We start from the raw sequence: 144,179 nt of genomic DNA, 5'->3' as shown, positions 1-144,179 counted from the left end.
ATCATACCAGTAGCATAAAGTGATCGTTTGTCACTAATCATCTTACATTTACTCTTTTATGTTATTTCCATGCAAAGAGGTTTCCATGAGGTGAAGCTTGTATCCGAAATCCTTGTTGGAATAGAAATCCTTCTTGCCATTTAATTTACAAACTAAGATTTCTTTTTTTAATCCACATCCATCTTCCTCATTTTATGTTGCCATTACCCCAGAGAATTTATGTTTCTTTACCCTCTTTGTAGTCTCTCATTCCTAATTTTTCTAGAAAAAACAAATATATGAGCGCTGTTTTTTATTGGCTAACCAAACTGAGATCTTCCAATATATATTAACATAAGCTTTCTGTACCTCTTGAAATGGAGTGATCATATAGATGGTATTTGAAGTGCTATTTTGTCAATGCCAAGTAGAGTGGCACTAATGTTTCACTCTGTCTCCTAGAAAGACTTCATACATAATTGTATATGGCTAAAATGAAATTTATAGACCTGTTGTGTAGAGTCATCACTTTGTTGCTTATATTGTAGCTCTAGACAATAATGACTATTCCAACTACCAAAAAGAAATCAATCTGAAAGTAACAAGTCATTTGCTTGGACTTGTCAGGAAGCTATATCAGATGTAAGAATATAAAGGAAACTTATACATAATTATTTATCTTTAACATAAGAGGGCATACGATTAACATTCCAGTGGTTTTGGTATGCACTTAAATGAGTTCATAAGTATTTTTAATAATGCTTTCGTAAAAAGTGAAGGAAGTTAAGCAGTATTGATGCCAACATTAACATATCAGTAACGTCAGACTGTGATAATGCATAAAGTGACCCTAACACTGCTGATGGTGCTGAAGTGAAGTACATGTGTTCCTTAACCAAATGCATACAGTCCTCTAATTACATTATGAGCTACACAATCTTATTCAGGTTTAGATATAGCAGAATACACTTAACAAACATGTAAGTGTTTAGCTGTCCTATATTTACATCACATTCAGCAAAATAAACAAGGAGGCCGGAAAGTGAAGGCAGCGGGTGACAACAGACAAACCCATTTGTATAAGATTAGCTATACTGTCTTGGCAAGCAAGAGGATTCGACTTCCATCAGTTCTTGGTATCTGTTCTTCACCTCTAATACTGCTTGGCTTGTATTTGTGTGTCTTTTGTGGATTCAAACCCAGTTTTATAGCTGGTAGTTTCTGGTTATGTCTTCTGCAGCCTCACCTGTTTTCATTGCATCTGTTGCTTTTCCTTGCAACTTGCTTACATTTTCTTTCTCCTACTTTCCTTTTTCCTCACTTCACCATTCCCTGAAAATACTTTTAAACTTTGTTGCTTCCCCCTTATGGTGAATCCAGCTGTTTCCATTGGGAGCAATGTAGTCAAGCAGAAAGATTCTGGTGCTTTCTGAGACGTCACTATGATACTAATTTTTCAAATACTTTCCTTAATTTCTACAGTCCACATTTCCAATGACAAAATGCTACCTTGACATATGTATATTGATACCCCCTTCTAGCTACTGTAGACAGAGAGTTATTTTTAGAAGCATAAAACAGCTAGCTGTCTTAGTCTTAGGATTTTATTATTATTGTATTCAATTCCAGTAGAAAAATTGAGCAGAAATTGACCTTCCATATTTACAGAAACATGACTTTATATTTAAAATGAGATTTCTTTTCTTTTTCCCTGTAAACCTTTTTTACTATATTTGTGATTTAGTCAATCATTTTTTTCCCCTAATATCCTGACTTCAGCTGAAAGATGTAATTGTCTTTCTAGTAGCTGGTATTATACTGCACTGTGTTTTGGATATAATATGGGAATAATGTTGATAACACACTGGTGTTTTAGTTGTTGCTAAGCACCAAGCAAAGGATGCTTCAACTTTGCATGCCTTTCCAGCAAGAGGGCTGAGGATGCACAAGAAGTAGGGAGGAGTCACAACCAGAACAGCTGAAGCAAACTGGCCAAAGTTTTATCCCATACCACATGATGTCATGGTTGGGCATATAAGTTGTGGAGGGAAGTTGGCTGGGGGGTAGCAATCACTGCACAGGGCTGAGCATCAGTCAATGGGCGGTACATAATTGCATTGTGCATCGCTTGTTTTGTATAATATTTTATTCATTTTTTTTTGTCTCTTCCTTTTCTGTCCTATTAAGTTGTCTTTATCGCAACCCATGAATTTTCTCCATTTTGCTCTTCTGATTCTCTTCCCCATCCCACAGGGCAGGGAGGGGTGAGTGAGTGAACAACTTTGGTCTGCTTAGTTGCTGGGTGGGGTCAAACCACAACACTTAAGCACAAATGCTTGTGAAGCTGTTTCATACAAAGAGACTTAGCTTGCTCTCCAGATTCAGAGTAGTCCTGAACAGCAGCAGTTATTGGTGGGTTTTTCTTCCACCTTTGTGTTACAGCCATTTTATTCTCAGTGAGTTTCAAAAATAAACATATTTTATCCCCTCGAGCAATTCACAATATGCAGCTGAACTGCGTAATATACTGTTTTTAATTTGCTATACATGTGCCATTTAAAATTTTTAGGAACAAAAAAGCTTAGGTGTATGTAGAGTTAGTTATCCATGTATCTTTCAATAAAATTAGTCACATTTCATTTTGGCCCTGAATTGTTGTGAGAAAAAGATGTGCAGTTACTAGTGGGCATGCTTTGCTCAAGAATACTGCATTTCTACATGCTCAGAATAATTTTATCTTCATTTTGATTAGAGCAAGCCGCTTACTCTCAAGAGGTTGACAAACGTTAAAGATTTCCACTTTAGTGGTTTACAATTACATCAAAGTGGCCTTACATCTTTGCAAAGATCCGTTTCCTTGGTAACATGGAGGAAAGTCTTCATATCAGTGGTGCCTATAGAGAACAACTGAGATTTTATTTTCATGTTAAATATCAGAACTTAATGTGGATACTGACGTTGTATAAAATGTACTACTGAATTTAAATTGTTCAGTCTTCAAGTAAATAATACAAATAATCACTTTGGAATATTAGTAATTTCTAATTAGATAATATGTTCGAAGCCAAAGTCTGAGGTGCTTTCTGCTTATGAAATTAAATATAATTTTATGTAATTAAATAAATATGAGATTAAACTCAACAAAACAAAAACTGAAAACAAACAAACCACAAAACCAAACAACAAAGCCCAGAATAATGACTTGAAAAAGCACCTATATTAAGAAATATTTAATGGAAAATAATTCCCCAAGCAGTAAATTTTAAAGACTTTTCAAATACTGCTTCACTAACAATGAATGATTTCTCTGTCAGGAGTATCTTTCTCTGCTAAACACAAGCTTTATGCATACAGAATTACAATGAAAAATAGCTCATGTTTCATACAATCAATAAATGATTAAAAGTCCTCATCCTTGCTCTATTTATTTATTACACTCTCTTTCTGTATCTCAACTAAGGCCTTGAACTGGAAATATGTCTAAGCATGAGCTTACCTTTGAAGTTGCAAACATACTTAAGTCCTCTGAGTTTAGGGAAGATTTGAGGAGCACAAGCAAAAGTTATGAATTCTCATGAGCAGGATGAATTTGTTACAGCTGAACTTTTCACACATGTCTACATATAATTAAATACAGTTTTTCTGACAAAGCATCTAAAAATCTATCAGAGCTCCTCAAAGGAGACAGGTTAAATTTAACACTCCAGTTGTGATCAACAACCCCTATACTAAGGGGTTCATTCGAGATGCAAAAATAATTATCCCCTTTTCTTCTTGGTGGATGGTGAAGAAAAGTGAGGTGCGAGACAAGCTTCGGACAGGGCAAAGAGAGAGAGAGGTGTCAAAGAAATTCAACAGAACCTAGGCAGAGAAACTTTATGGAGAGACACAGGGACCTTTCATGGAAGAAGGTAGGGCTTGACTTTTGTAATCAAGGAGGTAGAATGATATGGAGGCAAGGAATAAAAATACTGGAAAGGATTCAGCTCCTGCCATCTTCCTATACACTTGTCCCCTAAATTATTGTAACTAATGGAGATGGAAATCTTTCATGTTAGCTGTGATGATCTAAATAAGCCCTTTATGTAATGGCCACATAATGTCAGCTTTTGTTAATCATTCCAGTGCAAGTCAAGCTCTAAGTACACATGCTTCAAATTTTGTAAGGTGCCTTTAGTTTACAGAAAATATCTAGTGCACTTCCCATGAAGACTGGAGTAGAGGATGTAGCCCAACAATCTGCCTCATAGCCAGAGGAATATAATTAGATCTCTTCCAGGACATCATGCTCAACACTGAAATGTGCAGTAAGGTTACTCATGTTCTAAATATTTTCTTAAACTTAAAAAAGGGACTATGTGTTACTATAGGGCCTGGCACCATGCTATTCTGTAATAGCCGGAATGGTGATTTAAAATCTTATTTCCAGAGAGACGTTAAAGAACAATAACTTTATTTTCTTCCACTGGTTTCTATGCCAACATTTTAGATAAGTTTAAGGAATTCTATGAAAACTAAGACTCTTTCTTTGGAGTATTGTGGTGAAAATAGATGTTTGAAGATTCAAAGAAAACTGGCTTTTCTGAATTTCCCATAGAACAGGAATTCCCGTGTTATTTACTGAAAGACAATGACTCATCTTTTGATCTTCATGAAATATTTTCAGAGATCTCTGACACAATCACGTATGCTTCAGAACACAGCCATCTAAGTTTATCCCTTATGTTTTAAATGAAGATTTGCATTATCTTTGAGTCTTCGGAGGACAATGTTTGCTTGGATTAAAGCTGTACAAACGGATTTCTTTTCCTTCATTATTCATGCTAATGCAGTATGTGCAACTATTAGCACAATTACAGGCTCAACCTGGTTGTCTAGTGTTTTCATTCATGGTTTTGGGTGCTTCTGGTCTGGATCCTTTGTCTAAGTCAGAGTAACTCAGAGTGGTAGCATTTGCCTTTCTATACCTCAATTGAGAAATTTATGAATTAACATGGTCCAGTCTGGCTATGTGGTTATAATACAGAAGTTAATTAAGCTGCCTACAGTTCCCGTGTTAAGATCATATTTACAGTTGATGAGTTTTGTTAGACTATTTACTTATTTGGTGTATTTGGAGTAAGTTAATATAGCTACACATTTGTCACTGGACAAAATAACTATTTGATCTAGTTTCTGCTGTTCTCAACTTTTAACTTATACCAGCACAGACTGTAGTTAAGCACCACAGCCATGAACAACAATCAGCACTAAAAGGTGACAAGTTAACACCCTCATAAGAGAGCACGAGCAGCGTAGTGCACCTGTAAGAGTCATCCAGCAGGAAAAACCTAACACTTTCAGAAAAGACTTGTATCACAGAAGAGAGGATGCATGTTCTCAAAAGGAATCATCAAGACGTAACTTGATGTGCTATGAATAACAAGGATGTGAGGAGGAGCTACCTAATCTCGCAGTTCTGAAATGCATTAAAAGTAACATAACCCTAGTCTTAAGCCTAAAGGAACAGCGGAAAAACTGCAATAATCCGTCCTCATGTTTCATCTCTGTTCTTCTCCTGGCAGATGGCCCTTGAGGGATTGAATTAAAGTAGGACTGCTTTTAACAAGTTTTTTGTATTTTTATCATCTTCTGTTTCTTGCATTCAGAAGAAAACAAAACATCACAACTTACAAATTACAAAACCAACACTCTTGGAAACGTTGTCTATTCCAGAAACTTCAGCAAGGGACAATAAAAGTTATTTACATGTGGTATTAATGTTATCAAATTGTTTAAACTCTTCTAAAGGAACAGAGATACCAGAAGCCTCTGTTATATGAGACTGGGTGCTCAGCACATGGACTTCGTACCGTTCCCCTTGCTTTACAGTTCAAACAATTCCCTCTACAAGTTTTTTTTTCAAGCAATTGACATATGAATATTATTTTCTAGTAGTTTCATATGTAAGTCAAGAACCAGAACTGTAATGTTTGCATAATGCTTCAAACTTCACATGGAGTGAAAGGAGAGACTTCCCCCCTAAGGGAATAGGGTGAGGAAAGGGACTTTCCAGATGAGCTGAACAAAGATAGTGTGAGTTGCCTCCAGCAAAGACCTTGGTAACCAGTCACATTTATAAAAATGAACTTGCCATGTTCTGAACTTAAAATTTTATGTATCAAGCAAAAAAAGAGTATTTTCTATGGCATGACTCTAGCAATGGTGATGGCAGGGAAAACAACAGCCATAATAAGTTGGAAGTTACATTTCCAGAACAGTCTTTCAAAGATATTTTCATTCCAAGCTAACCGTGTATCAGCAGAAAGCTGCAATACTTTTTCGTCTTCATAAGTAAACACAGCTTTTGGTGAATGGAGCATTTTCTGATGTGACAATAACATGAAAATGCAAGGTAAAGAAATCTTAAATTACTTTGAAGGAGGACACATTTTGCAAGTATGAAACAAATGTGATGAGAGTTGGTAGGGCTATAACAAAACTGGGATTTAGAGCTCATTGCTGTAGCCCAGAAAAAAAGTTTTAGGAATTTGCCTCAAATAAGAGTTAAATACAGAAAAGGGGTTTTTTAAAAAAAAAATAAAATCCATTACTAATGCAGATATATTTTTAATGATCACTGGAGGAAAAATAATTTAGTCCAAAAGAGGTAACAATATTAAATAATAATGAAATGTAATAGAGCATTAAAAAGAAAGAACTACTCAATTATGGAATAGCAGATTGATATTCACAAACACTTCATAAACAGAATAATGTGTGTAAGAACCTTGACTCGTTAATACTTTCATTGGGTTTTTAGTTTCTTTTTTTAAAACTGACAATCATAGCAGAACAGAATTCAAGGCAAAGGCTTAATTGTATCCTTTTTGAAAATGCTTTTATTTTATTAATCTAACAAATTCAATATTCACTGATAGTATTTTATTAGTTAATGAATAAATTTTGTTTAGTTTTAATGTTTCATTTTTCTTCCCTTTGCTCCTATATTATCTGTACCTATACATATGCAACAGGGATTTTTTTTCTGATTTGTTTTTCTTTAATAAAACTGTCTTAAATATCTTGACTAGTTATTTTCACTCTTCAGATACCACTAAGAAACCTACCACAGAAAAAGCCACAACACTAGGCAGAATAGTTTGAGCCTAAATCTGTAGTGTCATATAAATTATTTGCATTTTGCTACCTACCTTTACATGCAAATTTATTTTATTGTACTTTTGCTGTTACTCTATTATTTATATGTTTCCTTTTTTTATTGAGAAATGTTATAGTACAACTCCACATTCATCTTGAGACATATATGTTATTATCTTAGTAGTTTACAACACTCACATCTTTGGTCAACACTGTCAACAGAAATTGTTAGTGCTTTCATTGCAAGTCCAGGCAGCTCCCTGTCATATGACTGTCTGCCAACAAGGCTATTGTCCAGCTTAACTATCCTCTGGAAATATTAGCTCCCTTGTAGGGATTCCATGAAAATAAAATGCTTTGATAACCTTATGAGCGCTGCATAAATGTGTCATTGCTACTGGCCATTTTGTCATTTTCTTCTACTTTATCAGACAATTAGTCATTTGACCTGGTGCAGCATTTTTGAAGACATAAACATAAGGAATACAGTAAATCTTTACAAGCATACTGTTCAGCAGAAGAAAACAAGTCCCACCACCAATCAAAATATTTTCTTTTTTTCCTAGATATTGCCCTGAAGTTTATCATTGCTGTAGTACCCTTAGAATACTTTTTGACATCAGCAGGATGGTTTCTCATTTTGGTAGAGGTGCCTGCTTGTACTACTTGATGCTATCTCTGCTGAAGTCTAATAATCTAAATAATCTAAAATGATGTTCTCTTTCACCTGAAACTACCTGCATTTTCAATACTACCTTTCCTGCCAAATCCAAAAACACTTGAGGAAGTTTACCATGTCACTGCCTCTCAAACAGTAATTTCCTGCCTCTACTCCTGAGAGAATTTGAATTCTGCCAGAAAACTCAGAATCCAGAATCCTCCTTTTATTATCCTTCTTGCTTCTTCTGTTCCAACTCTGTATCTCCTTGCCACAATGTAATAACCATCTCTCTTGTAAATTCTTGTCATCTTTTGCAAGTTTATGTAACTCCAAGTCACAGTTTCACTGTTCTCCATGTCACATCTACAAATTCAGGAAAATCTTTTATCCTAATATTTGGGATTCTGGTGCTTTAGGACTTTAAGTTAATAATTATAAATTTGTGATCTTCATTTGTAGCTTTTTCTCTGTGTGTGCGCGTTTATAGGTTCACTGTTCCTATATACACAGAGAGATACAAAACAAAACCTATCAGAGTTCCCAATTTCAGTTTTCCAAGTATAACAAAAGTTGAATAAAGGCATCTAGACAAATAACATCTTTGTATTCCTCAGAATTTCAGTTTATCTATACACGTAATGCTTCACATTATAATAGCATAACTCAGCAATATGCAATATTGCTAAAGCAATTTATATAGATGTTCTACATGTTGAATGCTTACATTGCTGCTAATAAAGAGATACACAGGAGCTGCTAATGAAAACCTAATTAGCCCGTAGATAAACAGATTATGGTTATGATGTGTGACATAAAGAGCAGTGATGAAGAAAATTAAACAGTCTCCTAGCTCCAGAAACTGTATCAAAACTTCTGATTTTGAAATGTAAAGAATAACCGTGGCTCCATGCATTTCTTGGCTGCATACTGAATTATCCTACCAACACATCAAGACAGGAAAGAGCTTCAAAATGAAAAGTGTATGTATTTATCAACTAAATGATGATATTCTGCTAGTTTGTTTTCTAAATTATTTGTAACAGAGTATTACTAATTATTAATTATGTGAATTTAGAAATAGGTCTGTATGATAAAAAATAATCAAAATACTTCAACAAATATGGATATTTTTAAAGAAAAAAAAAATTTATGCCAGCAAGTAAATAAGACACAGCATAATAATGTAAAGTTGCATAATCAGAGCAAGAAAAATCCCTTCCCTCCAAGACTGAAAGTTTAAAAGTTTCAGGAGTCAGGAACACTGCTTTCAGCCACAGGTGATTCAGGTCCTGCATCACTGAAAGCAACACAGCTGTGCTGGAGCTGTAAAGACTGACAATGACAGCAAGAAGCTGGTCAGCCTTGCCCATGAGTGGGACAGAGCTTCTCTACCCTGGGAAGAGAACAAATGCTAAAGCCTTGTCCATCAGTTTTTTCAGGAGGCTACCATGTAATTCATAGCTGGGTAACCCCAATAGGAAGAGCCTCCATCTATAAGATAAAGAGCATCTTTCATTGAAAGCAGTTTCCCCTTTCTTAGGCCACTGTACCTGCACAATTCATAGTCAACATTAAATTTTTCCAAATGGCTATCTTCTCACAGATTAAATTGGAAAATAAATGGTAGAATGGAAATCTGCAGTATTTAATACCAAGTAAGTGAATATTAGACAGAAAAATAATTCAGACATGCACACCAAGGTAGGCTATGGAAAGGGACATCTAAACTGATTAAAGAAATCTAATATTTTTTTTCTGTAGAAAAATTATTCACTAAACAAACAAAAGCAGATGGCCTGATTGTACAGAAAGGTAGAAAATCTCAAGCTGTTTCCCCCTGCCCAAGCAAATAAAACCACTAAAATATGAAATAATTATTGAAATACTCTTCTAGAAATATCAAACATAGAGATATATACAAGTACTGACCTTAAAATTTATTTCAGTTGCACCATTTCCTATTAATTGTTAAACCATTTTAAAGTCTATCCCCTCCAAGTGTGAAGAACAGTCAAACTGATTTGTGACCCATTATATGGGTTAATTGTTTTCAATACATTTGAAATCAGGATAGATTTTTTTTTTTACCATATAAAACTGAAAACTGGACTCTGAGCAAGCTTTTTCAGTCATTTGTGATTAGGACACAGACTTCTTCAAAACAGAGATGACTTCTGAACACCAGAAGGCTGATGTCTGCACCATTCTGACCAGTGGACCACTTCTCAACAGAGTTCTCATCTCTTGACTCCGGTGATTTAAACTAAATCCTCTGCAGAAGGCTTATTTTTCAAACACCTGCCATAATTTCAGAATTCTGAACCAAAAGCTATAACTACAAAAATATTTTATGTCAGTGGGAAAAGAATCACCACTAAAAAAAAAAAACACAACCAACCCAACAAACAACATAGAGAATCTGGGTGTACAGCTAGTCCTGCATAAGAAATGAAGGACGGATGAAATACCAACCAAGACATTGAACAGTGCATCAAGTAAATGCCCACCCTTGAATTTTAAGTATCCAGGTTACAGACTATGAGCTTTTCTAGTAAATAATACACCTACCCATAAATTCTCTCAGATATGAACAAAAGGAGAATCAGAGTGGGTTTTTTTGACTGGTCAACTCCAAACCAGAGGGGTAGCTGGCTTCTCCATGCTTGATCAAAAATTATGTGTAAATTCCCAGGTAACAAATACAGGGCAGGATGTCATGATTTGGGATCTGTTTCCACAGCTGTAGGATAGGACAGTGAAAAATAATCTCCAGTCTGAAATCATGACTGTAGTGATTGAACTAATCCTCAACATAATTTCAGTGCTCCTTCCATTATGATTTGGATTGTCAAACTCTTACAACTCAGAATTCCCACATAGAGAAGTACTAAGCAATACATAATCCTTGGAAAAATCCTTGCTCATAGGCAGAGACATTTTCTACCTGAGGTTCCTTACCGAAAGAAAACCCCTTCCTCCCAAACTCCAGGTATCCCTTATTTATGACTGCTTCTTTAGAATTCCTGATGTTCTTTTCAGAAGCACAGTACTAGTAAGTGTAAGTGGAAAGAGAGAATGGCACAAAGAAGTAAAGACCTTTTATAATAGCCTTAAAAGAAAATTCTCCAGAATAATCACCTCAATCCTGTTGTCATTCTGAAGAGGTTAGCTGCCATGAAGCCTGTTTTTAATTAAAATCCATTAATGAGCTACATCCATTCACCCACTTAGACTTCTGTGTCAAGTATTTTCATTAAAGTACAGGATCCTATAAAAGAGAAGATTCAGCAGAAAAGACACGTTACATTAAAGGTGTATCTTGAGTTATCAAAGAAAGGGACTGATCCCTCCTGAGACAAAAGACTGTTAATTGACTAGTCACGCACAGGAAATGAGACAGATGTATAAAATAAAATTCAAGTATTTTTGTGTTTAATTGAAGAACTGATCCAACAGTAGAGCAGCCAGACTGTTAATGCACTATTCCTGACTAAAAAAAATTCTACATCATGTTACTGCTGAAAAATTCCAAGCATTTTTTTAAGACATTTTTAGATAATCTCATTTTCACCACAGACTCAGAAAATTTTTCAAATGTGAAGCATTTTCTGAAGTTTGGAAAAATATTTCCCTACCTAGAATTTAAAGTGCAAAGCAAAAGTAAATGGTATACTTGTGTTTGATGGACAAAAGTCGGAGCAGTGTCTAATTAACTAGTGCTATATTAAAAAAACCAAATAAATAAAAATATAAAAATATAAAATAGCTGAAATATGAACAACATTAATCTTTTTCATATAAATACTGATGAAAAAGTAACAAGAGAGAGTTCTGTTTTCCCAGTTAATTATATATACTGGTGGTCTTAAGAGTATATTTTAAGAAGGAGGGGAATATAACAGACTATTTCACATCACACATCAGATAAATATATTTGCAAAATATAAAGTATTTCAGTCAAGGGGAAAGGTGTTGCCTCTAATTCCACCCACTTCCAGTAGTGTCTGTACTGGTTGCAGCACACTTTTTTTCAGACCTTTGTCAGCAGTGAAAAGGATAGTTTACTGCTGTACTCATCAAATTAAATAACTTAATGTGAAAGCAAACAAATCTTGTAATATGTTCCAGTAACATCAAAGAGAGAGTGAAAAAGACATAGCTGCAGCACCCTTACAAGCAGATTAACTTATTAATTACCATTCAGACAACTTTTCCCTTTCCTCTGCATTGTTTGGAGGCGGAAACTGTAAGGGTTATAAAGAAAACAAACAAATAAACAAATGGAAAGCAAAACCAAATAGAAATACAGAGAAGAAGAAAAAGGCTAAAAGGTACCTAAGTTCTAAACCATTCATCACCTATTAAACTGCTGCTTAATCCTGGAAGTATCTACACACATCAGGTACATCCCAAGTCAAACTTGAAAGCTCCCAGAATACCTGGATTTGCGCACTTCCAACTTCTGCAATCAGCAGGAAGAAGCACTGGGCTTTCAAACAATGAGGCAGAGACACACCAGCACCCCTGCCTTGGACCTCTCTGTGCTCTGTCCAGTTTGGAAATAATGAGATCAGCCCTGTAAGGAATGCAGGTCTATAAACTGCCTTTAAAACAGCCCAAATGTCAGGCTGGCACAAGGAGCTTACTGGTGGCCAGGAGCTGCAGCAGTGGCAGGGCCTCATAGCCTGGACCCATCCCACCCAAATTGCATCTGGGGTCACTGGGGCAGCTTAGTGATGAGAGTATACACTTAGACAGGACATCTTGGTTCAGCACCCTCCTAGTCCAAGAGAGTTCAAATCCATAAATCTTGTCGTTGGACTAGATGATTGTTGCAGTCCCCTTCCAGCTGAACTGTTCTGTTCTGTTCTATTGTATTCTATTCCATCCAAACTGTAATGCTAAGATATTGCTAAACCAGAGCAGTAGAGATCTCCCATATCTCTGTGGAAATCATAGCACTATATAACAAAGGGAATACAACTGCCAGGGACAGTACCCTTTCTCCACCATGAACCGGGTGTTCACCCTCCAGATGCCATGGCCTGGGACACCATTTTCTTTCTTCACTCCCTCCTCAGCCACTGACTCAACACACAAAGCATCATGCAATTATAATTTTCTGTGCTCAGCACAGCTGTTATCACAATCAAGGGTTTGTCTGCACAGTGGGCTGTGCCTTGTGCCATGATATAAAGTTGCTATCTGTTCATTGCTCTAAACTGAGAGAACAAATGTAAGGATAAAATTGAACATTTTCACTTTCTGCAATAAAGATACAACGTTACTATATTATAGCTTCACATTCTTCTGTTCCAGTTTTTTCCAATTTTTATTATATTCCATCCTCTCTCTATTCATAGAAACATAGAATCATGGATTGGTTTGGGTTGGAAGGGACCTTAAAGTTAATCTAGTTCCAACCCTCCCTGCATGGGCAGGAACATCTCCCACTCGACCAAGTTGCTCAAAGCCACATCCAAGCTGGCCTTGAACACTTCCAGGGATGGGACATCCACAGCCTTCCTGGGCAACCTGTACCAGTGTCTCAGCACCCTCACAGAAAAGAATTTCTTTGCTGCCTTCCCAGGTTTCCTGTAGGCCCCCTACAGGTACTGGAAGGCCACTGTGAGGTCTCCCTGGACTCTTCTCCAAGCTAGACAACTGCAACACACTCAGCCTGTGTTCATAGGAGAGGTGCTCCAGCCATCTGATAATGTTCAACTCCGTATCCTCTACTGAAAGCTCTACCTCTTTCAGTATTAGTCAAAATACTCTAATATGGACATACACTTTAACATTTTCTTCCCTTGTACCCAAAGCAAAATTCCTGTGGGTATAGGACAACCGATGTGTTGACTACACTGTCCAGTTTCATACTCTAAAATGTTTCTTTTTAACATTACCACATTTATCCCATTTCTTTCCCTGTGCTTCTGCATGAAGTGTGGAGGTGTATCATGTCTGTTCCCTAACCCAATGTTTCTGATACATTCAGTGTGTGTGTTTGCATGGTCCTAGCCAACACCACACAGCTTCTTGAGCAGAAGAAATCACTGTGCAAGAGAAGAAGATGGCAGCTCTACTGTTTGCTACATCTGACAACTCTCATTGAAATTTAGCTAGGATACTACCACAAACACCATAGTGTATGCATGGTCTCAGTGTGCATCAAAGGCACCCATGGAGATCATCAAGCTGAGATTAATTCTCTCTGCTGTGAGGTGCCAGTGTAGCAAGGCAAGCTGCCAACAGAAACTCAGTTCTGTGGAGAATAATTTCTGGCATGCCAGATCTTAAGGATTGTAAAATACAGAGCATTCAAACACTGAACTAATTCCAACTGGCTAACTGCGCTAGATGCATAGTCATTAATGGGGTTTAACCTGATTTTGGCTCTGCAAAACTGCTTTGTAGAAAACAAAGATAAAAGCTAACCAAGAAAAAGGCAGAAATCACTGTAAACAATAACTGAAGCAAAGATTTTAAACAGTTATTATTTTAATCTGAAAGACTCCTCCTGAGTTCCTGATAGTGTTCCATTAGGTAGAGGACTTCAGTTTTGAAGTTGTACTATATTTTAATCAGTGGAGTGGTTCCAAATAGATTTTGAACTCAATTTCATCAGATTTCATAAGAGATTCAATAAGAAATGGTAGTCTCACAAATACGTGCTAGAATCCCCCGTGCTTAAGCTCTGCTTAGGCTTGATTATTTCTTTTTGACTACTGTGAACAGTATCCTGGACATGAATCATTTAGAAAATTATTTAACACAGCAACATATTTCCTGAGCAATTTAAATCCCCAGAGGGACTGAGTCCCTCCTGATTATCCTGGACTTGCAGAGAGATATTAACACGTATGTTATTTTGAAGGACTGATTCTAACGAAAATGCAAGGTCATAGAGTGCTTGGACTTCAATTCTAAGAAAGGTTTGGATAATTGAGCTATCTGAAATGTTATATCATAAATCAGATGAGAACACAGTTCATTCTGATGTTTCCAGTCAAGTAGTGTTAAAATACTTTCCTAAAATTTGCACATATGATCTCAATGAAATCAAGAGTAGAAACTCATGAAGATCAATACTTCAGAAGTTAAATTTTGCCCATAAGTTTACATTTTTTAGGGAAAATTAAAGCAATAACCAATAGACAGGAAATGCATGAACAGTGATTTTTTTTCCTTTTATTGTAATCCTTACTTGAACTTAGATTCGCCGTCAACCTCTGCCTGGTTTGCTTCTCTCAAGAAATTGTAATGATTGAATGTCACCTAAGGCAAGTGTAATTTGGTGGTAGCAGGAATTGAAAGATAAGAAGTATCAGCAAAGCTGACTTCCATTTGTAAATTTTTCGTTTTCCAGAAAGTTACCAACACTGTAGTGATTCTACTTCCACTGAGGTCAGTAGTACTTTTAAACTGACTACAGCACTAGCACAATTAGGGAAACTGCTGCATGTGCCTTAGGAGCCTACACTGTCATTTAAATTAGAGTATAAACATTGAGTGAATTCTTTGCCCTTTTCCCCCTTAAAATTTCAGAGTCACCATCCAGCTCACATAATTAACATGAAAACAATCAATTAGCCAACAAAAAATATTTTCAGGTTATATAATGATCTGAGCCCATGATATTAAAAGGATGACTTACAACTCTAGGTGTGCTAAAGTTCTAATATAACTAAGGTCATCAAAGATAATGCATCTATAACTACAGATGCTCCTTCCTTGGGAGGCTTTCCAAGATTGTAGAACATCTTCCATGTGAAATTAAAATGTATCACACATTTTTCATTTTACATTCAAAGATAATTTTGACCTTGCTTCCAATAATGTAGACACAAAAATATCCAAACCCCAGATATTTTAGGCTAACAGTGAAAATCAGTCAGAAAAAAAAACCCAAAATAAAACAGTCCACTGACTACACTGTTACTTTTCTTCTAGAGAAGGTGCAGGAGATAAGGAAGAAATGCTATGAGACAGATAATAGTCATGGGGATAAACATAATGCTGGAAAATTTTCAAATTCTTGACATGATGTAAAGAACATGTATAGAATAGAATAGTGTTCTTGGAAAAGCAAATGAGCTTCAGAAATGGTTTTGAATTTTTTTTTGCTTTGCAGTGAAGCATAGTCTAGCTTCCATACAATGTACAGCAACATGTGTCCATGAATCTCCTTAAAATGTTATTGCCATATAACTTCATGGGCTGTTGCAAAGCCAAAGCTTGTGCGTTGATGGTAACTCAGTTCCTCTTTGGTTTAGGACAGATGATTAGGTGTTTTTTTTTTTCCCTTTACTTTTGAAAATACCTATTTTAAGCTGTGCATTTTGAAACTGCAATTTTCCTCTCAGTGGAGAAAGCAAAAGTTTATTAAGAAATTAATTTCCTATTATTTCTATTGTTTTAAGACAGAATTTTTTTTTTTAATCCAGCATATTTTATTTAATATATGGCTGAAAGAATAATAATACTCTGTCTGTGATTATTTTAAAAACAGCATCATAGTAATCTCATTAAGAAAAGGTGTGCTAAAATAGATGGCATGAAATCTGGCTAAAAAGGCATTGGCTGTAAATGAAGTGTACAGGCTATGCTGTCTACAAATCAATGTAGAAGGAGGAAGACTTTGCTTCTAATTGTCCAACTAATTATCTGCTTATGATAGCGAAGGAAATTGTAAATTAGTGTTAATTTACTCTTGAAAACTGAATCTTTTGTCACACAATCATTTTTCCTCAGTCATCAGATGACTTTCAAAATTCCAGAAAACACTTCATTTCTGCTAGCACAGAAGAGACGATCTGTCTGGTTAGCACTTTGTAACTAAAGAACACCTGTCCATGCATGGGGATTGGAACTAGATGATCTCTATGTTCCTTTCCCACCCAAACTATTAATTGATTGTGTGATTGTGTGAACACTAAAATGTTTTCCAGGTATTAGAAATCACTTTGAATGTGAAATGAGTCTATGCAGAATTGTGTGATTTTTTTTAAAGGAAGAATGAGTACGAAGGGTGGAGACTTTCAGTTTTTGAAAACAAGTATTTTTTAATGTAATAATCTTACAAATATGACAATCTGATCTTGTTCAGTATGAAATTTAAGACAACAATGCATTCATAAAAAGACAAGATACAGCTCAGCAATGAAGAGACATTTTCTGGTCATAAATATATTGCTTGTGACAAACTGGAAAAAAATAAAAATGTATTTACTTCCTTGGTATATAATAACTCTTAGATACCTGACTTGCCATCTTGATCTAAGGAAATAAATTACTATCATGAAGTTCAGCCACAATCTTTGACAAAATTCTACTTTTCAAGATATATTCAATCTTGCATCTAGAGGCTGAATATGAATTGGGTTTAAGTATTATAAACTGAAAAGTTTCTTAAAATCTTGTTGCATACGTGAAAAATTTCATATTAGTGATCTAATGCTGACTTCAAAGATATGTTAGTTTTAATATCTTAAAATGTCTGGAAGTTATTATGTCCAATATTGCCTCAAATGCAGCATCAGAATATTTTCTTTGTTTAAACAGTAGTAGACAGTTTTCTAAATATTGATTCTGCTAAAGCAAAGCTTTATATGAGGATTACTTTCTTTTATATTGTACACGTGTGTTTACTTTTTATGAACTAGAGATATTAAAGCTAATAATAAATACTGCAGTTCATGATAATCGAGTTCAGCATTTGAAGGCAAATCTATACTTCATAGAAAACTAAATTATATGCTAAGCACTTATTTAAACTGTGATTCAGAAAGAACACATTGCAAATTCTCTTCTTGCTATTTTCCCTTTTTCTAGCAGGAAAAAAAAAAAAAAAAAAAGGTCACTTGCTTTTTACAGAAATATACTGGCCTTAGGATTGAGAGAGATGAAAAAGGTATTGCTGTCAAAATGAAACACTTTTGGGAATGCACAGGAAAATTCTGATATATCTAAGTAAAACCTGTGGAGGTAAAAGGTATGGAAAAGAATATCTAGAGTTCGGTGGCTGGTGTCTGAGGTTTCAGACCTGTAAATTTGGGTAAAACAAAATTAAATCTAGAGTTCCAAATGAAGCACTTACTATTTTTTGATATAACTACTATTTTTAATGAAGCTACACTGTACATTACAACATTGGCTTTCATTTCATTTTTGCAAGTGACTGAAATACAGGCAATTGGAGATCAGCTCAAATGCATTATACATCCAAATAAGCAAAACTAATCTTATTGCCTGGCAATAATAATCCTTATTTGCCACACCAGAGAGAGCAGAAAAAGACTCTCTAATCTTACAGATTAAAAAAGAATGGGTGGGGCGGGGTGGGGGGGCCAGGAGTGAAGCAGCCCTTGATTTCCACAACAGTACTTTGAATGGTATGTTCGTTAATTAAATTAAAGTTAACCAGGTTCATGGCATTGTGGGGTAAGTTCACAAAAAACTCACAGGAAATCAATTGTGTCACAACAAACACACTAAGGAAAATCATCCAAATAATATGATTCTGAAGCAACTGAAAATTCTCCTGGGATTAATGAAATTCAGAGGAAGACTCTCAAGCAGGTTTTACAGAAATTCAGAGGAAGATGCTCCAACCAATTTAACAGAAAATCAGAAGTTTGAATATACAGTATAAGTCCGATTCGATTGTCAGTTGCCCAAATTTTCCTCTAATTTAATACCATGAAGAGCAATTCTTGTTTACCTCAGCCTGAGCAAGATCAGAATCAAATTCTGTACTGAATCAGGAAGTCCCTGACTGCGTCAAGTAAAGGAAAGTTCAGAGAGAAATGAGGAGAAAAATGTGCAGATGAAGAAAACACTTTGATGTGTTCTTGCATTTGCAGATCCAGAGCTTACCAAAGCTGAAAAAAAGAAAAGAATTAGCTGAATGAAAGGAGAGAAAAGGAAGAAGACATGTTAGAAACCAGCACTTTGTGCAGCCTGTGGGCATCAAGAACTGTCCTTCCTCTGCTGGAACTACAATAAACTAATTAATCTCACATCAGTAAGAAAGAGCATTAAAAAAGTTAATGGATCTTGGTAATAATAGTTTAGTCATTGACTGCACTGATCACAGATATCTCCCACCTGAAGGACTTTCTCCCATCTCCTCAATCTCACCAAAAAGAAATTCTGATTTATTTGTAGAGATTGATGGGACTAGGGCATTACTCATTGCAGGGTTTTTATTTTCCTAGGTGAGAAACCAAAGAGGGAGTCCTTGTGAGGAATAGTAAATGTATGGAGAGAGGGAGTAAAACCTACTGCAGATCCTGGTGAAGGAAACATTTCTGTCTAGACTGGGAAATCAGAGGAAACAAAGAAGGGATAATAGAAGACGCTGGAAGAAGGAAGATCATGAGAGAGCCATGGAAAAAGAAAATTAAGAATTTAGGAGAAAGTAGTTCAATGAGAAAGAGAAGCAGCCTTTGATGCTCATGAAAAAGGACAGAAGGCTGTTGGGGACAGCCTCAGAACAGAGAGGGAGAAAAGCACAGAGCCCACCTCCTTTAATCTGGTTTTACAAAAACACGAGCATGATTAGTACATACTTCCTCTTGGATGCAGGGAGTGTTTTCCTTAGATCTCCAGGCACAAAATAAATAAGACTGGCAGGGTGAAAGAGCACTTTGACATTTGACAGGGGTGGGGTGGCTCTTACCAACCTGGCAGTATCATTAACCTAGAACCCATGGGAGTTTTTGCTGCCAGGATCAGCCGAAAGGTAAATGAGAGAGAGGAAGAGATGACTCAGAGAGTTCTTGGGAAGAGGAAAGCCTGAAAAAAACTGAAACCACAAAATCTTCAAAAGAAATTATTTACCTGCTGTGAACGCTTCATGTTCTTTAAAAATGAAACATATTGTTCAGTGAACCAGCACTGTGAGAGGACATCAGACGATTAGGAAAGGTGTACTTGGCAGCTGTTGAGAATTGTTCATTAAAAGTGAGGCAGAAGAGAACAGCCCAAAGATATTCTACAGAGATCAATAGTGCTTTTGACAGACCGTCAGCACTTCACTGAATTAGCTGAACAATTATTACATACCAGCTGTCCAGGTAAGACAAAGGCTGGCACAACTGTAGTTAGTAGTGGGGACAGTGCAAAAGATAGAATATACTTATCATAATAAACAGAAGTGAGTCACACTGAATGCACTGTGTTAAGCCACAGACAAAATTACACATACATAATATGAGATGCTGAACATGTATCGAAAAAAAAAAACCACATCAAAGGCATATGCTTCTAAAACATTTCAAATGGTTTTGAAAGAAGAAATATAACTGGGATTAGTAACAACAGGGAAGATATTTTCATTTCTCCTTATGGCATGATAAGACCAATACAAGCATAATGAGTAGCAATGGGGGTTCATGCTCCACAAAGACACTGCTGACAAATCACAAAGGTTGAAGAAAAATATTCAAAGGCTGAAGAAAATTCCTTCCTGTGGGATACACAAAGAACTCAAACACTACATTTGATGCAAAAGGAAGTTAATGACAGTGGCTCCACACTGTTCTGGAGAGAAAATTTCTCTTATTGAGACTTTTGGTAAGCCATAAGATGAAAGAAAGGCAAATACAACAGTCTAGAAGCTAAAACCAGATAAAAACACACAGAGTTTTAATATTGATTAATGAGTGTAAAAATTACTGTCAGAGGAAGTGAAATATTCTCTTTCTCTCTTGATTTCTTCCCATTAAGACTGACTTTCTAGAAGTTAAACTGTAGCTAAATCAGTCAAGGAGCACAGGAAAGGGATAGCTAGAGATCAGCTGCATAGGCATTTACAAATCTTTCTAGACTTAGACATTCTAAGGCTCGGAATGCAGCTCAAATGTGAGACATTACCAGAGCACTCTTAGAAGACATTCCATAGTCTTCGTCTCCTTGTTTCACTGTTCTTTGCAGCTGGGTGATGGGGGGTGTGTGGGGGGGCAACTAAGCAGGAAGAGAGAGGCAGTAATTTGTCCCAACAATGGACAAGGAACTTTTCTTGGTGAACTTCTGCTGCCCATTAGTATTTAAAATGGCAACAAGTTGTTGTGCTTTTGTGCTTGACAAAGAGAAAGGTAAGTTCCACTTTGAAAATGACGACAGGTGAAGGAAGGTTGTTCTACTTAAGCAGGTGTCCGCTGGTTTAGATGCAGACATCACCACATGACTTGACAGTGGAGGGAGAAGCCCATTTCTTACTGACCTATACTTTGCAGCATTGCAACAGAAGGAAAAGTTGTCCTTATATGTCTTTCCTCTGGAGCTAGCCCAGACTGGAATGTCCTTTAGTTTGTACAAAAATATGGAATGCATGACTTACATAAAGTATGTATTCTTTTGAGTAATTTGCCTATCAGACATGACCCATCTCCAGGTTCTTGTCCCTCAGGAAATGTAGGCAGGCAGCTAGAGTATAATTAAGGTAAACAATTGTTTTAATTACGAATGCCTTGGCTTTAATCCAGTTTAGAAAAGCAGCTCTAATATGCTGTCAATTGTTTGTTGAGAAGTGTCTCTTAATGTTAGTTGGATAGAGATGTATTTTTGTTACATCTTCTATGTAACAAAAGTCTAAATTCAGCTGATGGCATTGTAATTATCCCTAGCTATTTATTCATCTGTGTTTCCAAGCAGCAAGATTTCTATGTTTTTGCATATGTGATTGTTAAATGAATCTCTTACTTACAGGGTGATACCTATGTTTCTTTTTATCCGCTTATTTGTTTTATTTCAGACAAAATACTGATTGAACTTGGTGTAGTAGGAAGAATATATTCTTTCTAGAATAAGAAACACAGTACTGAACAGTGGAAACTGAAGCAACTATCTTTTACAAAAAATTCAGTGGTAACCAAAGAGTAAAGGAGAAAGGAGAATCTGTCAGTTTCTCAACAAAACAACATATGCAATCTCTGGCATAATCAGTGAAAACTAGGTCGATTTGAATTTCAACAGATATTTTTAAATATGAGTTTGCATTTTGTGATGAAAATAAAGCATAGGCTTGTAAATTCTTGTCTGCATAGAATAGTTAGTGCAGCGTAATTACACTGTGGTGACTTCTTCACACTAACTCCACTCCTGGAAAACCTCACTCTGTTCTGAGGAATCCTATGCTGACTCCCACTCTAGATAAATTTACCTATTTTTTCTAAGTGTAGAAGAGCCTCAGGAGATAAACTTTACCTTCATGAATTTAATCTACAAGTGCTTGTGTGTTTTAATTTAGTAGCTGCCCAGGAAGAATGTGGTGCTATAAATTATTTTCCTCATTTTCTGTGGATCAACTGGTCAGTGAAGACAACCCATAAGCCACCTGGGTACCTTTGAAATGGATACTCACATTTTTAGCATCTCAGAGCAACCACTTTTTTTTCTAGTCAGACATAACAATCAAAGTCTTGACCTTGACCAGAATCTAGGAAGCAGCAGTTACTCAAAATCAATCTTTAGAAATACTCAAGTGCAGAAAATCAGATTTTGTAGCAGTTAACTTTCTAAGAATCCCCCATAGGTTCCTGGTTGATTTCTAGCGCTAGCCGTAGAGGCAGTAATCACAAAGAGATACCTAATAGCTCACAACATGTATTTGTAACACTAGACAATACTGCATTTTGTGGAGATTTTTACTGGTCAATTAGATTTAATGTGATTTAAGACAGAAGGAATCCTAGGTTTAAATACATGTTGTTTCTGTTCTGATGCATATGATCAAAGAGGGTTTCCTGGGAACAGGGAAGGAGGTATCTAATAGAAAACTGAAGTAGATGATGTTGATTTCTAGAACATCCTTCAACTAGAAAAAATAAAGTAACAATATTTTTTTCTATTTTTGGTTTGTGTCTTTCCCTGGAATAGGTAAATAGCAGTACTGTCAGCTGCTGATACAATCTGGAATTTTTTTCTCCAAAAGTGTACACAATGTTTGGCAAATTCTATCAGAACTTCTCAAACATTTTGTGCGATGAGTTTTGCATCTTAGCAGAGAGATCTATAGATAAACAATATTTTATTTACTACTTATTTTTAGCAATTTTTATTAGCAAGAAATTATTTGTACAGCCAGGTGGGTTAGCAAAATAAATTCCAGCATTTAATTTCAAGCACAGTTTTAACATTGCTTTCTAGATTACGAAAACAGTGAATGTAATTCTTATTTATTATATATAAGGCCTTTGGTCTAAATACAGAATTTTATTTGAGAAGAATAGGTATGCTTTGTTTGAATTACAATAACTGTTATTCAGGCTAATATATACATCACAGATTTGTTATGTGATAAGTCTAAGTGCACCAGCCTTATGAAAACGTTACATTAAATCTGATCATTTGTAAAAGGATGGAGGAAAGAGAAGGCAGAAGAAAATAAGAAGACCCATCAATCATGTTTATTATGTGGCAGGGGGGTTAATTCTGTCAAATTTATAGCTCCAGGTTTGATGTTTAGAAAACATCATAATGCCAGAGATATCCCTACAGACTTCTGAATTAACATGTGTAAGATAAAAGCAAATGCAATTCTAAAATCATTACCATGGCAACATTATCAATGTTAGTTACAACTGCAGCAATGTTTATACTTTAAAAAAGAAACAAATAACAAACAACAAAAGTGCTTCCCCCTCTTTAGTAGTTCATATAAAATGGAAAGCATGCAGAAATATTTACTTCATGTCCACCTCACAATGAGAGGCTACCGTCTCAAGTAATGTTCCATCATCACTGAAATGGTGGAAAATCTTTGGTGACTGATGCATTGTACTAAATATCTAACATTCTAAATTAACAAATCTAAATATTTTAACTACAACAGATGCACAAACAATACTGAGAATTCCAATATGTTTTCTCATTTGGAGTGTAAATCCAATATACTTTTCAGCCATTCCAACAGCTGCTAAACAGGATCACTTTTATGTACACATGCACAATTAATTGGCTACACAAAATTTTCAATATTATGTGCCACAAATTACCTCAGCTCATAACTTATATACCTCAATATTTGCTGCCATCACAGAAATAGGACTCACAGGGCATCATTTCTAATTACAATTCACAGTTGCTCAAAGGTAGCCAATGTATTCCTATTTCTGTATATGCTATACGTAGCTATAAATGAGAGTTATATTTTACTCTAGACTATCAGAAGTTTTTTGCAATTTGCCTGCTATTGCTGTCTCTTTCTTTTCCTGTGAGAATAAACCCTAAAATATAGATGTGTATTTTTAAATAATGAAAAGTGCAAGTGATGCAAGGTGTTACTCTGAAGACGGTTGAGTGAAAGCAAGACTGTCAACATTTTCATGGGTGAAAAATTAATTGACATTGGAATAATAAGCTGATTCATAGTTAGAAACGTGCATAAAACTCACAGTGAATGAGAGTCACAGTTGTTCCCAATTCCCTCATTTACACAGCACTTGGATAACTTTCCTTTGCTTTTCCAGATACCTGCAACGGAAACTGCAGTGGGAGAAATCAGTTCCCACAAAGCTGCTGTGTCAGCCAGAATGCCTGGCACATTACGTGCTCTCTCTTTTTTCTTGCATGTACCTGCTTCATCCTGGAAGGCATTCTGGGCTGCAAGAGAATGGGAAACAAGGTGTTACCAAGAATCCTTAGCAAAAAAAATGAGAAGTGAGTTTTTTGCCTTCAGCCAGCTTCAAACTTCTTTCTTCTTTTACTGCTATGTATCTTTAGGAAGTGACAAGTATTTGTGCAGGCCTTACATAAAACAAATCTAAAGTGCTTTCTACTCCCAACAGTAATAAATGTCTATTCTGAAGTAATTTATTGTAGACAGCCTGAAATGAATAGCTTTCTCTTGCTGCCAAAATCTTCATTTCTGAAATCAACTCCACATGCTCAATAAGAGATCTTTTTGCTGTTGTGAGGTGAGATCTGCATGCTCTCATTTGAAATTACATTACTTCTACAAGTGTCCAAACATTCAGAATTTGGAAAAGTATCCAAAAGTGATTTTTTCACTTGTTGCTTTGAGATAACCAGATATCATACTGATAGAAGGAAGCTAATCCAGAATAATTGGGTTTCTGTGAATGCAAGGCACCAGCAAGGATGAACTGCAGCAGGAAGGATAGAACTCTTCATTAGATGGCAGGGGACTGAAATTTGAAATGTGAAGAATGAATCATGCTCTGTGTCCTGAAGTGCTGTGAAGCTTTCAAAGGAAAAAAACCTTTACTTCTTTCAGAATATTATCCAGGCTGCTTATGTGATCTAGCAGGCCATCTCTGAATCTGAGAGCATTCAGCATGCACTGACCTTCTAAAAATGAAATATGTCTTTTAAATTCTCAAAGCCTGCATATGGAAGAGGTGGAAGAAAGGTATCTGGTTGTTACATTAAGTGGAGGTTCTTCTTCTTTAATAAAAAAGAAAAAACAACATCCCTCACCAGTTATGTTCCTAAGCTGAAATACCACAGAAAGCAATCCTGTAGCTTTAGCCTTACGCGTTTGATTCAGACGTGCTCCTCATTACCAATAAGCCATAAAATCATGTGGCACTTACTGAGTTTGTAGTCCTATAATTTACCTGAAGTACCAAATTATTAATAATTGCTCCTCAGTTGTAATTAGGAACTTGAGAGAGCTGTTGGATTCATATTTCAAGTTTGGTGGCCTATTTTCTCCTTCCTTTCAGAAGTGCAAGTTTCTCTGTAGGTAATGAAGCATACAGTAACTTGGCATCCTGATTGGGATACTGAGGCAATGTTCCCACAACTTTTGTTATCCTAGTATTTTTTAGAGTTTCTTATCCCAGAAGGGTTTCTTGCAAAAGGATTAACCTCTTTAGAATGACTGTCCTGGATCTGAGCAAATGTCCCTCTGCTGAACATGTCTCCTCCCAGTGGTGGTCAAGAACAGATGCTGAGGGAAGAATACTAGAACAGGGCAATCAGGTTGCAATGCTTTCTCAGAACACACTCCCAGCCTCTAAACTTTACAGCTCAAGGACTTAATTTGCCAAAAGTTATATGCTTGTATTTAATAGTCCTTGGAGATTCCACTGATTGTCTAATGGCTTTTTGTAAGCTTTTAACTAACAATCACAGCATGTCACGTCATGGAGCTCCATAGCTCAACTATCTATCCTGAACAAATGTGCATCCTTTGGTTTCTTTTTGCCCAGGTGTTTCAACAGTTTCATCTGGTCCCTTGCTCTTGCACTGTAAGGTATAATGAACTGCATCTTTTCCAGGATGTTTTTATTTCCACAGGTTGTTACGAAGTTTGCTCCACTGTTTCTTCCCTAGGCAAGGAGTCCCAGTTTTCCCACCTGTGCCTTGTAGAAAGTGATTCCATACCTTTGATCATCATCTTTACCTCTCAGAAGTTTTTCTAGCTTTACCACAGGCATTTTAAGAAGGAAACGGTATGGGAGAGGCATATGTTCAGAACTATGCATATCTTCCAAGGTAAACAAGTACCTCAGATTTACAATGTAGGATAAATTTTTGTCATTAAAAGATCCCATGATTTCATTTTGGATTACTAGCACCAGCTTACAGCCCAGTAGGTTTTATATTTCCAGTTCATTCCCTTGCCAGCAATGAAATCTACATTCTGTTTACTTACTCCAGTAGAGCAGTATGGCAATCAGGTTTTCCCACATGCTTCTGGAGTCATGTATGGAGACTATACAATCAATCAATATTGCTTAGTGTCTTTAGCAAAACCTCCCTAAGATTTGTGTCTTCCACTGCTCAGTCAAGGAGAAGGAATAATTGTTCCAGATGTTCACAAGTCAATGTCATCTGTGGTGTAACTGCACTGAAACCATCAGTGACCTGATAAGAAAAGCTGCATTTATAGGAAACACTGACTTATCATGGGGAAAATAAAGCTTCTGCTGAGATTCTAAGGGCTTTCAGATTATTTCTGCTTTATTTCAGCTTCCAAAGTGTACATGACCCCTGATTATCAGCTGCATTTTCCACTTAATTTAACTTATTTTTATCACACAGTCCTATTCAAGTTCCTGTCCAAGTTCTGAACTGGGGTGCCCCTAACAATGAATTATTTTCTTATATTTTTTTTATGCAAAAAAAATATTAATGAAGATAAATTATGTTTTTGGGGAGGTGTTACATTCCTGCCGCAAATCTTAAGTGGCCAAAAGCCAGAGCTTACACATTGACTCACTGTCATTTCTAATGATATTCCATGTCTACAAATTATTATCTTCCTCACACCAGCCAGCAGTCACATATGAGGTCAATGACAACTGCCAAGCTTAACAGAATAACTTTTCCTTTCTCTCCAAAATATGTTCAAAATCAAGCTGGATGAAACTGTAGCCCAAAACTACATTTGATTTTAAGCACAGAAATGGGGCACAGTTCTTCTGGTTTCCTATTGAACGAGCTGTTTTCAATTGTTTCCTGTGGTGGCTGGTAATGTCCACAGTCTGTCCTATTTTTATGAGGGCAACTCCTGGGAGTTTTTGGGGGGTTTTGTTTGCTTGTTGGTTGGTTTGCATTTTAATCTGAATACAACAAATTCAGAATGGTTTTCAAAATTAAATTCTGCTGTTCCACATTAATTATATCACTGTGTTTTCCAGATCAATTTTCCTGGTTGCAATATAAAGATAATTTTCCCTGACTGGAAGCCCTGTAAACAGATGCAAAGATATATGCATCATTGCATAGCCAAATACTTGGAAACACACTCATGGTAGCATGCACAGAGCAGTACAATTGGCAACTCTTAACTGCCTTCATACCCTTAAGGAACTTGGTCTTTAGGACCAACTCTTTATCCCCGTATTAAAATTAAATATAATTCATTACTTTTAACGATGTCATTTATAATAGTTTGACATACCAAAGGAAGACATTTGAGTAAAAAAAACTCTTACCTTAAATTATCATTTTAAAATACCATTATAAAGAACCATGAAGCTAAACAGTGATACCTTACTGCATAATTTATGTCTTTCAGCCAAGGATTTCGGTTGTGGACAGAAACAATTAAAATTCTACCAAATAAAAGATGTTTTAAGAAGAAATATTGTAACTGTTTCCATTAGGCTCAGTAAGTGAAGGAATCTTCTTTTCACCTTGCAGACTGTTATAAGTCATTGTTACTCAAACCCCGAGGCAGACTTCTCTGTATAATTGAAAAAGAGAAGGCACTAGCTAAAAGCATTTCCATGGGGAAAGCTGTTGTACATTTTTTTAAAATATATTTTTTAAACATAAATTTTAGTAGCAGTAGGAAAATTCTATTTTACTTGACTTTTAATACAACCTAGATATTTTTATTTTGTTTTTTTAATTTAAAACTAAAAAGTGGTGTTATTACAGTTTTTTGTCTAAAAATAATTGGATCAACATTATCCAATATATAACTAACAGCAAGAGTTCAGCTAAATTACTATGCAATTTACCAACTTTAGTTAGCACAAATAAAAAATTCAGACCTCAGACTTTGTTACTCCAATTTCGAAGTAAAATTGTAGTTTATATTTTTAAATACTTCTCACCAGAATGCACAAAATCATTGAAATAATTATCTTATTTAAACCCTATGACCAGTGCACTCAGCACATAAGCAACTCTGACACTACCACCTGGGAACAAAATTTTGTTCAAAATGCCGTTCTTCTTACACCCCAAAGTTTTGCTTCAGGCAATTATTGACACCAACATTTTAGGTTACAGTCTCTATTAAGAGCATCATAACAGCAAATATTTATATGTTTTAACACTATCCTGTATGTTAGTCTTCAATCATGCCTGGTGGTTTTGGGTAGCAAATCTCAAAATCTTGAATCAACATCCTTCTTGACCCAGGAAGCATTGCCCAGTTTTGATAGGAGTCCCAACATTTAATCCAGTAATAATTTCTGTGACAGGTTTCTTCTATAGCTTTACCTCAGCAATTGTAAAACCACATTTGAGTTCTGTTTCTCACCTAATATTCACAAAAGCAATAGATTCTTGGGGCTAGATAATCAGTACCGTTTTATTAGTTTTGGATGGGAGAGAGTTTATTTTCATCATAGTAGTTTGTATGGTGTTATGCTTTGGTTTTGTGACCAAATGAGTGTTGATAAGACACTGATGTTTTACCCGCTGGTGAGCAGTTCAGCATCAAGGCTTTTCTGTTTCTCATACTGCTCCACCCCACAAGTAGTCTGGAGTGTGCAGGCTGGGAGGGGACACAGCTAGGACAGCTGACCCCAACTGAGCAAAATGATGATGTTGTGCTCAGTAATAACATCTGGGGGAAAGAGGGAGGAAAGGGAGAAATTCAGAGTTATAACTACATGTACAGCTTTTGCTTTACATATTCAATTGTGTTTATCTTAATACGCAGGTCTTTTTGCTTTTACCCTTCTCATTCTCACCCCCATTGCACTGGAGGCAGAGTGAGCAAGAGGTTGTATAGGGCTGGGCTGCCCACTGGGGCTAACTTACAACACCTATTATGGAAAATTATCATCTCTTTCCCTCAAGAATAAAAGACTTCTTTTAACAGCCAGTTTTTCTACCTAACTCTGACTTTACTTGGAGTTGCAAGGACTTTCAAAGTCACCTGTGAAGTCCTACATAGTCTGCCCAGATGAAGCACCTTTCTGGTAATCTCCCTACTCAGAAATGGATGAAAGAAGACTGATGTAGTATTCTTCCTCTGTGTCCCTGTGACTCTTTTTGGAGCATATAACTCAAAGACTGTCATTAATGTAAACTTTTGGAATTGTAGACAGGTAGTTAAATGTGATCTGCCTGGAAAGTCATTGTTAGAGAAAAGAGATTGTTGAAGACAAAACTGCTCAAGTGTTTTATCTTTAAATGACAGCAGAATACAGCATCTGCTTTTTCCTAAACGTGAACTTAAAACTTAAGAATTATTTCTGTTCTTTATGATAATTTCTATGCAGTTATCTAAGATGCACCAGGAAAAGAAAGACAGAAAGGTGCCTGGGGTAGAAGTGTGTAAATCTACCAAATAACACTTAAATAAAGTAAACTAATAGACATAAACTAATCTCATTTATTCAAGAAGAGCCATGTCAGGAGAGAAATCTGTCTGGCTGAATGTTTCAGAGATGGACTGAGCAATTTCACCTCCTACCATCATGCCCTTTGAGCTTCAGAGAAAAATGTAGAGAAATTATAGAATGGTTTCAGTTGGAAGGGACCTTAAAGATGATCTAGTTCCAGTCCCCCTGCATGAGCAGGGACCCCTCCCACTAGATCATGTTGCTCAGGGCGCCATCCAACCTGGTCTTGAATGCTTCCAGGGATGAGGCTTCCACAACTTCCCTGGGCAACCTGTTCCAGTGTCTCACCACTCTCACAGTGAAGAATTTCTTCCTAATGTCTAACCTAAATCTCCCCTCTTCCAGTTTTGATCCATTACCTCTTGTCCTCTCACTACAAGCTCTTGTAAAAAGTCCCTCCCCAGCTTTCCTGTAGGCCCCTCCAGGTGCTGGAAGGCAGCTGTAAGGTCCCCCGGAGCCTTCTCTTCTCCAGTCTGAGAAGCCAGCCCTTCTCCAGGGCTGAACAGTCCCAGTTCCCTCTGCCTGTCATCTTAGGAGAGGTGCTCTAGCCCTCAGATCATCTCTGTGGCCCTTCTCTTGACTTCCTCCATGAGCTCCATGTCCTTCTTTTGTTGCGAGCTCCAAAACTGTACACAGTATTCCAGATGGGGTCTCATGAGAGCCCAGTAAAGTGATGGAATAATGATCATGAATAGGACAAAAGAAAGGTGATAACAATTAAATCAGTAGTGTTACTGTGTTATAAAAGAGTTCATTATCACCTCTAATATCCATTAGAGATTTACTAATGCCGGAGATTGCAGAGTAAGATTATACATATTTTTCAACTCATTTGACAGGCAACACATGAATAGATGAACATTCATGTCTAACAATCAAAGAGTAAAATTACATGATATTTCACAAATTGTACAAAATTTTAGATGCATTATGAGAAATAGTCTGTGAAGTGACCCTCCTAAAATGTTTCAACTGCCCAAGCAGTTACTGTGTAATTTGCTGCAGGCTAAATTCACCAAGTCATCCTTCAGCTGTCTAATAGAAGAGATAATGCACTGTACCAGTGTTTAATCTGGCTAACAGGCATCTTTCTGTGATATCTTTAAGCCTTAAGAAGTAAGGAGAAAGTTCAAAGTTTAAGAAGTAATCTGTTATAAGTTGTTTTTTTCCCCTAAGAAAGCAAACTAAAAAGAAATCACCTCACAGGCAAACCAAAGCTGACAAGTTGTAACAGCTCTAAGAGTGGTTTTGTCCTGCTGAACCTTGCCATTTAGGCTAGAAATAATCTTACTTTTCCTTTTAGAGCTGCACTGGTTGTCAGTATCCTGGCAAAGTATCAACTGTTGAGCCTGAAGGCAGTGAGAAAGGGATTGTGGGGAAAGAGGGTAGTTTTTGCATTGTATGGGGCTGAGCCAAGTTAGAGCTAAGGCTTCCTGTTCCATGATATTTGCAAAAGTCTAAATGCTCTATTCTGCAAACTGATAAAGCATAAAACCTGTCTGAAAACTATTGATTCTAATTAAATACTAGATAGGATCAGGAATCTCTTTCTGTCAATCAGATATAGCAACTGGGATTAAATTTGGATGTGCCAGTTTTGAGAAGATGGTAAAGCCTTAGCCTCTTTTTTCTTCCTTACCATAGGCTAGTTATTATTCAGTGCTTGCTCTTTCTTTTACAAGAGTGTTGGTCTGAGACATTATAAATTAGTCTTCTGCTGTTTAAAGCATCAGATCCCATCTGGATTCCAATTATTCTTTCAGTAAACAACCTTTTTTTTTCCTCTAAATTAACCTCCTCAAACTTTTAATCTACCGTAAAACACAAATGATCCCTGAGGTAGTCAGGAAGGAGGTATAACTTCCATAAAAGTATCAAAAGTACTTACATCAGGTTCTTTTCAGTTTTTTATGAAAGGTCTTTTATGAGATAATGTTATAGGTTCATCTCTACATGTGTTGAATGAATGAGAAGGAAAGTGAAATTGAGCCTGAAGTCACTGAGGGAAACATTGACAGTCATCCTACAAGGGCAAAGTAGGCTGCCCTAGGAAGGGAGTAATCTTTGTTCTTGAAAGAAGAAAAGTCATTAACAGCAAGCCTAATTTTTCCTTGGGGCCATTTCCAAAGGTTGCCAATCACCAAATGCTAGTATTTTTAAATACTGGGTAACTATACTATTATTGGAGTAAGTTACAAATTTTTTATAAATTCTTACAATTCTAGCTATTTTTCATAGGCAGTCCAGAGTGGCTATCCCTGCAAACCACATCCTGATTAACGAGCAAGATATTTAGCTGCTAGTGATTAATTTTCTGCTGCTACTGTAAGTATCAGTCAGGAGCAAACCAGGTTAGTATGTCAGACAGAACACTGGCGGAGACTACATCATCTCTTCCCTACATTTCAGTGGAACAGAAGTTTTGATCATTCATTGCCAGCAATAACAACCACCCCTCAGCTCTTCACATTTCCACCTGTCTTCCGCAAAAAATACTTTTAAGTTTACAAAGCAGTTATGGAGTCAGCATGGGATTCATTTCTTCACCTAAAAATTTTTATGCTTACTATGTTTTGTGCTTCTGAGAGACTTAAGTTGTACCGAAGTTTATCTACGGCTTAGGAAGTTTCAAAACAGACACTTCTGAACACCTACGTAAAGGTATTTTGTGCAGCAAGAGGAAAAACCAAACAAACCAAACCAAACTGAAACAAAAAACAACCCACAAAAAAAGCTTGAACAAAACATATTATAAGCTTTTGCAGCACACTGAGTGCATAACTGCCATGACGCTAATAACGGGATTGCCATAAACTGGAAAGATGGATTGTAACAAGGCTGTGTGTGAGTGCAGAGATTGCTTCTCTTTGGTGAAATTAAGTGGAAAATTTGAAAGCAAAGAAATCCAAATTTGTCACAAATCTTTTAAGTTCTTTATCACTGGCAGCAAGGGAACATCTAGGACAGTAAAGTCATGGAGAGGGACTAGGGCAGGAAGAACATTCTCCAGATGTTCAGCAACACCTTTTTATTATTTATTTATGCCTTCTGTGCCTTTTCAAATATAAAAATCAAGTTTCATGTGTGAAGAAATCACAGGACACACCAAGCCTGTTAGAGAAACCCAGAACAGAAGTACAAATAGAAGGAAAAGAATGCAGAAACTCCCCTAGTTTAGTTGATGCATGAAGCAGTACTGTGTACCCTCTAATAGGAGGGTAGATCAAGGACATCAGTAGAGCTGTCTGCACAGCTAACAGACAGGTCTTCCTTCTTCCCATCATAACAGCTGAGGTCACAGATTGAGAGATTTCTGCTGTTGAAATATGCTAGAAACATTTCAGTTCAATACTGTTTTAAAACAATTCAACATATAACAGTTTGGATGTTCTAAGAACAAACTTTGCTTATATACTTGCAAAACAACGATGCTTTGGAGAGAACAGCTAGCTATGTACCAGACATTTCAATATCAGGAGGACATTTTGGACATACCTCTGTATTATCAGCTGTGGCTACCACAGAACAATGGGACTAACAATTTCCTGCTGCTGGAAAGAGCAGAACCATTAGACACTCTATCTTCCCTGACAGTTTACAGCAAAGAGGAAGAAAAGTAGAAGGAGGAATCCAAAGATAATTAAATACCAAGGTTGCCTGCACATATGTGAGTGACTGTGAGCAGGTCAATACAGAGGCAGGCAAAGCAGCCTTACTCCAGTGAGGTGTTGAAGTGCTGATAAGGTAGTTACCATCGGTCTAAGAAGGCTTCATCAGTTAGATGGACCATAAATATGAGAGACTTCAACATGAGACTCCTCATCAAATTTCTTCGTGACATTGAACCAAATAACTAAAAAAATTGGCCTGATCTTCAACAGTTTTAACTACTTGTTTAAAGTTTTGTATACATGGTCTTCATTGAGTTGCACAATGTTTATAGAGGAACTAATTCATCTTAATTTTAGAAAATATTTTAGAAATAAAAGGAAGAAAATGTGAATACAATTGCAGAGTAACATTTATTCTACACCAACTTATTTGTTTGGGAACTTAAAGAACCTAACAATCAATCTGAACTACCATTTTCCCAAGCATTATAAAAACAAACAAACGAAAAAAACTAATCAACTTGGAATAGCATCTTTCTTAGAAATCTGAGAAGACTTCTGGTGTTAAAATGAGATTTTGAATCAAGAATCCTTTTGGTTTTCTGGCACACATTTTTCTTTTCACAAGAGCCTTTTCAATGATGAAAAAAGCCTTCAATGACAATAAAATAAATAAAATAAAATAAAATAAAATAAAATAAAATAAAATAAAATAAAATAAAATAAAATAAAATAAAATAAAATAAAATAAAATAGCAAGGACCGATTTTAAACAAACAAGCAAACCATAATTTTTTTTAGATACATTGAAAGATAGTTTTATAACATTTTGAAAAGTCCTGTTAATAGAATGGAAGCAAGATCAAATATCACACAACTCCAGAGCAAACAAAATTCATATCACCCTTCAACTTCTATCTGTCACCAAAAAAATATTCTCTAGTGGGAAAAACCCTGAGGTGACACAACTCTCTTACAGGAGATCTTCATTAATTTTTAAGGGCAAAAGACATTTTCAAGACAAGGTATTTAGGGTAAAAAAGCTGATGAAGTCTCCAAACAGGAAAGTTGTATTCTTTAAAAAAAATATGTCCAATTTTATCAGCAAGCCATAACATGTCATGTAAGAAATGGGAACTGCCCAAGCACTCATTAAATATGCAGGAATTCCAAGATCTTGGGCAGCAGTGAAGTTCCCAACTGATACTTCTGAATTTGCACATACTATGTTGTTTAGCTAGTGCAAAGTCTACAGCATTGAATATATACACCAGACTGTGGCAGTCCTTGGCTGTATTTCTGTGCAATAGGGACATTTCCTTTGCTGTCTGGAACTGATTTCATTCTCAACTCCAGACTGTGCACGTATAGCCCTGGATTTTGAAGATGCAATTACTCAAATGATAATTAGCAACTTAAATCCTAGACAGGAAGAAGATAAACATTGATGAAGTCTTACCTAACACCAGGCTCCATGCACTGAAAGGCTTCCTCCTTCCTCATAATGAATGTTTGAGTTAATGGGAGGCACTCTGTGTATTCTGATAGTCTTAAAGTTACACAAATAGCAATGTGCTATTTCACAGACTATAGACTACTCCTGAAATTCCCAAGGTACTATCATAGTATTTCTAAATTGGACTGTGTTTGATCGTAAAACCTGCACATTGAAAGCATACTGCTCTGTGCCTCACTGTGGAACCTTTATTTTTTCATAGGATTCAAAGAGGGAAAATCGATTTTTTACAGGAAAAGTCTTACTTTAAATGAGGCAATGAAGTGTGAAGCATTCAGGCTTAGCTGGAACAATTTCAACTGCACAAATCTGAGGGAATTCCTGACTCCTCTACACAAGTCTAGATGAAAGTAAAGCCTCTACTATAGACAAATTTGCAGCTATCTTCCTCTAGTTCACCATAATACTAAGTTTATTAGGCTTCTCAATTCCAATTTCATTCTGCACACAGCTAGAACAAAAAATGTAACAGAATTCCTAATTTATGTAAAGGATAAAATCTATATTTACTTCTTTCTTCAGACATTCAGAATTTCAAATTAGCAGTCTGTCACTTAACAAGGGATTTGAATGGCAACCTCGTATATGTAAGCTGAAAAGTAAGACCATAAGAATTTATATATTTCTTCTTTGACTTAATTTACTCAGCACTGGTGAGGCCCCATCTTGAGTACTGTGTGCAGTTTGGGGTGCCACAGTACAAAAAAGGATATAAAGCTACTGAAGAATGTCCAGAGGAGGGCCACAAGATTGGTGAAGGGTTTAGAGTGGATGCTGTATGAGGAGCAGCTGAAGGCACTTGGTCTGTTCAGCCTGGAGAAGAGGAGACTGAGGGGATACCTCATCGCAGCTACTTCTTCCTCATTAGGAATGGAGGAGGAGTAGGCACTGACCTCTTCTCTCTGGTAACCAATGATAGGACCTGAGGGAATGGTAGGAAGATGTGCAGAGGGAGGTTTAGGTTGGACATTAGGAAGACATTCTTCACCCAGCGGGTGGTGGAGCAGTGGAAGAGACTCCCCAGAGAAACCGTAATGGCACCAAGCCTGACAATATTCAAGAAGCATTTGGCCAACGCCCTCAGGGACATGGTGTGAACTTTGGGGTTGTCCTGTTCTGGGGCAGGAGTTGGACTGGCTGATCCAGGCAGTCCAAGGACATGGTTGAGCCACTATCCCTGGACACATCTAAAAAGACAGATGTGGTGCCAGGGGACAGGGTTTAGTGGTGGATGCTGCAGAGTTAGGGTAGTGGTTGGACTTGATGATCTTGAAGGTCTTTTCCAAGCAGAGTGATACTGTGATACTGTAATTTCAAGCCTTTGTGTATTTCTGCTTATAAATGCATTGTGATGCAGCTTCAGACAATATGAACAAATGCATCTTCACTGAAGTTAATGGACTGTGTCTATTTACCACCAGCTGCAGACCTGACCCATAATTCAGTGCTTTGTTGAAATGTTCGATACAATGAGTAAACAAAATATATATCCTTGTGCTTAAAACGGAGCTTTGGACAAACAGAAAGAAAAGAACTCATATCAAACCACCTGCAAACCACAGGAATGCCGTTCAGCCCCTGTACATCTGTCTTCTGGAGTATAAACTGGAATCTTTCACAGAATCACAGAATCATCAAGGTTGGAAAAGACCTTCAAGATCACCAAGTCCAATTGTCTGCCCTACAACCCCTGATCGCTAAACTGTCTTCTGAAGCACTATGTCTACCCATTTTTAGAACACCTCCATGGACTGTGCCTATATCACCTCCCTGAACAGCCTGTTTCAATGCCTCATTACACTTTCTGTGAATACATTTTTCCTTTTTGAAACTTTGTCTCTTAAGGTTCTCTATAGCTAACATAGGACAAAGAAAAATTAATACTGGTCTCAGACACAGAAGTGATGTACACAATAGATACTAAAACAAGTCCATGCTATCTTAATGTTAGAACAATAAATACTGGCTTCAAAATAATTGTCAGGTTATTTCCCTAAGACACATATTACTTGCTTTTCTCCATTTAACAGATGACAGTGGAAAAATTTGTCCAGACATAATTTAGCAGGAGGACATATACATTTTTTACATTCAGTTGGTTTTTTTCATTGGTATTACTAGTTGTCAAAAGGAAAGGAAAAATAAAAGGATTTATTTTCCCATAGCCACTTCTGCACTTCAGTTAAAACACCAAATTTAGATGTCATTTCTACCAACGTGAGTATATTACTTTTAAACATAAAGACCTGTAAAAAAAAAAAGCCCAAACACCATACATGTATGTTGAACACAGTGAATTTTTAACCAAGAAGTGAGAAGCACACCAGCAAGATTAAGTCTTGATTCCTGCTTAGGTGACAATGAAGAGAAGGTTCTTTGCTCTGAGTGTTGTAGAAGGGCAAGTTTCTAAGATGGGAGTGGAGCAGGTTCACTCTTCTTGGCTTTTTTCTTCTTTGGGCAGGCCTTTGCTTTCTTCCTGGTCTTTCTTTTTGCATTGGTATCGGTGGATCCTGAATCATCTGCCTCCTGGGAAGTGTCAGAAAATGTCTGTAGGATGATCCATGCATCGGTCAGCTGCAAATTCTGGACAGTCTGTTCATTTTGGTTACTGTGTGTCATTAGCATGCAGCTGTCATTCAGCTGTTCACGAGTCAAAATACAACTTTGCTCATTTAAACTGATGTTCTCCAGGGCATCATCACAGATTGTAACTTTAGCATTGATGTGCCGTGCATTGATGCTAGGACACACTTTCAGTGCGATGCCAGTCAAACTCTGATCTTTCTGAGAGATCTTCAGCAGCTTTATAAGAAAAAAACAAATTAACTTGGGTTAATAAGGTCTCAGGTCTTTAAAAAGAACAGGTTGGTCTCAGTATTCTGATGGTAATGACCCAGAAGAAGAGTATTTATCTGTACTAGTGAAATTCTATTTTCATTCTCACAACGTAGTCATGTTTCCTTTTCTAATCAAAAGGAAATACTAGCATTCATTATTATGACGGTGGGCAACTGCCTTATAAGTACTGATAAAAGTAGTGACATTCCCCACCTCAGTTATTTGTACCAAAAAGCTAGCTTGTGGTTCTCCAACTTAGTGTAATTAATACTGTGCTAGCACCTCAACATCTCATCCTCAGCTGGATTTCTGTCATATCTGGTTTTGCACGTACAAAAAGCATAAAGAGCAGAAAGAGCTCATACAGGCTCTGCAGTTCCCAGCTTAAGGTTTAGACAGGATGTACTGCAGAAACAGACAAAACAACTACATGACCTATCCCACTTCTATTATGTCAAGTAATTTCCCCCTTCTTCCTTCCTATCTAACAGAAGCAACATAGAAAATTCACCTACTGACCACATACTTTTGCAGATTTATTTTCATCTACTCATCTTCATAATAAAGTCAGCAATTTTAAATGGACGAGAAACAGTATTTCTAGTATTTGTCTAATGGACATATTACAAATAATGTCTCTAAAAGTGAAAATATTTAACTTCAACATTATCTTTTACAATACAATACAATATAAAACATTAGTACCTACAAATGGTAGCTATTCAAACTTTACATACTGCAAGATGCAAGGCCTTTGAGATAGGACAGCTTTGTTACATGTATGGAGTGCAACTATCATCTCTGGAACCCAGTATGAAACTGTGGCTTCTGTGCGATAAGGAAAGTTCTGTGTAAGGATCTCCTGAATCAGTAGACAGATGCTATAGAGAAAATTAAATACAAATGGAAATATACAACTAGATTAATAGACAGAGCTGCTTTTACGGGTTTCCCAATGGGATAGCCTATTTATTTCTCCTTCTGGTAAGCGAGAGTTGAGTTTATTGACTGTAATATTAGCTATAATACTAGCTAGCTTGGTGATGAACATTTTGTACTTGGATTTCCTCATTGTGTTTGTTTTGAGTTAAGTGCTTTGGCACCATTTAATTAAAAACACTATCTGTTATCTTCTTCTCCAGCACTCAACCTTACTAAGGTTTCAAATAACTATTAGATCCCATTGGACAGAATAATTTGTTTCATATTATGAACACTAATGAAGAAACAGTACAAACTTGTTTGAAATTTTCTGGAACTCTCCCAAGGTGTATATTTCCCCTGCTATTGAGTTCTAACAGCCAAAGCACACTGCTGAGGGAGATTAAACCTAGAACCAATAGCTGTTCTTCATATAAATATATATATGTATGTGCATATATGTATATGTACCTGTGTAATAATATATTTACAGATTTGCGTTCTTTGCCAGATCTGGGATTCTGAGTGAGGAGGAACCATATTGACAGATTATATAAAATTACCCATGAAGCCAGATGGATGAAGTACAATTAAGTTTATACTATAAAAAGCTGTAGACTTCATTTTAACTTTTCAAACAACATAAACAATCCAATTGTAACAGCTGTACTGCTGACAATATAAATTTGGACAAAAAATGTTGACAATACAAATATCACCATACATTTTCTTCCCCCAGAAACTAGTCATATAGTGCAAACAACTAAAATAAAAGGAAGAAAAATACAGAATCACAGAATTGTTCTGGTTGGAAAAGACCTTTAGGATCTTCAAGTCCAACCTTAACCTTATTCTACCAACCATTAACCTAATGTTACCAGGTCCAATGCTTAAGCCATGTTCCTAAACACCACATCTGTGTGTCTCTTAAACTCCTCCAAGGATGGAGATTCAAGCACCTCCCTGGGCAGCCTGTTACAGTGTCTAATTACTGTTTCAATGAAGAAATCTTTTCTAATATCAAATTTTAACCTCCCCTGGTGCAACTTGAGCCCATTTCCTCTTCTTCTGTCACTTGTTACTTGGGAAAAAGACTGACTCCCATCTCACCACAAACTCCTTTCAAGTAGTTATAGAGAATGATAAAGTCTCCTCTTAGCCTCTTTTTCTACAGACTAAACAACCCCAGTTCCTTCAGATGCTCCTCATGGAGCTTGCTCTCTAGACCCTTCCACCAGCTTTGTTGTCCTTCTTTGGACACCCTCCAGCACCTAATGTTTTTCTCATAGTAAGGTGCCCAGAACTGAACACAGGACTCAAGGTGTGGCCTCATCAGTGCTGAGCACAGAGGGGCAGTCACCTCCCTGGTTCTGCTGGCCACACTAATTCTGAGACAAGCGAGAATGCTTTTGGCCTTCTTGGCCACCTGGGCATGCTGCTGGCTGTTGACCAACACCCTCAAGTCCTTTTCTACCAGGACAGCTTTCCAGCCACTCTTCCCTAAGCCTGTAGCATCGCATGGGGTTGTTGTGACCCAAGTGGAGAACCCAAGTGGAGGACCCAGCACTTGGACTTATTGAACCTCATACTATTGGCCTTGGCCCAGCCTTTCCAACCTTTCAGGCAGATCAACGCTCCCTCCCAACTTAGCATCATGTGCAAATTTGCTGAGGGTGCAGCAGACTTATGGAAGGATGATTAGAAGGAACACCTGTTTTGTAAAAACTAAACTAAAATAATAAATTCTAGAGCTGAATTGAACAGGATAGATTAGCCTGCAATCTAAAAAAGCCCTGTTCCAAGATACATACGCACATATGTGATATATATACACATTATGATACATAACATGAGATTAGCACAGAGTATTTTCATCTATTATAAATGTTTTACCTTTAAATACACAAACTGACTCTACCTTGTCAAGCCTACCTCCATGTTCAGAGAAGCAGAACTACCATCCTTAGTATATATTTCACCTTTCTAATTATCTTCTGTAATGCATAGGTTAGCCCCAAATTTTTCCTGACTGCTACAGGGCTAAGTCACAGAAAAAAAACCCAATATTTATTGTCTTGTTTTCAAAATTATTTCCTCTCTGAATGTCATCAAAGGCAGAAATACTGATAGGGAAACAAGCCTTTTCTACAAAGGTATAAAGAGTTTTAAAGTCAACACAATATTAAAGACCTGTAGAATACCTGAGACCTCTGGTCTTGTTTATAGAGTCATAACATTAAAAAAAATATTTTATACCACTAACATAGAAAAGAACAAAAACAACAAAGCAACAAAAAGAACAAAAAAGGACTTGTAAGTAGAAGCAATTCATGTTGCCCTAATATTTATTCTTGTTTTACCATCTTTTAAAACTCCCAAGTTCAAAAAATACATGAAACATCTTTTACATAACTTAGAACTGACTAATTTCCTTTCTGATATATATGAAATCTTCTGATTCCCTTTCTTGTCAAAGCTGATGAACTATTTGCAAAGGCTTGATCTAGAGTCATCAATATGGTATTTTTAAGTACTTTAGAATTGGGTTCATAATTGGTACAAATAACTTACATTAAGCAATATGCTTAATTTCCACTACTTTCAGTAGAGCTACCCTCTGCCCCTAGTAAGATGAATGAAAAAGCTACATTCCACTTTAAATTGATCATGGACCAAAAAGAGCACAAAAAAATAATTAAAAAAAAAAAAATGGTGATTGTGATGGTTAAAAAAAAAATAAACCAGTACTCACCACATTGTAATCAGGAACAATCTCCATGGTGACTGCCTTGGTTTCAACAAGAGTAAGGCTGGAGCTGAAAAGCAGGATGGAAAATACAACAATTAAGCAAAAAATGAGGATCATTGCAGGCATCAGAGACAACAGAAAAGATAGGAGAATATCTAGGGTGCTCATGATTTTAAGTGCCCTGATGTAGTGAAAGCAGAGCTAGGCCCTTCAGAGAGCTCTGCATGTTACTGCTGGCATCATGGTGACCTGTCCTTAAGCCACAGGCAGAAGCAGATTCTGCCTGTGTTCTACCACGTCATAATTGGTGACATAGGCACAGCATAGAAAACTCATGTCTGACACATCCTTGAGCATGTTTCCAGCTCTTACATGCCATGACTTTGCAGTCTTCATATAGCAATATTACTATCATACTAACCAATTTCTTCAGAATATTTGAGTGCCATCCAGCAATAACCAGGGGAGATATTATACATATCTATTAATATGTAATTGTTGGTCCCTAACCATCAGATACCTAATAATGGATCAGAGTTCAAAGGTCACAGAATCACAGGATTGCTGAGGTGGCCAGGGATCTCTCATGATCTAGTCCAACATTCTGTGCAAGCAAGGTTACCTACAGCAGGTTGCTCAGGGCCATGTCTAGTCATGTTTTGGTAGATTGAGGCTTCGTAGCCTTTCCGGGCAACCCGTTCCAGTATTCAACCACCTCCACAGGAAAAACATGGTTTCTTCTCTTTCTTCTCTTTCAGTTTGTGCTAATAGCTTCCTGTCCTTTCACTGGATAGCACCGAGAAGAGCCTGAGTCCCTCCACTTTACATCCTCCCACGAGGTATTTATGTAGATAACACACCCTGATCCTTCTCCAAGCTAAATAGTTCCTCAGCTCTTCTCTTCTCACAGCAGAGATACTCTGCTCTCTAATGATATCAGCCACACCCCAAAGATATCATAAACCTTACCATTCCCACTTCACACAAAGCAAGTGAGCCAGACTGGCTACTTTGCTGGAATTTAGTGTGAACTGGAAAATCACCAAATTTAGCTTTCTTTTGAAGAAATGCCTAGTCCATCAAAACAACATTAAGTCTTACTTTTAGTATATTTGGTAGTCTTGTTTTTAATATATTAAAGGAAAAGCAATAGGAAAAGTGTATACAAATATTGCTATTTATATAGCAATACTGCACTAAGATTCCACATAAATATTTATGAAGCTCTTATTTGTTGTATCTTGAGAATAATTTACTAACTTACAAGATAATAACAAGAAAAACATATCAGTTTTGTAGATACAGCACTATGTAACTGTGGACTTGTGCTTGAAAACAGGGAGTATAGCTTATTAACATACTGTTCCCTAAACCTACTTGCCAACACAACATATGTGAAAAAAAAAAAAAAGTTTAAAACAGCTTTCAAGCAAAATTTTGAGTTTACATATAACCATTTTCATACTCTGAGTATGAAACGCAAATTGCTGATTTAGGCTGTTATGTTTGCTTTATTTAACTGCCAGCTGATCCTTCTGGATATAGATGCAGCCTCTGGAGGCACCACAGTAAATGGGACTGGCACTGACTCAAGCATGCTGAGCCTAAGGTTTGTATTTAGCTTGGAAAGACCTAGCTCTTTCAAAAAAACAGTAAGATTTTAATTTTGAGAATTTCTTTTTCCATAATGCTACATCTAAAACGTAACTTCTGGCATTTGCCTGAAGCTTTAAGAAGACATTCCACTTTGCCTAGAGCAAAGCAGAAAATTCAAGATGGAAGGGTTTTTTGTGTTTTCTAGTAGTAGGAGGAAAGAGCCAAAAAAATAGATTTAGGAATGTTTGTGTCTTGTCTGTAGAATACCTTTAACAGTTTTATAATATTCTGTGAATCCAGAGGCCCAAGTGTACCTATGATTACATTTTTCTAAATTCAAAATGGATGAAACCTGTGAGTCTGCTGTAGATTTTAAATTAATTTAAATAACCACCTTCAGCATGAAGTATCTTTTCACTCACAAAAATGAAATAGAAATCTCAAAGGGAAAAATACAAATGCATTTTCTTTGAACTCATGACAGAAAACAATTTTGTCATTACCTTAGAGAATCACAGAATCACAGAATCTTAGGGGTTGGAAGGGACCTCGAAAGATCATCCAGTCCAACCCCCCTGCCAGAGCAGGGTCACCTAGAGTGCATCACACAGGAATGCGTCCAGGTGGGTTTTGAATGTCTCCAGCAAAAGAGACTCCACAACCTCTCTGGGCAGCCTGTTCCAGTGTTCTGTCACTCTCACAGTAAAGTTTTTTCTGATGTTTACATGGAACCTCCTATGTTCCAGTTTGCACCCATTGTCCCTTGTCCTATCACTGGTCATCACTGAAAAATGCCTGGCTCCGTCCTCCAGACACCGGCCCTTAGTATATTTGTGAACACCTTACCTGTATAACTTCTCGACATAAATAGGTAGATAGACACACTTCTTTCAAAAAATCATATTCACTGCCCATTTAATTTTTACAGTATTCTGGACCATACATAATGCAAATCTAATACAAATCTAATTAAATTCAAATACTGGAACTATCATGATTAAATCAATGAAAGCAATCAACTTGGGTGTTTTGCCTTTCTAGGGACAGCTGCTTTCTGGCAAAGCAGGTAAGTAACATTATCATGTCTTGTTTTTCCCCTTCATAACGAATAGAACAAGGTAGTATGGTTTTTACCTAGAGTAACTCCTATTGTGGTTGCTTATGGGAAAAAATTTTGATTGTTTGAGAAAGAGCCACATCTTTAGACTAGAGTAGATTAAAACTATTAAGTGGCTGCCAGCATATTTTTTTCAAGGAAAAGTGGACAGCTTCTACCTCAGAAGTGAAAAGCAACTCTAGTTCTGTGAAGATTAACATGAAGAATTTGAATGAACCACTTTTTTTTAGGTTTGAAAACCCTATTTTAAAAGTTCATAAAGAAAAGGTCATTTTGTATTCACAGGCCTCATACATGAGAAAAACTTTCTCAAGTATTATGAAGAAAAATTCGCATTTGCTTGTATAAAGAGGTTTTACTTTATCTGTGATTTCCATTTTTTTCAAGACAACATCTCCTAAAGATATCTTTTGAATGCATAATGTTTAAATACATATGTATTTGTGAAGGGAGAGGTTAAGGATGAAAAAATGCTTCGTATTTTGTTCATAATGACAATCCATGTTCTCGCTGTAATATCCTGCACAATACAGTTCAGTTTCTCTGCAGGTAAAAACAGCAAGGATTTAGAAGGTCTTGGTTTTTCCCTGCAGAAGGATAAAAGGAGGACCAATTTATTATTTGCTAGTCTCTCTTCTTTTATAAACCTTAAAAAGAGGAAAGCAGGAAACTATTCCTCTATTCGCTGTTTTTGTTCTGCATAAAAATGAATCCTGGCACTCCGTCCCTTTTAAAATTACCGTTCTGTAAACGATTAGCACACTGCTCACAAGTTAACTAGGTCTAAAAGCAACTGGAGCTGTACTTTAATACTATATAAGATTTCATGTCTGTTCCTAAGAAGTTCTGCTTTCTTTACCCCCAACTTCAGCTTTCAATTGATTTTCAATGCAGGACATCAGTTCTTTTCCTTAATTTGTTACCTAAACCATGTCATGTAAATAACCTGGGAGAACTGCTATTCCAGACCTCGCAGTAGAAAGACAATGAATGTCTGGCTGCATATATTGTTTTCACATACCTAATTCCTTCAGGTGTCTTCATGTTTAATCTTTGCTTTTCCTGTTATTGTAAAGTATTATTCAAAACGTTACACAACTTGCCAGTCATGTTTGCACATAAAGAAGACAGGTGTGCTTCTTTGTCAGGGTGGAGGTGTGCTTCTTTGTCAGGGTGGAGGTGAAGGGTAAAAAAAGCAAAGATCCATTCTTTTCAGCTTCTAAACAGAAAGAAGCACAGAAAAGCTTAGAACATCTTTCTCCTACATGCAGCTTCCCAAAAATGACCATAATCTGCTCACTGCCACATATTCTATTTATCTTAATGAGATGCCACCTTATTCTTGCCAAAGACCATGAAAAAGGATGTTGAAATGTCATCCCTCATAAGCTCCAGGCAGTGAAACTGAAATTAAGTACTTGTTTTAGGAAAGCCACTTTTGCTGACTATTATTAGATCTATCTCCATTTAAATGACTTGTGTGTTGGAAAACCATTATTACTACACTAAATGTGTCATGTTCTTGCCACAAACCACATAATATAGTTCAATATTATGAAATAGTTTAAATCTACCTAGTTTAATTGTCCCAGCTTGTATTATATAATTGTTGGTGTGTAATCAATGGGATATGCTCACTTAACAGGCAAATTACCTCACTTGAAGTTCTGGCCTTATCAGGCTGAACTGCACCTCTAGACAGCACTGTGAGCTACATTTATAAGCATAAGATTGAAGTCTAAACCAGTAAGTCCTTTTAAAAAATGGCTCTTTTTCTTTAATAAAATAGAAAAATAAAAATTTCTCTCCATCTATTACTTACAGTAACATTTATCAAATGTTTAAACTCAAGAGAAATGCCTATTTGCTTTAGTGTGATGTGCACTGATGATGGTTTCTCATGCATATATGCTAAAATCAACATTGCCTCATGGGCACTTAAAGGATCATAGACTGGACTGATAAAATCCACAACCTTACATGCTCAGATGACTTCCATTATTAGAAGCAGCCAAGAACCCAAAAAGCACCTGAATTAGCATCAGTCCTCTCAAGAGCTCTAATTACATACCAATATGATTGGAATGGGGAAAAAGATAGGAAAAGGTAAAGAAAAGGACTTATCTGAAAATCTGCATAAGAAAACAATAGCAGAGCAGAGAATTTGAAAGGGAGCATCACATTTTCAGGCTTTGTCCTGTCTACTGAACTATTCTTATCTTATATGATCAGAACGACAAAGTTTAAAAGGTGCACATTCGCATTTAATTTAAGATTGTGGTGAATAAGACAGGATGTAATTTACAATGTTGTCCTTTCACTTGAAAGGACTTGTTTCCTAGAGAATTGCAGAAGAGATGATCTTCACTGGACAATCTGAATTAGCCCACCTTCACAAATGCTGCCCACTTCTAGAGAGCATTTAATCAGGGATTCAGTTTCACTCGCGAATGGTCGCTCCTAACCTCTTCATAGGTAGGTGACCAACTTTATATATACTTATGTTGATCATAATTGTTACTGTAATTGAATGCAAATTTCCAATGGCTTTTCTATCAGCCGAATCATAATATTCATAAAAATAAAACATGGAATTCCTAAATTATAGGGAAATGCAGAAAAACTGGCAACGAACTCCAAGAAAGACAGAGATTATGCTGCACTACCTAAAAGTACTTAAAACTTATACTTACTATGTATGAGGGATTTTAGACCTACCTTTTATCTTTGAATTCATGGCATACAGAATGGCTTCATGCAAACCAAGTCATAGACAGATATATTTCAGTAACCTGCTGGGACTAACACAGGTATTGGCATGTCTCTGACTATGTGGCTTCTAGGAAGCTGACATCAAGTCAGGCTAATATTTATAGAGAAAACTTCAATTAGACAGTTCATGCAATGGGCAATATGTAATTGGCATGAATACACCTTCTGCTGAGAAGCTTAATTAGTAATAAGTAAGTATTGCAGTACTGCTGAGGGTAGTAGATGAATCCTGACTTTTACAGGCACCAAGGTGTCATGATTTGACTCAGGACTGACAATTAAATCAGTGACAACAATGCTCTCAATCTCCTCCCTCTCCCACCCAGGTAGGGAAAGGAAAGAGACAAAAAGAAGAAAGACTTTTTGGATTGAAAAATAAACTAGACAGGGTTAAATACTAATGATAAATTAAATATGTACAATCACATAAAAATGTATTCAGAAAACTGCAAAACCCCTATTGCCTCCCCCCACCCCCAGCAACTCCCACGGTATCTCCTGAGCTGTGAGCAGTTCTGAAATGTCCTGGAGCTGCCGGAGAGAGCAGCAGAGCAGACAGGAGCTGAGGGGAGAGTGATGAGGGTCAGGAATGCACAGGCCTAGGAATCAGTGATGATGGATAGATGAACTCCCTGGCCAGCAATGTGCCCTTGTGGCTAAGAAGGCCAATGGCATCCTGGGGTGCATTAGAAAGGGTGTGGTTAGTCGGTCAAGAGAGGTTCTCCTCCCCCTCTATTCTGCATTGGTGAGGCCGCATCTGGAGTGTTGTGTCCAGTTCTGGGCCCCTCAGTTCAGGAAGGACAGGGAACTGCTGGAAAGAGTCCAGCGCAGAGCTACAAAGATGATTAAGGGAGTGGATCATCTCCCTTATGAGGAAAGGCTGAGGGAGCTGGGTCTCTTTAGCTTGGAGAAAAGGAGACTGAGGGGTGACCTCATCAATGTTTACAAATATGTAAGGGGTGAGTGTCAGGGAGATGGAGTTAGGCTTTTCTCAGTGATGACCAGTGATAGGACAAGGGGTAATGGGATCAAATTGGAGCATAGGAGGTTCAAGGTGAATATTTGGAAAATTTTTTTTACTGTGAGAGTGACAGAGCACTGGAACAGGCTGCCCAGAGAGGTTGTGGAGTCTCCTTCGCTGGAGACATTCAAAACCCACCTGGATGCCTTCCTGTGTGATGTGCTCTAGATGACCCTGCTCTGGCAGGGGGGTTGGACTAGCTGATCTTTTGAGGTCCCTTCCAACCCCTAGGATTCTATGATTCTATGATTCTATGACACCAGCCATGAATGGAAGATAACGGAAGAAGAAGCAGGAAGGGGATTTACTTCCATAATCCCTGAATTATATATGGTGTGGAATACTCTCTGGCCAACTTTGCTGTCTGTCTAGTTCACTCTTCCCTGCAGAAGGGTTGCAGATATGACCCTTCTGCTCCTTTAGCATCCAAAGCAAAGCAAAGCAAAGCAAAAAGTATCCTTGCTGTCTTGGCAGTAACATAAACATTCCAATGTTATCAGTCCACTACCTGGAAAACATACACTTAGAAAAGTTCACTGAAGAAAAAAAAAATTGTCAAAAAGAACGTTGTCTTCATCCTGCCTCAAACCAGGACAGAAGACTTATTGACATGAATAGATCACAAGGATAAAACATTGTTTTAATGAACTGGAGCTGCCAAGGCAAAATAGGGAATAGTTTGTGTCATAAAGCTCTAGCCTCAGCTATTAAGAGCCCAGACTAATTTAAGATGGTACCAAATACCCTGTTTGTAACAATTAGCTTGCAATTGCCAAACAGAAATACAGTTGTGTAGGTGTCATTGAAGTTTGACAGTTAACCTTTTTGCAGCTTAATCATAATTATATAGGCAGATCTGATTTGCCACAGTGTCCCAAGGGAAGACTCGTTCAGTTACTGCCAGACTGGCTATATGTTTATAATGCCATTTGAAAGACAGAAACTGGAAATCAAATGTTGTTTCTAACTCCATATGAATACATTTGTTCCATATGAAGAATTACATGAAACAGAATTTGGGTTTAATAAGCAATTTTGTTGCAAGGGGTTATAGGCATAGATTTCTCTTTGTTTCATCAATATATATACACACAGGTACACATAGATGTTTACGAAGCCATCTACATATAATTATTTATACATATAATGATTTATAATTATGTAATTACAGATGTGTATGTGTGTACCGTACATCCATAAACTTGCCATACTCTTAAAAACAGGTGTTTTTCATTCTGGAGGGCTTGTGAACATTGAGAACATTTACATAATAGAGGCGACAGTTACAATCTTCACAATTCAATGGAATTACAGATGAAATCCCCACACTACGACACAATGTTTTCATTTTAAAAAGGCTATAGGGGAACTAGAGTGGAAAACGATGAATTCTAGATACAAAAAATTACAGAAGTAACAGATACTATAAATATGTCAGTGAAAATGGCAACCAAATAATCAACAAGTGCTTACGGGATCCAATAGTAAGCAAGTTTCGGCATATCTATCAACTACAGTAATTTCATTGTGTTTGGCTGCTAGTAAACTAGCATTACCAATAATAAATTAATTTAAAGGCTTTATTTCAGATACAACAGAAAGAAATAAAAGAAAACAAAATTTAAAAAAAAAGTCTTGTAAAACTTTTCCTTTTATCTGTATCTTTTTCCTTCAGAATTCTTTTCTTTTGGTTTTTGGGATGTACTTTGTAGACAGCACTACACAAAGTAATGATCAGCCTTGTTCAAGGAAAGGGGAGTTGTTCAAGGAATGATGAGAGCACATTTTGAGCTTTTGTTAGCAGAGTTTAATCCTCTTTTTCTGAAGATGAACCAGGACAAAAATACCCAAGAAGTGAGAAAAAGCACAGGAGAGGTAAAAAACACAGTGTCTCTTTCTGGTGTAAAGCCTCATTAATAATATCTCTGCTGGATAATGAGATATCAGATATTTTAGATGTTCTTGTGCTTTTCAGAGGAACGAGTGAAAAGCATTATTTATGTTAATCTTCAACTGTGGACAAGATTTTCAAACTGTTTTTCTTTGTGTCTTCTGACAAAGTAATTTCTATCATTTTCTTTTTGTGGCTTGTTCATTTTTATAACTGTTTCTTCTGGCTTTACAAAGTTCCAAGTTCCTTTGAGTGACTTTTCAAATAATAATGTAGTTGTAAAGATTATTCACAGCAAAATGGTGGGGTTTACTTAATCTTAACAACCCCACAAATCAAATGAGATCTGCCTATTTCCAGCTCTGTTTTGATCACAAATCTCAGCATGGATTCAAAATTACATATGGCCTCTGCAGTTGTCTTTTTCCCTCTCCAGGAAGCCTAGCTTTACTATCGGCTTGCTGTTCCACCACTATGTGAGAAGAGTCCTTCTTGCAGATAGACTAGATTTTTCATTGACCTTTGTGCCTGAGAAAATACTTTGTCAATAGATGAGAAACACAGGAAGTAGTGTGCAAAGATAGTCAAGGTCTTTTGTTTCCAAGAAGACTCTTTTCAGTGCTCTGCACTAAAATTTTGTAAGAACACAGGGCTTCAGACACAGCTCACTCATACAGTGCAACCAGTAGCAGTCAAAAGTATCAACAGCTGAGGATGGCTTTCCTACTAAGTAAAAAGAGAACTAAGCATTACTCTAGCATTTGCTGTGGGAAAGATTAGTAGTGATGAAGGATCCAACCAGAAAACAAAACTAGGGCATAAATTCACAACAGATCCAAGTTCAGCTTTAGCCAGCTGTCCATCCGTGAGCTGAGCTTTTATGTTGCAAGCTAAGAATGACCGTATGTCACCCAGCCTATGCAATGTGCCCATCTCAGCTAGTGGCTGTGTATTAATTTTGAAGGGGATGGAGAGAACTGTTGCTGATTCCACAAATGGGAGGCCACACACTGGAAGTACAGTTCCTGGTCACTGTTCTTCATATGCAGAACCTAATATATCTTTTTTTTCTCCCATTGCCCCAGTCTACAGAACTTTCTCCAAGCAATACATCAGTACTTTCATGGGCAACGGTACTGAAGACTAAAATTTAGTTGATATAAGCCATTGATGCAAAAGTAAGCAACCAAAAGGAAAATACTTAATTGTGTAGGAAGCAAGTTAAACAGTGTGAACTGAATTTTAAAAACCTTTCCTTTTAATATCCATTTGGCTTTTCCTGCTACTGTCATGAACCATGAATATGTGCTCTGAAAAACAGCATCATGCAGTGGTCATAATTATTTGGAAAAAACACGTTTTCTTCTTGAACCTCCCTGTTGTATTCCAGCTGATTCCTGTTGATCCAGATTAGCTCTGTCAGGCTGATAAGCCTGTCCTGAAGCTTCATCAGGGCAAACTCTCTCTATTCCAAACATTTCCTTATTTACACCCACCACAATGGGTTGACAGTGCAGCTGAGGAGTTTCTTCCAACACAAAAGTCTACTTTATAAAATTATAAAATGCTGTAGTAGTATCTAAGGACAGCTTTCAGTTTCACTGATCTTGCAGTAATATGGACAGAGCTTCAAAGGCAACCTACCTAGTGGCATTTCTGAAGAAAATAGGTTTACTCTGCTGCTTACTCAGCTGCCCAGTCACTGCTGTTAACTCCCATAGACAGGTATTAATCTGTGCTACTCTGTTTCTCCTGATCATCTTCATAAGCATCTGAATTTCAACCAAGATTAAGTAGGAGAATAAGAGCTGATTTAATAGAATCATAGAATCACAGAACTATTCCGGTTGGAAAAGACCCTTGGGATCACCGAGTCCAACCATCATCCCTACCCTACAAAGTTCTCCCCTAAACCATATCCACCAACACCACATTCAAATGACCCTTAAACACATCCAGGGATGGTGACTCAACCACCTCCCTGGGCAGCCTATTCCAGTGTCTAACCACTCTTTCGGTGAAAAAAAAAATTCCAAATGTCCAGTCTAAACCTACCCTGTTGCAGCTTGAAGCCATTCCCTCTTGTTCTGTTTCATTTCAATGGGAAGTACTATAGCATAACGCTTCCCACATATCAACCTCATTTTGCTCATTCTGTTTTATTTTTTTTAAGGTGAATTTTATAAAAATACTAAGAAGCTTTTTCTTTTTTTTTTCTAACTAGATTTCCTAGTGTCAAGGTGTTAAATTGTACTTAGAGCTCATTACTAAGTCTACCACCTGCTCTTTGCAAATGCCATAGGGAAAAAAATTAAAGTCTTGAACTTAGAAACAGTTGCAGACAAAGCATTTGGCCTACTAAAAAAACAAATGCTCCATTAGAGTTGTAAAGTAAATTTAGAAGAGACATTTGTATAACAATTGGTAGATGGTAAAAATAGCAAAATCATCTTCTTACAGTTTCATTTCTTTATTCTATAGCTACCAATGAAGCATATATAATTTTCCAGGACTTTTTTTTTCTTACATTACCACTTTGTTACTCAGGTTACACATATACAGAGCACAGAGGAGAATTTCTAAATAGGTAGTGATATAAAAGCACTTATTAGAAGAAAAAAAACAACCCTATAGATTAGAAAGTCCCATACCTCTCTGATGCAGGCATTCCAAGTAGAAATGCTGACAGTCACACAAAGGAATAACAAACCCCATTATTCACTACAGGACAGAGTCAACTGGCCCAATCCCTGACCAGCTTTGAACACAGTCTTGTCCTATATCATCAGCTTCAATGAAGTGTTGATTTTTACTGGCCAGTTACTGATTTTAACCCAAGGAAGAGGCAATGTCAAAAAGTCTGAAATGTTGCATCTATTGGTAAAAATATGCTTTCACTGATGACACAATTTGCACAAAAAATTATTTTATTTGCAAGGAAAAAAACACAAAACAAAACAAAATAAAAAGAAACACAAAACCAAAACAAACCCCAAGCATCCAAATAAGAAACAAACTAACAAAAATCAAACCCCCAAACCAATACATTAATCTATTTCGTGTAAAGTGAACCTTAATATAGGATTTACATCTTTACTGCTTTTCCAAATATTTTACCTAATAGGATGTTTTACAGGTTTTCATAAGCATTTTACCATTGTCTATTCCTACAATGAACAGCTGCAAATAATTTGCCAGATAATTTGAAATCAAGGTCAATGTTTTGACCATGGTCTCTTCTTTAATAACAAATAGCTATTTTCTACAGTCATTTACCAAACAAACATCCTTTTTCCTCTTTCAGTCAGGTTTTAGGTTGAGCTAACAACGTCTAAGAAGGCTTTATTTTACTTGTACCATGCTGTTAAACATTATTTTTTCCATGTTTTTCATGGTACCTAATTGACACCAGAGGAATTTTACTGCCATAAAATCACTGAGGGTGTTATTTACCAATACCATTGTCATTCAAGAAGTTATCTTCTAATCATTATTTTTAGTCACTGAAAACAAGCAGGCACACAGAAATATGCATTTAAATGGCATTTGTTCTCTATTCCATCAGTTGTCTTAATCTGTATCCTGGCACACAGACACTTACAAATGAATCTGTGTGAAAGCAATTGGTCTTTGTCTGATGTTCAGATGCAGCAAAGATGCTTCTGCATAATCAGAAAGACAGACAATAGTTTAGCCCTCCTAAACCTGCAACAGGCAAGGCAAAATCACAGCTGAGGGGATCTAAATACAGCTTTTCTTATCTCAGTCATAAACTCTCTCTTCTAAACTGCTTGACTGAGCTTCACCATATCAGTACATTTCAGGTAACTATATACCAAAATAAAAGCTCAGTTATTGCAGGTGCAGTTTGAACACATATTTTGCAGTCCCAAGTCAGCAACAGAGGGGGCACTATGTGGAGTGGCAGAGATAACTGAAAAGCAAAAAAAAACCATCAAGAGCTAATACACTGGGTTTCAAGCCCAGTATGCTAACCTGGATCAATGCATTTGAAACGGGCTGAAGAGAGAACACTTTCATCACTGTTTTTCAGAGTGCTTCTTCTATTCTTGCTCTCTTTAATCCCTAGGACACTCAAATCAGCATAAATTAAACCTCCTGAAAAAGAAATGTAGTTTTAGAAATCTGCAGTATCATCAAGACCCCCCGGCACTCCTTTCTTAAATAGGAGTGGCCAGTATTATCTGAGGGCATTTAATAAGCAGGTCAGAGCAGCCGAACCAGAGGTGAAAAACAAAAGGCACACTTATGCTGTGCTGAAATACTGTGGTCCTCTGACATTCTGTTTTTTAAAAATATATCTGGGAACAAAATTTGTGGAGCTACACACATAGATCATCAGTCTAAGAATTGATTTTGTAGTGACAGAAATTAAGTCTTGGTGATTTCAGACAGCTTCAAGATTAAGGAGATACAATTTGAGATCACAATTTTGGATTTCAGCACTAAATGTCTGCATGAATTCTGCTTCAGGAATCTTAATCTTTTACAGTGTCTGGTCCCTGATCTTATTGGCCTTGCTGAGACCTGGTAAACTTGCACCAGCATAAGAGTTTTTGAGACAGTTATTTTTGCCATCTTTCTAATCAGGAAAATAAAGCATTTTTGTTAAAGAAAGTCTGTCTTAGTCTGCCAGCCAAATAGCCAGCCAGAATGCAAATGGAGAGACAGAAAATAAATGTGGTTGGGGAAGGAAAAAGAGACATAAGAGAGAAAAAGAACAGAAGGAATCCATAATACACATTCAGATCTAGCATTGTTAAGTTCAGCTGTAGAAATACCTCTCTGACTTATTTTGGTCAGGACATCTTTCAGGATGAGGTTGATGAAGGTCTACTGGTTTGGAGATGACCAAAGTGGTGAGAGTAGAAGCTAGAAAGGAAAAACTCACTGTTTTCAGTTCATCCATCCAGGTAGCACCATCATCAGGTGAAGTTGTACAAGAGGTAGAAAGTCTATTATTTTGTTCTTCAGTTTCTCACAAGACTTTTGATACATGTATGTGTAGTTGTTCTTCTTGCTCATCTGACATAATCCTAAATACAGACCTCTGCACGGGCAAATTTAGTCCACCTTTAAACTGTTGCTGAATATTAACATTTGTGTATTGAGCTAAGCTGGATCTTTATTTTCTAGCCCAACTCACCAAACTTCCACATATTTCTGAGTATCCAAGTGTATTTCTACCATTAAGTAACACAAACTGCTACACAGCATTACATTGGAGTCCTCATAGCTCATGCCACAGCCTCTTATATATCTTTCCAACCGTAAACACAGGGGCAAATAAAAAAAAGGAGACCTGCCTGCTATAAAGCTAGCTGGAAGATGGTAAGCTTCCTTAGAAATAAAAAAAACAAGACATTTGAGGGGAAAAAAAAGATTTTCACCTTCCTAATAAATTGTTGAGACTAACGGAAATCTGAATGTGGAAGTCTGGATAGAGGTCAGCTGGGAGCTCAGTGGGTAGTATGTTTTGTTTAGATCAGTTTTATGGCTGAGAAAAGGCATACTGAACCACAAAAAGAAGGGTGCTGGTTCATTTAAGACATTTTTTGGAACTGCAGTTACAGGGGGATTTAGGAAATAACCATTTTACATACCTGCAAAAAGCTCTCATATAGATTTAATCAACAAGCACCTCACGAAGTAGGTCTGGACCCTGGTTAAGTTGATGAGACCACTAATCTTTCTGAAAGAGTGTGTTTCAGTCTTTATAGACTAAATTCCATTCAAACTTCCTGCAGCAGCTCTGCTAAACCTGAAAGGCCTTTTCTTAGCCATGTTTTTCATTTGGAGCTTCTGCTTTAAATTGTCTAGTCTACCTACATAACTTAGTCTTCCTCCAGATCATAACACTGCTTAATGTATATGTGATGGGATGAAAATGTCAGCTTGAATCACTGCTAAAAACAAATAACATTTTTAGGGACAGCCTAGGAATTAGAAATGGTAAATAAATATACTGCTGTCAGCATATCTCTGCATCTGGCTGATCAACAGTCTGGCCTTTCCCTGCAGGTGTACTTGGAGCAGCAGGAATTTGCTTTTGTGTTTTAATAATACTAGCAAATATTATTGAGGGGGCTAGGACTTTGAAATGACAAATATTCAATCTAACGAAAAGTGTTATCCTTGGATCAAACAGGATGAGTACCATCTACCTACAGGGACAAATCAAAGCAATGTGGTCTGAAAAACTATTTAGGTGATATAAATAATATTCTTGCCAAAGGAAAATTTAGTTAGTTACTGAACTCACTGATTTAAATCAATGGTAATAGATTGAGATTTAGTGAAGATGAGCTATGAGCATTTTTGCAGACTGCAACTCTTATTCATGAAGATGAATGACTGAATTTTAACCTCTGTAGTAAGAAATGTATGGTTCCTACAACCAGCACTGGGTCCTGGAGGACTTCAAGATGGAGAGTGGTCTTCTCAGTACAGTCATCCATATTATATTTCTCCAATTGCTGTTTTGTAGTAAAAAAAATAATTATTCACATTTCAAACACTTTCACAAAGTTTACTCCTCAAAGTAAATTTCAGGCATAGCTAGGAATTTGTACAGGGTTGCCCACTGGGAAGAGACCAGGGTCCAACAGACACTGCAGGACACAACTAAGCCAATCAGACAAGCTGGTGACATCTCTCTGAAAATGTCTGGGAGGAAACCCCACACAGGTGGTAAAGGAGGGAAAAAAAGAGTGAGAAACAGTACTGAGAACACCAAGGCCAGAAGAGAACGAGGAGGTGCTCCATGCCAGAGCACATAATCCTAAAGAACTGCACCCCTTGGAGAGCTCAAGTCAGAGCAGAGGAAAAGTGTGAGGAGGAGGGAGCACCAGAGAGGAACCACTGTTTCCTGATGGTAACCACCCACTGCCACCCTGCTGCACCACTTGGTGGAGGAGTAGAAGAGTCTGGAGTGAAGGAGTGAGGTTGAGCCTAGGAAAGGGAAGGAGGTTGTTCTAATGTTTGCCTCTGTTTTCTCTCACTCAAAACAGTAATTAAATATTTATTTGAATATTCAATACATTCATTTTCCCCAGGTCTAGTCCGTTCTGCCTGTGTTAGTAACTGGTAAAGGGTCTTGTCTTTGTCTTGGCCCAGGAGTTTTCTCACCTCTTTGCTTCCTATTTTCTGTCTCCTTAGCTGGCTGGGGAGAAGAGAGTGAAGAAGCAACTTGTTGAGAATTTAGCTGCTGGCCAAGGTAAACCCACCATAGACACAGTAATTTTTTCTCAGTGGCACTAGAAACAGATGGTAGCATTTCGCCTGCCATCCAAATATAACCTCACCACAGCAACAGAAAAACATTTTAAAGGCGTTTACTACCACTTCTACAATACAGGTACAAGCGATATCATGTCAGGAAGGCTGTTTTGCAGATCAATAACAAAGTCTGGCCATGCTGCAATGACAAGAGCCAGTGCTTTCCAAAGCAATATCCTCACAGCTGGATTCAGCTGGTGTAAATGTCACCAGGCCTAAATTTCTGTATTTTGTTTTGCTTCCTTGCTTCAGTCTTTTAAAACTCCTGACAGAGATGTGGAAACAATTTGCTAAAGTCAGATGTCTCCATAATAGGATTGCAGTAATTCTCTAAAGTTCCAGTTTCCGGATGTACATAATCTTCTTTTTTCTACCTCAGAAAGAGCAAGATTGTTGTTCCAGCACAGCCCAAGGAACAGGATAGTACACATACCTAAATCTCCTCTGGATGGCACTCTGGCTTAGAAACATCTTTTGCTGACCAGAAGGTAAGTATGACTCAGCCATCCTGGCTACTAAGTAGAATCAGTCTCAAGCAGCTGTCATCTTCTTTGTCTTTGACAAATAGATCTACTATTGGAATTAAAAATGTATTTGTTAAGACAGTGTTTCAGTAGAATCTCTTAAACTATCTTGCCAAAGACAAGCCTCAACAGCAGCTGAGATTGTTTCTCTTCAGGTGTTTTTAATGAACTTCTTTACTTTCCCAAAGCTTTAAACAATCAAATCAGAAAAAAAAAAAAAAATCTATAATGTTACCAAAGCTCATCTTAAACTACTTGGTAATATCCAGCCGAAATCTACACAGGATGATCCAAACCCCACAGTTTCAATTGCAAAGGAAGACTTGCTTAAGTATTTCCATTATATTTCCATATTTTCATTTGTCTGTTTACACCATGAACTGCAGAATAAATATACATGTATATAATCTAGAATCTACAGAGAGACTGCAATTCAATTTAAATTCTAAGTAAACTCTACGAGTTCAAAAGCAACTCTGACTCCGTTATTTATCGCCTTCTGTTCAAGCCAAAGGCGCAACCCATTGATGCTTTCATTCAGGTTCTACACAATGGATTGTGGCTTTCTAATCAGTTCAACCGGTATTCCTGCACCAGGCTAAGGCTAAATTAATGCCTAGAAGTACAGCTCCAAACAAGAGCTTAGCTTAGCTGTCCATGGAGGCACAAGGCATTTCTGAACAGCCAACAGTACACATCCTCTAAGGCTCTGGTTTTTGGAGAAGCGATCTGGGGGGAGAATATGTTGTCTTTTTAAAGCTGATTCAACTAAGTCACTTCCAGCTTATCCCTTTTCAAAATTCTACAACATGATCCATGAAGACAGATCCCTGGGCTCCCAGGTTTCAAAAACATTTGTGAAAATATCTGCAAGAAGCCTACACTTCATGTAGAAATGTCACTAGAAGATTATAACAAACGGTCATCAGCTATCTAGACAGCAGGGGTTGTCAGGCTTCAATAACTTCCCACTAAGGAGAAATCTCTGATAAGTTTGTGATTTGTCTATTTCACATTTACCTCAGCCCTTGATAAGAAGATCTCCACACAGCAATGCAGGAAGAGTAATCTTTCAGGGCCAAACATCATCACTTCCCTTCAGTCAGCAGTCTTGAGCCAATAACAGATTATTATAAAAAACAAATCACTGAGAATCTTGTACAGCTACTCATGGCAGAAGCTCCTAAAAATTGAAACAAGTAATGTGAAATTTGATGTCAAAGATACATTGAGAAGAGCTTTTTGGACTACAGGCAGAATGATCTGACAACCTCTTCCATAGAATAATGTTTATAGCTTACTGCAAGTCATCAAAAATTTAATCGTATTCCCATTCATAGCAAGGTGGTATTGACCACTCGAGGCAAAGTTAAAAATAAGATATTGAAATTATGGCTCAGAGCAAGAAAATTGTTCCTACAGAACACCATGGAAAATGGTTCAAAGAAAGACAGCTGTAAGAGGTACACAATGGTAAGCGGAAACTTTAGGTAGCCTCCTGCCTTTTTTTTTTAAGTTTAATCATTGATGAGTTACTAATGAACTTTGGAAATTCTGCAAGGAAATCTACTAGAGTCAAAGTACTGTCTTTCTTTCTCGAGGTCAACCACAGATATGGATATAGCATTCCATTCACAGTAAAATGTATGCCAGAGTACTTACACTAGATTTTAAAAAGAGGAAATAATAATAATAATAAATTGAAAACAACAATGGAAATAGCAATGAAAACATAGTCAGACTCTGCTTTGAATGTGTATGTTAGCAGCTTTCACATATTTGTCATTTGTGGTTTAGCTTACTTCAGTGTATTTAAGTCGTTTTCAGATTGATGGATCTGATTTTTTTCCATTGATCATTAATCATTCCTTTTTTTCCCATGGTGCTAAGCAATTACTTGATTAGGTTCATAAGCTTATATTAGTGAGTGATGAACTGGTGAAAAAAATGTATAGAGACAATCTTTGCATAGTGTTTTGAAAATTATCTGCTCCATTTTCTTCCTGCTTTGTATATGAATCTGCTTCCTATGCCCAGTGTCTGAGCACTGTCTCCTTGTATACATGTACAAATCCTCTTTTTCGATGACAATTTTAGTGTCAATGAAATACAGATGCTCTGGAAGGCAACACCTTTAGGAGGAAGCACACATAGGTCTTAAGTTCTGAGAACAGCATCCAGTAATAGAATACCAGGAAATTAGCACTGGCATCCAGAGTATATACCTTGCTTACAGTATTTGCCATGCAACAATAATTGAACCTTCAAATTCTATAACTCTGTTGCATTTCTGTTGCTGTAGTTGTTAATAAAACAAAAAAACATAGTTGATGCATCAAGTCAATTCTGTGATATTCTTCTCAGCCCATAATTCAAATGGTCAATACTGCATATGAGGCAGGAGAAACACAGAATGTAAAGTAATATGTGTATACAGAAAACTATACCCTGCTGCTGGACTTACAAGAATACCAAAGGGAGCCCAATGCCCACTGCTGTTTTGAGAAAGTGCTTTTCCATGGTAGGCATGTTGTAGCATGAGCTGAATTTTGGTACCATAGACTGTCATGGACAATGTCTCCAGATGAGCGGCTTTTTCTTTACCCACCTCTAAGTTCTGGTATAAGTGCCACCCAAATTTAAGTCTGAACATGAAAGTACAATGTGAAGAGGAGTGTTAAAAGTATTGGGAGGCAACTCAGAAGGAAAGAATTAGTCCCATGTATAAGGTTAATTAAAATACTGAATCTACAGGTTTTCTCACAAATAGACCACTGATTGAGCTGATAAGATAATATTGTTCTCATCCAACATGTTGATGAGCTCTCAGGGAACATGAATTTTACCAAGTACACTTTAAAAAGCCCAAAGAAAAATGCATCTGAAAAAGAGCTTTTTTAGCTCATCATAAAATGTCAAGTTACCTTCCAGGTATCAGCTACTCACAGGTTCATTAGTTCTTTAGACACAAACATTACAAACACAGACTAGTACTTTAAACCACAGCATTAACAGAGAAAAGAAGCAGCAATGAAAATATAGTGAGAAAAACTGACATTTCTTTCTACATTACCCAGTTAAATGGTAGCATCTCCTGAGTTTAAACTCATGAACAGACACTATTTTAAAGCCTTACACAGCCAGACTCATGTTTTTTTGTATTCTATATTCCTATATCAACTATATGAAATGTACCACTTTATGATATGCAGCAGGTCATACCAGATAATCTCATGGAATTTCCTCAATATCCCCAGACAGCAGTAAGAGCAACATCTATATGTTTTCGACAGCAATACCTAAAAGAGCATAAACCTTTCAGCAATAGCTGTTATTTCAGTCTCAGATGAAAGACAGTCCTCACCAGCTGTTTACTCATGTTATTCGCTGACTATGGGTTTTATCTCCTTAAAGCATCCTTCTTAAGCAACTTCTTTTTTCATTAAACTAAAAGTGATTTTTCCAGCTGTCCTAGACACAGTGAGAATACCTTTAAAGCAGTGCCACCAGGAAAAGAAAACAATGCTCTTTTTAAGAAAAAATAAATAGAAGATACAGGCTTTCTAGAAAAAAAAAAGTATATACATATAATGGTCTTTCTACAAAGTTTAGAAATCCATCTTACAAACAAGTCATATAATTAATCTTTACTTTTGAACTGAATAAGAAAGAAAAAATGTACAACTTTCTTTCCTGTACCTCAAATATCTCTCTACTTCAAGTCAGGACAGAATCTCATTTCCTCAAGATTCTTGACAGCTTTGAAGGAGAAAATATTGGATATAGCTTCCATTTTCTGAGTCCTGAGTTAATGGTTAGGCAGTCATTTATCTCACTTGCAGAAGGAGCCTACTCAGAACCTTGTTAATAAATTTGACTTCCCATGCACTTTAAATAAAGGAAAACGTTTAAACAGTGAGACTTAGTAATTTTTTAAACATAAGTTTTTACACAATTGATCTCCTGTGTATTACCTGTTTGTTAAGAAAACCAGTATAAATAATAGGCTCTGAACATTTCCTTCCCCTCTTTAATGAAGGGTTGATTCCTCACTTGTGTCATTGACAGAAAAACTTTCTTAGTACTGAAAATTATTGCTACTGTTGTTTTCCAGTAAGTCCAACTCTTGGCCTGGCGTTGCTTTCTTCAGATGACCCTTTCCATGGGCCTCTGTGCACCTTCACATGGTGCAAAGGACTGTGGGAGTAGAGTTCCCTTGGGTGACTGCATCAGTGGGTACCACTTCTATGAGCAAAGCGAACAGTTGCTGTCCCAGGAACATCACAGTCACATAGCCACAGTGCTACAGTCTAACTAGCTTTAATGTAGAGCACCCACCCTACTTCCAATTATGGAGTTTGCTGTGTCAGCAGTAATTTGAGGGCCATGTAGACCTACTACCACCATCTATAACTGAAGTGAGAGAAAATCTTAGAAAACACTGAGATAAAAATTGAAAAATAATAAGTCATATTTGACTGTTTTTTTACTTCATATGACACTTCGAAACAGGACAGAAAGACAGACCTATACTAAAAATAATAAAAATTCAAAAATAATTACATTTTTGAGACAGTTTAATTTTTAATGAGGTAGTTCTGAAGATATTTTTTACTTAGTTCCTTCCATCCTTCCTTCTCTTCCTTCCTTTCCTCCCTTTCCTTCTTTTCCTTCCCCAGCAGTTGAAAGCAAACAATTGAAACATTTCCCATGAAATTTCTCTGCAAAATCCTTCACTTCTCCCCAGAGAATGTCTGAGTAGTTCAGCTGTCAGGTTCAGTTTATACTCTTTACCCAATGATTTAAAGCAACTATTCACAGTCCCTTAAGGTATATGGAACATCTTCCATATGTTCCAACCTATGGATGCTGAAATACTTTTTTCTCCTTCTACAACCAATTATTACTTCATATTTATCTTGGCATAGCTTTCTGTGTTCCTCACTGGCATAATCTCAGAAAACTTTCCTACACTATTTGTAAACTTTAACAGGCTTCTTCATATAATCCTCCTGGTTATACTGCTTTAGCTTTTTTTAGAGAGACACAAGACTTATTTCTACTTCTACTCTTCCTGTTGACGAATTTGTATCTGGGAAGGAGAAGTCATTGATACCCATCTCTACCTGTTTCAGTCATGCTTCAGGCACTTGAAACAGAAGGAGTAGCAAACTGTCTCTTTAATTCACATTCTGTAATAAAACTGTTCGCACCTCATACAGGTCATATGCTTCCCCAGCTTTCATGGTGAAAACAACTACACCAAATCTACTTCTGTGAGTAGTCTCTTGCACTGAGACTGTGCTGGCTATACAGATCACAAAGAGATCAACAAAAAATATATCTGAGTAAAATGTTCCGTTAACAAAGGTTCAGCATTAGAGATACTGCAGTATTTCAGATTATTTCGGTTTCATGCTAAATCAGGACAAGAAAAAAGATTGTAAACTGCATTTTTCCCATAACATCTAAGACTGTCAAGATGCAGTTTACCTTAGACAATCTGAATTGGCTACAATCAGTATTTCCCTGGTCCTAACCCTCTTTGACACTAGTCCCTGTAGATAGATTTGCCAGCAGCTAATCATATTGTTCTCAAACTTTTATTCCTTGAAGACTAAAACATCGGTGATGCATTGAAAGGTATACTGTCTTTCATGGACATGTAAAATTTGTTTACCTCCTTCACTGATTGAATCTTTCTGTTTTCTATTTCTTCCCCTTTCTAGGGAAATGCTCCTGTTGCAGGAAACTGTGAAGAGACTAGTCTTGGAATGCTTTATCTCAGTAGCAAAAGGGAGCCAGGAAGCATGCCCAGTTTCCATCTACCCATGAGGGTGTCTCCACTTTCATATGACCTTTCCCAAGGGAATAATGACTATTAGAACACAGCTTTGGTTTACTGCACAGAATAATATAATTTCTCTGCTGAACTATGAATCATGATCTAGTGGTTTATTTCCGGTCTAAATAATCAGCTAGTTATTATTTCTCAGGCAACCAATAATCCCTTTTATGAGACAAAACCTTGAAAGAGAATATTCTCAATCAGGAATACAAAGAACTTAGAAATACAAAGCAAAGAAAGGTTAATCTTAGCTTGGTGCAAGCTTTCTCCTTTCTCTAAGCAGTCCAGAGCCTCAACTGGTCAGAAAGGCCTTGAATACAGAGATTTTCTTTTACCCCTCTGCTAATCCATTTAAAATGTACAGTTGTGAGCCCAACTGATTGATATTTTAAGGGCAGAGATCTGAAAGTGAAATGGTGACAGGCAAGATAAAACAGAAAGACAGAGAAACAGCACTGCTGTTAAAACTGAGGCAAGCTCATGAGGAAAAAACATAACAAATTCTACAAATTAAGTTAGTCCGGTTCTTTTCATCAAGGAGGAATAATATAGATGTTCTGTCAGATACTAATCTCTGGTTTCATCTGAAGTACAGCACCAACCACCCCTGAAAAAAATGCCAATATGGACTGTGGGGTTGGTGTGGAAGGAAGAGGGGTAGTAGTCTCCTTCCTCCCTGAGAGCCATCAGTGTCTAAGCAGAAGGCACTGCTGCCTTTCTCCAAGAAGGCAAGAGCACGGAGCAATGCCAGGAAGTCTGCCTGTTAAGTTTTAAAGCTGTTTCCCCACTGCATTAAGAAGAGATGCTGTAAAGTGGATTGACTGATCACTCTGTGTGCAAGGCAGGGCAGATGTGCCTGCCGCCCACCACCAACCTTGGACTAGACACCTGGGGAACTGCTCAGAGCATGCTGATGACCCAGCTGGGCCTTCTGCCCACAGAAATAACCGGACAAGCAGCAGGATTTATTTGGGTCCTGTCACAGTCTCCTTTGCCTGTCTGGTCCTCAGGAACTCACATCAGTTCCTCTCAACCCTCCAAAAATTTCTTTTAAACTCAACCTTTTTTGTCCTTCATTATCATACTTTGCCAAGCAAGAATCAAAGGAAATGACGCAGCTGCCTTTCTAGCCCATTACAAACCAAGAATTTCACAATCATAATCTGATTTTAGTGGCAGTTCATAACTTCTTGATTCACTTTTCCCTGTTTATCTTTAAACTTTATTTGGGTGCCTGAAATCTTGACTGTTCATTTTCCTGGCTGATAGCACAAACGGTCGTGCAAGCATCCCTTTATAGTTTGATGGTTTTTTCGAGTATTAGTGCAGCTGATGCAGCTGAGTTTCCCAAAGGGGGAGTGGTGGTGGGGAGGTGCAGAAGAGACAAGGAATAATAAAATAATTAAAATCTCTAATGCAAATGAGTGATAGGAAGCAATGGTATCACCAAATGCTAGACCTTGCTGGGATACGGAACTGAAGGGATTGCTGAGAGGTAAGAAAAAAATATACAAAGTTAAAATACAAACTATTGGGGGGAAAAAAGCCCACTAAAAAGAATGTGAAAACATTCCAAGATTGTATTAATTTTTAACTGAGGATTAGAAACCAAATTCTAGCAGATGCCCCTAATCTCTCAGGTGTTGTGTTTTAGCCATATAGGCTATTCTACCACAGTGGAGATTTTCATCCACATGCAACTGTTTTAAATGCACTCATTATGGTATAGCTTCTAGTTGTTTATCTCCCTACCTGGCACTGAAACTTGTTTAGGAGAAGGAAGCTGTTTCAGTAAACAAAGACAATCCATGCTAGTTCTAGACAGTGATACAAAATATCATTCTCTAAGCCAGGTTTCTAACAGAATAAACGTGTCCAGTGCAGAAGTTTGTGGGATAATATACATTCAGCATTAGCACACCTGTCTTAAAATATAAAGGAGGTAGCTATGAATATTTCTGTTGCGCGTTCCCTCCACTGCAGTTAAATCAAAAATTCCAGTCTCTCAGTGGAAATTACAATGATGCTCTTGATCAAGTTCTGAGAATAATGTCTGGCAAAGTGGCTCTGTCCTCTTTCCTAAGGCAGCAATAGGAATGTACTGGCTCCATGCTAACAGAGACATTAAAAGGTTTGCTCTTGTAAAGAAGCAAACTGAAATGCTTCAGTGCTCAAAGGCTGCAGAGTGTAAAGCAAGCTGACAGATCTTAAAGGCAACCGTACACTGAGGAATTAATAATTCCCACTCATTGAGTCATATACTAAGTGGTTCATATAGTCAAATATCATTAATTTCTACCTATCTTCACAACATCCAAGTTTTTGCAAGTTCATGTCTGCTGCCTGTATCATGGCACACTCTGGCTGACAGCAAACGCACCATTAATGGTTGTCTGCACACTTCTGACTCTGCTGCCAAGTTACTAACCACTGGAGAACAAGTCAGTTTTGATGTAGAACTTCCCTTAACGTGATTTTTTGAATACTGTGACAATAACACATGCACATTAATCTTCATTGTTGCTGCTGGGAAATGTGAAGGTTTTCTGTAACGAGATTTTCCCATTTAGTTAAATAATCATATTAGGATTTTAAAGCACTCTGTGTTACCAGAAGGCAGCAACAAACCTCTAACCTAACAAAATTTACCAATATTACATGGAAGAGGCTGTTTTAGCAAATAATGTCTTAAAGTCCTTCTGAACATTGGTGTGGAATTTCAAATACATGGAATCAAACCCAGTTCTCAGTAGAAATTACTGTACTGTTAAGTCACGAACATACGTACTCAGTGCACTGGACTGCATGGATTAAGCAGCAGCTACCGGTGAGAACAGTCCTAAATGTTCAACAGTCTGAACAATGAAGCTGTGGTCTCATATGAGTTTGCTATGTGCTCAGAAGCCTGTAATTCCAAATCAAATACCTCTTCAATGCAAAATACCAATGATATTTCTCACACAGGTCAGAATATACAGCTCTTAGGTATAAAATAATGTTGATCGTGCAGTTGCAGCTGTAAATCATTGCAATTCTATTGATTTCAGAGAAGTAATCCTGCTTTGCACTGAGACTCTGGTCCTGTCAACTTTCAAATAAAATTAGATCAGCAGTCTCACTACACAGACTAAAATTTGCTGTTAACTTTATTTATTCTCTGACAGATTTATTTTTTTTCCCACTTGTTCTGACCTTAGGCAGTACTGAGCTTGTCCTGTGACTAGAGCTTAGGTTACAGCAACTATGAAGGTCTTCGAATTTCCACTAATACCTGTAGGATAAACTACAGATAAAACCAGTATTAAGATAGTGTGTCATGCTATCAACAACAGACACAAAACCAGCAAAAGATGAGCAAGATAAAATGGCTTATGTGTATTAACATTAATAGCAACAGAAAGACATCACTGAACTTTGTTTCATACCTCTTTCCAGAGAGTTTTCATGTTCAGAGGATATTGGCAAGGCAGCTCTGCTCCTGGTTACTTCTTGAGGTGAACCCTGATCACTAACTTCCTCTGAGGATCTATCTTCATTGATGACTGTTTTATTTACCTTTTAATACTTCCATCAAAAATATTTTTTATTATTAAGGAATTTCTTGGCACACAACTATCACCTGTCTCCTTAACCAGTATTTTCCCCACTAAAGAAATGCATACATTTTCATTCTCAGAACTGAAAGTTAAGAATGGCATTTGTTCTAGTCTTCTGAAAAGTCTTTCTTTACAAGAAGAGCAGACTACTTTGCATTCATTAATTCAGTGTTAATTTTAACAGCTCCATGAGCAACAGTATTGACACCTGATGGATAGAAACTGAGGCACAGAGAAACTACTTACCTCAAATAAAACAGAAAATATTATAGTCACGTAGATTCAGTAGTAGCATAGGAAAAGGAGAACCTTAAAAGTCTAAGTCTTAAGGCTCATATCTAACATTTGAGTAATGCTCTGATCATAGTCCCCAGCATCAATCTTAAGCTAGGGCTTCTTGTAGTGTTCTCTGTGGTAAACAAGAGTGAGAAGCAGGGAAGTAAGCTCAGTATTGAGGTGCCAATGTCCCTATTTGATTATTGATTGCTGGTAGAAAGCTTAGTAAAGTAGCTAAACTGTTGCCAAGTTATCCATCTTACCATGCCATAGGGAAAATGCATTCAAGAACACAAACAGCTTGGATGACGACCCCGCTGCTGAGAGATCACAGACCTCAACAGCAGGGCTATGTAAGAACATGCCAAGCAAAAATAATTCACAAGGGCATTTTGTCCTTTTTATCTTTTGACATTCTGAAGAGAGTGCCAAGAAAGATCTGCTGCCTATTTACCATTTCTTGTAAGTTTACTTACACCAGACAGAAGTCTTGGAGGGGTTCTTCAGGCAGCAAGAGGCTGACACACTGTATTGTTCGACTGATGGTGGTGTGCAGGGAGTAAAGGTCTAATTTCTTATGTCACCATAACTTTCACAGTGTTCACCTCTTATCTTCTACAATTCTCACCTGTCAATATTTGAATTAACCCAGGACTAAACACAAATGAAGGTGCAGGGAAAAGGATGGACAGAACAGTGAAAGCTCAGAAGACATCGTGATTTCTAATGCAAGGGAAAGAACCAGGTATGAGATTTGCAGAGGAAAGTTTTGAGAAGATGGTACCTGGTAGGTCTAAATGAGGAGCAGTGGGAAACCTCAGGTGGTGTTTCTCACAGGAGGGAACATATGAAAAAAACAGAAGAGCAGCAGCTAACCTGATATATTCTGCCAGGGTCTGGTAACAGATTATGAAAATACTCAGTTATTGATATGTACCCACCATTAGCTGGTTGGGTCTGAAAGCTGTTACCCTGTGCTCACTGGCCTGCATGGAATGCCTCCAGTGGTCACCAACCTCATCCGAAAAGAGGGACAAGAGCCTCACAGAAGTCACCCTTTCCAAGGGAAGTTCTGTTGGCAGTCTCAGGGCAGGTGGACTGGGCTACTCCCACACAACAAGCAACAGTGCAGGACCTTAGGGCATGAGAGGGAGTGCAGAGACAGCTTTACCTAGTACTTTGGGAAGTGGCAGTAGCCTCTTTCTGACTAGAACTCTGTTAAATACCCACAGGTTTCTTTTGGACACTTCAACCTCCTAATCCACATTTTAAAAGAGTTCTTGAATTTCTACAGCAGATATTATTAGCAAATAACAGTATTGGATATCAATACTAAAGCTTTATTTATAATGAATGTTGTTTACTAATTATTACAAAGTAAAATCTAATATTATATATTACTAAGATAAAGTTGTGGGGAACTCTTTAAAATTTTACTGCCTTATTCTGATTCTGCACTGACACTTAGTAACTTCAGCCAGCAAGCCTTGTGCCCACACCAAGTTTTAGCAGCCTTTTTTGTAGAAACTAATATACTTTGGCCTGCCACTGAGAAATTAATTCATTTTAGCTCTTTGCAGGCATTTATTGCTGCAATTCACAGCCTTGACAGTGATAATGAAAAATATTTACCTTAAAAATATACATGACAGATTTTACTTTGAAGGCCGTACAGAAATGCTTTGCCTAATTCCCTCATTCATCAGCTACTTCAATACTGTGGAAGGCAGAGGTTTGATTCTTTTGAGCTAAAAAAGCCATTCAAAAATTACGCCCTCAGAGGTTTCATATTACGAAATACCACAGTGCATTGTGCTGTTCATACAATGGAGAGGACATCAACAATCTAAAAGAAAAAGATACATTGAATCTATTATACCTTAAGTAACCTCAATATTTTAAGTAACAGCTAGCAAGACTTAACGCCAGAGGTAGTTACTAGGGAAAAAAAGAACATACAATGCTAAAGGGAATGTAGATATTGCTGGGATCCCCAACTTCAATCTGAAAAGGAGGTATAAAAGGCTGCAGAAATTTGTCGCATTTTCCAGAACTCCAAGATGTTTAAAGTATCATTAAGTCCTTTCAAGAGCTTTCAGGTGAGCTTCTTTCATCACCTTTCCACACTCTGTTTAGAATTAATTAAAAACATTTCCTGGGACTGACCATACAAGGAAGCTGATGTCTGTAGGCAGATTCTCCAGTGAGCCAGCAAGGCAGGGAACAAAACTTATTTGAGGGAAATTATGAGGAATTGCTTTCAGCGTGAGCCCTGCTCTTTGCCCCTGGCATGTCTAATAGATAGATACAACCTCTTCTAAATGACAAGACAAAGAGGAGGGAGCCACACACCATGGCTGTGAGGGATCCTTGAAGGGGAAGGCAAGTGAGATCAGCCAAGCACCAGAGCTGGCAGAAATAAGGGCATTGTAGGGGAGAGCAGGGCCACTCCTCTTGGCACTAACAAGCAAGAGTTCTTCCATTAGCTCAGTGCTATAAAAATTATCCCAATCGAAATAGCTGATAAAGTGGAATTTTAGCTGCAGAACTTAACTTTTGTGAGATGACTGATGTTCTGTTTAAAATTATTATTTCAGGAAGGAAAGAGAGGGAAAGAGGTGAGGAAAGGAGGGGGGAAGAAAAAATTTTAAAGCAAGTAAAGGCATCGCTGTTGGTCAGAGCAGTGCACAAGACTGTTTCCACCAGAATTACTATTATCATCACAGTCTTAAAGAAAAAAACATATAGCACGTAGAAAATAAATGACATCAGAAAGTAAGTAGCCAGGCACTATTTATTTTTTCACAGTGTAACAAATCAACTTCACAGCAGATACAGTAAAAACAATACATTACAACTGCTTTACAAAGTTCAGTGTTGAAATTATCTTGATTCTTATCAGTTTAAGAGACATCAGAGCACAAACATCTAATTTGTTAATTTTGTGCAGAACATGTGGTATTCAATGGCATGGGGTTCCTTTATTTCTAATTTTTAAGAGTATGGCTTTCAGAGTTTTACATTTTGAAGATAACAGACTACATCTCAGAAATATCTGTATGAACCATGCACCAGGGTGCAAGCACATTTCCATTCAATGCACATGGACTAGTGCAACATTTATATGAAAATTCAATAGACATTAACATTCACAGTACAGTCATGAGCTATAAAACCTATCCTTCAAACTACTGTCAGTCATCTCCTGGCAAGAAGTCTCTGAAATTTTGTTTTTTTCTAGAAGTCCTTATAACTCAGCTTTCTCCTATAATCTTATTTCAGAAATTATGTTTTCAAAGACTTGAGCAGCCAAGTCCCTGCTGGTAATGAGGGCCACAAGCACCTCCTTTCTGAGATTGTCAGTATTACTCCTGTCATCAGTCCAAAAGTCTCATCAGTCTTCAGATAAAATCAACTTTTAGCAGCTGATTTTAGCAGCATTCTGCATGAGGTATACTGTTGTAAAAAAACCAACAAACAACAAACTAAACCAAACCAAAACAAAAAACAACTCTAAGGGGGAAAAACAAACAAACAACCCCCCCAACAAAACAACAAAAACAACAAAAACAAACAAACAAAAACCCCAAACCAACCCATAAAGTAAAAACCTTCCATTAGTTTCATCTCTCCCCAGATCTCAAGAAAATAAATAAATAAATAAGTAGATGAACAAATACATCAAATAAAAAGACTCAAAAAAATCCCACAGGCAGGAGAACAAAAGGCTAGAAAATTCTAGCCTTGAACCACATTTAAACTTTCTGTAATACTCTTTAGCACTCTAAATTTTACATTTATTTAAAGCACTATCAGTGATTACTAGCTGTTACTTGCTTTAGGAGTGCTTTTACCTGAAAGCTTAAGTGATCATTTTTAGAAAGTGCTAAATGTTGACAATCTGAAAACCAGGTCTTTTTCATATTTTTTAAACTGCATATCAGAAAATTAGGCATCCCAAAACTAAGGTAATACTAAAAGGTGGAAAATCTGAGTCCATCTTCATCAATACAGATCTCAAAATAAAAAGCAGAATCCATCTACTCTGCAAGTGCAATCACAGCAATTTCCTCAACACTGAAGTAATCTGCTCCTACCTGCATCTCCAAATGCTCACAAAACAGGGGATTTTCCTGTTTACATTCAGTAATATCAATGCCTGTCTTTAACCAGAACATGTGTTCTCCCTTCCTTCTTTAGTAAAGAGGAGCTAAATTAAAAATTAACCCACCGAATTCAGCAAATGGAGCCAGAATTCTTTTAATTTTTGAACCACTTCTACATTCTAACTGTGCAAATATAAATGTGTGTTTTTTTTTTTTATGACCTTTTTGGTCACATTTACAATTTAAATTTTTTTTGGGGGGGAGAAGCTTGTCAAAATGACAATCAGAATTTGATATATATGTAAAAATTTTCATGTCTTGCTTTCCAGACTACATATAGATATAAATACACACGTCTTTGCCATTACCAATATAATTTCTACCATACTCCCAAAGTCTCAGCCATATGAGATTTAGCCAAGACCATAAGCAGTTTATCATCTCTGAAGTCGTTTATTTCAGTCATGTTCATTAATAATGTTGTCAAATATTTAAATTATTTTATCAATGCTTCATTCTAGCCTGGCAGACAGACTTTAGCAAAGTGGAGAAGCAAATAATATTCAATTTAATACCTGTAAATGCTTTAGTTTTGGCATTTCACACAAAAGATTGAAGTATTATAAGAGAGATTAAAGAAGTCATGGCTTAATCACATTAAAAGCCTATGAGGATACCTTGATGTTTCTAGGTAATTGAATATAATAATGGATGATTGCATAACAAGGCTATTGGAAAACACCAAATAACTGTGTAGAACTGTAAATATCAGTACACATAATAACAACAGTAGCCCAACTGAGGAGGCTTCTGGAAGGAAAACTGAAATGGAATAATAAATTTGCACCAATATTTTGTATTTTATACATCATCTTTAGAAGCAGCACTGAAAGTTACAGAATTTATCATAATGTCCCATATTTTTTTCAGTAAGATATACACAAGGGATTTGATCAATAGTTTTAAAAGGAACATCGCTGCACAATATTGCAACATTGTCCACTGGTGCCAAAACAATATCAAATTAAATGCACAGAATGAATCTCCACTTAGGTAGTAAAAATATTAGCACTTCTTAAAAACAGAATGAAAAAAAGAAAAAAAAAAAAAAGCAAGCATGTACTAGTAAAGGGCAAACTGTGAATCACTGAAACACTCTATAAACTATAAATGCTGAGACTGAGACTTTCATTAAGAGTGTAATTGAATAATGGAATACTGAGACACCTAATATATAAAAAAGAGTTAAATTTTAAAGAGATTTCTATAAATTTAGGTTTTAGACCATACACTGTAGCTGTTCATTAAACTCCAATGAAGGGGAACAAAAATTATAGCAGTATTATTTATTTAATTTGAAAGAGTAATTTAGAACAGAGGATAGATTTTTCAAAGAGGAATCACCATGAGATTGCCAGATTCTGATCTCTCAGTTTCATTTAAGGAAGTACTTATATTCTACAGCAATTTAAACTGTAAGTAAAGGTATCATAATGCAGCCCTTCACATTCACATGAAAAGTCTAGGCATTCACAATGGACAACAGTGGGAAACACAAAAAAACCTGTGAAAAAGCACAACCCATTAAGATTTTTCTCAGTAACTAAAACATGAACACAAATTGTATATTTAGATTTGGACTATGAATATGCAAATGTCTTCATTTATCTATCTTGGAAAATCTGAGCCACAGTGCAAGGTCCTTCATTGTTCCTTCTTGGTGGCAGAGGGACAAAGATGACTTTACCTGTTTAAAATGGCCATAATCTGTTTTCTGCAATTTTCACCAGCCAAAAGATGCCTGTTTATCATCTTCCAAAGGAGAAAAAATAATTCAAGGAGAAATAGAACTCTCCAGTAAAACTATGACTTACCCCCACTTCCCCCTCACAGTAGCTGGTTTTGATTTTTGTTTTAAAATGTTGAATTGACAAAAGTAATGTATCCTTTCCAGGAGGCAGTGCTAGTCATTGCTGTTAACAGTCTTCAACTTTTTCAAGTCTGAATGACAAAACAATCTTAATGCCTTCCTACAGAGCTAGTCTGGATCCTCAGGTGGATCAACTGAAAATCAGAATCACAGAATGACTAGAGTTGGAAGGGACCTTAAAGATCATCTAATTCCAGCCCCCTGCATGGTCAGGGACATGTCCCACTAGATCGTGTTGCTCAGGGCCCCATCTATCCTGGCCTTGAGCTCTTCCAGGAATGGGGCTTCCACAACCTCCCTTGGCAACCTGTTCCAGTATCTCACCACCCTCACACTAAAGAATTTCTTCCTAACATCTACCTAAATCTACCCTCTTCCACTTTAAAGCATTATCCCTTGTCAAAGGGAAACCTTTCCTTTTGAATTCAGCAAGGCTGAAACCATTATGATAAAGATCATTCTGTGAAGCTAGAAACACACAAAGGAATTGCTTCCAACCTGAAAAACATTTAAGTCCTAGAGAGGCATGCAGTGATATATAGAAAAGCAGCTACTATAAAGAATTAAAAAAGAGAAGCCTTATTACTAGAAACAGACTCCTCTGTCTCCTGATCCTGTCAGCTACTGGGACTCAGGTCCTGTTTTCAATGGCAAAATTGTCCTAATCTACACACACCATAGGCCTACTCTTCTGAAACTCCCTTCCTGACTAGGAAAAGGACCTGAGAGGACACAGAAGGAAGAACAGTTTACAGGTCTTCTGTCTTACATCTCCTCTGGCTCTCCTCACTCAAGTAATGTTCATCTGCAATAAGCAAAATTTGCAGGCAAAGCAAGATTTGTCACCGCGAAGGGGAATGAGATTGCCCAGGAATTTTACAGATTTATTTTTTTTCCTTGAAGTGCTATGAGGCTTTTAAGATTTTTTTTTAGAAACAACATATTGCTTGTAGGCAACGAGACCCACCTATGGAAAAAGGGGCTAGATCTATTACAGCTTTAGTTCATCTAGCTCCATTGGCTATCTGAGATTTCCTCTAAAATATCTGCAATTCTCTGCTTTTCTCAGTGAGAATTACTAGCATTTAAAATGAAAAGTTTAGTATTCACTGCCTTTTCACTAGCATCATAACAGAAGACAACTCAGAACCCACAATGCTGAGCCCTGTGACAAGATTTAGACACCTCGCCAGGGCTGCAATCAAAAGTCTTCCCCTTTACCACACGGGCAATACCTCAGTGCCTCATAACAGGCCAGGCAACTCAATGAAACTGCTCCTGTTCAAAGATAAACATCAAGTGCAGGGATCCTCTTCCATCATTCTGCAAGTCACAGCACACATACATCTTCTGAGGTAAAACATGTCCCCTGTCTCATAGTTTAGCAGGCAGAAACCCCTCTTCATTTTAACCAGAAGCTGCTACCAGCCTCCCTGGAGCACAGACACTATGCTAGTTCATGCCTGACATGACCATAATCCACCTTTCACACTCCCTGAAGGACATAGGAACTCAATGATTGAATGCAGTCTGGGTCAGGTTTCCATTCCAAAATGTTTTAGCCCTCAAGGAGACTAAGAGTGGTGTAGGCATCTGGGTACTAGCTCTTTCCTGGTGTCTACCAATTAATAGCCAACATTTTAAAAATAGATTTGTACTTCTAATAACAGGAGAAAAAAAGATAACCTTTTTCTGATTTAACCTGCGTTCCAATTTTCTGTCTGACATTTCATCAGAATGATCATTCAAGATAACTGTCTACTGCTCATTCAGTCTGTAACTGATGTATAGGAAATGCAGTTGGTTGTCTCTTTTAATAAAAAAAAAATAATCTATTTTTTGTAAATGTTGCTGGAAAATTAAGAACATTATCACTGATAACAGTGAGAAACCTACTAACCAAATGTAAGTCATTAAGATCCATTACACTGGATTCTGGAATCACCTTCCCCTGTTATCTTTTCTTCCCCACCTCTCCCCTTTCTCCACACCAGCTTTCAGTGCAGATTCTCAAGATAATTAAATATGACCATCATAAGAAGTCATCCCTCTACCTCCAGCAGCAAGATCCCATCACCTGTATTGGATCAGAACCAGTGGTCATAGTATTACATGTTCAGTCAGATGATCAAACCTATCTGGTTGAGGCACTAACTTACAAAATAGCAAAATTAAAATAATTTTTCCCATTTTGATTCATCAGACAACATGGCTTTACAAGTGCTATTGCTGACACAAGTGAAGCAGAAGGAAGAGATGACTGAAAAAGGAAGGACAGATCCATTCCTTTCATTGACTTAAGCCACTTGAGTATAAAGCTGGAGGCATGAACCAAAGCAGAGACCTTTTCTAAAGCTCAAAAATATTCTACCTCTCCCCATGAGTCAGTCTCCCCTAAAGTAAATGCAACAGAGCATGTGGATATTCACTGAACTTTTTCAGAAATGAAAGCACAGCAATTCTTTCTAATTCCTGGCCTTGTATTATCTAGCTGAAGAACTCTACATTCGGTTCTACTTTCTTTATTGTAATGATGACAAAATACGGTGTTATTTCACAAACATAGAAGACCACATTTAATATATAACTGAGAGAAACTACAATGAATTAAAAATTATTATATTAATTAAAAAAAATAAATTACATATTGGATTTGCACTAATTCTCAGGTAACTCGAAACAGTAAACTGAAATATGACTTTTGCTATCTTACTTTAGGCAGATAGATATTTAAATCCAGAGTTTCCTGCTGGGCTTTCAGTTGAAAGGTGTTTGCAAATTACAAAGCACAGTTTATGTATCAATTTTAAACAAATCTTTTACTACCATACAAAATAAGCAACAAAAAATTATAAATAACATTTTGTAGATGAATCTCCCTCAAAGTCTTACACAATCCTATGTCTCTGAATGTCAGAAAATTTGACAAGGTTAAAGCCTTTGAAGCACATCAACATGTGAATATAACAGCTCATGCTTTGTCTGCACTGCCACTACATAAAACAGATGCATTCGGACATGGGAGACATGCACTGAAGATCAGTGGAGTACAATCAGACAAAACCTTACCAAAAAACAACACACTGAGCTGTACTCACTAATAAAACAGACAAGCGGTGAAGACTAATACAGAATACCAAGGACAACTCTCTTTTTTTGAAAAACGTATTTCAGGAGATGCCTGAGATAGGTGCAGTATAAAACAGTTTCCACAGACTTTCACCTCTGCCTTAATAGCAATTTCTGCTATTATGTCCTCTTTCAGTGAGAAAACTTCTTACTTTCTAGGCTCTGTCTAATATCCTTAATGTTCAATCATTTGAGCTACTGAACACTCATTATTGAAATTAGTGCAAATTAAGCATGTGATAATGACAGCAATTCAGGATAGCATCATTCTTTATGACAGCACATAAGCACATGGTTTTCTGAATTCTGGTCTAATTACAGTACTGATTAGGAATAAGTTTAAGCATGTGCTTAAGCAGTAATGGTCAGAATAAAGCTCCAAATACTGTGACTCCATCTACCAAAAAACAAACTTTCATCCAGGTAGGTTTGAAAAATGATTGCAGCATCTAAGCCCAAGTAATTATAGCCTGTTTCTTGCCATTTTTTTGAGTATCACTTAGATTTCTTGCAATCAAGTGTTTACATGCAGCTTAGAAAGAAAACACATAGTACTAAAATAAAATATTTATTACATGCTATGTTACAGTTCACTGCATTTCCATTTCTATTTGTACTCACAGTACTACAGGAAACTATAATTATTTCATCAGAATCAAATGAAGTACACAGGAAAGTTTGTCAACAGACAGAAGTAAGTGTATCCATAAGCCAAACAGCCATAACATTCAATAGCTTTAGTACTATATTGCATTGTATCATAGAAATTAGAGATGAAAGACTTCTTATCCAACCCTTGCCAATTCGGGATGTTTTCTGTTCTCCAATTCTGTCACTGGAGGCTGACTGGCAACTGACAACCACATGAATAGAAAAAACTAACTAGATGTGCCAGAGAAGAGCAGACTGTGAAATCTGTACGTCTCCTTGTGAAGTGCCAAGTTCTTTCAAGTTCCTTTTGTTTAAAGGTGAATTAATGGAACTCAGGAGCTCACAAAATCTGGGCCTTGGTTTATACAGCGAGTAGACTGCTTTTCAAGTACACATCCAACAAAATGCTGTTGAAGCCACCTTCACCCCTCCTACAGAGGAATGTGTTTAGTGTGCTGTCAAAAAGTATCAAACTGCACTATGGAATTAAAACTGACACATTTCCATTTTATTGAACACTTTCTGAAAATGAGACTGTAGAGAAACAATACTTTGGAGTAGATCAGTGTATTTAATGATGCTGCACTTCTACCCTCAGTCTAACAGTGAGAAGTTTGAGCTCAGAAAGGTCAAGCAACCAATAATGTCAGCCAACCTCAGCAGCAGGCTTTCAAATTCTCTCAACCACTTTCATATTTCATTAGCTAAATACCAAAATAACGTCTGCATTAACATGAGATCTTCTCTGTCACACTTTTTTCCAGAATCACTGCACATAGTCTTGCATTCCCTATTAGACTTCGGGGCTGAACACTGCAGTAACACCTCATCTGAAATGTGTATTGTGTATCATATCTTATGTCTGGTACCAACTAGAATATAAAAACACATTAATCTTTTCTGAGAAATTCAGAGAAGGGAGCCCATTCAACAGAAGTATTGAGGTGGAGGGGTCCTTCATATATAATTTTCTATTATTAGCCATTAATCATGTCTTTATCTCCAGTACTGAACAACCTTACCTACAGCCAAATGCTAATCCCATTAATCCTCTTTAAAGATCTGTAAGGTCTTCTGTGTAATTCTGACTTTTACTTAATGCATATCTTAATTTTACAGTGATTTTTGCAAGCTCACTTGAGACCAGTTTCTTTTTGAGAAAGGAGAAAAACTTCATTTCTTCATAATAAGGACAATGGATTTAAAAATAGAAATGGGATACTAAATGCTGCCAACCAGCAACAGTCAACACAGAGAAGTCAGTCCAGAAAAGCTAGTTACCGAAGAACTGCTACCAAAGTGAACAGAAGCTCTGACCACAGAAAGGCTGGAGAACTAGTCCTATGATTTGGGGGGGGGGATACATCCCATCCTGGAGAAGGATCTGCAAAGCGTAAGGATTATTTTTACTTTCCTCTCTACCCCCAGTAACAGGGTTTTTCAATTAGAAACAAGCAAGTATCAAGGAGGTAATTACACAGCAATCCATTACCCAGGTTCAGTAAGTTCATACCATTTGGCTTTGGCTCAGGGAGTAGCGTAAGCCGTAACAAGAAGGAGCTCCAAACTCAAACTGTTTGCAAGTGAAGCAGGTCACACGCCACACTCTTTGGGCTGGAGATTTAACATGGTGGCTTTGAATCCAATGACTATAGCATCGTAAAAGGTTTTCCAAACTCTGATGACACAAATTCTTCCAAATAAAGACCTATGACTTTTTCTCTGTTCCCGAGTATGAATCAAACAAAGGAGAGGGGAACAGGGAGGATGTGAAGAGTATTATGCTCAATGGCCAGAATCTCAGGTGACATCAGTCTGGCTTTCATTAAATAAGCAAGCAACAGCAGCTGGGTATGAATTTTTGAAAGTTGTAGCCCTCTTGAAGAAATTCAGGGAACTCACAACATTGAAGTAATGGCAGATGGAGCATAGACATAAATGTAATCTAAGGGTGAAAGCCAAAATCCTGTATCAATAGTCAGGATAAGAAAAGCTCAGAATTACCCTTGGGCTTTTTGTGATATATCCATTTCTGGCTGCTCTAATCTCTGCATTCTACATAAATCTGAATATGATTAATTACTATTTAATCACTTTTTAAAAAATATTGCAGAGAACAAATGGCTGGTGGAAAAATAGAAATGTTCCATTTCAACTTTTTAAATCAGGGATTAATGAAACCATCACCTTATGGATTAAATGGACAAGAATAACTAATCCCATTTTATTAAGGCTTTCTTTGTAAAGGTGTAAGAGATGCTACAAAATTCATCTGTATTATCATTTAGGATTAAAAATTGGAAGCCTTTGTAGATCTGTCCAGTTAAATGACATAGCCTCTTGAGTGCATTTTATTAGAGCTGGACAAAAATATGTGTTTGTTCAGGCAAGTGAAATCTTAGGGATATTTAAAAATGTTTCTCTTCAAAATACCAATAACAGTTCTATAGTTGATCACAAGAGGGAGACTACATCATCCTATTTCCTCTCATTGTTTCAAATGTTTAAAGCATCCCAAGTTTGACTCATTTTGAACCAGCTCTAATTTTTTACTGCTAACTTGAAAGTGTTAATGACTGTTCAATTTACATTTTCTTCTGAGTTTGTCAAACCTCTGAAATTTAAAGATAAAGATAGCCAATCCAGTAAACAAGATTGAACAATGCAAAGGCAGTTGGAAAGAAGATTCGAGAATAGGAGTCAATTTTTGCAATACGGATGTGTATTCTTCCTTCTCTCCAAGATCCTGTGCGGCAGTCTTCAAAACAACAGAAGAAGCTGGCACAGTCTTTCCCTTCTAGGCACTCATATCCATAATCATCATCACGTTCAGGGAGATGATTAATGTTATTAATTGGAATCAGTGTTGATCCAGGTCGAACAGCAATTGCAGGTGGTTTCTTAAGAAAAACAAACAAAGAAACAAGAAAAATACAGTTTTGCAGGGTTTTTTATCCTCACATTAAGTAATTCCACAGACTTACCACAGCAAAGGCCACCTTCAGTACAATATACAGAAATTCTCCTATTAAAGAAAATACTTTGGGGAGCTTTGTGAATTATGAACCGCTGTATACAATCAGCTCATGCAGGCAAAAGATCATACATGATTTCCACCTGCCACAGTGAAGACTGGGTTGTGCTGGGATTTGGGAATAGTGGATAATTAAGTTACACAGACAGGGTTGGCTGATGCCATCTACACAATACAAATGAACATTTTTTAAGGCAGTTACAGCTCAACAACAGCATTAGAAGGAAACCCGGAAGTAGGCTATATACATCTCTACCAAGGGAAGGATCATCCTTCCATCCTTGGGAGTCCTTAGAACAGGACTGGATATGTTTCTGGAAGCTACATTTTCACACACAAAAAAAAGCTACTGGAATTAGTAGTTACGTCTCAGGCTCTTAAACTTTGCATCACTGGTGAAGTTTAAGAGACTAAGACACACAGGACCAGGCTACATCATCTAACCCTGTGATGTTAAATCCTGTAACAATATGCCCCCCTTCTCCTTAGGAAAATGCCATTCAAGTCAATGAAACTGACTAATTCAGCTCTTAATTCTTTCTTTTACTTCCCATAGTATTAACTCCACCCTCTTGCAATCCGGTCAAACCTGAGTGCAATAGATGTTGAGGTTCATAAATAATTTTCACATAAAAATATCTGGGTACCTTATTGCCTAGTGCATGTACTGCTTGCTATTCACTTTCTCGCAACTTTTGCATTTTCACCTTCCTTTTACTTGCACTACAACAGCTCACCGTTACCCCTTTATATTATTTTGTTTCCATGCAGTCTTCACTCTTCATCCTTGTCTTCCTGAATATTTCAAGACATTCTCTCTGTCTTCTTTTCCTCTTTCTATATCTTACAGCCTTTTTAAAACAACTTCAATACTCATCTTTCTTTCAACCTTGCCCATCTTTGACATCTCTTCTAAAATCTTCAGACTGATGACAGGGCTCTTACATTGCCTTCTCTCTTCTCTATGATCCCCATATTTTGTCATGTAAGGAATAAATACAGCAGGGAAGGATGCAGTCAGAAAAACTAACTGGGTATCAAGGCATAGGGAAGAATCTCTCTTAAAGAATTATACATGATAAGCAATGAAAAAATACAAAAAAAAAAAAAAAAAAAAAAGGCAGGAAGTCACATAATTTAGATTCTTCGTATGTTTTAGAGTCCTGTTGTCCCACTTCTAGGGAATTACTCTGGCCAGTACACAGATCCCTATATATTGTTAAGGAGGCATTTTATTGCTGCAGGGACATTTTACCCAGTGTCCCAAGGGGTGATGTTAAAGCAGCACAGGATCCATCCATTTTTTTAATAGCCTTATTCAACAAGTGTCTTTACCAGAGGAAGTTTCATACAGACTGCTGTTTCAACACTTTCTAGACATGATGACCTAGGGAGCTAATTATCATCTTAACAAACCTCATTATTCTTTTCAGTTATGAAAAAACACTGACAATACTAACAAACAGTAGCTACATGCTTCAACCTTAACGTGAGGCATTACAAAAGGGCTTACTTTTACAAAGCATTAAAAATTATTTCTTTTTTTAAAATCACACAAGAATTCTCTGACTGTTGGTTCTGCCAACATAAGATTCACGGCATGATTTCTTTCTACTGGTAGTGTAAAACAGGAATCCTCAGCTCAGAAACACCATGGGAGCTGGTAAAAGTAACAGTTCTGCTTTTCATTGCTCATGTCACTAGTGCAGACTGAAGCTGGCTACTGAGTTACAGGTTTGAAGAGGTGTTCTGAGAGCAGCAGAAAGACAGTGGCATCTTACAGACATAACTACCTACACAGAGTACATAAAATGTGTGTGAAAAAGAGAACTTCAGGGAAAAGAGGAAGAAAGACCAACACCTCACAAAAAAAAAATAAATCAGCAGAGACTTAAAAAACCCCACAAGCAAACATGTAGATAACGTAGTAGATGCTGATTTTTCATGTACATGCCTACTGATACTGTAGATAAAACTCCATGTACGGAGAGAAGCTTTCAAAATACACTCTGAGAGGACCAAAATTAAATTATTCTGCATCAGCACTAATAAAAGTACAAAAGAAAGGCCTCATCTGCAGAAATCACAGCAAAGGAGATGCATTCACTTGAGGTGAAATGATGATCATAAAAAGATTCACAATTAAGTTTAATCTTTCCTGCCCAAACTCATTGTCTTTACTAACGTGGATTTATATAAGACAATTCATACTATCTTTCCTGAATTATGCCAGCACATATTCTGTAAGATAAAACTCCTGCAATCATTTGTAAAAATCTCACCATTTTTACACAAGATCATTTATTGCACCTTATCGGCATCAGTTCTTGGAATAATCAGCTTTCATTGCATTTTGCAATAGAACCAGAAGATCTACGCAAGACAAGTTTTCCAAAGAAAACACAACTGTAAAATAAAACTTTTCAGAAGGAATTAAACTGGCTGGTTTAATTAAATAGGGTTTTTGAGTTAAATCCTTAACAACATGAAAAAAAGCATAAATAGAAGTCTTTGATAAAGTGAAAAAGAAAGAAAAAAAAAAAGAAAAGGATTTGTAATTGTACAACTTCCCATTAATTAATCAGATGGCTTCTTTAATTGTGCTGTTTGGAAGAAGAAATTGCATATCTTTTTATAGAACATCAGAATAAAAGCCCTATTTATCAATTTAGAATCCTTGCATCTAAGTATATTAAATTTAATCCTCCCTTTTTTTAATAGAAATCTCTTATCTAGTTTGGTTTTATAGCCACAATGTGCTGAAGCATGTTTAAAGAATTCTGTGTGAAAAGATGCTTGTTTTTCAACTACTTAGAAATAAAAAGCATGCTTTAAGAACACAGTAAAACACAACTGAAGAGTGCTTTGAGGATTATATTGCAAATTTTATAGTCCAAACTCCAGCTATTTATTCAATATGTGTCATAGTTTCTATCTCATCATTATTCTACATTTTAAATTGTCATATGCACTGAAAATCTCAAGGCATCAAGCAGATTATTGGCTCATGTGTGAACCAATTCTGGAAAGTCTTGTAACTCCGTTCAACGGAGTATACTTGCAAACCACTTCAGTGGCTTTTGATCTGCCAGCAGCTGTTCTCTCCCTGGTTTGAACAAGCAGTATTTCCTCCCCTCTTCCTTTTCTCCTTGTTGTGCATGATGAGTGCAGAACTGTTTCAGCTCCATTTCCTAAACGTTGTTGAGACCTTATAGCAACAACAACCTAAAATAGAATTGGCTATGCTGACAGTGGGAAGGCCCCGAAATTCTGCAGCCTCTGTTATTTTAACCCTCATTGCTCAGCTGTAGCCCTTGCCAAAGCCTGTTTCCCATACTTTCCATCATGCCCACATTTGCATCTAATGCTAACTGGAAGGAGGTTTGAGGTTTCCATTTTCCAGTTCTCTTGGCTGTGCTGGATTCCATGAGGATCACAGTGATGGACAAACATGGCAGCACAGGGCAGTACTAACTGTTCACCAAAAGCCTTGTCATCAATACATATCTGACCCACTCAGACAAGCTCACCATATGGAACATAGCAGCTGTCACTGCCCTGGTATTAAGCCATAGCACCCCACAGTGCACCATCCCACAGCAGCACCTGTGCTGACTGACACAGTCACACAAAGGATATGGCTCATAATGGGATTTTTGCATTTCTGTATCTGGGCTTCTGAAATTTCATTTTGGTTCCTGTTTGATCTTAGATAGGTGGTATTCAGCCTTCACCCAGAAAAGACAACTGGTATTATGCTACAATTCTGCTCCAGCCTCCTTTGATGAAATGATCTGAAAGGAGGCTTTGTAATGTTGTTCTTCCGCTTATCCTCTCACAGTCTAGCCTGAGATATTAAGACTAGTGTTCAAATGAATAAGCTACTTAAGGCATTTACCTCAATGTTTTATTAGTTTAACTATTAGCTTTAAATATTTGCATTGGCTTACAACAATAGATTCATCGGAAGTTCCACTATTACTACTACACAAAGCAAAAATTAAAATTATTACTTCTTCCTGGGATATGAGGGGATTCACATCATACAAACACCAACTTGTAAAAGCAGGTTTATTTTACCAGAAAGAAACATGGAAGTAAATGGATATAAAAAAGAGTTACAGTAGAATTTCTTAAGCGGATGTGATTTGGTATATTGACCTAATAATAGGTACTTTTTCTTTTGCAAAGCTAGCAAGACAAAACCCCAGTTAGGTGATGCAGAGCCAAACAAATCCTCCTACCTTCAGTCCATTTACATTATCTCTACTGCTACAGTTTATCTATGGTTCTCTGCCAGGCACTGTTTTCAGAAGCTGTTGCCCAAATAGAACTGCCTCTATGGGGACACATTCCGTGGGCAGCTCTAGAAGCACCAAGGCCTTGGCCTGGCATGGAAGCATGGAAGACTATTTCAAACCATTCTATAGCTTAGGCTTATGTGTGCTCACTTGCATATGAGTGCAATAATCTAAAATTTTTGTTCATTAGCAGTACTTACAAAATTAGTACAAACCCCCCACAGCAAAAAAGAAAAAGAATAAAATAATCAATAGAGTTAATTGTCTTTGAACATCAGCTTTTCTACTTAATAACCGGTCTGTCAAAATTAATGCTACAATTAGAGCACTCTGTATTTATTTTTTTACATTCTTGATTGGCTAAACTTACCGATGGTTTAGATTTTGCCTTCTTTTCTTTTCCTTTGTCCCCTTTTCTGTTGCTGGTAAAGTAATGCAAGGCGCCATATTCCATCAAGGCAGCAAACACAAAAATGAAGCAAACCGAAACAAAAAGGTCCATTGCTGTCACATAGGAAACCTTTGGGAGTGACTTCCTAGCAATTGTGCTCAATGTTGTCATGGTCAGCACTGTTGTAATGCCTATCGGAGGAAGAAAGAAAAGAAGACAGGAAGAGGGGAGTGTATAAGTAATCCAATCATATTGTCACCAAAAAATGCTCAAATTAGCCCTTAATTCATTCATGAGGAATGCAAGAAGCCATCGCCATGGATCCAGCAGTCACTGTATGATCACACAGAAGGCAGTACCTTTCAACTTCAGTTTAAAACCTTCTCATTTTCAACACACACTGAATAAACAATGACCCTGAAAACATCTGTGTAATTTTTTAAACCTGATATAGAACGCATACATAAAACAAACACAATAGACAGGTACAAATAAGCATACAAATTTTATCAACACAAAAAAAGTTCTTTGGTTCTTGAAATACAAAAATATACAAAAAGATACATTCTGAAAAAAGGATGTGTTATTTATGGATAATTTTAAGCTTTCAGAAAACATGAGAAAAAGGAACAATGTTTTCAGTTGTTTGTTTCTGACATCTAGCAGATCAAACTAGATGAACTTTAGGGCCTTCCTGGTCTCATTCTCTAAATTGCTAGGTATTTTTTTCAATACTGTGTCTTAAGTAATAGCAAATGTTTCCTTTGGTTCACTTAAATACAAGTTAATTAAAAGAACAAGCTGGCCTCAACACCGATGCTTTCAGAATCTCAACTATACCACCTTTCAATGTTTTAACATTTAAAAGGTGTTAACACCTTCTTCTTATACTTGATGGTTCAGGGAGATACAAAGCCTTTTTCATAATAGTCCAAAATTCAGATGTGACCTTTACTTTGGAAAGCAACACTTGAACACAAATAATTTGTTATTTACAGGAACAGGCTTATTGCAAGAAATATATAACACCAGTCTGTTTACGGCTTTCAAATCTAAGCATGGAATCAGGGGTCACTAAGGACTCATTCAGCAGGAGGAAAGTGATGGTGATTTTGCAAAAGATTTACCAGTGAAATTACATGCCTAAAAGGACAAACAGATAACCACAGCTTTTCAAAAGTGCTTCACTCCCACTAGATGCTCTTGAAAATCAATTAGGCATTTATCTGCATAATTAAATATCTAAATACCTTTAATCATCTCAAACCTTTTGCTTTGCAAAACCACAATCTGCCAGGATCTTTCAACATATGCAGAAGAAAAAGGCCCAAGCCTTTTCAGTGCACCAGAACGCAGCACAGCCTCCAGATGGGAGGTGATGCCCACCACTGTCCTTACTGATTTCTGTCCAGAGAGGACAAAAGGATACATGGACTTTCCCAGTCCTCTTCACTACGCGAAAAGCGTACAGGGAGCTGTCACAGGGAACAAACCTTCCACAGCATCATGACCACTTGCCACAATGGACCTTGCTTAGTTTTGGTTTCCTTGCTTAATTTCTCAGTCTTCTTGAATAAAATTATGTCTATTTGATTAGTATTCTCTTTGTTCTTCACCAGAGCATCTGCCTGTGAGAAAAGTCATCCTACAATCTCTCAAACGATGGCTTCTGCACATGCACATAAAAGGAGTTCAGAGTTAACTGCAAGCTGCTTTAAATATGATCTTGCAAACATCTGTAGTATATTTCAAGAAGATGAAGCATAGTACTGTTGAAGTGGAAGCATGAAAACTCAAGCTTAACCATGAGATCATAGAATCATAGAATCATAGAATCCTAGGGGTTGGAAGGGACCTCGAAAGATCATCTAGTCCAACCCCCCTGCCAGAGCAGGGTCACCTAGAGCACATCACACAGGAACGCGTCCAGGCGGGTCTTGAATGTCTCCAGTGAAGAAGACTCCACAACCTCTCTGGGCAGCCTGTTCCAGTGCTCTGTCACGCTCACAGTAAAAAAAAAAATTCTGATATTCACCTTAAACCTCCTATGCTCCAATTTGTATCCATTACTCCTTGTCCTATCACTGGTCATCACTGAAAAAAGCTTAACTCCATCTTCCTGACACTCACCCTTTATGTATTTGTAAACATTGATGAGGTCACCCCTCAGTCTCCTTTTCTCCAAACTAAAGAGACCCAGCTCTCTCAGCCTTTCCTCATAAGGGAGATGTTCCACTCCCTTAATCATCTTTGTGGCTCTGCACTGGACTCTTTCCAGCAGTTCCCTGTCCTTCCTGAACTGAGGGGCCCAGAACTGGACACAATACTCCAGATGCGGCCTCACCAATGCAGAATAGAGGGGGAGGAGAACCTCTCTTGATCTACTAACCACACCCTTTCTAATGCACCCCAGGATGCCATTGGCCTTCTTAGCCACAAGGGCACACTGCTGGCTCATGGTCATCCTCCTGTCTACTAGAACCCCCAGGTCCCTTTCACCTACACTGCTCTCCAGCAGGTCAGCCCCCAACCTGTACTGGTGCATGACATTTTTCTTCCCCAAATGCAAAACTCTACACTTGCCCTTGTTGAACTTCATCAGGTTTTTCCCCGCCCAAGTCTCCAGCCTGTCTAGGCCTGTCTAGATCAAAGGCAAATTTGCGAGGTTCGTGGCATAGAAAAAGTGTGCTGTAAAAAGAACAAACTGGATGCAGAACTAGTATGATACCAATACAATAGTTTTTTTCTTGTTATAGCTAGTGTATTTCCAGATGACACCCAGAGTGATGTCCAATAAATACTCAAAGAAATCTTACAATAAAATTTTAAATCAAGATTTGAAACTATCAAGAGATCATTTCACTTATTCATTCAAGATTTTATGCTCTCTTCACTAAACTTTGCAGTACTTTTAAATAGCATAAAGATACAAGACTCAGATTTTCTTCCCTTGCCTTTTCATTAAGCTACTGAGCGATGCTAATTTTTGCTTACTTTCTGTCTTAACTTATGAAACTTGCAGGCTTGCCTGCACAGCAGTTCAGCTTCAGTAGAAAAGGCTGGGTGTTAAAATACAGACTCACCTTTCTGGTAGGAAATACTCCTAGAACATGGGAATATTGTGTTCACAATCCTCTAAGTTGGTGAGGGAAATTAACTCACATCTCTCACTTCCTAAGATACACGCTCAGCTCTTGATGTTTCCCCCAAAACAGGTCATACTACTGTCACTAGTTTTACTAAAAGCATCTGTGACTGCTAAGCTCCAAGTTGCTAATGTCAACCTGTGTGCTCCATGCAGCCCCATCTATTGTGCTTTGTGTGCAGACTATAACTCTTCTCCAAGGCAGCACAACAATCCTAAGCGGTCAAATGAAGGAGACTGCCACTATCTATGTGAAACGGGTCAGCCAAGATGACACTAACACAGAATTATCTCTGTAGCAGAACTTACAACACACTTCAATACCATCTGTAGTAAAAGCAGGACGGTGAGTCAGTTTTTGTCAGTTATATGCTGAACTCTTTGAAATGCAACTTTGCATATTTTCTGTCTTATCCTGGAGTTAAAAGAACAACTGAATCCTTTCTATTATTAAAAAAAAAACAACAAAAGCAACAACAAAAACCTCAAATACAACAGAAAACTCAAAAAAAAAAAAAAAGAAAGAAACAAAAAAAACAGATCTTCACAGTTTTTTCCTGTGTAGCAATGGCAGCTTTTGTTCCATGATGCCAAGTTAAGTTTAATCATACTTGTCAGACTAATGATTGTCCTATTGCATCCCTAGAGAGGAAAAAAGAGCATAAAGGAGAAAAAAAAATCTATTTATTTGATCAACAGAAGATCTACAAGGCTTGGACCAGGATTTTCAAATTTCCATTCTCAACACTCTCTCCTTAAGCCCTGCTGTTCAACCACAGCAGGATCTTCCTACCCTTAATCTTGTAGTTCAAGAGAAAGGATGGCCAATGGTCATAATCTGAAGGGGAATAAATCGTGGTTAATTTACCCTCTGCTGCAGATTTGTATTGCTGGGGACTACCAGACCTTTCAAGGTTGAAAAAAAACATTCTTACCCAGAGAAGTCCTTGCAGGAACTGCATCCTTATTGATCCAAAATGATACCCATGAAAGAACAACAGTGAGTATACAAGGAATGTATGTCTGAATAGTAAAATATCCCATACGTCTGCTGAGATCAAAGAAGATTGTCATAATAATATAATCACCTATAAATTAAAAAAAGAAAAAATACTTATATTACACTGAAAATGGTTTTAGGTTGTATCTTTGTCTGTTAGTCTTGTTCTACATAAATATGACATTAAATAAAACCTAGCACTTTGCCCTACCAGACAAGGTATGAGAAATTTCAGTTGTGTTTCGCAGCCCTACAAAAGCAAACTGATACAATCTCCAGTATTTTGGATCTGCCACTTCAACAGAAGTTTTCTTCCACTTGTATTCAATTTCATTTCTGGGATATCCATCTAGAATAAAACAGAGCAAATTAGGTGTTCAGTCAAAGTACATACCAAAGCATGTTTTGTCACCTCTAGAGTTGTTTATGAACTAAACTAGGGCCAGACACTAAGTGCATCAGAGAGAGTCAGTCTATAGTCCACCTGATACACTTAAAATTTAACTCCAAAATATCTAGCCTCAAGTTTAAGCTTAGCTGAATGTACGATTGATCAAAAACTGTGTATACAAATGTTTACACAATATTCTGGAACTCAGATATGAAAAACTGTGTCAGAATCATCCACAAATGTAATATACACTCAAAAATAGCTTAAAAGTACAGACACCTTTTAGTACATAATTTGATAAAATTCCTATTGATGCTTATTGAAAATTTGTGTATTATTCCCAGAATGGATTTTTGTGGCCTGATTCACTGTCCAGTACTTCAGCTTTAAGGAAGTGCAACTTTCTTGATTTTCATGTGCCTCACATGTTGCCCAACATTATCTTGCTGCAAGGCAGAAATGAAATTAAGCAAACGCACTTGTGTGGCACAACTATTTAAACAATGGAGCTACCAAAGTACATTTAGCTGGAAGCACTCAAGAAGGAAGTATTAAATGAAAACATTAATTTAAAAGTTATCTGAAGTTTTATTTCCTTTTCTATCAGGTTTCACATTTAGGAGTAAGTCATATAGTTATGTTCAGGTGGTTTGGGTTTCTTTTGCCACTAATAGTACAATTCCCTAAGGAACTTTTTTTTTTGTTTTAAAAATATATAATTTATATTTATATTAAAGACATGAAGCCTGAAAGTTGTTTTTCTTGCTCACATGAATAAGTCCCACTAAAAGGAGAAGGATGTCTTACAGTGATTAAGCATTTACAGGAACAGGTTGAAGAAGACAGATCTTATTTTTCCTCTTCAGTATACCACATGGAACTAATTAAAAGCTGGTAAGTCTGGCAGGCATAAAAAATAAAGTTCTTCCAAGGCAATAGACTTTGATTAACTTGAATGGGCACTGAGTAACACTCTGAACCGTAAGATTGTTTTTAAAGTTGCACTTAAATGAAAAGCATGCAGTTCAACTCATTCATTACTGCATTTACAAATGCAGTAAATAATGCAATATATCTAATAAAAACATAAACAGGTCAATTCTCTCCTTCACTACTAGACTTTAAAAAGTAGACACTTGCTCTCTTGCAGCCAGACTTTAAGAAAATTTAAAGCCTGTATGTAAAGAGGAAAAAAACCAATGTATTTTACTACCTACAGCTTGAAAATTCCAGCGGACAGGAGTGCTCATCCATAGGAAAGTTATGAAGCTGAAGATAACATTCAGCATTAATTGTCAGCCTAATTAGAAAAGGAAGGGGGGGGAGGGAAACAAACAAACCACAGAAAAAAATATTATATTCAAGCTTCCAGACACTTCAGACTAGATAGTAAAGAACATGCACAGAAATCATTTTTGCCAATTAAAGGATGGTATGTGCAAAAAAAAAATTAAGCATCACCGAGAAAGAACAAAAGCTATCATCATATGCAACCTGAGGACCTGTGTGGTTTCAACTGGCACTTCAAGCCTTCTTAAAAATTGCGTTTGATCTCAGGGGGGCATCTTTCAGGTCTCCACCAGAAACAGGGGATAAAAGGGAGGAACTGAAGGCATGGCAAGAAGAGGAGTTTTTGATAGCAAATAAAGTTTCTGAAGAATGCATTTGTCTAGTCAAATTGTATTTGGCATCTTTGTGTTGGGTGGCTATAGACATGAGAGAGAAAGCGGGGACATTCTTGGAAATACTCTATACTCATGGAAGCAGCTCTTAAGACAGAAACATGGATATTCTACTGGACTTGATCTTCTACTTATGTAATGTCTATGGCATTCAGTTAATTCATGCAATTAATACAAATTTTAGAAGTAGTTTAGGAGTCTTAATGATATCGACTGGATCACTTGCTGCTTTTGAAACTACTACTACAGATTTCTGAAGAGCTTCCAAACAAGCAGTGCAAAGTTCAGTTCTGCTAACTTTCACTAGCAACCTAGACTAGGGGGTAGGCTCCAAAATGCCATCTAAGCATTTAAAACAGCTCCTCCTTTGCTCATAAACACTGTGAAGAATGTCAGAATGTCTTCTAAAATCAACTTTGAAATAAACATAATGCTTACATACTTAACCGTACGCAATACTTACATACTAGACAAAAAGGGATGGGAAAAGGAAGATTCTGCCACACAGTGCCAGAAACCTCTGTAAGTTTGAGAACAAAGTATTTATTCTACTGTAAGTGTCACTAGGACCCTTTTAGAAAGTTGTCTTGCCATATACCGGGCTAGGGTTTGGGGGGGGTAAGGGGAAAGGAATCCTACACACACACACTCAAGTAAACCACTTGCATCACTCTGAAGATGCTTTTCAAATTTGCCAGCTATGGCAGATGCATTTATTGCCTTTGTTTTCCATTTTTCAATCTTTGCAGAGCCAAATACCTAAAGAAAAGGAAAACAAACTAGACTTTTCTGAAAAGCAACACTACGAGATCTGGAATCACTGATGAGTGCAATGGACAGACCAAGAACTACGCTCAGAGGAGACTCAGTAAGCCTGACTAACAGAATTAACACATCTGCTCCCTGCATTAGCACAAAGGAAAGAGTGGTGGTACAGGGGAGCTCATGAACCTGGTGCACTGTCAGATCCTATTACTGTTCCTGCAATAACCAACATATGAACCTCTCAATGTTATTCCACTTAAGCCACATTCAGGCTATATCCTCATGCACACAGCAGTCTGCACGTTGCAGTGCTGCATGAATACCTGTTGTTATATTACTGGCTCACTGCACTTTATAGCTCAGACTCCAGCACAATAATTCTAACCTGTTGCTCTGGGAGAGCTCACAAGATTATTTTGGTTGTGTTTGTTTGTTTCTTTGTGTTACTTAGACCCTGTTTAAAAGAAATAATACATTGGAACGGAATGGCTAATGGAAGGGTAAAGTCCAAGTATGACTATAGAATTGTTAGCTGCAAAAAGAAAAAGAAAAAATTAGTATGTCAACAGAAGAGGCTCTCTAGAAATGTCTATAAACACCAGCATAATGAACTGTTAAAAGTGCTCTCCAGAGATGTTTCTGTGTCCTCAAATAAAGCATATTAAGAAAAAAGTCGGTGAAGAGAATTCTTTTAAAACATTCTAACTGTTTTTACTTCTGATACAGATGACTATTCTGAATTGTCCATATACAACACAACTAGTGTGCATATGAAAACAGCATAGATGTCTGGAAAGAAAGTAATTAAAAATTGCTCCTTATTGTTTAAAATAAATAAGTTAACTCTCAAGAGCAGAATTAGATTTATGGAATCCTCTGTATGGACTGCTTCTTGATTAGCTCCTAATTTATTGCAAGATTTCTTAGGCATACGTAAAAAATAAAACTGAGAAATTACCCTATATGATTTCTGTAGAGTACAGCCTCTCAAAAACTGTTTGAAAAGTGACTCAAAGATCAGTGCAGATAGCTTAGATGGCAAGCTTAAAATCAGCCCAAGTATCTCCCATCTGCCAAGAACTGTCACCAACATGTTTGCTTATGCCTAATTTGGATGAATTGGTTTGTTTAAATAGTTTGCAAGGGTAAACATGTTAGAAAGTACATGCAGGGGCCTTAGCTTTAATAAAACTTTTATGATTTTTATTATTTGACACAATTTAGATTTCTCCTGTAGCATATTATTTGGTGGAAATTAGATACTGAACTATTTAGGAAATAAAGTCTTCAAAACAATTTATGACTAGATCTGCAACATGCTTTGTTTTTTTCTACCCAGTTAATAAAAACCCACCTTAGAGTGTATAGCACTCTTCCATCACTCCAGATTCGAAGCAAACGATTTGGAGTTGTAATCCAGTGAGCATCAGATTTCCTTGAGTTCCGGAAGAAAGTGTCTGGAATCCAAATTTTTCCAACCATATTGCTATTAAGCATAAGCACCTTCATTGAGCTGTTAAATTTTAGACGACTGTCATACCATGTCTGGGCAAAAATTATATCTATAGTGTATTCCTAAAAACAGAGAAACAATCACAACTATGTATGTTTACCAAAGTCTGCAAGCCAACAATTTTTAATTCATATATAAATCCACAGCCACTTCTATTTTCTTTTGTAAGGCAATTTGTATAGCACACAGCAGCCTGAGAAACCCAAACTGAGAAATCCCAAAGTAAGAAATTACAGGCACAAAACCATCTGTCCCTACTTCCTCTCCCCTAACACACATTGATTAGCTTAGGAAGAGGAGACGTGATGGGAGCTTGCTATAACTTGGAGGTCCCTGCACTGTGCAACCACATCTGGCAGACCTAGACATAATTTTAAGGGCAACGTTAATACTTCAAGGCTAGACTATATTCATTAAGACAGAGATTCCACATCTCTTGAGAAGCAAACAAAATAAACTTCCTATGTTTTCCTCCAAACTTTACAACATGCAATGTAAGATCCTTGAAGAGATTTCAGCTTTGAAAAATCCATTAACATGCAGGAAGTAAATATCACAGTTTGCAGAACTACCTGAAACTATCTGCCTCATAGATCTACTTGCGAACACACGAAAGTATACATCATCATAATCCCAGAGGAAATTTTTACTTACTAAAGCCTAAAGAAAGCTCCTCTTTGTGAAAGAATGTCAAAGTCCTCAGTAGACTTATGGCCAGAAAACAAAAGTAAAAAATAAAATAGATAGATGGAAAACCCACAGCCTTTTAATGAGACAATTCCTGACACAGTAAAACTTGAGGGAGGATAAATATTACAGATGCGACGAAATACTGTTTTTCAAATAATCCAGCCAGTTGTTCCTGCACTCCTGCACAAAGGAGCAAAGCAGCAGTCTCTTCTCTGTTGTATTTGTCACAGCTCCAGACCACGGCTCTGACTTTAAGGGCAACAGCCTCTCTAGTTGATGGCAGATGTGATCTTTCCTGCATGGCTGCCCAGCGAGGGCTCCAAGGAGCAACTCAGCAGCTCCTCTGCAAGGAAAAAGAGCTGGAAACCAAACATAGGCATTTGATGTCAGTTGTTCACCTCTTAGTTATGGGATCAGTGGGAAGAGGAAAGAGAAAAGAAGACAGTGGTTCAAACCCTTGCTTGAACCAGAGGTCACTACTAGTTTACTTGGTCAATAAATATGCATGGTGCAGACCGTGAATTCTGTTTTCAAATAATGTAACAGTGAAGGCTTTGCTGGTTGGAGTGGGGGTTTTTGTTAATTTTACTTTTAAATAATCACAGCAGCCAACTGTGTGAGTTAGAGAAGCCTCACTCATTTCTGCAACTAATACCACCCATCTCCCAGGAAAGTCTGTGAAATGTGGCAGTTGATTCTTGAGAAGCACCCAGGCAGATATTCCAGGACTACTTAAATCTCTGTCCATTTTCCCACCTCTTCAGGCAGGAGAATTATAGGTTCAGGAAAAATATAAACTAGAGGGATGCTTGTCCTTGCTCTGTGATGCATGGCAGAAGAGGATTGTGCTAACTCAGTGTCTCTCAAAGGTTATGAGTAACCAGTGTATGAGGCAAACAGTGAAGGGACAGAGGGAACGAAAGGACTAATCAAAAATGCATTTTAAAGATGACTGCCCTAAAATTGCTTATGCCTTGAGAGGCACTGCCATTAGGGGAAGATTCTGCAGGTCAAAACAAGACCTTGATTATTTTGCTTCTGTAAATAACATTCAAGAAATACATGAAAATCCAGGGCTTGTTTAATCTTAATATTCAGCTTTCTGTGCTCTTCTATAGCGGTTACAACTAGAAAGGAAAATGGTGTTGCTGTAATGTAAATGAGAGCCCAAGGCAGTGCACTGGAGAAGTGTTTTAATGGGATTAAATGAAACAGAATGAACAAAGATTTACATGCTGCCTTTACAGTACAGATAGGATTAAAAAAGAAGTCAGTCAGTGAAATCAACAGACACAACCAAATGTATGAAACGAGCAGGCTGCCTGAGTTTGAAGGTGCTACTCTGAGCAGCCACTTTACAGTAACACTGCATTGTTGGAGAAAAAGAAATTTATCAGTGTCATTACAGTCAAATGCACCCAAAATAAGGAAACTCTCAGGTTGCCATAGAATACCAACCACCCTGAAAATTAAGATTAAAAAAAAAAGAGCAGCTAACAGGTTATTTTTAACACACAAAGCAAAGGAACAGCCTCAATGAACCCAGATGCTTTCATTCTCTTACCTCTCAGCATTAAATGTGCAAGTTTTTATCATACCCATGTATTACAAGAGTTGTTTAAAGAACTTTTTTTGGGGGGAAAAAAAAAAGAGAAACTTTATTAAAATCCTTCATTATATATTTATCACAGTTCCAAAAGGATCTAATACATAATAGTTTAATGTAATAAAATTAGTAACTACTTGTTTCCAAGCATCTTGATGAATGTGTAGCAAGAGATTCAATTGCTAGCTTCCTATAATATACCCAATGTACCTATACTATCTTTCACTCAAATTAACTTTGGTGCAACGTCTAAGCACACACATGTACTCCCATTGCAGAGGTGAAAAGCATGTGAGAATGGGACTCAGATATATTTATCTTAGCCTCCTTTCTGAATGCAAATTTCCCACAAAAGAGGCCAGGTGGTCCAAATAGATCCCAAGCAGTCACCAAGCACAAACATGTAGGATGATCAGACAACTAAGAGTCTGCCATCATGCAGCTGTGACGGTTTGGACACTTGAGAGCAATAACCTGACAGGAAAACCATGCTAGGGGGATTATCAAGAAAGTTGGATTCTTTCAGAAAAAAAGTAGTTTTGAAATAAGCCTGAAATTTTCAGATTTTATGGATTCATACACTGAATTCCCTTAAACTTGCATCTCCTGAAAAATATTTCATGTTTTCATTTCCTTTTAAGAAGGGGAAATTTGTTGAAAATTAGGTAGAAAAATCACTATATTGTCTTTTCTGGGGATACTTTTTTTCCAAAACTAGATTAATAAAGCACTATCTTTGTTTAGATATCACATGAGTAAGCATAACAGCAGCCAGATTTATTTAATATTCTTTTAGTGCAACAAATGTTTCTGAGCAACTATTGTCTTCCTTGTTTTCTTACAAGAAGTTAAAATCAACGCTCTTATCACCACTTTTATTAGTCTTTCACAAAACTCACCATATAATGCCACAGTGTAACCATAAAAATCAGTTTACTACTCTCTCTTTCAAATAAAACTGATGATAAAATAGTCATGCAGAATGTAATGTGCTAGTCACAGCCATAGCAAAATGCATGTCTGTTCATATTTAGTTTAAAAGCATTCAATAACCATGGCACACGTTAGCTCATATTTGGCACTTGGTTAGATCTCCAAACTCTTTCTTTGCACAGCTGGCATAAAGAGCCCACCTGTCTAATTATTTACAGGTAACTGCAATCTTCCTCCATCTCTTTCTTCTCTAAAAGATCATAGCAAACTCCAAAGGCTGGGAACACAGTGACTAAACAGAGATTACCATTACAGGCCAGGCAGTGAACAAACCGTGAATACTGACAAGCAGGTGTATAGTCTAAGAGAAAAGCATTTAATAAATAAAAGCAATTCCTTCAAATAAAGTAGGAACAGCTACTCTGAGGGAATAAATTGAATCTTCAACATCAGTTTCATTGTCATGAACAGTTCAATTACAGTCAGACATGAAGATGTGCCGGTCGATTTTTTTTAATTGGAAAGCTGTGAAAGAAAGGGAGGCAGACACTATTGTTTCTCAGTTAAAAATGGCATCACATGAATTCCAACACAGTATCAATAAGGACAGAAAAAAAACCTAACAAGCCAAAAAACACATTTTTCTTGCATATTTTGTCTGGCAGTCTCACAACTACTTTGACATTCCACAGTAAAGTGTGGAGAAGTGAAACAATGAACAGATAAATTGTTGGCTGGATTATGTAAACTGCCAACACATTTTGTTTGAGAACAGGAAAAAAAGTGGCCTAGTTTTCTGAGGTCAAACACAAAAGCAGTGAAAAGTCCCCAAACCAAAACCAGAGCTAAAAGACTGTGCCAAACACACGATGCAATACAGTTCATTACCAGTGAATTTCAGAGAAAAATTAATTAAAAAAATACTCCATCATTTCACCTTTGCTCACCTTTTTCTTCCAGATACAAAATTTCACCTGAAGGGCACCTGGAGTTTTCTGGAGTGGAACAAGCTAATCCAGAAATCTGTTTCATAGGGAGCCTCTGAACTCAGTTCAATTACGAAGTGTGACATGACTCCCCATTATTCAGTTTTCTGAGCTTCAGTATATATTCCCCATGTTTCTTCATTTTAACCAGCTTTCCAATTCCTTAAACCGGAGCACAATGTAAGAGAGGCAAGGAATACTTCAGAAAAAACAATATGAAGGGGAAACTAGAGAAAGCATCCTACCAACCTATATGTTTTGACATTAAGATATGTGATTTATTATCAAAGACTCAGTTTAGTATGCTAATTAAGAGGTTTAACCAACAAAGGAAGTCATAGGCAAAACTGGCAACCACATGCTTTCCTAAGAGGAAAAAAAAAAAAAAAGCACCAAATCAAGCACTAGCCAATTTATCTTCATCATGTCACTGTGCTGCCAATAAACACTCGTGACCTTTACCTCTTCCTTCACTCAAACATCTCTGGACTTCAATAAGGGGATATTAAGTAATTTATAAAAATACTTAACCTATCTTTGATGTATAACTAGTCTTAAGAAAATGTTTAAAATGTGGTTCCTCTCCCTGCTGGGTTATTTAAAAGCCCTTGAAACAGGATTTTTCAGCTGCTTCACAGCCAACAGTGGTTTCAGAGTTTGATGTCCATGGCTGGAACTGAAGCAAAATTATCATTTCTTCATTTGGTAAACCATTTTAGTTTGCTCACTAGAGCAACCTAAACCAAATGACCTTAGGGTTAGATAAAAAAGATCTAAAAAATCACAATGATTCTGACATGTACCTGTAATATAATGTTAATGACACTGCAGCTGTGGAAGAGGTGAGTGAGGCTGCAGGAAATACACTGGACAGAAGTGCACAGCATCTGCTCCCAGAGACTTCTGACCAGTCAGGTTGTTATAATTGTACAGATAATCACACTGGAGGATGCTATGAGAACATACGCACAGGGTAAGTGGAAATATGACAAATCACAGCAACAGAAAGTGAGGGAGTACAGTGAGCTCTACACAGTCACCATACAGAAAAAATCGATCACTTTTCACATAATGATTTGGCATTTGTGCTTATCCAGTTCTTGTTTTGAACATGCAAAGTGACAGATGCAAACAACCATATGAAAAACAGACAAGATTTACTTCAATGCTTTGTAAATTAGAAACTTTAATTAAATCTTCACAATGGTGAAAAGATTAGCTAGAAAAGTAAGTAAAGCACTTCAGTAAAATCTCTGCTTTTATTTGATCAGCTTAGATTTTGGCCATTTGAAGAGAGGACAGGGAGAGGAAGTAGATTATATATATATATAAATAATCTGTATGCATTCCCACACTGAAAATCATACAAGAAGTTTTTATTTGCTTTTCAATTGAAACTAATAGTTCAGCTTCTGACACTCATAAATGAACACTAAACTACAGAAAGATGCAGAGAAAATAATTCAGAACAAAAAATGAAAAAGAAAAAAAAAGAAAAAGAGACAGAAGTGCATCACATATATTAAAAAAAAACACAGAAGTAAATACTAATATAGGTTAAGGGTTTTTCTTTGAGGTTGTCAATAGTGATTTATCAACTCTACTAGGTATACTTTCTAAATTCAGCAGCTACATCTACCTTCCAGTAACTAGAGACTCAAGCAGTCAAAATTGGTCCCACATAAAACTTTAGCGACAAAGCTGCACATTACTCAAGAATACATGGTCTTCTACAGTTCCTTTTTATAAATAAGCTATAAAGTCACAAATGCAATATTTCATCATTCAGTATGATATAACCATTTTTAAAGCTAGAGTAATTGCACAGTTACAGCTTGGTCTTTTATTTCCATGGTTTTCCTGCCATGCTTCCATGGCATGAAACACTGATGGCAAGGAGATGTATCTGGGTTTGGTTTCTATCCTGCAATTATTGTAAGATATATGATGCTACATGAAATACAGCACTCCTGTCAGTTTAGCTTTCTGGTTGATGAGGCATTTATGCAATTCCAAATATCAGTCATCTGCTACCCTGAAGATATAAGAGCATGAACAACTGTTCAGAAGTTCCTAAAAGAGCCTCTATTTATTTACTGGTCTTGCAGGCATAACCCTTTGTGGGGATAAGCCTCTACAATAGAGACACCACTGCTATTAAAACAGGTGAAATCTCATGCAGCACTTACTATATGCCAGTGAATGACAAACTCTCAAATTATCAAAGAGTGTTTTAGATGTGCATTCTCCACAGTGGCTGAAATAGCCATCCAGAATGTGTAAGATTTGATGAAATATAAAATCATACAATGGAATAAAAATAATGAAGGCCAAGATGAACAGGCAGGGCAGTCACATTCACTTAGCAGCAACAGCAAACTGCAGTTCTTAATAGCTATTTTGTCAGTGCTGTCACCCCTACTAACAAGGCAGTACAGGAGTGGGCTTCCTTGGCAAACAGCTTGGAGCTGCTGCTGCTGGAAAGGGCATCCAGACCATTTCCCTGCTTTGTTAAGTGAACTTCCCATTGCATGCACTGTGAGAAGAAAAATTCTGTTCCTGCAGCTGTCCAGCTTTTAACAGAGGACAAGGTTTTTTAGTGTCAGCACATGTCGTGGCACCAGCCACTGCAGGGGCCCGTTAATGACAGCAACTTTCCTCAGGAGCACAACATCTGGAATCTCAGATACTTCACAGACAGTTTGATTATTGCTGTGGCTATTAAGAATCCGAGATGATGTAACTGGATTTCCAATCAGTATGCCGCCTCGCTCTACAGAAGTCAGGGGAGATAAGTCAAAGCAAATTTTTATTATTAATACTGAATCTATGCCAGCTGTGGCTTAAGTGATACAATGGTACTATACAAAACCAGTATTTCCTAAAACATGAACTAGTCTAACATAAAACAGAATAATAAAACACAACATGGAAAGACAGTGGCCTTAGATAATAGCATTGCTAAAAGGCATACAGAAATCAGGCCCTATTTTACAGCAAAGAACATAGAGCTTTCTGGTGTCTTGTATAGAACCTTAAGTACCTGTCATGACTTCATACATATTAAGGGACAAACTGCAGATGAAAATGGGACAAGTACTGAATGCTTTAAAGCAAGGACTGAAAAGATGCCTGCACTCTGGTTTTAGTTTCAGAAAGCTACTGCAACATTCATCTGTCATCCAACAGCTGCCTTTTCCTTCACCCCTCACCATTCCCTGCAAAACGATCACAGAAATTAGGAGCAACACAGGAACTGCTGCGCTGAGCTGGCATGAGAACATTGCCTGTGCTTGGCTAATTCTCCCGAGACTGCACAGAGCAAGCTCAGAGCTACTCTGTAACAGCAGTAGGCAAACTAGCTGCCTGCAAGCCGGACTCATCAATTTAAGCTATTTTTTTTCAGCAAAACCCGGAGAACATTCATGAAATTGTATTTGTGAAGTACTACTCAAGTTGATGGACCTGGTAAAATAAGAAAATAATAAGAGACATGGTTTTTGACACTTAAATATTTCATAATAAAGGAAAAAAAAGCTCAAGCTACTGAAGGAATATTTACTCAGCTGCTGTAAATGGACAGTGTCAGTCAATCTCAAGCACTCATCTGAATACCAGTCAATTAACTCAGATCATTTATACTGCTGACAGACACCAGAATGATTGAACTCTATCTTTTCTAATCAAAATAAAAGAGTAACTTGGGAAAAAAAATCTAATTCTATGTTACTCCAAAGAAGATGCTGCACAGTAAGAAGCAGGTAATATTCAAAGACTTGTTGGTACATCTTTCCTGATTTATGAACAAATATTCCTGCCATTTGAAAAACAGCAGAACCCCGTTGTATAAAATGTGCACACTTGACTCTACGAAAACTTGCAGTGCTCAAATGCTGAACACACATCCTTAGGAAACCTTATAAACTTCCAAATATGGGCAGAAATGCATCCCTCATGCTCTTCCTTTCAGTCTGTCATCATAAAGCTCATAGAGACAATGGTTCTCCTCAAAATGGTCATCTGCAAATGTTAAAATGTTGTCTTCCAACCTGCAGAAAAAGCTTCAAATGCAGTTCAGAAACCATAGCAAGCCCTATCAAAGTATCTATAGCATCATGGTCATGCTATTTTCAGTATCTCTACCTTTTTCTAAGCCTTATCTTGATACTAGTTACTATTAATTCAGAAATAAAACATTTAATATAATTCAGAAACAGTGTTTAAATTATATTGAGTTACAGAATAATGCACACTGAGATTGTGCATCTTTGAGTACTGGATTTCAGAATAGTTTCAGATAGTGTATCTATATTACAGTGTGCTTAATGTACGTTACTTGGCACTGTAAAGTAAAAGTATAAAACCTTCAAACCTTCAATACAAATTTAGTGACCAGTAGAATATGCACAGTGACACATCTGACCACAAAACATCCTGCACAAGTACAATAATATTGAGCAATCTGTGTTAGGATACTGAACACATTGATACTTGAATACCTCAAAAAAATCTGCTGCTAGTTACTGCAACTTCAGAATGAAATGAAATTTAGAAGTCAAAGGATAGTTAAAATGTAGTATCAGCACATTCTACACAAAGTCATAAGTAGTACAATTTGACAGGAAAAACTGCATCCTAATAGTGTCCAGGCCATGTAGTCTGTGTACCCAAGTAGTACATTACACATTCTGTGAATATCTGATTAGCTCAGTGGTTTAGCTATCTTATTAAAAATAAGAGTACTAGGCTTCAAAGTATGGCTTTCAGCTTGTGGTCACAGTAACCTTCAATAGATAACTACCAAAGATCATGTGATAAAAGCTAAATCATCTGCAGAAGAGACAGAAATGTTGGAAGATAATGAGGAAATTGAACTGCTTCAGTGAAGTGCAGTCCTAGAAATTTATCCTGGAATTTTCAGCATGGATCTTCTAATATTGAGTTCCAGTAATAAATACAAAAGCTGAATAGGGAGCATCATCTGCATCCGCAGCAAGGGAAGAAAATCATATGTAGCCCCCAAACACAATAAATTGGCAATGATAACATAATGTTTCAAAATGTTAATTTTGAATTAACAATTTTTTTGAATTAACAACTTCTTAATTAAATTACTTCAAAACATGAAAAAGCAAAGGAATTTTAAAACAACTTTCTTTCTGTAAACATACATATTTATATACATATACACTTACACAAACATCTAGACAGACCGCTAGAGAATTTTCTTTTGGCCAGCTTTCAGTCTCTCTATCAGTCATGATGTCTATTCATCTCTATAGAAATGATCTGCCTCTTTCTAACCCCCTCCCCATTTTTGTTACTTGACTATTGCTCTACTATTTGCTATATGAAACTTGATCAAACAGACACTAGGACAGGGAAAGTATAAACTTTTCTCTTTGTTCTTCATTTTTGATGTAAGGATGCAATATTGCTTCTTACTTACAGAATTCCTTCTCCAAAAATTTCTCTTATTTGGGGTAGCGGTCTTTTATTGTTATGAGAGTCGTGATCAAAAAGAATTACAGTATCAGGTATTCTCTTAGTTAAACAAAGGTAAAAAATGTCTTGAAGGGCTGCCATGCCTCTCCCCGCCCACTGAGCTGGGCAGTCCAATGGTCTTTTCAAACCACAAAAGTTGTGGCACTGGCATAGTTCTCCCCTGGATCCCTTAGGGCACCAGTAGAACAAAACGTTACATATTTACGAACACCTAGGGTTTGGGGGATGAAGACAGGCCAGAGAAAGATTATGAGGCCCGCAGGCAACATGGATCAACATGCATTTCCACACAGGAACCATGTAACAGACTCTGCTACTTGAATCACCAAAAAGAGTGGATTTTTTTTTTACCTTGGCCCTAGTTTGGAAGGAAAAAGAAAGGTAGTAAGAGCCTAGTACATCTATGTTAAAGGCCTAATTGAAAGAGCTTCTACACAGAGGAAAACCAGGCTCTGATTATTCATTGCATGTCTAAACTCTTCTAAGAAATCCCTAGACTACTGCAGAGTTATTGAGGATCAAGACTTTGGCCATAAAAATGCACTTAGCTGCATTTTACATGATCATTGCACGACGCATAGCACAAGTTAGCTGTAAAAGACAGATCCAAAAATCTTTAGACTTAATGAGTATTAGAAACTTAAATACTCTGCTGATCCAGATGCTTGTTAAAAATCTTTACTAGGGTCGTGGATGCCTGAAGAGATCACATGCTGCAGAAAAACTCTTAAGCGTGGGGTGTCTATACCATCTAGAATTTTGTGTAGATCTTAGTTAAATAATGAAAGTCAAAACACAGCAGCCTTCAAAATCAAATTCTAATAAATGTCATACATACACCTAAAGTGTTCCTTTTATGAAAGTCTATCAGATAGCAAGATGAAAACAGACTGAATTATAAAAATATATCTGTTTCCTCTTATGTTTCCCTTTAGGCAAACATACTTCCTTCATATGCTGCTTTAGCATCATTGTTAGAAAAAATGCTCTCTGCATCACACCATACATTATCTAGACTAATAGTTAAAGGACATAATTTGCTAGAGTGAATTAACCTATCTGACAAATGAGTAATCCAATGAGGAATCACAGATATGTGTTCTCACATTAAGTGATCAAGTGAAGGGCTAAGGACAGCTCACGAAAATGAAGCAATTTTTGCATTAATGGTTAACAATCTCAAATAATATTTACTCCAGGGAAAGTGCCTTCCCAATGAAACCTACAGCTCACATAAAGCAAGCTTACAGGCTCAAATCTGTAATTATTTTTTTGCTGAGAATGTTGTTTTGCAGATTAAAAAACATCTTATTTGGAAGCCTTAATCTAATAATTTGCATGTATATGGTTTTATTTTTTTCACCAACATTTGATTTTTGTAGTGATGCTAGATGCTCATATGATCCAGGTTCCTGGGGTCCAAATTTAGTGAAAGCAGTTGCTCTTTTATGAAGGTCATTGTGCCCTTACACTATAATTTAAATTTCTAAGTAGTTATTTGCTCATTTTTTAAAAACAAAGAATAGTTTTTAAAAGTTCTATGTCCTAATGACATTCAACTTATTACCTTTCGGTGGCATGCTTCATTTTTCTCTCCTTTTTTTTCAACAGAAATAAGAAGGTTAGAGGAATAAACACTCAGTCGATATGCATTATAACCTTTAGGATACTGCTCTTTAATGAAATAATGTTTACAAATACGTAAAGGGTGAGTGTCAGGACGATGGAGCTAAGCATTTTTCAGTGATGACCAGTGACAGGACAAGGGACAATGGGTGCAAACTGGAACACAGGAGGTTCCACGTAAACATCAGAAAAAATTTCTTTACTGTGATAGTGACAGAGCACTGGAACAGGCTGCCCAGAGAGGTTGTGGAGTCTCCTTCACTGGAGACATTCAAAACCCACCTGGACGCCTTCCTGTGTGATGTGGTCTGCGTGATCCTGCTCTGGCAGGGGGGTTGGACTAGATGATCTTTTGAGGTCCCTTCCAACACCTAGGATTCTGTGATTCTGTAATACACCTTTTCAATCAGGTGCTATCCTTACCTTGCACAAAAAGCCAGTATGACTGGTTTTAACGAGTGCCATGGCAAGAGCATCACCACCCAGCTCTAAGACAGCTCTAGCAGATGTGGGTAGACCTCTAAACGAATCCCATGGCTGACACCGTCACTACTGCAAGTGTGGTGCGTGACTACGCTGCCTCCCAGGCTCTGGACTGAGCAAGCAGAAGGCAGCTGTGGGCACAGGAGGGCTACCCTGCAAAGCTGGCTCCATGCTGGTTCTTTAAAACTGCAAAACTAAAGCTGTAAGTACTTCTCATTTTCAATTTCAGTGTATGCAATACCTACTGGCCACAGGCTGAAACTGCAAAAGGAAGCCACTACCATTTTCTATATCTTCCTTACAGGTAGCTGCTTGTCCACACATTTTACTCCCACAAGTAGTTCCTTTAGAAGAGGACAGGATGGAGAGAAGCAAAAGAGAAAGACTGTAGTAAGAAGACAGACAAAACCAAAGACACAGCTTATACCGAACATGAAAATTGGAAAGTTTCCCCCACCCCATCACTCTTCTCTTCTTTCATGTGTTACACACAGCCCCAGCCTGAGACATTGCCTTCCCAATGACAGCCCCAGGTAATGACAACCTCTAATCTTGTTAGACAATTGTGTTGGAACGAATACCCTTTGCTACAGATACACATAATCTACTTTTGGCACCCTTATCCATAGTATCCATAGTATTATGGATATATCTACATATTTATCTATATATTTAGATGGAGATATATAGTTTTTTGTTGATTGGTTGGTTTATTTCGGTTGGTTTCTTTTTTTGTTTGTTGTTTGTTTTGTGAGGGTGGTAAGACACTGGAACAGGTTGCCCAGGGAAGATGTGGATGCTTACTCCTTGGAAATGTTCAGGGCCAGGTTGGATGGGGCTTTGAGCAACCTGGGCTAGCGGGAGGTGTCTCTGTCCATGGCAGGAGGGTTGGAACTAGATGATCTTTAAGGTCCCTTCTGACCCAAAGCATTCTATGATTTTATGACTCTATTCAGAGTCATTTCCTGCCTAGATTCTCATCACTGAAAGTCGATATCCCTCACCCAAGCATGCTGACTTACATGTAAACCACAAGATCCTTAATAATAACCTAAAATGCCTGTGCTTTCACCAAATGCTCAGAGGCCCCCTGCACTGGCATACTCCAGCTTCAGATTGAGCAAAATGCTTCTCTGCCATGCAAATTCAACACTGTCAACAATTCTGTAGGGAGGAGGAAAAGGAAAAAGGCGTGAGGGGGCTGACCTCAAACTCACCCAAGGGGCAGTCCCAGTCCTAGTCTTGGGTAGTGGTCCCCAGGAGAAGTCATGCAACAAAGCCTTTGTAAAGTCTCCAACACCACTATTTCATACAATTCTCATCATGACCAAAAGATGGAAGTGATTTAAGAAAAGGTGACAGACTACACTTCCTCATAAGTGCTGTTACTTCAGCGTTGGTACCAAATAGATCTCAACAGGTCTACGAGATACCAGATGAGACATATTGCTTGACTTCTGAGGAAACCAGCTATGTGTACACACACATACACACAGTGAAGAGGACCCGTAAGACTAATTAAGACATGGAAAAAGGAGGGAAAAAAAGTTAATTTCATTTCTTTTCTTTCTACGAATTTGAAAAAGAATAATAAATCACTGCACTGAAAATAGTTTTATATGCAAATGCTGGATCAAATATTATTTTTCTTAACCTCTTAAGAGTAGACCTAGGAAATTACAGTGGGCCAGAAATAAACCAGGTATAGACATAGTGAAAATGTTGAAAACACACACCAAAATAAGGACCTCATACAGTGTTCTCTGTGTGGCCTCATTTTTATTTAAGAAGACAGATATTTCTTAAATTACAACGATTTCAAATAGAGAGTCTAAACATGTCTCTGCAATAATCACAATCATACCGAACAGCATAAGAACACACAGCAAGAAATAAAGAAATGTATTTGAATTAGATTAGAATTATTTTGTAATATTAACCCACAGCATCATTCAGATAATGTTTTCTGTCAATAATCAGAACTTACCATATTGATTGGGTCAACTGGGCCAATGCTGTTAACATAGACATCTGTTTCAATTACCGTAGTTCTCACTAAATAAAACAGTAACCATAATAATTACATATTTAATTAACTCTGTATATTATTAGTGTAATTAAATCATTTTACTAAAACAACATCAAACCCGAGACTCTTTTGTTAGATTCAGGATACTTTAATCTCTGGTTTGTTCATTCTGTAAATTATCACATATGACTTGGCTCCCTTATTCCATACAAACTGTTAGAATTATAAACACAAATTTTTTACTTCATAATGCAATCCCCACCTGTTCTTTGTGAACAGATACAAGATACATCTGAAAGGTATAAAAGGTAACAGAAGAGGGGAATAGACACAAACCTGTCTTTCAACAAAAAAAAAACTAACCACAAACAGAAAAAAAATATTTGGAAAAAATTGCTCATGCAACAAACCACAAGGTCTGGGAGCAGAGGCGTTTATGAGCTCTAAGGAATCAATATGCAGTGCTTTCTGTCAATTCCTACTGAAAATGTGTAATAAAAGTAACTTTTCACCACAGAATTCTTCAATTCATGCAACTATAACACACTTAGGGATTGCTAATGTCCTTTTATCAGCTTGATTATTACACTGCTTCAAACACCAAACTGAAAGCTCCTCATGTGAAAGTAATTTAAAAGTTAAAAATTCCCATACTTATTGTTCTTTAAAAACACAGGGAAACCACTCTCACTGGGCAGACAAAAAAACGACTGTTTAAAAAATATTTTCTCTTAGAGAATATGCTCTCTTTGTGAACTTACAGAAGGGCACAAAGTCTAAGTGACTTCCCATGAAAGTCACATCTGAAGTACAGGTGGCACTGATCATTCTGCTTCTTTCCTCCCTACCAGTTCATAGGGGAAAAAAGTCACAAGCAGAAGAGGTCAGGATGCATTTTAACTTCAATTTACTAAGTATTTCCTTATAGCTTGTACCGGAGAACCAGAACATGGACACAAATCCTAGTTCCCAGTGAAAGGAAGGGGATTAGTAAATAATAATGTTCTGATGGTGTTTCTTTCATGAACTTGCACATTAAAATTAAGTATCTCTGCCCATCTGCAGATGGAAAAGGCATTTCAATTTCATAGGAGATGGACTCTAGGTCATGAGAATTTATTTCTTTATACTGCAAACTATCAGAGATTGCCCAAGTGCTCTCTAACAAACCTAAAATCTTAGGTAAGAGCATTTTTTAAATTTCAAAAAACTATAACTCTGAGACAGAAAAAAACAGGGTATCATCCTTGCCAGCTACAATGACAGGCAAGATATATTTCCTAAATATCCTAAAATACATTTTACCTGCCAATCTCACTTGGAAGGAAATTCTCCTGGATTCCAAATCCGATTACCGGTGTGACCCTGAACCTGACACATCAGTGAAGTTGAACAAAGGATTCTGTGTACAACCACAGAGTACAGTCACTGGATCACCACCCCGTCCCTAGCACGCTTCACAGAAAGCTTAAAGATACTCTGGAAACCAATTTATTTCAGGAGAGTGAGAAACCACAAAAAAAACACCCCACAACTTTCTGAGCTGCAAATGTTTTCAATATCTACAAGGCTCATAAAGAAAGGCAACACAAACCCTCATATCTACAGACTGAAAAAACAGTAAAAAAAGTATATAATGCACGTGTGTGTACACATATATGTACAATACATCATATTTCACACATGCTACATCTTGCAAACACGTTATCTTCTTCGTTTTCATTTTGCAGTCCTCTTTATCTATATAACAACAATGCCAGTGCTGGACTAGAACACAGGAAGATCATTCAAAGTGAATCTTGCCTCATTGCTCTAGCAATGCTGAATCCACCGTATGAGTAGGAAGTATTTAATTCTCCTAAGTGTTCAGAAATCTAGTTTCATTTTGAGGTTCAAGTCTCAGACTCCAGCTTTCAGCACTGCCCAGCCATATATCAATCTCTTCTTCAGATGCAAGTATGTAGGTATTTAAGGTCACATCTGAAACTTGTCTTCAGGATGCTGAACAGCTCATGCCAATACAGCAAGTGCAATCTACAGATAACCTGTTCAACTTTAACTGCTAAACTTGTGCCATTGCTTCCAGATCCATCTTGAACTGTGGACACCAGAACTGGAAGTTTCTGTAACAGTGTTATCAGTGCTGCTTGAACATTTCCAGGTTTCTGTGTTCCTTTTCAGAAGGGGACTTTTCTCAGGACAGTGCTCAGGGGATTCATAGCTAAGATCTTGTACTACACAAATATCTAACTTTTCCCCTAAACTATGTTATCTTTCACCTTGAAATATGACCCACAGTCTTCCTCCCCTCACCTACTCTTTTTTTCCCCCTCTCAATTATTTATCTCCAGTTTTACTGACGGAGCTGACTACTCTACAGATACAGCCTCTCCCTTTTCAACAGCCTTTGTGTCAGCTGCCAACTTTACAACAAAAATTAATTGCTGAAATAATTCAAAGCATCATTATTCTTGACAAAGACTTTCCTATGAGCCCCCACTATAGACAGCCCAGCTACTGACATTTCCTTGTTAATGGCAACATTTTGAGGTCTGTCAGTGAGCCAGTTTTTAATGCGGGCTGTGTCAATTTTATGGAATTCCATCTTGCAGTGAGCAGTACTTGATCTGCCACAAGGGCTCTCCAGTAATGTGCTACAGAGTTCAATTTGCCTTTTCCATACTGCTCTGAGTAAGACTATTAGAGCTATTAAGAGCTAGTGAAGAGTTTGAATACCTGCCTCTGTTGAAATTATTTTAATTGACCCAAATGATTGAGAGAAAGAGATCCAATTCAAGACTGGAAGAGCCTGTTTTGCTAGCTAGTTCTTCTCTGTGGTACAGAGCTAAGTACTTCTGTGAGGTAGAAGAAAGAAATCATTCTTCCTGTCATTTTGAACAAGAAATTATAGAAGTCCATGAAAATTATGAATGCTGGAGGAAAACATATTCTTGATACTAATTTGAAATCCATAAAATTATTACTGTTAATTTACTCTCTGCAAAGAGCTAACATTCAAAGATGGTTTGAGAAGATTTTTTGAACTGTGAATGCTTCTGATTTTACTTTTAAAATTTGGTATCAGCCTTGAAAAAACTATGAGTAGGAAGAAGGCTATTAAATACATCCTGCATGAAGTGCAAAATAGCACTGTAAACTTACAGGAACTTCTAAGGCAAGGAAGAAAGGGCTTGCCCACTTTAAGTATTTGTATCTGATATAAGGGAAGCTTCTAGCAGCCTCTCAGAAAAACCATCCCTGTTGGCTCCGTTCCCCTATCAATACCTTGCCATCCAAGCCCAACACACAGGCATACTCTGAACCTGTTTCAGTTTAAAAATCTGTGTTTTTAAAAATGTTTACTCTTGATTGGAAAAATCGTGATAAAAATCTACCTCAATCATTGACAAATTATTTTAGTAACTGCTCTCACTACCAAAAATGTCTCTTTTTTAGCCTGTATTTATCCAAGCCCAATTTTCAGCTTTTGATATTTACAATATCTCTGCCTGGTACACAGAAGAGCTCTTCTCATCAGTTATTATTGGTTTATAAACCCCGATCTCCTGAAAAAAACTTTACCATTATGGGAAAAATGCAGAACATTGCATTTTTTTATTTCTTAATATTGCTCCATTTTCATTACTCTGATTCTCAGCATCACCCAACAGCATGTTAGGCCATCTAAACCCACTAACTAGTCCCCATAGTTTACCACAATCCCCATTTTGGAACGAAAGTCTAAGATATGTCACCTTTTTTTCAATTATTACTTATCATGCTATTTAATTTAAACTAAGACCACATTTGAAAATTACATCCAGGCTTATTTCCTTGAACATGTTTTCTATAGCTCCTCACTAACTCCAAAAAAGAAGCACCTCTTCTTGGTGATAAAGCAGTTATTCACCAAATAGATGAGGTGACTACCACATTCAGAAATAACAGAGGCCTTACATTTGTAAGAGTTTTTAATGGAATAATACAATCCTCACATGCAGTCATCTAAGAGTTATCTTATTTATATGGCTATCTATATTCAAAAGTCAACCTCAAGAGTCTACTGAAGGCTTCCAGCTCTATCTCTGAAATATTTTTTCAGGGTGATTTTGGTGAAATCAGAGCCCTGTTCTCTACTCAGTCTTTTACCATTTTATTTAAAAGAAACCCATCTTTAATAAATACTCCTGCCCCACCATTGTTATTATTTCCATCATTTCCACATCCATCCAGTACCTTTAGCATTCACTGCATATGCTCTTCTACATCTTGGTCTTGTGTTTTAATTTCCTAGAATTCTTGCAACATATGCTTCATGTCAGAATACATACCCCTCTACTTTTACTTGATATATTCCTGCTTATTTGGGCTTATTCCTTTCCTGCCTATATCTTCATTTTATCAGTGCTACACTAGGAGTACCTGATCAACAGAATATACCCCTAATATCCTTATCTTTTCAGAATGAGTGCTTCCATTAGTCTCTTGAAATCCACTTTTTATTCAGATATCCTTTATATCCCTGAGTACATGACTTTTCACATTAGTGTGCTGAGATGCAATTACTTACCTGCACCTTACTTACAGGGCAATTACAAGTACCCAAATTTCTCTAGGTATCCAATTTCTCTATTTACAAGAGCAATCATCCTCACCATTCTTAAAAAAATAAAATAAAATAAAAAAATCTATCAATGATGACTTTCCTCAAAGTGTTCACTGAAAACACCCCATTAGAGTTGTAGATATGGGGTTATTATTCCCTATTTCTAATTAAACTTTCAGATTGATCAGTTGTGTTTCACCCAGTTGAAGGAAAGTTGAAAAATGACATCTAGTTAGATGCAGGCATGAAGATAAAACAGCATGGTTATAAAATCCAGTAGCCAAAGGTAACATTACAGGGAGAATAATACTGCTTTATTAATATATCAGCACTCCAAGATTGTATCTGTAATTAAAGGGATTTATAATTCAGATAAGAGACTTCATCTGGTAACTACCACTACTTCATACTGAGCAGAAGATAAATTAATACTAGTTTCTTTATGCTCCAAACACCTCAAAGTATATTATATAAATTGAGTTAAAAGCTCGTAAGATTAATAAACACAGCAAAGAGTAGCAGTTAAGAAAACACTACAGCTCATGGATATTTGAATAAAACAAAGAGAAAATGACTGTGTGTGATTTTTTCCTATTAAATTTCAGTATTACCTCTGCCATTTCAATTTTCATTTGGCTCTCCTTTATCACTTCCCTTAACTAACTGCATATTTAACAATGAAACCCCTCATCTTCCTCTGAGATGCTGAGATTCTGTGTCAACATCAGGAAGAAAACAAAATTATGCTCTGTTATGCAAACCCAAAAGGTCCAGGTTCAAAACAAAATATGTTGCTATTGTAGCTGAACTTTGTAATTCAATAGTAAAAATGTTCTGTGGGATATTATTGCTTTGAAAGGTAATTAGAATTCCAGTTCAATAATTTTGTTGTTCAAGTACTGACACATACTCTAAAGATGTGGAATCTGACACCAGATTTTATCCACATAATTGAAGCAGACCAAAATGAATGCACTATAGCCTGATTTTGTTCTTCTAGTTGTTAAACGCCTGCTGCAGTTCCAAAGCAGCTGGACAGAATGCAATGCTTTCACCCAAAGTTGGAAATTCCATCTTGTGTTGTCCAAAATTTCTGCTTTGTGGCAGAAGTCTGCAACTTCCATCTATCCAGAGAAGACTCAGTCACAACATTTGTCCTCCTGGCAATAAAGTGAATAATTCCAAATGTCTCCCTGTTCTCAGTATTATGGCTGATTATTCATAAACCTTATGTTTGAATATATTGGATGGAGGCAGGTCCCAGATAGCAAAGCTCAGATTGGTACAGGTGTATGGCATCAAGACAGTAAAGAAAGTAAGCATTTATGTAAAAGAAGTTAGAATCAAGTGTCTTCTTTTGGGAACTGGTATTTGGAATCAAAAAAGTACAGTTACTCAACATCAAGGCATAGTTCTTGCCCTATCAAGATTCAGTATATAACCAGAAAACTGAAAGTTAAGGATTACACCAAAATTCTTTGTGCCCATCTAAATCTGACATGTCAGAATAAACTCCTCTTCCTCTGTTTTCTCTCTATTTATTTCTAAGTTTTATGGGGAGAGAAGAAAACATTATCTGAGAGAAGAAAACTCTTATCTGTCATCCCCACCTACCAGCTAATCATTTAGAAGGAATCCTAGTGGAGACAGTTTATTCCCTTATAATCCCTTTGCTGCCTGTTGCCTTAAGCAATAGTGTGGGGGAGAGTGGAAATAATTTTTTAAAAAATTAAATAGTGCTATACATCTATCACATGTTGAGATTTTAAGGAAAAATATCCTTAAATAACTTTCTTGCTGTCTAAATGTTTGCCATAATTCAATTAAATGAAGGTGAAAGCAAAGACAACAAACGTCATGAGATTCATATGTGGTTATATTATGACAATGAGAGAAAAATTGCCATTCAGAGTCTTCAGGGTAACACTCAATGTTCAAACAAAACTAAGAAATTTGAGGAAGAAAACAGTTTGTCAGAACATTTAAAAAAAATATTTACTTAGAGATTGCATCTCTCTGTTCTACATAAATGAAACAAGTCTAGATTGTTGTATTGTTTACCATGTAAGCAGCTTACAGACTTACATGGCATTCCTTTGATAGACAAATGCAAGTATTTAAAAAATAATTATGACCTCTCCCTTCACATTTCAGGAAACAAACTCTGATTGTATAAATTATTTTTCTTAGTTGGATATAGCATGCATATGATAGACACGAGCTGGCAAGCTTTCATGTATTCCATGTTTTCAACACAAGAGTCTTCCAAATACTGACACTTAATACATGCTAATTGATGCTTTGACTATTGAAAGACAAAACTGCCTTCCTACTAGCTGAAAAGTTTGATCTATAGTAATGCAATCTTCCTTCCTATATTCCTGTAGAAAAGCTAGAGTACTAAGTCATATTTTTAGATTTTTCTGAAGTTTTTCAAAATCTATGTGAAAGGAAGAAGAGAACTGGGTTGACTTAAATTTGCTCAAAATACATGCTTAGAATGCATTTTCTACAGTAAGAGTAAAAATATCTAGTAAAAATATCTATTCTTTAATAAACTCTACAGACTCAAGATCAATTTTTTCATGACCATGACTGGTTTATATCTACAATTCTTTCCATCAGAAGAACTTCATTAAACAAAGCAAACTTCAGTTGTCTTTTAATGATTTATTATAGATTGCTCACTGTCCCAAAAAAGCAATACTTAAATAAGAAAACAAGATTAAAAAATCTACTCTTGCATAGAACATGATTTTTACCAGTTCCTGAAAACCACTGCATTTTATTGCTGCTATATTTAGCTTGATATATTAAATTTTAAAAAATGCATTAAGCGGATTTTTGCCATCTTTGAAAAAATGCACACCATCTCTGGTTCACATTTTCTGCTTACTGTATTATTTTATGAGCTTACCTCCAATATCTGGCCGCAGCTTATTGTCATATCCTTGAAGTAAGGAGTCCAGTATGTGAGTTACATCCCCACCATGAATCTTTGGTGCAAGGACCCATGTTTTATTCACCGTTAGATCTTCATCATCCTCATCATCTGCTTTATCAGCTCTATGGTGAGTGAATAAAAAAACCACAAGTTTAGGAAAAACAAACAAACAAAACAAAACAAACAAAACCAACAAACAAACAAAACCAACACCATGAAACTAAATACACAAGACATTAAGAAGAAATTGATAAAATATTGAACACTATTTAGAGTACTTTATAAAAATCCAAATACCTCCTGGTGCCAATGGAAAGAGGCTGGCTCTTACTTAAAACACCACCTTTTTGTTTTATGGCAGTAGAGTGTAAGCTAATACACTTCAAGAGACATTAACACACCACCCACAGAGAAAACTTAGGCCATGAGTCAAACCCATAAAAGCAGCTGTAGGCATCCTCTTACTGTCAGCTTTCGCCTGTTTCAAAATACAAAATGTAATTCCCTATCTTTTCCCTACATGTATTTCAGTTTCAAATCACAGTACTAGTATTTCTACAAGATGGTTTATTATGGTAATAATAGATCTTAGTGTCAAGAATATTAACAGAATCTCCTTCCTAGTAGTTTCCACTCAATATACTTACATACTTGTTCAACTCCATTCAAATTTTAAGAAAGCAAACAAACTGTACATCCTTGTGCTATGATTAAACATTCACAGAAGCTGCAGTCATGGGTCAATTATGTATCTGCATGTATACATGGCAGAGTTATAATGCTGTACCATTCCTCTTAGTTAAGATCATTTGCTAGCTACCTATTTTATCAAGATGAAACAAATGTACAAGGAAAGCACACATTTTTGTATTGCTTATCTTTTTAATTAGATAAGTAGTAATATGCAGTTAATCACTAAGTCATTAGATAAAAATCACAATACTTAGGTTGCATCTGCAGATTCACTCTGGTATCACGGAAAGGTCAAAGAATGCCTGGAAGTCATTTTATTTCCATTTAAATCAATTGAGTGTGCACTTAGGTATTCCTCCAGTGTTAAAGTTTGCAATCTATCTTACTCATGCAGCTTATTTCACAGAATTGTTACAGGCTTCAAGTCAAGCAAAGTGCATCAGACTGATGGCAGTAACTCTGACAGTCACACAACGTATCTTCACAAATGGATTCTGGCTAGCAACTATTACAGAACATATATAATCCATATAAATCAGTTCCAATGTTAACATAAGCAGTAAAAGAAAGAAATTAAATTACTGTGCTTGTACCAATTTGTACTATACACCAAAACTAAAAATGTCACTGCTATATTATTAGAAAGGGAGTTACGACCTTCTAAATTGCACAGATACTTGTCACCCTCAAAACTAAGGGTGGAATTTTTCAGTTCATTTCCTACAGGAATGAAAACTACCAGCATGTTCCATGTGGAAGTAACACAGCCTTATGGGGGAAACAACGGAAAACAGTCAGGATAGAAAGGGCAGAGATGGAGTAGACAGACCTGGCTTTTCTTGCACTCCTTTGTGGGAATGCATCAAAACAGTTTGTATTCATAAGATCTTGCATCACCTCCTAGATAACACTAGCAAGTCTCACTGAAAATCAAGATTATCATGGCTGTGGAAGCCACTCTGTGGTTTTGGCATGCTTGCTTAATTTGGGAAGTGCAACAGGGAGCTTGCCACAACTCAGTAGGTTCCCAGAGGATGCACAAAAGGCACTACTTGAATATCAGGAGTTTCATATCTAGTTTGCTGCAATTACGTAGCCAGAGTCTATTAAAGCTGAAAGCAATATGCAAACTAAACACAAGGTTCACTGACAGCTTCCTCTGTAACAGTCTGAAAAGTGCTTTCATTTTTTAAAAAATTAAATGTACCCTAAAATACTTAATCTTTAGTGCACTACAGAGACATTATAGAAATGTCAGATATTAAATATTTAACATTTCCCATTAGCAGGATCCCACTAACGGGAGCACTAAAAGAAGTAGGAAGATAAGTTTAGTGACTTTAAACTATTTTTTCTCTTAAAGCTACCTAATGCTATCTCCTTCATGTTATGTTACCACATGGGGGTTTTTTATGTATACATTTTTGGTCTGCTTGCATTTTATATCATCCAATTACTATATAAATTAAGTTACAGTTGCTAAGAGTGCAGAGGCAATCCCAGCTGTTCCCCAGGGGCATTAAGATGATAATTAGTAAAACTTAATTCATAAGCAACTCCCTAAGGAATGAGACATGTCCGCTACAAAACCGATCTCTTCTTCCTCTTTTTGTCCTCCATGCCACAAACCACAGAAAGTACAGTGAAACTACCAGAGCTCTGTACAGACCATGGGCACCTGACTCTCAGGATCAGCCCAATTATGTGCAGAGAATTTAAAGTGGTGATGACAACTTTGTCCTGCTTTAATATGCTTTCCACATCTTTATTAAGAGCAGCATATATTTAGCCAAAATGAAAAGTAAAAGAGGTTATGCCATTCCCACCTAAACCCAGGAGGAGTTACAACCATGGTATCTTCACTCACAGTCAGTAGAGCATCTTGACATTTTGAAGAGGTCTTAATTTTTATTTGTAGCTTCACAGGACAACTTCAGTGGGAAGGTCTCCATCATGGGAAGTCTCCAGTGCAGCCTTCTGCTCAAAGCAGGGCAAGGTCTGAGGTCACAGCAGGTCACTCAAGGCTTGACCAGGTTGGCTCTTGCAGACCTCCAAGCATAGAAACTGCATAACCTCTCTGAGCAACCTGCTCTCCACTTCTGTCTTTTCACTATTTATTAATTTAAATTAACTTGAAATGAACACGGAAAAAAATACAAATACATTTCAGATTTTCTGTCTTGTTTGGAGGACCTCTGGTCCTTCCCGAAGTTTAAGACTCTGAATTATAAATAGGTTCTCAGATGAGGACATTGATATCTTACATAAAGTTATTAATAATGCAATTCCAGGGAGAGAGGAAAAAAATCCGTCCCAGCATCTGATAGCTTTTCCAGCCACTACTAAGTAAATCCATTTAAAGAGGTACTTTTATTAGACACAACATTTCTTAGCATTTGACAAATGTCTTGGCTTAAAATGCACACTTCCTACTATTTACATGGAATCATCTGTTTTTATCTAGAAAATACCATACACTGATAAAAGTGCCAACTACTAGAAAAAAACAACAGACTTCTAGACCAGTACATTAGCTTAACAGGAGCCTGGAGCTCACTTACCCATTAGCTAAACCAGCAAAGGGACCAACACAAATCAGAAATTAATATAACCAGGTGTGGAGGAACCAGACTTCCACTGTTCTACACAGTGAAAGGAGCTACTCTTACTTGCTCTGTTCGTAGTTTACTGGCCATTTCAGAGATGACTGTGACTAACCCATGCCACTACCAGACCAATGACCATGCAATGAAGACTATAATGTCTCTGCAGTGGTGATGGCATGCAGTTCAAAACTTTTGATTCCTAAGCTGTAGCTACTGATGCACAGCCAAAGAACTGAGATAAGAAATAAGTTATGATGGCTGGAAAAAAGGAAGTGAACTGAATATATAGAAATCCTTCTGTATGCCCTCCGACAAAGCAGAGCACACACCACCTGCCAACTTGAAATCTCAATTCAGATGTTTCTGGGGGAGTTGCACATGCAAGTTCCCCCAAAAGAACACCAAGAGAAAGAAGGCAACAGGACAGACACTGTGTACATATTCATCTCTAGGAATCTGAATTGCTGATCTTCGTAATACTAAATAGATTTGAACTACTGTTTTAAAGGTGGAAATCCCTTTGGATTTACATAGCAGGAGATGGTATAATCAGGATCTAACCAAGGTTAGACCATGTTCTTTAAAGAAACATTCACTCTGGAAAACTATACAGTTCAAAACTGCCGATATTTTCACCCAAGTTTCAGTGTCTCACATTGCAAAGTCCAGCTTTTCTCCAGGGTTTAGAATGGTGTAGAAAGACAGACAGAAGACAGCAAACTTCACTCAAAACCAGAAAAAAAAAAAAAAGTAAAAAAAAAAAAAAAAAGTGAAAATTAGGTATGCTGTTCAAATATTTAGCAACAGGTAACCTGGAGTGAGCACCTTTTTACTTCTTTGCAGTTAAAAGAAATCTAACAAACCCTTGAAGATTAATGTCAATTAACTCCATTCTCACTTTACCAGTAGCACTTTCCCCTCTCTCTCACAACCCCAGCAGGAAAGGCAAACTTAAATAAAGAGAAATTCTTCGTCTTCCCAAGTTCATCTAAAGGTTATTTCACTATACACATAACATAATACTTGATCCTTTCTCCATTTACTGTAATTATTTTTTTTCCAATGAAGTTCACTTAGCAAGTCTTTTTCAGGATGTTTAGAAAGATGATGATTTAGAAAAAAAAATATTACATCAACCAAAAAATTTCTACTCCACAGCATGATGCTCTTTTACATTTATTGCTGTGGGTGTTAATTTTAATTATTTTATAAATCTAAGGCCTCACTTCTTAACATGCTTGTTGTAACAGTTCAACTAACCTCATAAACTCAACAGTATTCAGCATGTATTCAGTTAAGAGTAATTAGGCAAAAAGTGCCCTAATTATGCTCTCTGTCCTTCAACTAATTGAAGACATTTCATGACTAATAAATCCCTGAGCACAAGTAACTAATGACTAAATAAGTCTTTTCAACATCAGGCAACAAATTCATCTTCAGACATTAATGTCATAGGTCTTTGTTCTACTTTAAATACAAGAAAAAAAAAATCCTATGAGCTTTAGGTTGCAATTAACATCTGTCTGGTTATGTAATGAACTGGAGAAAAAAATGGATACAGTGAGGGTGCTCCTACTGCTATTTGCATCATGTGTAACAAGTATTATATGCAGAAGTACAGGTATAGCACAGGTGGGAGCATTTAAGCACATCTAAGGATCAAATCAGTTGTTAATTGCCAGGCTTCTATTCCCGCTCAACACACCCAAGGGTACCCAGTCCTCCAAGCAGAGACAATTTATGGGGAACCCATAGACGTCTGGAGCAGCAGCAGTAGAGACTGGGCAAGGAACCACAGTTATCTCATGCCTATGCACAAGCAACTCAATTATGCCCTCAGTGGCTGTCAGGTTAAAACAACCCTTCAGAGTGAGTTTGTCTATCTGAAGTTAAAGTGAGGCTTCCATACAAGGAGTATGTGGAGGATCATTTAATAAACACGTAAGTAAGAAGGAAGGCCAGTGTTTCAGATAATTTCTATGCTGAAAGAGCTGAAAGGAACATACCATTTTCCTTTTTGCCTTACACATGTGAATGAAAAAAATAAGACCAGTTGTGTGAGATTATTTAGCCAAGGATCTTCTCCATCGAGAGCAAAAGTAGTTACTTTGGCAGATTTACTGATACAGGGGTAGGGCATAGTGACACAACTAAATCATGATACATGTCTTAAGACAGCTGTTATTCACTGGCTGTGCTTCCCAGAATATTATATATATATATATGTCTTTTGTCTAAGTATAATACAATTTGACCTTTATTTTCCAATACTTAAAAAACCATATATACTTTCTCTCAACTTTCAGACAAAACATAAATGTTTCCTAAATTGTAAATATGGGAGATTACTTTATCAGCAACAACAATAATGCTTCAGAGGTTTGTCAAAATACTGCATTTGACCAGACAATGCTTCATAAGAAGTCAGTCAAGACAGACGAGGTTTCCAGGGAAAGTATCCAATCAATCAGACTTCTAAGCAGACACTACCTTACTCCAGAACACCAAGGATGATATACTTGTATGTGGTCAAGAAGTATATTTCATGGCCCCATTAATGAGAGTTCAGAGGTCACGTGACCTAGCCAGATTCCACACATGAAAAAAGATCTTAAGCACTGCTGAAAAACAAAACATGGTCAATGATACTCAAACATCCAGAGCCAGACATTTTTACAGAGGCTGGTGATGACTCTAATTCAGAAGCTAAAATAAGGAAGCACTTAGGCATGTGTCATGTCAATGACCAAGACATAGGCACAGGTGTAGATGCAAATCTGAAATCTAATAGGATGGTAAGTTTTAGTAGTGTCTGAGACAGAGGAAACTTCCTTACAGACACAGCAAAATGCAACTGAAACATGGTAGGAATGAGTAATTACTCTTATAATAGCAATTTAAAACATATTTACATATTTCTTTGGATCTTCCTAAGATAAAACAAGGGCTGCAGACAGATTTGTAGTACCCTTCAGAAGCTGAAAAAGGATTGGGACTGCTGCACATACACAAATATTACTTCTTTTCAGTAGTAGCAATAGCAGCAGGACCACATAGTCATGACTGCTAGAACAGGACACAATTACATTTTTATTCAAAAGATTTTCTTGAAAGCTTACTTCCACTGCTAGCTGTCAGTAGTGAATGGTTTAAACATCTCTCAAGATTTATCTTTCAAACTCGATGACTGACTTCATACTCATCAGTTCTATTACATTTCTGCATTTCACCATCAGCTTCTTCACTGACATGCTTTATTCATCACATAACATTTCTGGGAAAATAAGCATAACTACAAGCAAAGAACTGCAGCTACTGAAAAAATGTCTCTAGAAATAATTCCTTGCTCTTCTTAATCCTATGAGGTATAGAGTCACTGACACTGTATGCCTTCGTCTTCATCCTTCCTAAACTGGTTTAGCCACCACCTTGACAAAAAGCTTTTTTCTCTTCTTCCCATCCATTCCACCTCTGATGCTTTTATCGATCTATTTCCCCCTCCTTCTACTTTGTCAGACTTTGATAAATTCTTTTGTGTGTCAAAATGTATTTCTTTCTCCCACTGAAGTACTTTTTACTTAGTCCCTACATCTTTTTTCTAGTATACCTACCACATACTGTTAGGTTGATTCTTCTGGATACACATACTGCTCTGTACCTTCTCTAATCTTGTATTTCCTAGCCTATTTATGATTTCCTGTCCTATTTCCTCATTCCTTTCTCTATTTCATTTTTACTAAAGAGATTATTCTAGACATCAAGTTAGCAGATAAAAGTGTGGGGGAAAATATTAGAAATTACTGTACTGAAACATTTGATTTTTAGAATAAGCAACATAAAGAAATTCACTTAGTATTGAATAAGTAAAGCTTTGTTTAAAAAACAACCACACAAAACAAATTAATCAGAGCACTAACAGAATAAAAGTAGGTACCTCTGCTGTTCATTCCCTGTAATGAAAAGTGTTGCTTGCAAATTTGAGTGTTTAGGCTATCAAACTTGTGATATCTTAATACATATCACAATCATCAGGTGATCAAGCTCTTTTGAGTCATTACACCTTTGAAGTACATCTCTGAAAGATATGAAACATTTTCTCGCACACACAGTATCTTCACTGCAATTAATTTTAGTCCCAGCAAGACCTTCACTTAAAAGCATTATCACATGTCAACATCTCTGGAACTAATACACCAAAACCTAATCTGAACAGAAATTAGTGAACAATACAACCAGACTTAACTCTGAATACTTTAGAAAGGCACAACCTGACTGCAAAGAATATTTATAAAAACGTGATTTTTTTAATATTAAGAACAACAGATATTATTAAAGATGTGTTCCAGGAGAAAAATTTTGTTCTGAGTGCCACACCAAATGTTCTCCTCCATGTCAGCTTTCAGCTAATGCTACATACATTTGAAATTACACTGGTAAAACTTACTATTAAATCAAATGTTTTTTAAAGATTTCCAAGATATTATCATATGGACTCAAAGCATCATAGATATTCATTATCCATCAGTCTTCTCATATAACACAGAGTTAATCTTCTCTCCTTGGAATTTGATCCAAATACTGATATACTCAGATCAGTATAACTGCTGCCTCTACTCCTATAAAGTTGCAGTCCAGAAATCAATTACAAATTCTCCTCACATCTATCTATATAAGTACAGGTAATTCACTGCTTCAGTTCAGAACTGCTGGATTTTCAAACATTTTCAGCTTGACTAGTACAGTGATCTCACTTTGACCATTTTAGTAAAAACAGCTCTTTATCTCCATACGTGGTCACAAAAATATTCTCCACAGTTTTGTAGACCTGATGGAGACAACTACCTATTTCTGCACCACTCTCTCTTCTGTTATACAACAGAGAGCAAGAACTTTGCATAAGTAAGATAGCAAACCATATTAAAAAAAAATAATAATTAAAAAAAAAAAATAGAGCTTAGTGCAGTCAGGTCTTTGAAAATTTCATGGACAGAGGTTCCACAACCTCACTGGACAACTTGTTCCACTGTTTAATTATCCTCACAGTGAATTCATCACCATTGTTCCTCATCTTAATATGCACCACTGTAAAGAGTCTACCTCTGTCTTCTCAATCACTGCCCCATAAGTGCTGGGGGCTGCTGTTGGCTCCCCCTAAAGCCATCTCTTCTCCAGGCTGAGCAGCCTTCTCCTCAGGGAGCAAGTGCTCCTGCCTGATCAGTTTGGTAGTCCTCCACGGAGTTCCCTCCAGTTTACACCCAAAATGAGATGCAGTATCTAGATGGGGTTTCACAAGTCCTGAGCAGACGGAGACTATCACTTCTCTCAGCCTCCTGAATGTACACCAGAAGTCCAGACCAGAAGACCAGAAGTCTGCTGGCCCTCCTTTGTTGCCAAGGCAGCATGCTGTCCCCCAAGAACTCCAGGTCCGTTTTGGCAGAGCTGCTCCCCAGCCAGCTAGTCCCCAGTCTGTCCAACTGATGGGAGCTTCCCATCCAGATGCAGGACTTCACATTCACCTTTGATGAACTTTATAATACTTCTGTCAACCCAGCCTCTCCAGCTCCCTCTGAACAGCAGCTCTGCCTGAAAATGCATTACCTTAGTAAAAAAACATCCTTCAACATGAAAAAAAATAAATTGTCTTCAGGGAAGGCTATGCTAATATTGTTATTTCTGATGCTATGAGAAGCTCTAGCTCTGCCCCAGACAAGCAAGGAAATAGGACACACTACTACTCTTTCCTCACATCAATTATTCCACATTCTGATAACAAACTTGCAAAATATGCTCTGTGTCTGTGTTTTGTTTTGGCTTAAAAAAGCTGGGTAACTTATTGATCATAACATCCACATGTGCGGTGTTAGCAAACTTCTTCCTCTGTTCTGAGAAAATCATTACTATGGTATCTTAAAGCAGTTCTTTGCCTAGGAAAGTACTTGGAAGTACCCATTATCTTCAGTAAGTAGGTCCTTCCTTTTTTCTAGTACAAGCATTTCTAATCATTGCTGAAAAAAAACAGTCAGGGCCCTTGTGCCAACTGTATTTTAATGTTAGAGATCAGGAGCATTTTGTCATTGTAAAATTTTTAGACAAGTATAAATTAATCTTCCTCTACAAAATATCTTCTAAGGAAAGACTTCCAGTCATTGCATGCAACAAAAAATAAAATTTATCAGGAAGATACAGTAGGCCTCAAGATGACCTGTACAGCCTTAGGTGAAACTAAAGTCTAAATCTACAAGAATTCTCAGGGAGATTAATTTCAGATGGATTAGAATGAAACCATTAAATTTAAATTGGTAAGTTTTATCTTCTCAGTTTGTAAGTTTTACCTTCTTCATAGGTTTTGGCCAGACCATGCAACCAAAAAATTGAAGTGTAAACACCCAGATTCCACTATTCATCAAGAGCAAACAGAAGGAATAAATGAAGATGCACAGAACAGAAAATAAAGGGTAACATCAGCAAGTTATAGAGTCTAAGTAGACATAACTGAAAAGGGACAAATCGTATTAAATAAAGGACAAAGTATCCCCACACTGCTAAAGAAGGACATGGTGAAAAGGCATCACCTCTCTTGGTATCTGAAACATGTTTCAACCATAGCAGTATCAGATCTCCTGGGAATTCCAGATTAGGATCGTCACAGAAAGACAGACACACATAAATCCATGTGCCATATGTCAGCATTTCGTACAGCAGACCGCAGATCTCTACCTGCACTTGACTAATGAAAAATTAATTGTCGTCAAGTTCAGAAGGAACTGATATATTGTCGATGAGTTAAGTGTCTTGATCCAAGAAACACTTTCCATAGGGGAGCTAGACTTAAAAACAAATCTAACATAAATGAATGCTGAGAACCATAACCTCAAAAAAAGCAGTTAGACTAATTAAATGCCATCCCACAGTCACCATAACATTCATCAAATTGCAAAGTCAACTTTGTTGATTTTCACTTTAAAATGCCACATGCATCTCAAGAAATATACAAAATGAGCTCTCCTTTAAAAAGCATTTTTAGTCATTCAAGCTGCTGGTATTTCAATATATTCACATGAACATTTGCTCTAACACAATCCATTGTATATTTCCTGCAAAATCTTCAGGTAACTAGGAATCTACTACAGCCCTTCACAAAAAAAAACCCTCATTTGAAATACTTCCAAGTTCTGGTACACATGTGAGCAGGTACCAGTCTCCTCCCTCAGAAGGCAAAGAATGTATAGTGTAAAGAAGCAGCAGAACCAGAGACTTGCACTGAACTGCGCACTAAAAGTATGGCATATAGGTGTATCTCGGTTAAAAGAAAAAGCCATACAACTACAATAATTAGCCAATGACAACATGTCCCCAAGAGAAATACAGTTAATAGGTTCTACTGAAATTTTATTATAACTGTCATTAGGCAATTTTGGACTAATCCACACATCAATTAAATTAATGAATAATTGTAGAAAGAGGTGAGCATACTCCATAAGCGCTAATGTAAGTACCTAAACCATGCAATAAAAAACTTGCTGTCTCTCTCTCTGCAAGCAAAATTATCTCTTCTCCACTTCAATTTATTGTGTATTAAATATAACACATACATAATACAACAGGAGTATCCGCCTCTTTTCAGATGGTGACTAAAATTTATGGCTGCCAGTTGTCCCCTGCTGGATGCAACCTGCAGGCCATCAGCTGGATGGACCTGACAACAAAGCAAGAATCTAAGGTACAGGTCCATAGCTCATCCACAGCAGGTCTGACACAACTCAATACATATTTGATGGCTCTATGCTGATGAGATCAGGTATATTTTTCCCTAGGAAAAACACTGGGGTACTTTGTTTTTAAAAATATCTATATAATTTATTCTGACATGTAAATTAGCATTGGACAATGAAGAAAAAAAATATTGTCATAACTTATAGTTACAGTTAGCCATCTAAATTAAGTACTACCACTTTTTCCTAATAGAAGTTCTATCCAGATGAACTGTATTCTGAAAGACAAATTGGACTATGATATTACATTAATAATAACAAGATTTAATAATAGTAAGACTTAATCCTTCATGGTACACTGCTTTAAATAAGAAGAAAACCATATTAAGTGAAAGGACTAACAATCTGTTTAAGACATCAAATAATTAAATTCAAAGGGGATGTATCTCGTTACCTCAGATCTTTCCTATTCACTATGTTTGTCTGTCTTCCTGAAAATAAGAAAAATAACTGCATATAAACTTAGAAACACAGAATTAGCCATTCATGCCAAAGATGAAAGCAGCGATATGGAAAAGGATTTGCAAATCAAGGCAGAAAGCAAACAAGAACACCAGGTACACCCCAGCTGTACTGGAGCTAGTCCTGGGACAGAGTATCCAGCAGTATGAAGCAGGAGTAGGGAAATAATATTCCATATGTATCTGCCATTAATGAGGCAATATTTATATAATTTACCCATTTTTTTATGTCTGTTTTTCAAAGAAAAAAAATGAAAGGATTTACAAAATGGCTAAATATGCAGTTCAATATTTTCTAAAGAAATTTAAGTAGCTTAATTTTCTTAACTGAGAGAAAAATGTAAGCTGCTATCAAGTTGCCTCTTAAGCTACACATACCAAGGAACTACTTCTAACAGTAGTTAGTACAACTGTAGCATGGGTAAATCTAACTCAATGGAAATTTCCAGTCTGTACAAAGTATCTCTGACTGGGACACGTGAATATAAAGCTTTCATTTTGGAGGAGACCATTCATGCCACAACTCCTAGGCATGTAACTGCACTGCAGCTTCTCATTGCTGAGAGGAGAGTTTTTCCGAGCAATCTACAACACATCATGAAAGACTAGGATGGAAAGAGAAACACAGTAGGATGTTTTCTCACAAAAAATGCTAATTCCTTTAAGACTTTTTAGAATTCATTTGAGATGGTGAATTCTCTTCACACCAGAGGGACGCAGGGCAAGGAAAAGCTTTGGTGACTGGCTTCCCTGTGGAATAGCTGCAGGCGGCAGACCACACTCCCTTACGGAGGAGCCACTGCAGCTACGGGTCTGCCCCCTGAGGTTGCCCTGAAGAACCAGAGGTTCTAACAAAGACCTGGACTTCCTCACAGAGGTGGATGTGCGATCCACTGAGGCACACATAGCAGGTGGCTATGGGGAAAAAAATCTGGCTCTTTTAGCATGCAGAGGAAGGCAGAAGATCCATTGTCTGGAAGGCAGAGAAATCTCAAACTAGAAATACTGTAAAATACTTAATTAGATTACTCCTCATTAAACCTCTATGCAGGGACTTAAAACAGTTACACTGAAGGAACAAACTTGATGCAGAAGCTAGGGTAAATGCTCCCGTTTTGTTTATTCTAATATCAGCCTAGATAAATGGCAACAGATCCTGTAGATTTGAACATCCACCAATGAAAGCAGACTTTAGAAACTACTTGCAGCTTTGCCATATCACACAAATTTCTCTCTTCTCTGAAGCAGGTTCTGTTCTGGTCAACTCACACAACTGGAGTGGTGCAACTGATGGCTACCAACTTTTCAGAAGGGACAGGCAAGGAAGGAGAGGTGGTGGGGTGGCCCTCTACATTAGGGATAGACTTGAATGCCTAGAATTTAACATTGCGAATGACAGCGTTGAGTGTTTATGGGTAAGAATCAAGGGGAAGGCCAATAAGGTCTTCATGGTGAGAGTTTGTTACAGATCCTCCAACCAGGATGTAGAGGCTGATGAAATATTTTAAAAGCAGCTGGCAGAGGTCTTGCGATTGCCAGCCCTTGTTCTCATGGGGGACTTCAACTACCCAGATGTCTGCTGGAAATACAACATAGCAGAGAGGGAACAGTCCTGGAGGTTCCTGGAGGGTATGGAAGACAACTTCCTGATGGAGCTGATGAGGGAGCCAAATAGGGAAAATGTCCAGCTGGAACTGCTGCTTGATAACAGAGAAGGCCTTGTAGGGGATGTAAAAGCTGGAGGTCATCTTCAGCACAGTGATCATGAAATGGTAAGGATTTTCAACTCTTGGAGAAGCAAGGGGGGGAGCCAGCAGAACTGCCACCTTGGACTTCTGCAAGGCAGATTTTGGCCTGTTTCAGAGCATGGTTGAGAGTGTCCCTTGGGAGACAGTCCTGAAGGTCAAAGGAGCCTAGGAAGGCTGGTCATTCTTCAGGGAGGAACTCCTAAAGGCACAGGAGAAGGCTATCCCCAGAACCTGAAAGATGAGCTGACCAGGAAGACCAGCTTGATTAAATAAAGAGCTTTGGCTGGACCACAGGAAAAAAAATATAGTTTAGTGCCTTTGTAAAAGGGGGTTGGCAATTTACAAGGAACACCAAGATGCAGTGAAGCCATGCAGGGGGAAAATTAGAAGGGCCAAGGCTCAAGCAGAACTCAACTTGGCCACTGAAGTTAAAGACAACAAAAAGACTAGAGAAAAATGTAGGCCCACTGAGGAGTGAGGTGGGCACCCTAGTGGTGGAAGACACAGAGAAGTCAGAGTTACTGAGCACATTCTTTGCTCCAGTCCTCACTGCTAAAGCTGTCCCTCATGAATGCCAGATCCTGGAGGCAAGGGGGAGGCAAGGGGAAAAGTCTGGAGAGAGGAAGACTTTCCCTCAGTAAAGGAGGACTGTGTTAGAGACCACTAGACATCTGTAAGTCCAGGGGCCCTGATGGAATGCACCCATGAATGCTGAGAGAGCCGGCAGATGTTATTGCTGGGCCACTCTCCATCATCTTTGAAAGGTCATGGAGAACAGGAGAGGTGCCTGAGGACCACAGGAAGGCAAATATCACTCCAGTCTTCAAAAAGGGCAAGGAGGAGGACCGAGGGAACTACAGGCCAGTTAGTCTCATCTCTGTCCCTGGGAAGGTGATGGAGTGACTCATTCTGGATGTCACCTCTAAACACCTTGAAGAAAAGGAAGTTATTGGGAGTGGTCAACATGGATTTACCAAGGGTAAATCATACTTGACCAATCTGCTAGCCTTCTATGATAGCATAGCCTTCTATGATGACATAACTGGTTGGCTGGATGATGGGAGAGCAGCAGATGTCATCTACCTTGACTTCAGCAAGGCTTTTGACACTGTCTCCCATAGCATCCTCACTAAGAAACTGAGGAGTGTGGGCTAGGTGAGTGGTCAGTGAGGTGGACTGACAGCTGGCTGTGTGACAGAACTCAGAGGGTGGTGATTAATGCAGCAGGGTCAAGTTGGGGGGCTGTAACCAGTGGTGTTCCCCAGGGGTCAATACTTCCTCTGGTCTTGTTCAACATATTAATCACTGACCTGGATGAGGGGACAGAGTGTATCCTCAGCAAGTCTGCTGATGATACAAAACTGGAAGGGGGGGCTGGCACTCCAGAGGGCTGTGCAGCATGACCTGGACAGGCTGGAGAGTTGGGCAGAAAGAAACCTAACGAGGTTCAAAAAGGGCAAGTGTAGGGTCCTGCACCTAGGGAGGAAGAACCCCATGCACCAATATGTTAGGGTTGGATCTGTTAAAAAGAAATTCTGAGGAGAAGGATCTGGGAGTCTCGGTAGATACTAAATTACCCATGAGCCAGCAACGTGCCCTTGCTGCCAAGAGGGCAAATGGAATCCTGGGGTGCATAAGGAAGAGTGTGGCCAGTAGGTGGAGAGGTCATTCTCCCCCTCTACTCAGCCCTGGTGAGGCTACAGCTGGAATACTGTACCTAGTTCTGGGCTCCGCGATTCAAGACTAGACAGGGAACTAGTAGAGAGAGTTCAGCAGAGGGCAACAAACATGATTGGGAGATAGGAGCATCTCCCTTATGAGAAAAGGCTGAGAGAGCTGGGACTCTTTAGCCTGGAGACGAGAAGGCTGAGGGGAGACCTTATTAATGCCTGTAAGTATGTAAAGGGTGGGTGCAAGGAGGATGGAGCCAGAGTCTTCAGTAGTTCCCAGTGACAGGACAAGGGGCAACAGGCACGAGCTGGAACATAGGAAGTTCCATTTAAATATGAGGAAAAACTTCTTTACTACAAGGGTGACAGGGCACTGCAAAAGGCTGCCCAGGCAAGTGGAATCTCCTTCTCTGGAGATATTCAAGATGTGCCTGGATGCAGACCAGAGTAATGTGCTCTAGGGGATCCTCTTTTAGCAGGGGAGTTGGGAGATGATCTCTAGACGTCCTTTCCAACTCTGACAATTCCATGATTACCTTTCTAGTCTCTCCAGTCACCTCTAATAGTTCCATGTTGTTGCATGGTTTCCCATTTTAAGTTTAGATATGTCGCATCAAGTTTTTACATATTAAATTCAAACAGTGCATATGCCAAGTTCATTTCAGTAGTCCTACCAAATGGCCACAGAAACAAGGTGTTGCATTCAACCTAGAGTATTACAATTCCTCTACACCTTCAAAGAAAAAACATAGATTCCTCAACTCCCTTGTAATCTACTCTGTGGTCAGACTTACGTATCCAGAAAAAAAGTTGACCAAAGCCTGTGAGTGTTCACCTGTTACCTTTTCTGCCCAGCTCATAAAGTTCTGAATTGGCAGCAAAGGTGCTCTTATTTAACATCAGGCATATTTAACAGAAAATTAAAAGCAATTGAAAATGTAGTTCAATTTGTTATGAGAGCCTTTTTTTGAATGTGTTGTCGTAGTCTGAAGACTTCCTTTAAATACATTGTAAGAAAATTATGTGCAAAGCTTATACATATTTATCAATATTTATGCCTCATTAAACTTCACACTAACAAAATAAAATATTAATAAACTTTTAATAAAATAAACCATATTTTAAACCACTAGCATTGCTAAATAACAAGTTCTTCACTGTCACATCATGAACAAAGCACGTAAGAGTGAGAATAATAATGAATAAACATCATAGATGTTCAAATGAAAGCATTAATCACTACTATCAAGCATTAAGAAAGCCATGTTGTTATGACAGGCTTGACTCTAATCCAGGAATTTATATGAGAAGAAAACATAGGCCTTATTATATAAGTATTTCCCTAAGAGATACTTTGAAATGGAAACAAAAACATTAGTTGACATTTGCACCTGCTGACACATTGCAATGGAGCATTCATGATTGCTATTTGGAATATCATGTTACAAAACTAAAGAGAAGATATACACAAAATTGAGTTTGCAATATATTGTTAGGAATGCTGACCAGCATATACTATTTAAAACAGTATAAATTAGAATAAATGTTACAGTTATGCTGCACCTGTATGTTTAGAAATGCGGAAATAATATTAATTATATTGTCAGCTCTTATGCTCTCCCTATGAATTATCTCTCTTTTTTATTTCAACAAGAATAGGTTTGTCACACGTTTAGGACTGCAGTGACTGCTGGGTAGCTGGGTAGCTACTCTTTTCCTCTGCCTACCTTAAAGAAAGGCTCACAGTCCAGTTTTTGCTGTAGAAAAGCTGTCAGCTATTGACAAATATAGCCCTTCAAAATACTGACTGTGAAGTTACATCAAGTGCATTGACTATTCTGCTCTGTTTGTGGTGCATCTGCAGAACTTGAGGAAAACAACTGCTTCATGGGACAGAGTTCAACTGCAATTAATCCCCTTGGTGAAGGAAGTTTGGTGTAATGTCACACTACAGCTTTTGGGGCAGTACGTTAATATAATAAACTCTTGGTTGGACTCAACTTCCATTTTCCTTGCTTAGGCTTTAGTCCCATCTGAAAAACATGTCCATTTGTGGTCACAAAAAAAAAAAAAAAAAAAAAAAAGTGAGAGAAAAATCTCTCAACGACCACCCTTATCCCGTGTGGTCTCTGAATGAAAGGCCAGCCTGATACTAGTTGATTCACATGTGTGGATATTTATACCAAAGGTCTCATTTTATCTGACATCTTCTGGAGCACAAGATAAAATAATGCACGTAAATTACCCCTTTTTCGCACTGAAGACTTCTGAGCTTACTTATAAATGCTATTGTTAGTCAGATGTATATATGCATACTCTACACCTAGTCCTGTAATCACAACCACACTTTGACCAAAAAAAAAAAAAAAGTTGCTTTTTTTATTTTTCAGCTAGCCCTCCTCCTTTGTAACTAAGCCTTTGAACTGATCAATTAGCACACATTCTTTACTCCCAAACCACTTGAAAATTTCCTTCATATGTAAGGTACAATAAGTTCATTAAGAAACATTCTGAAGATGCACAGCTGCACTGGTATAATTTCCATCAATGCTTTTGAAAAATATTTTCATAATACACCAAGGCGTAAGACACAGATTAAGAAAAGTATAGTCAGTGATGTTTCTAACTAGGATAACACAGCAGTCTTCTGAACATGAGAGATGAGCTGAGATCAACACACTTCACACAGATTGATAAATCACCATTCAGTATGGGTAAAGGGTCCACAGTCTAACAATCTTTTTTTTTAAAAAAAGTTTAATAGCTTTTGTTTGGTTTGGTCATTTGCCAGGCTTTTTACTACACATTTGCTATATCCTCTTAGAATGGTTAATTTGGTCCACCATTAAAAGGAGACACACTGAGCAGCAGCCAAATACCCTTTCAGTACTGCCTTGTGATTTGTATGAGTGTATAACCTGTGGAATCATTCACATCGGCTCTGAATTATTGATGGCATTGAATGATCAGATTGCTTTTTGTTAAATTGTGATGGGTATTAAGAACACATTTACACAGCAGTACCAAATTACCGTTTCTTCAGAGACTTTCAGATCAATTTTGCAACTCTCCCTTAAAATGCACTTTTCCAACTTCTGGGACTTGAGCAGCTGCCCAGCCCCACTCCCTGGGGCCGCCGAGGCACAAGCCGTGCAGGATGCCCGCAGCTGGGCCAGCATAGTGAAAAAGTGCCAGCTCCGCCAGCGGTGCACCCAAGTTACCACCCACCGCTGGACCGGGCTTTTCCCAAGAAAGCACCAGCGCCCAGTCCCTCGCCACCGGAACTCCAGCCTCCGCTCCCAAGGCAGCCAGCGAGGAGCGGGCCCGGGTCTGGGGACGGCGGGGAGCTGCGGGAGAGGGGCCGCCCCCCGTCGGGGCGCAGGGCTGACCGGGCACCCGCCCAGCCTGGCCCTGCGCGGGCCGGGGGGACGCGCTTCGCCCAGCACCGGGCTGAGCCCGGGCTCACCAACTCGCTCAGCGAACAAGTGGAATGCAGTAGAAGTTTTACTTTGCCGGTGCCGGCTTCCCCAACAGCCGCCCGCGGAACCTTCCGCCGATGCACCAGGCCCTATGTTTTTAATTTATTATTTTTTTTTCAGTTTCGTAGCGCACAGCACACACCTTTCCCCTTTCCCTCCTTCCCTCCTTCCCAATCCTGGCCGGCGGGCGCCGAGTCTAGCCCAGGGCGCGATGCGCAGGTAGCCGAGCGCCGGCGGGAAGGTGCGGGCGGCTGGTGCCGGGGGGTCCCCGCCGTACTCACCCGCTCCCCAGCCGCACGGTCAGCAGCAGCAGCAGCAGCCGGGCCCCGCGGCGGCGGATCCAGCGGGGCGCGGGGCCCCGCCACGCATCCATGGGCGTGAAGGTGCTCTCCCTTCCCCGAGTTTTCTCCGGAGAGGCTGGGGAATAGCCACCCCGCCAATCCCACCGTCACACCTCCCCCCTCCCCCCCCCCCCCCCCGGCACACAGCAAGCAGAAGGAGGGGAGGGGAAGGCAAAGGGATTTTAAAAAAATAAAACACCCGAACAGGTAGGAACCCGCTCTACAAGAACCGAGCAACTCGCCCAATAGGCTCATCAGGTTGCTCCATAAATTATCCTAAAAACTGCTGGGCGAATCAATCCCTAGCAGAGGCGGAGTCCCCTTTACTAGAAGGAAACATGCTTGGAAGAAAGAGTGGCATTGATGTGCTATTTTCTCCAAAGAGGGAGATATAATAGATCTTTTATATATATATATATATACACGCACACATACCTATATACGCACATGATATACAAATTGTTCAATATATACTTAAAGCTACATATATATAGATTTACATATTTTCAATTTTATTTTTTTAAAGCTACTCAAGAGGGCGGCTGGCAATCTGAGAAGCAGCCCCTTGGCCTTGTCAAGCGGACACCCGCAGCCGGGAGAAGCGCCGGGCGATGGATGTACGAGGACACCCGCGGGGACTGCGCGCTCCCGCGCACGGCACCAGGACGATTCTGGGGAGGGCAGCGCCCGCCGCGGGAAGGGGCTACCCTCCCGCCCCTCGTCCGTGCCCAGAAGGGGCCCACCCCTGCAACCGCGGCCCCTACAGTCGTGCTGGAAGCAGGCGGCATGCTCGTGCAACCGCGGGAATTCCGCGTATCCGAGAAGGGAGAGTCGCGCAAACCGGGAGGCTGCAGGCGGCTCTGCTCTGCGCGGGTGCGGAGCGCCCCCGGGGGGGAAGGGAGGGAAGGCGGGCGTTGCGCGGTGCTGCGCTATAAAACGCGCCGGGGCTTGCTGCAACATGCAAAGCGGGTTTTTTTTGTGGGTTTGTTTTGTACGTGTTTTTTCTTTCTTCCTGTCTTCCCCTCTGCTGCTCCCTCCTGCCTCTCTTGGAAGACCGACGGGGGATAGTAGCCAAAAAAACCCAACCAAACCCCAAACAAAAAGACCCTAATATAACCCTCACCAAAACCAAACTCGAGCCAGGGAAAGCTCCACGGTGTCGGAGGGGCGCCGGAGGTTCCGCGCCTGCTGCCCGCTCCCCTGGCTGGGGGACCGGCGTTACGTCCCGGCTAGACCAGTGCTTAAATAAAGCGTATTTCTGTGAACGACGCCAGGATCGGATGGCCCCTCGGCCTCTTCCCAACCCAGTCCCCTGGCCCTGGAGATGTCCCCGCTTGCAGCTTGTTGTGGGGCTCTCCTGGAGCAACCCGCGCTGCACGATTCCCAGCGTAAGGAGCAAAATGTTTTATAGATGTAACTGCACAGAAATGAAAATAAACACCCATTCAGTGGTAATTCCGATGAAAGGCAGTGTTTTGTTTTCGGTTCTCCTGCTTCTTCACACATCATCATCTGGCTATTGTTTTATATATACAGCTTACAGCTGCTTTAATGGTTAAAGAAACTCACCAGGCTTCAGACAGCTGCAGTACATTAAGTGAAAATTCAACGACTTAAAAATTAATAGCCAGTCCTGGAGGTACTGGCAGAAGGTAAAGGCACGTATTGTTGTATGACCTGAGGTCTCTTTGTTGGTGGCTTAACACAGCAGGCAGCGTCCTAGCACGATAGCAGAGGCATGAGCTCAGAGAGAATATGCATTTATTACAGCGTAAATGCAGAAGCAGCTCCACTGCTGCAGCTAGTGGCACCGGCTCCAAGAAGGATTGCTGTGCACCTCAGCAAGAAAATAAGTGTAGCCCATCCCCAGGTCCCTTTCTCTCTGGGAAGTACTTTTGCCCTGAAAACAGAAGAGGTCTTTAGGTTTATTATGGATTGATCTGTCAAAATTACTTCAGTTTGCAAAATACGCAATGAACTCTTCTTATGCCTTTGCATCCTGATGCTTATGGAGCCATTAAAACTCTATTTACTAATCTATAAAGTATCATCCTGTCACTAAAATACATTACATACTTAATATGACTACTGAAGAAACTTTGACATAAGAAATTTAAGGCTACTTAGAGGATTACAAAACATCATCTTCTACATACAGTCAATTTCACCCCCGTGTAAGTCCAGCAGCTTGCTAGCACTGAAAGAGATGGAGCATTACAGCTAAAATAACATGTAGCATGAATGCTGTGAAAATGATGGTTTTTTCATTTGATTTCTAGATTTAGAATGCTAAGGCACATTAAAATGCCATTTAAAATAATTTAAAACAAGAACAGTGCCAATTAGATTTCTCAAATGACAGAGGACTAAGGATGATATCAGGAAAACATGGTTTCAGATAGTTCCAAACCTGAATTTTCCTTGTACTTCACCATAAACAATAGAAATCCATCCCTCTTAAAGCTAGAGAAGAATATGTTCCATTACTAAGTAAAATATTAGATGAAAGATAGGTACTGACATTTTGAAAAGCAAACAGGAAACAAAAATAATACAAATTCTTTAACTACCAGAAGAAAACTTGGGGGCAAAATAATCTCAGATTGTCTGTATTCCTAAGGAATAGAAGAAGCAATAAAGGAAAACTGCAAAATGCAAAAGAGGATATTGAAGAAAAGCTGGGGAAATTAGCTAGATGACTGTCAAAGGAAGGAGATGCTGGGGCAGGATAATAAACTAAAGGACACTGAGTTACCAAAGCCTGCTGATATTCATCAGCTATTTGGTACTGGAACAGCCAACCTAAAAACAATATTTAAAGTCTTAGTTAAATCATCTCCTCCTCCTTGGAGCAAGAGGGCTGCCTTAACAACAAAAACAAAAGAAGAAAAAAAAGGAGAGAATGGAGGTGAAGAAAGGGATCAACAGTGGAATTTCAAACCTGTGAAGCATCACTGCAGTAGCAGCAAATTGAACAATGTTTATGTACAAGCAAAACTGCAGGATTCAGATCGCTGTTATTATTGAAGAGGCACAAACCAGAAAGGCTTCTGCAGAGTAAAACCACTGTCTCTACCTTCTTCAGTCATATTTAATGAGTCTGTGAATAGAAGAACAGGGCTACATAACTCACTGTCTTTCAAAGCCTTTTTAAGTCTATCAGTTATTTGTTAAAGGAGCTGCATAGTTATACGGTGAGAAATATTTCAGAAACTGCTTGAGACTGCTCTCACAGTGCTCAAATTTCCATGTTAAAAAGTTTAATCATGAGTTCTGATGAATCTGCTCTTGAGATTATTTTATTTAACTGATTCCCCACTGAAGTAAAGGTTTTAAAGGCAAGAAATAGGACAATTTACAGAATAAAGTTTCAGTTTGGTTAAGTCTATAGAAAAAAAAAATGAAGAACACCGATCAATTCATCAGAGTATAGAAAAATAACTATAAAGCGGGAAGTGATGGTATGTTGGCAAACAGAAAAATAATTCAAGGGTTGAGTGTGGTAAAAATTTTAAGTACTTAAATGTAAAATCACATCTGTACTCTCAGCTCTGCTGCTACTTGATAGTGGGAGATCATAGAATCATAGAATCCTAGGGGTTGGAAGGGACCTCAAAAGATCATCTAGTCCAACCCCCCTGCCAGAGCAGGGTCACCTAGAGTACATCACACAGGAACGCGTCCAGGCGGGTCTTGAATGTCTCCAGTGAAGAAGACTCCACAACCTCTCTGGGCAGCCTGTTCCAGTGCTCTGTCACTCTCACAGTAAAAAAAAATTTTCTGATACTCACTTTAAACCTCCTATGCTCCAATTTGCATCCATTACTCCTTGTCCTATCACTGGTCATCACTGAAAAAAGCTTAACTCCATCTTCTTGACACTCACCCTTTACGTATTTGTAAACATTGATGAGGTCACCCCTCAGTCTCCTTTTCTCCAAACTAAAGAGACCCAGCTCTCTCAGCCTTTCCTCATAAGGGAGATGTTCCACTCCCTTAATCATCTTTGTGGCTCTGTGCTGGACTCTTTCCAGCAGTTCCCTGTCCTTCCTGAACTAAGGGGCCCAGAACTGGACACAATACTCCAGATGCGATCCAGAGAAAGCATTTATATTTAACTGTGAGATTTCTCCAGGACTGTAGAGCAGTACCCATACAAACACCCAGAACAGCACTAGTTTGAGCAGATCAGCACCTAAATTCTGCCAAGCTCATCTGAAAGGTTCTCTACCCTCCAGGTTTGAGCAGTGCAGGATAATCAAATGCAATGTAAAAGTCGTCTAAAACAAAGCCAGGCTAGATCACCTCTTTCCTAACTTCTTAAAAGTGTGAGAACATATTTAGATTCCATACAAATACACTTAACCCTCTAGCACTGTAAAAGCAGCAAAGCACTTAGCATAAGTTTGTGAATTCCAGTCTGGAAGGCACCTATTCAACTTCAAGGTATCTACAATCTAGAATGAATCTAAAATTACATAAAAAGAATTTTCATGCCTAAAGCTGAAGTCCTAATAGAAGGGAAAAACAAAACACAAAACCAAATCAGCTAATTTCCCTATATTTTGCACCTTCAAACCTAGTACTGAAAGACTTTAATTATCCAAGATTACAGAGGAACCTGAAAACACTCATACGTAATTTTACAGAACTGACATACATTTGCTCAGTTTCTCTTGAACTTAACTAGTTTTCTAACAGGAACTTGTGAAATTTGATGGCAGGTTTGTGTGCCAGCATATCACTTACAGAGCAGAAAGAGCTTTGAAAATCTAGCCCTAGTGGGTGGTCCATCTTCACTCACTGTGCTTTAGGGAACTTGGTGGTCCTCACTCATGCAGTTGTGTAAAGAGACTTACACTGCTAAGGGAAAAGTCATCCAACACATGGAAAAGGAAAACTATTATGGTATTCTGAGCTTCACTCAAACAAAAGCACATACAATATCAAGAACTCATGGACCATTGCAGTCATGTGTTCCAAAAGGTAGATTAAAATTTGTATAACACCTTTTCAATGAAGTTATATTTGGAGAGCTCAACTGTGGAAGCACAAAGCAATTTCCTGTGTGTATCTCAGCCCTTAGATTCATAGAATGGTTTGGGTTGGAAGGCACCTTTAAAGGTCATCTAGTCCAACCCCACTGCAATGAGCAAGGACATATTCAAAAAGTATGCATGTGATTTATGTGATTGCATTTGAGTAAGCTCAGATGCAAGTGTAGAGTCACATGCACATTGTTTCAAACCTGCAGCCCACATTAAAACAGTTCAACTGTTTTTAGTGCAGTTCAGAAAAAATTGTTTTTAAGAGGCATAATCATGTTTAATCCTACCTGAATGTTTACTCTTTAATAAAATTTAATAAAGGTATCCTAAGCAGCACAGTGGCCTACTGATGCAATAGAGGTAAAAGCATCTCAAGAAAAAAGAAAATTAATGGAAACATTTTGCCACTGGCTTTTTAAAATGGGCCTTTAAAGATGAGGATGGTGGATCCCCATGGGAGAGCAGAAATATACAGAAACGTCACTTCAGTGCAGCTCTCATATTGTGATTAAAACCACAAAATAATTGCATTCAGTGAAACAGTCAACAACTTAATAGAAAATAAATTATAAAACTCTCACTTCCCATAGCTAAATATCATTTTAATTAAGATTTCATCTCTGATACATTGATTTAACTGCTCACTCACTTACGTTATTCATTAAAATGATTACTAACAGTACGAATTCAGCAGCACTTAAAAATCTAATGAGAGAAGTAATCTGAAGCAGAGAATGATGTATGTAGGAAAAGAGAATACTGCACCCATCTTTGCATCCAGGGGAGAGGGGAAGGGTTAGAGCACGTAAGACAATATGCCTTTACATTTAGCATGTTACTCTTCTCCATTCAAGCTATGATGAAATGAAAAAAAAAACCCTGAAGTGTAGGCAGATCTATGGTAACTAGGCTGAAGTGCTTGGGTACAGAAAGAATTTCAAAGCACAACAGTTTCCTTGGTCTGTGACTGTGGTCATTGCCTTTCACTACTCTTAAGTATTCTCAACATGAGTCAGAAAAGAGAAATTAAATACATTTTGATCATTCCTCTTTTACAGGGCATAAATCCACAATCTCTCCATCTTCTTCTCCCTAAGAGCACAATTTTATCTTTGCATCTCCCTCACCTTTCAAACAATATCCCAGAAAACAGAGACTAGGGCCCTGGATTACTCAGGAGCTTGGATTTCCCATCTGGCAAAACACATCTTCAAAGACAGACGACTTTGCTAGGGAGTTATGGTTTGGGCCCAACATGACAACAAAGGAACAGCCACAGGGCCACTCATTCAACTTCCCCACATACACACACTCACTCTGGGATGAGGAGGACAAAGTTCATGGGTTGAGACAAAGGACAAGGAAGGTTCTTCACCGATTAAGGTCCTGGGCAAAACAGACTCAACTTGGGGAAAAAATAATAATTTCATTTCACACTAATCAAACACACACAGGACACAGACAACAGAAAGAGCAGGACTTGCATATGTTACCCCACCCCTCGCTTCTTCCTGGGCCCAAATCACTTTGTTCCCAGTTTCTCTCCCTCCTTCCCTCCAGTGGAACAGGGGGACAGGGGATGGGGTTTAGAGTCAGTTCACAGGCTGGTGGTTCCTGCTGCTCCTTCCTCCTCAGGAAGAAGGATTACTTACAGTCCTTCCCAGCTTCCCCATGGGGTCCCTCCCATGGGAGAGAGTCCTCCACAAACCTCTCCTTTATGAGTTGTTCCCATGAGGTCTGGAACAAGCTGCTCCAGCCTGGAGCACTTCCCACAGAGTCACAGGCTGCTTCAGGAACAGCTAGCTCCCCTGGCTCCAGGGTCTTCCAAAGCTGGGCAATCAGAGTCCACTGGCAGCAAATCCACTGGCCACAAAATCCAAGTCCAGTGGCCAAGTTCACCCCTCCTGGTGCCTTCAGGGAATGTTCCACCACATTCCTCCATGAGAGCAGGGGGACAGCTGCCATCTCACCATGGGTTGCAGGGAAACTTCTGCTAGGGCACCTTCTTCCCCTTCTTCCTCACCAACGACAAGCACTGCTCTCCTTCCCCAGCACAGCTCTTCTTCAAGTGCTTCTCTGCTCAGGTGTTATATGAGTTCTTTTGTATGTTAATCTCAGAGGCACATCTATTGTCCCTCTAATGCCTCCTTGACTTGGTTTGGAGCAGGGAGGAGCTTCCCAGCTTCTTACCAGAGCCACTCCTGGCACCCTTCCCCTGCTACCAAAAAATCCACCAAACCAGAACAGGAATATAGTGACCAACAAGAAAAGCAACATGAGAAATGTGCAAGTGTGAGGTGCGTATTTGCTGCAGAAAAGGCAAGAGTCTTACAGGGGACTGGGACACTGAGATGCACTCTAGTTCATTTAGGAAGGTAAATTGAGCTTGGAATACTTCAGTGTCACGGGCAGGAGGTGAGCATTCATTCAAATTCTTCTCCACGCTATGCTCTATTTTCCCTGGCAAGGAAGCAACATAGTTTACTCCAGTGAACCATGGTAGTGCAAATATACAAAGGATGCACTTCAGTCCAAATGAGAACTGTGCTTTCAAAGTGAGCCTCCCAGTTGCCCCCATCTCCTGAGCTTTACCTGCCATAACAGGGATTCTGGAAGACTAAATCAGAAGGTGTGTTCAGGGAGTGCTGGAACCTACCAATGGGTCTTCAGTTCATGGGACTAGATTAGTGCTAGCCTAAAGTACTAGAACTAGTACGAACCACATACTGTGGGTGTTGGATACTCAACAGAAACTGATTCTCTCTGAAGACCTGCTTCTGTTTCACCACAATATTTGCCAGTGTAGCCAAAGGCACATTGAGTTATTAGAGGACTAGAACCCTCACATAAATAATGGCAAATCAGCCTGCCAGTGTAGGTGCTCCTATATTTTTAAATCATATAGCAAAGGGTTTTTTTTCCTTTTGCTGATTCATTTTGTCTCCAGGCAGGATGGAAATACCCTGCAAATGGTAAGAATAAGAATTGTTTCATGGCTTATAGGATGCTCTCAGGAGACTAATATTTGATTATCTGTCTGGTCTTATTTTGTTAGAAGATAACAGGGCAGCTGTTCTACCCAACTACTGCGAGCACTTGCTGTTCCAGCCAGATCAGGAGGACAAAGACATGTGAAAATGAAAAATAGTCGGGCAGGCAAAAGACTGTGGTCTGTACTTTTCCCAGTCTCAAAAAGATTCAGATGATACTTGGGTCAGCCTTTGTTGAAAGTTACTTTTCAGTATACCCTATCCTGACCAATCCTCCTTACAGTGTAAGTTTTTTAATCTGCAAAGTATAAGACATAAAAGGTCTCTTCTTAAGACTGGTCTGATAACTGAAAAACATTCTCTCCAGAATGCCGATTAAACTCTTGGTAACATAATCCCATAGCAAGTCTAAATGAAAGGGGATATAATTGCTGTCCAGAACATTAACAATCTCTCTGCAATATATTATGTCACTTACTGAACTTTGTTAATCATTACTAATTGACCCCTAGACCTCTCAATTGTAACAAAAGCCTGAGATATTTAGAGATTGCTTTTTGGTGTATTAGATTGGATTTTGCTGCTGTTTAGAGAGGATATACATTATCTGAAGTTGCACTGATTTTTTTCCTTTTCTTTTGCATGTCCATCTTTCCACTTAAGGTTCTTTTTCCATCTTCGCATTGGTTGCTGTAGGACACTTTAAAAAAAGTGTTTAATTTCCATGTTGAATACAGCACAATAATCAGTATCTCCTGTGCTTACTAGGGAAATAAGCAGAGATCTGGCTGTGCCTCATTTTATTTTAACCACTTTTGAGTATTCACTACATAATCAAATGGTGTCTTGCATATAGCTTGGTGTAAACTGAACTGGCAGGTCTACAGCGTTATACACAGTGGCAGGAACAGGTAAAAATACATCATGTAAAACCAGCCTTTCTTCCAAGCTTACTCAGGAAGAAAAAAAAACACCAAACTGCCTTCCTAAGTAGTGTGCTTTGGTTTTGTTTTTTTATCATGTCCCAGAGAAGCATATTTTTCTCTCTCAAACAGTACCAGAAAAGTAGGGCTAGAAGACTCTTGCCTTAGGTCTTTTGCTCCTAGACAAACTTGTTTCTGCAGTTGTCTTCAGACACTGACTTGAACATCCTAGCATCAATGTATGATGAAAATTCATCATTCTAGCATCACATAAAGTTGCTGTGCAAAGAAAATTCTAGTGCATGACATAGAAATAAATTACTTTTAAAAGTGGAAGAATTATCTTATGGTTTATCATACGCTCTCAGGAAGGTCATTACCAGTTAAGATTACCAATACCAATTCACCATTTTGATTGGAGACTAATGGAACAACTGTTTCAGTTTGTATCACTGATGATTCTGTTATTCTTGGGTATGATCCTTCCCCAAGGCAATTCAGCCATTCTCTTGCAAGTATCTCCTAAAATAATTCCACTACCTATACTAGTGATATTCACATTATCTTCTTCTTCAGCTGTGTTGCAAATGATACTCTGGATGTTATAGTCTTTGATTTCCCTAATAGCTGTTAAAAGCATAGCATGTGTTTGTGAAGTTTCACCTCAGTTATCATGCCACATTAGCTACGTAAAACAGATTATTTATTTAGTCTGGAAAATATCATTATCATTTGATCTGATTTAATAAAATTTAATTTAAAATGAATTTTCTATCCTGTTTTGTCATAGTTTTTTTACTTTTTTACTTTTACTTTACTTTACTTTACTTTTTTACTTTAAAACATTTTTTCTAAACTGCTATTGCTTTTGTACCTGGCAAAATGTTGTCCACCCAGAGGCTAGCCTTCCTCTTCAGAAAGTATTGCAAAGACTGCAGTATGTTAATAGCTGCCAATCTCAATGTGTCAGAGCCTTATGACAAGTGTCAAGCAGAAGCTGCCATCCATGCAGTATCTGACAGCGTGTCCCACAGGAGAGGAATTTCAACCTTCCATGGCTCTTAGGCCTCACTTTCTTCCAGATCAATACCAGGACCTGGATGCCTAATTACAAGAAGCTTGCAGAACCTCCTGGGTCACACTGTTTCTGCTAAGAAAATATTAGTTTAAGGGAGCCGGACCCCCACTGTCATTTTTCCAAACTATCTTTCTCAGCCCAAGATTTCTTCCGAGTAGCTACTATAATATCATTGACTTTGTATAATTTCTTAAACTGGCTCATTAAGTATCAGTGATGGTTGCACATATTCCACTAAGTGTAGAGTGTGAGTGGAAAATCTCATGGAAAGACAAAAAAAGACAAAGATATAAAGACAGTCACTCTTTTCATGGTTAACTTTTTACAGAGCTCTGTGTCCATCAAGAACTCTGCTTGCCTTTGCTCCCTGTAGAAATTTCCTCCAGTAAATTGTTATGTCATCTTCTGATAAAGTCCTGCTTCCAGGTTTTGACATTTACAGAAAGGGTTTTGAGCATTACCTGAAGTCCAGCTGCGCTCCCTAAGTGAATATTTTGCATGTCCA

The 144,179-nt window shown here is 37.8% G+C and overlaps 1 protein-coding gene across 1 annotated transcript; it reads right to left on the bottom strand.

The window, feature by feature from the left end:
• Nucleotides 1–76,107: 76,107 nt before the first annotated feature.
• GABRG1 (gamma-aminobutyric acid type A receptor subunit gamma1) lies at nucleotides 76,108–133,667 on the bottom strand. The gene is made up of 9 exons (XM_051618296.1): nucleotides 133,576–133,667; nucleotides 114,839–114,987; nucleotides 107,274–107,341; nucleotides 93,299–93,519; nucleotides 90,715–90,797; nucleotides 89,318–89,455; nucleotides 89,042–89,194; nucleotides 84,941–85,152; nucleotides 76,108–80,135 (listed from the first exon to the last, which is right to left on the bottom strand). Exons 1-9 carry the CDS (start codon nucleotides 133,665–133,667, stop codon nucleotides 79,857–79,859), a joined length of 1,395 nt encoding a protein of 464 aa, XP_051474256.1. The 3' UTR covers nucleotides 76,108–79,856.
• Between the last annotated feature and the right edge of the window lie 10,512 nt (nucleotides 133,668–144,179).

Source organism: Apus apus, chromosome 4 (genome assembly GCF_020740795.1).
Source record: "Apus apus isolate bApuApu2 chromosome 4, bApuApu2.pri.cur, whole genome shotgun sequence".
NCBI classification, from domain to species: Eukaryota; Metazoa; Chordata; class Aves; order Apodiformes; family Apodidae; genus Apus; species Apus apus.
Note: the sequence above shows the minus strand (reverse complement) of the source record. Positions and strands in the feature narration are given on the sequence as shown.

Coding starts and splice junctions, on each gene's coding strand:
- GABRG1 (XM_051618296.1), bottom strand. CDS start 133,667: ATGGATGCGTGGCGGGGCCCCGCGCCCCGCTGGATCCGCCGCCGCGGG. Junction 93,520..107,273: donor CAGTTGACCCAATCAATATG/GTAAGTTCTGAT, acceptor CTCTGTTTTTAG/GAATACACTATAGATATAAT. Junction 89,195..89,317: donor AATTTCTCATACCTTGTCTG/GTAGGGCAAAGT, acceptor TTTAATTTATAG/GTGATTATATTATTATGACA.